Source organism: Cricetulus griseus (assembly GCF_003668045.3).
Source record: "Cricetulus griseus strain 17A/GY chromosome 1 unlocalized genomic scaffold, alternate assembly CriGri-PICRH-1.0 chr1_0, whole genome shotgun sequence".
Taxonomy (NCBI): Eukaryota; Metazoa; Chordata; class Mammalia; order Rodentia; family Cricetidae; genus Cricetulus; species Cricetulus griseus.
In genome coordinates this window covers 25,860,570-25,982,465 of record NW_023276806.1, presented here as the reverse complement: position 1 = coordinate 25,982,465, position 121,896 = coordinate 25,860,570, and the positions used below count along the sequence as shown (strand labels likewise).

Sequence of the window (121,896 nt, the reverse complement as noted above, 5' to 3'; positions counted from 1 at the left end):
TAAAATAAAGTGAAAAACCTTATTCTTAGATCAACTCTTCGGTGATGATAAACAAAACTTTATCTTTTCAAAAGATTGCTACCTTTAAATATGTAGCTGGAGCCTAGGCTTTTAACTCTGCTGTTTCTGTTGGTAATATCTCCATCAACAATTATTCTTTATGTATCAATAAAATCGCCCTATTAGGAAGCAAGGTTTTCCTTAAAACATGATCCACTGTCAGTTCATACAGTTTCTGGTTTGAAGTTTCCACATCTGTTTTATGAGGTAGTCAATAAGCAAGTTGTCAGGAAATGAATGTCATTTTTGCATATTTTCTTACGCGTATGTCATCTTCCCAAGGTAGTTAGCTGGCACATACCCCTTCTGCCCTTGTGCTTCAGCTAGCCACCACTCTTTATTCCCACTTAGATCACAGAATCTAAGTATGTGGACTCTCTGGTACTCCTGAAGGCTGAGCTCATGGTCGCTCCGTGCTTGGAAAGCATGGACTGCATAGAAAACCTAGACCAAAAGCAAAAACAACAACAAAAAAAAGACATCATTGGAACCAGAACATTAAACTAAACAAATGTTTACCCTTTTAGAAGTGAGGCTAAGGTGCTCCTAGTTTTTGGCAGTCAGACAGTCCAGCTCTTCCTGATGGATTTGGTAGGCTATGCCATATCAAATCCATGGTAGAGAAGACTGGGGATAGACACTCTTTTTCTATTGGAAGGAGTTTAGAGTTGACATGCTTGAATGGCAGTTTCTATAAAACGCTTTTTGTCATTAATTATTTGAATCAGTCTCTAAAGAATATCTTTCACAGATGGAAACTCAGACAGATTGTTTTTGTACATAGACATTTCAGTGTATAGAGTGAAAAGTGGGAGGAATGTGGAAATGTGTTGAAGAGTTAGAGAAAATAAATTATAGACCCTCGTAGTAAGTAAATTTGCAGTCATTAAAATAGCATTTTTATGAGAAATAACCATACAGAAGATATTCATACTAAATATTTTAAAATATAAAATTACAGCTGGAAGATGGCTCAGTGGTTAAGAGTACATGAGCTTTGGCAAAGGACTCAATTTAGGACTCAGCACCCACTTGTGAGTTTTACAACCAGTTCCAGGAATTCCAGTACCAAAGTATCCATTGCCCTATACTGACTTGGAGGATAACTGTACTCACACATACATATACAAACACATAGACACACATGCAAAAAAAATTAGGTGAATATGTATGCCTAGAATTACAAAATAATTTCTTTGAAAGATATTTCACAGTTATATAAGTTTGAAGACCTCAAATCAGTGTTTAATTCATCTTCCAGTAAAATCATAAGACTGCTAATAAAAATGTTTCCTTATGATAGAAAATTATGCAATTAACCAAAAACATTTGCACATTCATTTCATCAAACTTTGCAAAAAAAATTGTATCAGAAACTGTATAACTCAGCTAAGGCAATAATGAATAATGAAGACAAAACAACAAAGCCACAGAGCTACCATCGCCAACAATAGGCTACACATAAACAGTGAGGTGCATTTGGAAGGAAGTGGTCTTTCATAAGGGGCCCGTTAACAAAGGACGTTAGTGTGTCACATCCACAAAGGTGGATGCATGAAAAGCAGTCGGCAAAAAGGATTGAAAATTGAGGGCTCATACATCAAGGTTCTGTGAGAAATGAATTGAGGGCACTGAGCTGGAAAAGAGACAGGACAGAGAGGTGAGAGGGCCAAGATTAAACTGGTTCTGTAAATTTTAAACCACCACTTGCCTCAATAAAACACAGATTCCATTGACTAATACCTTAACAAAGAGCCTGAGGCATTATCCAAGGAAAGGAACTACATTGCTAGGGTCAGAAGACACCACACCTCACCTCCACTCCCTGCAATTCTATAGTAATAATGAGGTATCACTTAGGAAGAAGTTAGTAGGTCTTAAAGACAGAGAGCCTCCATGGATGGGATTGATTTTTATAAAGTCAAGGCAAGACCCTCATCTCTTCTAAGTGAAAATCTAGCTAAAAGGTGCTATCCATGAACTACAAAGCTGACTTCAGCAGACCCCACAAAATGGCGCCTTGATCTCAGACTTCCAGCCTCTACAATTAAGAGGATCTTTACTGTTGGTAAGCCATCCAGTACATGGTATTATGTGAACGACAGTTTGACTGACCCAAAGTACACCTCTCATGTAAGCCATGCTGCACAGTAGTGTTCAAATGTTTATTTAACCTAACAGGTCTGGAGAGCATAAAGAGACTGTGGTACATGCAGCAAAACAGATTATTGGAATCGGATTGCTTTGTTTGGAAGTAAAGAAGAAAACAAAATGGAGGAGCTATAAATTCTTAATCAATCTTCAGCAGTGATAAATACCTTTTACTGAGCCTGTGACAGTTTATGTTACATGGGCTGTATCCTCAACAGCCCTCCCAGTTAAGACTTAGATACATTCTTAATGACAGGGCTAATGACAGAGTGCTGCTAGAACCCATGTCTTCTAACTCCCAGCCCTGTGCTTGATCCATTGTTTTTAGGAATTTAGGATTCAAATTTTTGTTCTAAGACAGAGATACACAGTGTATTCTTGGAGAAAGGCTCTGTGGTCCCTCATCCGTCACTACTGTTCCGTAGTTTTGAAGTGACAATATTGATTAGGTCCACAAGATTAGTGTGGTTCATTTGCTTTGCAAAAGCTTCCAGGAGTGTGACGTGCTAAATTATAGTCCCAGAATAATCTATAAGAGCTGGAATCAGCAGTGTGGTCATCTTTGCAATTTGAATCAATAATAAATATTCTTGCCCAGTGCAGGCATGGATTTCTCAGAAGGATGAATTAGCTACTGTCCCATCCCTCAACACCTCTGTAGTCTTTCACCTTGGCACAAATTACCTCAAAGGGAAAATAAAATCTGATTGGATATATTTATTATTGTAATATGCATTTTGTTGCTGCTTTTTATTTTGTTTTGTTTTGAGGCAAAGTCTTACTATGCAGTCATTGGCTTGCCTGGAATTTGCCAGGCTCACCTTGACTCCATAGAGATTTGTTTGCCTCAGCCTCTAGAGTACTGGAATTAATAGTGTGTGCCATCATACCTGGGTTAAAAATATAGCTCAGACAAATATAAATTCTCATGAAATCATAAATTTAAAATTATATAACACTTTTAGAATATCATGACCCAAATTTGATTCAAGCTGGCAGTTTCTAGTTCTTATATAACATGCTAAATAAAGGCATACCTTATATATACAAAATGGAGCTATGTCTGCTTTGAAAGAGAGTGGTGTCTCTGGTCTTCTAACTCTTTTTATTTCCTTTGTTGTTAGATGAAAAATTAGAGGTTTTCAGCTTGTCACGAATTTAAAAGCTCAGTGATTTCTTATTTTCAAGTCTCAGTCTACACTTTCTAACTTTAAATGTGTGTATGTTTTTTCCAGAAACATTCATTAAAATGTTATTAATATGAATCATAATCCTATATCTTTTTTCCTTGTTATTTATTAAAATGTTTCAATGATTGCTTCTTTGCTGCATTGCTTTTTATCGATGATAGCCTGGCAATGCAGACCAGCTCTCCCCAGCATTTGATTTAGAATCAACTACATCGTGACTCTCACGCACAGTATTACCCATAAGCCTCGTCCTGTTCCCTGTGACACCACTGCTGCCTCAGCAGTCTCTTACTCTACACATTTGCACATTTAATTTTTATTTGACTTCCCTGCATTGTGCAATCTCATCTTATTGATTCCATCCCAATTCTCCAATTATAAACAATAAAATTCATATCATATTTTAATTTTCCTTTCCAAAAATAAAAAGCTTTAAAACTAGTATTTACTGTATTAGTATTTACTGTATTAGTTCCAAAGCCAAAATAATTACACTGCATGAAAAATACCATCCTTTTCTCTCACCCTCTAGAAGAACGCTTTTATTTTCTTCATTTAATGATTATACATTTTTATGAGCAAGTAAGTTTTTAATGAAGTAAGCTGTAGGTTTAATAAAAATGTTTTAATATGGATTTAAACATGAGGATTCAGGAAAGAGGGCTTCTCGGAGACTAAATCACGCCTGAGAGCCTGTGGGGGGGTGTCACTAAGATATTCTCCCTTTGTAGACGTTAGAGTCGTCATCCATAGGGCTTGGATGAGTTTGAAGCTATTGTCATAAAAGGATGGTTAAGGAACCGAACTGTGCCACAGGTGCTGTGGAGCTTCTGCCATAGTTGTAACTGAGAGGACAAAGATAGACCACGGGATTTTGGGAAGATAATCTTCAGTGTACACAAGTAGTTCTGATGGGAAAACAAATTCAAAAGTAAACAAAGAAAAAGGTCACCTAAATGCTATAAATACCTTTATTGCTTTCCCCTCTCCACCGTGTCCTCCCCTCCCTGTTTTCCTGAAATAGTAATAAAAATGGAAGACACTAAATAGCATCAGTCCTTGGGGAAATGAAAATCAAAACCATAAAGAAACAGCGGGTTATAATATAAACTAGTAGTGCCAAGGAAGACCCAACAATCTTCATCCATTCCTGGTAAAGCGTAAAATGTGAATGGGCACTCTGAAAAATGATTTGCCATTTTCTCTAAAAGTTAAACATAAATTTACTGTGCCAGGGTGCAAATCCATTCCTAATGTCTATTTAGGAGAAGGGAAATCTGCAGACTCATACATTAATGTCCAAAGCAATATTACTCACAATAGAATCAAAATAGATATTGCCAAATATACATTAACTGGCAAAAAGTTCACAAAAAGTTCATCAAAATGCCATATCTGTTAAGAATACTGTTAGGCAGTAAGATAGAATATATATATATATATATATATATATATATATATATATATATATATATGATTATAAAATGCATGATAAAGGAAAAAAAGCCGGTACAAAGCACCATATACAATTCCACCCATGTGAAATTTACAGAAAAGATGTAATACAGAGATGGAAAATAGATTAGTGAATTCCAGAAGCTGGAGATGGGAAAAAGCAAGGAGTGCAAATGAATCCAGTGGATCTTTGGGCATGAAAGAAACATTCTAGCATTGGTTTGCACAATTCTGTAACTATGAGTAAAAGTCACTGGATTTTACACTGAAATTAAGTGAATTCTATGGCATGCAGGTCAGAGCTGTTTATGAAGGGCAGTGTGTCAATCTCTGAAGATTTTCTATGTAACCTTTGACCCCTCAACATTTTTATTAATATCCCTACAAATGTATTTAGAAAAGCATGCAGAAAGAGATGAAGGATGCTCCTGGCATTATTGTTTTTACATTTTAAAAACAAAACGTCTTAAATATTTTAATTGGGTTAGTAGTTACATACATGACTTACTCTATAAAATGGTTGTGACAACATATGTTCATAATTCTACCACTCAGAGGACTGAAGTCAAAGGATAGCCTGGGACATGTCATGAGATTCTGCCTTTAAACAAAAATTTTTAAAGATATTTCAGGGAATTGTTTTAAGGCAGAGTTGTGTTTAATTGTAAAAAAAAGTAACATATAATAGTTTTATTTATGTATATATATTTGTGTATGCATAAAATATACTGAAATCACACATGGGATGATGTCTTTGAAGAGGATCACTAAGTGGGAGAGTAATAAAGACCCTACATTTAATTTATTGTTCCATTTTAATTTTCTGAAAATAAAATGTACTACCCCAAAGGAAAAGAAATTTAGGCTAATGGAAATTACTAAGTTAAAAAGGCAGAAAATTAGTTGGTTACTACTTGGAGATTAATAGTTGAATATACTGAAACTTTATGAGGTAGCAAAAATGAACCTTATGTTATAATTAGCTTACCAATTTGTGAAGGTGTTATGCCAGTAGTCTTTGCATTGGTTCAACGACAGAAAGGCAAGTTAGAAAGCTTTCATGTATAGCAGATGGCATTAATAAGAGATGAAGTGTCCAAGTCCTACTCAGCTCAATGAAGACATTGCTTCTAGAGCAGGGGTTCTCAACCTTCCTGAGTCTGTGACCCCTTAATACAGTTCCTCATGATGTGGTGACCCCCCAACCATAAAATTTTTGATACTCCTTCATAACTATAATTTTTCATACTATTATGAGTTGTTATATAAATTTCTGTGTTTTCTGATTGTCTTGGTGGCCCCTAACCCTAAAGGGGTCACGGCCAACAGATTGAGAACCACTGTTCTAGAGGCTTCAGAGACAAGTTCCTACCTGATACTGATGACCACAGCTCAGCTTCCTTTCTCCAGTGGTGGAACATTAGAAAAGACATTTCTGATGCTGTGATTTTGTTGGATCTCTATTCTGTCATGAGTTCGGCATGCATAGTGTCTCAAGTCAAAACACCAACTCTTCAGTCCAGGGTTTTTTGTTTTGTTTTGTTTGTTTGTTTGTTTGTTTGAGGAAACAGGTTTAGATAACTAAATCCTTGGCTCAACAGTCCACAGATGGTATGTGCTAGCAGACTCAGAACTTTTTGATGTCAAAGTCAGCAGTTTCCCTTTAAGCATTTCCTCTCAATGTGAGCAGTTAGACCTTCTTTCATCTGAGTGGCCAAGTATATATTTTACCTCAAGGTTTAAAGCCTTACCTGTTCATCTACCTCTTGAAAATTATCAACATCAGCACCGTTTGTCTCAAACTTCCCACCAGTGCCACTAAGAGATGAGCTGCTGTCGCTTATGCTGTCTTCAGGAGTGTCCCTGACACTGTCGCCCGCTGGCCGGCAAGACACAAAGAGGCTGAGGTTCTCAAAATCGTCATCACAGAATGTGTTCTCAGCATCCGCCGTCTGCTCCTTCGCTGGGTTGTAGGGCTTTAGGAAGGAGGAATACACGTAGCCTTTTACAACTGGTAGAAAGAAAAAGAAAGCACCAGGGTTACATGTAAGACCTTCCACAAACACGCAGGGTCTCCTGGGAAAATCTCAACCTGAAGAGCAGTAGTAGTTCTGTGAGACAAGAAACTTACATCCTGTGTCAACAAACCACCTGCTTGTACTCCCCAGGGGATCCTTCTGTTCCAGGACCGCCACCAACTCTCCTTCTAGAAGATTGATGTCGTGCTCTTGGGTGGCATTGCACTTGCGCTTAGCTCGGTAGATTTCCTCTGCTCTGTATGTGGACAGCAGTTTGGAGCGGTGATCGTCAGTTTGATGTGGCGCTTCTGGCTGGGAAAAGGAAGGAGTCACATGGTTCAGGCAGGCATACAGTGACATCCTCATTGGGTTTATAGAGATTTTCCTCTGCAAACTATTTCTCTATACAAGTTATATACCAATCTGGATATATTGCAGGCAGATGCTCGTGTCAGGCTCTAACTGTATTCAGCTAAGATTTTCAGTTAAAAGATCTCGAGTAAGCACTTGAGGGCAGTATTGTAGAAAAGAAAGAAAATTCAACCAGGGCTAAGAAGGCTCTGGAGCTGGCAAGGTGGTTCAGAGGATAAAAGCACCTGCCTCAAAGTCTGGTACCTGGGTTCAGTCACCAGAACCCACAGAGTGGAAGGAGAGAACCAGTTATCCTCTGACCTCCAAATGTGTCCCCCACCTCTCTCTCCCTCTCCCCCCCCCCCGTGTGTGTGTGCAACATACAGACAGATACACATACACACACAGGAAAAATAAATAAGGTAATTTTTTAAAAAAAAGGTTTAAAGAAGGCAGAGGTTCTAACAACTCCTGACTATTGAGTGATATTTTACTACTTTGTATTTACTTTCTTGCATAGTAAGTACTTTATAATTTTAATGCAGTGAATTGCCTGTGTGCATCTTTTTATGGGTAAACAAGGCAGGAGTTGCAAAGAGACACTTTGCAAACTGTGGGACTAAGTGACTTTAAGAAAACTACTGTATCTCTGGAGATGAAATAGGTTGAAAATGAGGAGGTGCACTGTACTCTTTATCTCTTTAAAATCCCAGCCAATATAATCTGAGTATCCACCATGATCAAGCACATGCTTTGGCATGTTAGGGAACTATCATGTATGAAACAGAAACAAACATCACACTTATGGAGGTTATAGCATAAAAGACAGAAACAGAATAAAGCTTAATAAGCAAATGGCACATTGATTGGATGATTTGATTAGTATGGGAAGAAATGTGCTACGATTTGGACAAGGCAAAGAGATGAAGTCTTCACTGTCACAGACAATGCTAAACTCACCAGAATCTGGGCGGGCTTCTTCTTCTCAAAGCTAAGTTTCCTCTCAATAAAGGTGGAGCTGTTGTCCTTTACAAAATTCAAGTTCTGAACCTCTTCCAGCACTCGATTTTGAATCTCAGAGATGCTCAAGACCAGCAGTGGAACCTGTGGGAAAAACAGTGGTGTTGTCAGACAACCAATCACACTGGGCACTGACTCTGCCAGGGTTGTGGTGATGGCAGGAAATGTAAGACAGCGCCACAAGGAAAACTCCAGACAACTGGAGAGCTTCTTTAAAGATGGGCAGTCTGATATTTCTGAAGCCACACCAAATGGTAGGGATACTTTTCTTTCTTAAGTTTCAAGACTCCATAGGAGAACAAAACACGACAGGGGCAAGGAAGACCCAGGAGTAAAATTCAGAAGTTGTAGTGTTAGCAGCGTCTCGGGTGGGATAGTAGGAGTGTGCTGGGAATGAGTTTACAGCAAGAAGCATGGTTAGGAGTGTGTGTGCGTGTTTGTCTTATATGTTTAACTTGTACGGAACCTGGAAACTAGGAAGGGGCGGTTGCTGGGGACAGGGAAATGAGCATGTGTGAAATGAACGTAGAGAGGGGGTATCTGGGGGCTGAGGCCAGAAGGGGTCAAGCAGGCCAGGAAAAGGCTTAAACATAATGAAGAAGCTATTTGGGGCCTATACTCTTGCAACCCAAGTAAAAAATATAATAGGATATAGAACATACATGATTTGGACAACAAGGGTGGGGGAGAATATTGGGAACTAAAGTTTAAGCGGGAATAGGACAGGTAAGCAGTGGTAGTGAGGGTAAGAGGTGGATTAACCATATTTCTTTCCAAATATGAAGAAACCTTATTAAACCCATTAGTGTGTAAGTTAATTGCAAATATAATTGCTTAAAAAATGAGTTTAAGCCAAAGTATCCCCCACATCAGTGAATGACCCTGCTCTCTGAAAATATGGGTCACTAAATAAAAGTCTCAGTGCCAGACATGGACTCCTCCCTTTCAGTTTTTTGGGCAGAGACACTCCAGATGCACCCAAAACAATACAGGTCATTGTCATTGCTTTGTTGCCCTCCACAGGTAAAGGCTGTATCACGCATTTGGTGGCAGGACCCAAAGAAATAAATCTTGAACTGACCAGGAAACTTTTTTTTTTTTCAAGACAGAGTTTCTCTGTGTAGCTTTGTAAACCAGGCTGGCCTAGAACTCACAGAGATCTGCCTGTCTCTACCTCTTGAGTGCTGGGATTAAAGGCATTCACTTCTGCCTCATGGCTCAGGAAACTCTTCTTGTGGTTAGCTTTTGTCTTAGTTACAGTTTCTATTGCTGTGAAAGGCGCCATGATCATGGCAACTGTTATAAAGGAAAACACTTAATTGGGTGGCTTACAGTTCAGAGATTTAGCCCATTATCATCATGGTGGGACAGCGCCGTGTGCAGGCATAGTCTTTAAAACTATATGATTCAAAATGCAGAAGGACATCCGACCACTTTATATTTAACAACACATGAGGGCCACACATGCACACTCTGAATGAGGAATTAAGTTGAGGTGGCCCAAGGGCAGCACTATGCTCACCAGCTTGACTGTGGAATAAGCCTCTAGAGCCATCAGCATCAAGTCCCGGAGGAGGGTGATGAAACTACACAGGCAGTTGAGCAGGATCTTCCTGGCGGCCTGGTTGAATGCCTGGAGCTCTTCCACAAGCTGGGCATTGAGGGCCTCATATTCCTTTTTGGCCAAGTCTGATTCATCGGCCGCTGACCGAGGCAGGGAGCTGTTATAGTCCAGTAGTTTGTCATAGCGTTTTTGGATGAGCTTCTGAGGCCCTGGGAATAAGGACAGCAAGGCTGACAGGGGGGTCAGGATGAGTCTCTGTGAGCGAGCTACCTGCAAAAGAAAAGCCCAGTCCCATTACCAAGAGAAAGATGGCTCATTCGGCAACCAGTGTTGCTCTCAGTAGGCTACCTCCTTCTCTCTTCTGAAGCTCAAAGGGCACAGGACAGCACCCAGTCATTTGAGAAGAGGATCTCACATTTAGGGGGGGCTGCCTAATCTTGTTTATTCAGGCTTAAAGCAGCGAGATTGGACCTGAAGGTGAGCGAGAAGAGAAAGCCTGCACAGCACAGCTGGACCACAACTCTTGTAGCCACAGCTGTGTGGTGCAAGTCTCCCTCAGGACCCGCCCTCTCACTCCCTGAGCTCTCACTCTGCTTCATGGAGCTGATGTCAGTGTGTGGCTACGACCTCACCACTTTCACCTCTTGCTGTCAGCAAAATGTGCACAAGCATTCTCGGAAGAGATCCTATTAAGAGATCCTAGTTTCAAATCTATTTTTTAAACTCAAGGTGTGTTTTAGGGTGGAATTGTATTCCTCACGCAAGCATTGGTTCTTTTTCTTTTGCCCCCTTTTTTTTTCTTTTTTCTTTTTTTCCTGAAAGAGGGTTTCTCTGTGTAGCCCTGGCCATCCTGGAACTAGCTGTGTAGACCAGGCTGGTTGCAAACTCACAGAGACCTGCCTGCCTCTGCCTCGGGAATGCTAGGATTAAAGGCGTGTGCCACCACTACCTGGGGAGGGTTGGTTCTTTAAATGCATATCTTGCCTGTGACAGAAATGACCAGAGATAAACATTTAAAAATACGGAAGGCTCAAGGACTGCTGACTGCTGAAATGGCTACATTCTCAGCTCTGAAACATTAAAGAGCTTTGTACTAACGCCCACCCCATGTCAGTATTCAGGAATCCTAGATTCAATTTCTTCTCTTCCTGTGCCTTTTTCCTGTGTTCTGAAATGCACTTTCATCCCGTGTCTGATGATTGCCCTGCCTTGCACCTTGTCACACGTGTTATAGGAATCAGGAAGTGGTTTCATCATTTGTAAGCTCAAAGATATTCCGGGAAATCTGAGCAACAGCCTCTATTAATTAATGTAAATGGTTCCCGCTAACTTTGTCTGAACTCATGGGAAATTTGAAAGAGGGAACCCTCATCTGTTAGTGGCACCAGCGATAGCCAACACAAATTAGATTTGTTTTCTACTTTATGAAATAATCAATAGATACCAGCCCACCACTTAATGAGCCCCGAATGCATTTACTGTATCTGGGATAAGTCACTGTGTTTATTACCTGCTCCGGAGCCACTGGTTACTAATTTGAAGATTATACTATAATTGTAATATATGGCCAGTGCCCCATAGATATCAACTTTATTTGCCAGAGGGGCAGTAGTTAGAACAGGCAAGCAGGTTGTATTTTAGAATTTTATGCTATACAATATTTGTAGAAAAGAATCATTTGTGGCTGGATAGGAATAACTTCTGTGCCTTGGGGTAAACTTTTGAGTTAATATTTCAGTTTCAAAGAGTTCAGTATGTTAGCCAATAAAATGCCACTTTTATATCATCCTTCCTGGAGATTCTTTTAACTTGGCAGATCTAATACTATTTTATCCAGGCAGGCAGGAGACTTTCTTCTTCTTTCTGTCAAACTGTGGAGCTTGCTTACTAAGGGAGATGCTACGGAGCATGTGGCCAGGTGATTTTCATAAATATTTATCAACTTAGCAAATTGAAATTGAGCAAAACCTTAATGGCTTTTCTAAAATGTCCTTCCTATAATTGAACCCTGAAAAAACCCACAAGACTTAACCATGGTTTCCTGTTAAGCCTCATGGGTCTAAAAGCTTTCCTCTATTGATCTACCCATACATCCATCTGTCCAGTCCTGAGTAACTTATATCTCTATCACTTTATTTTGGATAGTGTTATATTTAATGTTCTTAAGTTTTAATTTTTTAGTTATTTTGTCTTACTGTCAGAGGACATTCTTGCCAGGGACTAAGTGCGTTGCGGGGGGGGGGGGCTCGGAGGTCAGAAGACAACTTGTAGGATTTGGTTCTTTCTTTCCTCCATGTGGATCTCTATGATCAAACCAGGCACCAGGCTTGATAGCAAGTACCTTTATACATTGAGGCACTTCCCAGACCCTTTAAAATATTATGTTATTTTTTATGCATGGTAAATTTTGATTGTTAACTTGACAGGACTTAGAATTGACCAGGAGACAAACTTCTGGGTATGTCCGTGAGGAGTATGGCACTTGCCTGTAATCCCAGTACTTGAGCAGCCAAAGGAGGCAGTGCTCTGTTGAGTTCAAGGTCAGCCTGGTCTGCATAGCAAGTACAGATCTTATTTATCAAACACATGTAATCCCAACTTTTCATTTTATAATGTCAAAACCAGCTTATTCAGAGTAGCTTTGCAGTAGGATGTGGGCTGTGTTACTTCTTAAGGTTTGGAAATATTTGGGAGCTCATTGGTTGAAGATTATTTGAAATGGAGTTAGCCTCATGGGCCAGAATGGCTAGAATCATCTAACACAAGGGCCAGTTGGAGAAGACAATGTGGCCCTAAAACCAATTCACCCAACACAGAAATATGGCTTATTATGTTTTCTCCAAAATATATTAAATACTGCTATGAAATAATAGCATATGACACTAAACTAAAATTAGTATTACTCAGAGAAGTTTACCACCAAAACCTTTTATTAGTCCAGAATGTTTTAATGCTTCCCAACATATATTTTATAGGACTCTTAAAAAACAAATAGTCAACCAGGTGGTGGTGACATACACCTTTAAGCCCAGCACTTGAGAGGCAGAGGCAGGTGGATCTCTGTGAGTTCAGCCTAGCCTGGTCTGCAGAGTGAGTTCCAGGACAGCCAAGCCTACACAGAGAAACCCTATATTGAAAAAACAAACAAAAAGCCACATAAAAACAAATAGTCTGTGAGGGGACAGCACATTGGAAGAGTGTTTGCCAACATGCATGAGTTTTTAAGTTCAGTTCCCAGAACAAGGAAGAAAGGAAGGGAGGGAGGGAGGAAAGGAGGGAGGGAGGAAGAAAGGAAGGAAGGAAGAAAAGAAGAAAGAAAGAAAGAAAGAAAAAAAGAAAGAAAGAAAGAAAGAAAGAAAGAAAGAAAGAAAGACTATATGATGGTAGGAAGAAAATCTGGCAGCTAATGTGTCTATTCTCCATGGGAAGGCTTTGATGTCCCCTGTGAAATGTGCTAAAAAATCATAGACACAGAATCTGTTCTCTTTCAATAAGGATTTAAGGCATTTACATGAACTCCTTTAAGAAATTATTAGCTTGCTAGGCAGTGATGCTGCAGTCTTTAATCCCAGCACTCAGAAGGCAGAGGCAGGAGGATCTCTGTGAGTTCAAGGCCACAGAGTAAGTTCCAGGACAGCCAGGACTACACAGAGAAACCCTGTCTCAAAAACAAAACAAGCAAAAAACAAAGATTCACAGCTTTACAAGTTAATATATTCTTAATATCTCATGCACAGACTTAAACTGAATATTGTTTAAGTGTCTGTTTCATCAGACACTGACCACCCCAGAAACAGAGTATGAGATTGTATTAAATTTACATTATAGTACAATCTGTACTAACCCACTCTAAACATATATATATATATATATATATATATATATATATATATATATATATATATTTAAAAGCTCCTGTCTCAAAAAGCCTAATTTTGAGGTTAGTATTTGACTAAGTGCATATTTTATACCTAACTGCAAGGTGTGTGTGGGAGGGAGGAGGTGGAAGCAGATTTTAAAACCTACTCCTTAATTTGTATTTATCTGTGTATATAACTTACAAAGTCTTGACAGGGATTCGAAGCATGACTTTGGGGTTCACCAAAGTTCTTCTCTCCATCCTTGTGTGAAATCTCATGGAGTTCTGCTACACTCTGCAGAGTGAAGGGCATGACCTGCAGAAACCCAGAGTTATAAAAGGGGTAAGTTCCAAATGAAGTCAGCCCAATTAATGTCTCCCCCCTGTGAACTTCATCATCACAATACTACATTTCCTTGAGAGACAGAAAATGAACTGCAAAAATACCATGGATGCTCTACAGTCAGGCTACTTGCAGGCATCTCTTTTCTTCCTCTCCCAACATCATTTCTGACAGATTCTGGCTCTCTCTGAGTAGGAGGAGCCCATCTTAAATACCCTCAGTCATTCAATTCTTCAGACTCCTTATTTTTTTTTTTTTAAAAAAGCACTTCCCTTTGATTTAATCAGCTGCTTTTCTTGGTAAAGTTAACGGTATCTTTCAGAAAAAAAAATGCTGCTCACATTTTTGTGTGGATTCAATCAGTGAAAATACCAGTGAATGCTTCCCAGAGGCACTCACTCCTCGAGCAATACCCGAAGGACTGCCATACCCCACCACAACTGTGTTTTCTAAACTGATTGTGACACAGATTCTGGCTCACATTGTAAGGATGGATGGTGCTCATCCCTCCAGAATATGAAATCTTGTCTCCAAAGCAGTGTGCTGGTCATGTTACTGTCCTGCTGGTAGGATATTTTATCTAACTGTGCAAGCACTCAGCTCCCAAAACAGATATCCAAGAGAAAAAAACTTCTGTAGGAAGAGTGTGCTTATTAACTGATTTACTGTAACTGCTAATTTCCTATCCTTCAAGTCATAGCTGCTGTCAAGTTGTTATCAAGGACGCTGTGTCCTCTGTAGTTCCATTACAAGAAACCCTTGGCCAACCTTTCCAGTGGTGCAATTGTGCAGCATTCCACCTATGGTCTTTAAAAGCAGAGATGCTCCAGTAGGTCGGGACATCCTCCCAAGAGTCGAGAAACGTGGGATGTTTTGTGTCTAATTGCATGACTGCATTCACTTTCCATGGTCTGTGTTATTCTATAGTTCAATTTACTTTGCTTTGTGTGGGATTTTATCCTTATCTTAGGAACTACAAAGAATAATATTGGTAAAATCAGACAAAGCCAGTGTCTGCCTCACATACAATCTAGTGCTTCACAAATTCATCTTTATTATAAAGAAGACAAGATGGGGGTCCTTGTTATAGGGATCTGAGTAAAAGTCCAACAAAACAGTGATTTAGATTGGGGCAGATGAGGAAGGAAGCTGGCACAGACCAAGTCTTTACATGGCTTGCCTTATCAGAACTTTGAAGCCTCCCAAGGTTGATAGAGTTTAGTTCACCACACAATGAAGAGTCCCATTTGCTCACAACACTCTGGGGACTGGCTCACTTCTGCAGAAGCTTCTGTCTCTCACCCACCTCTATGTGCTGAAGGCAGGACGAAATGTTCTTCACACACAGCCTCAGAGTCTTCTCTAGTGATCTAAAAAGCTTTTCTTCCCTGTTAAAGGTATTGTCTTTCACCTAAAACACACAAGAAATTACTGTTTCATGACTCAAGTGCATCTACGATTTTTAAATGGTACAAAGTTAATAAAAAACTAAAGATGGTACAGACCACATCGACCCAGCACCTGACAAAAACATCCTTTGCTGTGTGAAAATACTGTGATATGCTGACTTTCATAGCAATTTTCTGGATCTACACACAGCACAAACTTATATCTAGCCAATGTTTAAAGTCATATCATGAGGTTTGATTTGTTGTTTATTTTATACCGTCTCACCCATGTCACCCATGTCACTGTAAAACTTCCCCTGCATCTTCTTCTGTGTGACTCGTGTGTGTGTGTGTGTGTGTGTGTGTGTGTGTGTGTGTGTGTGTGTGTGTGTACATGCACACATGTTAGGGGTGCGTCACCCTCTTCCTTTCTCCTTTTAGACAGAATCTCTCACTGAACTTGGAGCTGGCAGGTAGCAAGTTCCAATGGTCTTACTGTCTCCACCTCTCACAGTGCTGTGATTATAGGTGTAGGTAGCTATACATGGCTTTTTACATGGGTGCAAGGGATTCAAACTTATGACCACATGCCTGCACAACAAGCGTTCTTACCCACAGAACCATGTCCCTGGCCCCCTCTATAGATTTTTTAAAAAGATTTCTTTCTTTATTATATGCATGGGGACATATAGTGTACAGGTGCCCAGAGAGAACAGAGGTGTCAGATCCTCCTCTGAAGCTGGAGTTACAGGAGGTTGTGAGCCATCCAATGTGGGTGATGGGAACAGAATTTGGGATCCTTTCAAGAGCAAGCAGCAAGTAGTCTTAACCATGGAGCCATCTCTGTAGAATCCAAACCCCTATAGTTTTTAGTAGCATATATTGGGTTCTCAAACTACACTGTCTATTGTTTTTCTAATAGAATTCATTGTAGTTTATCTCACATGGCTGACTTTGAAAATATTCTTAGGTCTATTATTAATATCATCTCAAACATGAAATATGATATATAATCTTAGTTCTTCTGCTGCAGCACATTTGCAGAGCTAAGATGGTTGCCACATGTGTTCAGCTGTGTTTATCTTCTAACATGTAATACTTATTAGAATTATAAGAATGTTATATGAATGCATTGTGTTTTATACACTTTTAGTCATTTTTAGATATGCACACATTCCTATTGATGGTGAACTTTATTGCAACAAAAATGTCTACCAGAACCAGCGTTATGGTGGTGAAGCTGTTATGAACAGGCACATGAATGTTACATGGAATAGAGTGTGTACTGCATTTCTGGACTGGGTAATAATCACACTCTTCTTGGTTCATGTGTTTCTTAGCATCACATAGTTAACCTCAGAACTGTGTGTGTGTGTGTATTTATATACTTATATAACTATATCTATACATACACAATATCTTATTTACTTTTGAATCTCTTAATTTTTACTTGTGTGGGAAAACCTTAATTAAATAGGCAGCAGAATTTATAACCCAGCATCCTTGGTCTTATGTCTTTGCTCCAACTATATGTGTATATATATCAATATGCTTGGGCAGATTTTTGTAACTGCAGTTTTCAAAGATCTCACCCCCTAGAATTTTATTCTGTGTACCTAGGACCCAGATGATTTTTAAATAGACACTCAGGATTACACTGTGAGAAATGTTGCCCAAGACATAATCAAACTTTTCCCATGCTTTTTTGATGGAATATTCTGTTGCTCCTTTTCTGCCTTAGAATTCTGCTTATTTTTAGGAATTAGACTCAAGGGTTGCTCATTCTGTGAATCTGAGTTTCATTACTATTTTTCCATTGCAGAAAATTAATTTCTTCCTCCTATATGCTCTTATAACCTTAATTACTTAAGCGATTTTCTCCACTGATGAAGCCTAAGCATTTAAGATTAATATGTTTGTCTTAATAATAGCAATAGCTAACTTTTATTATTATATTGTATTAATTATATTCAGACACTGTGCCCAAACCTTTCATTTGCTTTATTGTTTTAATTCTTTCACAACTCTATGAGAAACAGATGCTTGGGGATGCTAATATTCCCCCGTTGTCCTTCCTATGGCAGAGCTGGCAGCACCAGATTAAGTTGGAGCCATGGCTGCCCTGCCAGGGACTCCATTTCCCAGACTCCTTTGCAGCTAGCTCTGCCCTTGTAACTGGATTTGGACAAAGAGAGCGTGAAGGAAGTGTTATGTTTCATTTCTAAGTCTTGGCCTTGTAACATTGTCTGTAGGACTTGAAGGAGACACAAGAATGACCCAGTTTCAACTAACAGCTGAAGACAATATGTTTAGGAAAAGCACTGTAGAAAATTTGGCAAGCTGGGATCCTAGAAGCTTTTATGAAGCAGATCCCATCTGCTCACATCAGGATTATTATAAGAGATGGAATATATGGTTACTTGCTGGTATCCTATGCTCTACTTGCTATGCTGTATTTTATTTCCTATGTTATGCTATGCAGTCCTGTGTTATGCTGTGCTATGCTTAAGCATCTCTTTATGACAGATACATAGTCTTTGCCCTAAAGAAGCAAGTTAGAGAAACAATGTTTATAGATGTGATTGGGATTAAAAACCAGGAAGCCTGAATTCTAGATCTATACCTGTTCATCTTTGTATTCCCAATCTCTCACACAGTGCCTAGTATACAAGAGTTCAATACACATATGATGGATTGAATAGAATCTTCCTCCTGGGTAATAGCTTTACACTCCAACTCTACCAATATTTCACCTGAGCTGCTGACAAGTACAAAATTGATTGATTTGAGATTTATCTCTTCTCCAGTCCAGCCTATGCAGCTGATTTTCTGATTAACAGTGAAATGCTTCATGGCTGACAGGACATCCTCTATGAAGATTAAGAGGAAAAATCTAATTAATATCCCTTCAGGCTACTTTAGCTACAATTCACTTCTAGTTCACAGTTAGGAAAAATAAAAAACTGATGACAAATATGTGAAAGAATATAATGGTCCCCACAGAAGTCTGCCCCAGATTAGAAATTGCCTACTCTACTCAACAGAACTATCTTGAGTAAGAAGCAAAATCACAAAGCATGGAAGGGAATTTCTGCATACATTTATAAATGCCTACAGGGGGCTACTGTCTCCTTCAGCTCATTTTCAATTTGATTTTATTACTGTTGTCTTTAGTTGAAACATCCCAATTATCCATTTTCTGATAAGTCCCCATGCACTATTAACATCCCCAACTTCCCACATTATAGCTGCATATCAAGTCTCTTTTGTGACGAACCTGGTGAATCCCTAGAAAATTATGAAGAAATAAGTGGAGTGATGGAACCGACTATGTACCCCACACGTGGTAAAGTTGTTGCAGCTTCAGGGAAAAATGAGAAGAAAAGATGACAATACAGCACCACACTCCCTAATTTTAGCGAGAAGCCTGTTGCATCACCAGGCCATGAACTTTCTTTCATTCTTAATATATGTTCTCCTGATCACCTACTTGAGGTTCATTAACCTCAAAACTCCTGTATAAATACAGGGTTCCAGGTTGTACCCTTGAGATAGGTGGAACGCTAGGGCCTGTCTTTTGAAATTATCTCATGTGATTCTCCTTAAGCAGATTAAGATATAGAAGTTTTTGGAAATCCGGTTATTTATAAGAGGTTGGGATTAAAGGGCAAGCTTTGTTAAACAGCTGAGTAGGAATCACTGAGGACCAGTCAGCCTGTAATATAATGTGCATCCGGGGAGTCTCTGGGAAGAGAAGGGGCTAAGAACACCAAAACCATCATATTGAGTTACTCATCTAAGTACTACCTGGTTTTTAGATAAAATAAAGAGAATCCCAGGGGAATAGAAAAAATTAAAGCAAAAATAAAAGTGAGATAGAGACTGTGAGCAGCTGAGTGCCAGATCTCCTGAAACTGTACCATCAACCTGGCCTGCATTCTCATCTCTCCTCTGTCTGCCTTCCCAGTGGAAGCTGAGGTAGTGTTAAAACCTCCAGAGCCCCTCCCCATTAACCCCCACTCAGGAAGAGCTTGATAAGCTACCTTGGTTCTGTGTTCTAGATATATTCACAGAGAGAGCAAAGCCAAGGCCCCCAAGAATGACGGTGTTAATGATTCCTGAGGAAATGTAGGTGGTCCAAGAAGAAAAATTACCTGTGACTCTCCTCTGGTCAGGATCTTTAGATGATTTGTGACTCTTTTGGACTTCTTGCTAATTGAATGAATATTTAGTTTAGATAGTTTGTCTTTGAGTGATTCATCCTCATCATTCTTCTTATATTTTAGAACTGAAAAGGAAGAAGGCAGTGATATATCCTTTTGTGTTCGGCCAGAGTGCAGGCTCCACTAGACTTTTCAAGGCTGATATTTATATCAAGGACAGGATTTATGGAGATTTTAACCTTCTGCAGGGGGCCATTACTCCATTACCCCATTAATTACCCCATTGCCTAGTCTGTCCAAAGTAACCCACCCACTGACCTTCAGAAACTCAGCTATTCAAGGACACGGCTACTCAAGGCTATTCAAGGTCAAGTTAATTTACTTCTCACATTAAAGAAATCCTTGGATGGGGAAGAGATTGGATTCTACCCTCAGTACCAGAGGGAAGAAAAGAAAATTCCTTGTACTAGAAAAGAAGAAAACATCCCCTCTCTGATGGTACATATTATGGGGGGGGGGTCCTCTGGAATAGGGAATCAGGTCCAAAGTAACGAAAAGACAACTGACCCCATCAGACACCAGCCTCAAATCCTAGGTTGGCTTTTCATAAAATCTGTGATTTGGGGTCAGGTGAGAATCACTCTGAGTTTTACATCTCTTTGAAATAACTGTTACCCCTCATCTAGTCCAAATGTTTGATAGATTCAGTGTTGGTAAGAGCGTAGAAAGATGTTCAGTCAGAGGCACTGTTGATGAGGGTTAAGCCAATAGTGCATGTTGAGTTAGATAAGATGTAATATTTACTGTTTCGAGATTTGTATGAATGGTACTATATCAAACATTTAAGACTCAAGACTGAGCCGAGCGTAGCGGCACACACCTGTAATCCAGGCACATGCAAAGTGGAGGCAGGAGGAGCCCTTCAAGGGCAGCCTCCGCTGTATGAGTTTCAAGCTAAGCCCTGTTTCAGAAAATAACACACCTTCCAAATAACTTTTGGGATTAAACCAGTTGATACAAGTATTTTTATGTCATTCTTTTCAATCTTCTCATCATGTCACAGTGCATAACACAGCTTATTTTCCGTCACTGCATTACTATATAAACCTTTAAAACAATTTTGACCAGTTTTCCTCCTTTGTTTAAGATCAAGTATAGTAATGTTTTGACTAGTCCTGGCTAGTGGCACACACTCTCTGGCTCAAGATATTGAGCACATTGTATCATTGAGGTTTTAATTTCCATTCCCCCAGTTACTAGCAAAGCTTCCGGTGAATTGTTCCTTTTTATTGACTTTTTATTAGAATATTCTTATTACTGAAATAATAATAACAATAATACATTCTGGGCAGTCATCCTGTGTGCGAAATCTTTTCATTTTGCTTATGGTATCTTTGACTCTACTACTTTGTTATTGTATTCTTTATGGTTTTAATTTGCTAAAACAAATATTTTGCCTTTTACTTATTCGAAAACAAAACCAATCAAAGAAAATGAAGTTGCTGCACTATTTATTTTTAAACTCCTTTCATTATTTAAGTGTTGAGTTCAGGTTTCATATTGGAAGCACAAAATTGGATGAGAGCTCTTTGTGAGCACTAATCTCATGAGAGGAGGAAGGCCTATTATCCCCGGGATACACTGGGGCCACAGAATTCGAACTCCTATATTGAAACCTGCTCTTACCATTAGGCATTAATTGTAGTATCTTAGCTTAAAGTAGATAGGAACCATTTGTTAATCGTAGAAACAAACCTACCCTCCCCACAGCAATCCCAGTCTTCATTCCTGTCTGTCAGAATCAACTGAGTCAAAAGTACCAGATAGAGCCCTTCACATAGACCTGGACCTGGTCGGTCCCATTTCTGTGCTAGGCTCCCAGCGCTGCAGATCCTGGGCTATATCCCCTCTTTCTCTACAGACATTCAGTGGCAGGAGGACTGTATGCTCACAATATACCACCAAGAACACAGCCATCAAGTGGCTTGCACAACTGCTGGATTTTTTTTTTTTTTTGTAGTTGCCGGTTTTGTATCTCTCTATGGTCTTTTTCTGAACCTAGCTATTAAGGCAAACTCACACTCTGCTCCTATCCTCTGACTCTAGATTTCCAGTCATCATGTTCACTGTGACTGCTGCGTCACCATTCAGACACCGCGATTGTCACACACAAACAGAACACTGCAGTCCTGGGGAACAGTCATCCTGCCATACTTCCACCTACCCAGGTCTTTCCTCCTCTTCAGCTCATTGATGTTAACATTAATGTCCTTCACAGCGGTGAAGGCTTCCTCCAGTGCTCTGTAGTCCGGATGGGAGGGCGGGGTGGAGTTCCGCAGTTCACACAGCAGCAGCGGGTATTTCATCACACGCTGAATAGGTTTGATCATCAAGGAGCCCATGTCCAGCAGGTTTGGTTTGCCTCTACAACAGAGATCGTTGATACCGGATTTACCTTTGTTTATCAACTTTGCTTTTCATTTGGGGATTTAAAAAAAGAATTGCACCTAAAACAGTTTTTCACCTTTGAACTATATAAAATTTCCAAATGGAAACAAGAGCTTTTTAAAAAGAAAAAAAAAAAGATAAAAAAAGAAGCAAGGTTGAAAGACCCCCACTAATGAAACAAAAACCTAAAAGAAAACAAACGAAGTATACATGCCTACCAAACATCGCCCATACACCAGGCATTGATACCAGCTTCAGAATGTGTTTTTCCATGACAACCAAGAAAAGCGAAATTTCCCCATTGTGTTTTTGTTATTGCTAGTGAGCAATATAAACTCATTGTAAAAAATTCAGATATATAACCTGAAAATATTGTCCAAACTGAACACTGTCCTCTGTTTTCTGGCAAGCAGAGGAGCTGTTCATTCACGGGTCCTACCACAGACTCCAGAAGAACTTTATACTATAGGAAATAACCCTCAAGTTATCACTGCCACACTTCCCTAACTGCCAGTCACGTGATGGCTTCCTCATCTCCTTCCCACTGTGAAACGTCACCAACAGCTGTTTACACCACTGTGCAGCAGCCAGCACCCCACGAGGCACTTCTACTAGTACTTCTGAGGCAGAGTGGGAGCCTTCCCACCGGCCTGGGTTGTTCGAGAGAAAGAAGCCCCGAGCTCCATCAAGCTACTGTCCAACCACTGCTACTGACCTTTCAGCCATCCGAGGCTTCTAAAAATCAATTTAGAGAACAGAAGATTATAGATGGACAGTAATGACACCATTTAATTCCCAACAGGTAGATTTTTTCATACTTGCACTTAAAAAAACATACTAACAGGGATAGATGATAGTCAGGTAATTTGAAAAATAAAGTGAATTTAAAATGTCTAAAACATGGTCTAAACGAATTTTACAAACTATCTAGTTCAACTCTTCATTTGACAAATGAGAAAGTGACTCTAATTGTCATGTACACACACACACACACACACACACACACACACACACACACACACATCTCTATTCCATCTCCCTATTTTGTGTCCATTGCCTTTCCTAGCACCGTCTGTAATCATTTCATTTCCCAATTTTCCAATTTATGACCAATTTCTCTGTCACCGAAGCATCTCCCACCACGATTACATTTTATCAATGCACATATTTAGACTGAGAAATCACTGGGCTTTCAGGTTTCCTGTCATTTGCTTTTATTTTCTTTTGAAAACTCCCCTCCCCCAGTATTTCAAAATGGATAAGTAAAGGACTAAGGGAGGGGTTTACTCATACCCTGAAAAGAATTCTACTCGCCTAACAGATGCAAAGGCTACAGCAAACAAAAACATTTTTAAAGGAATCCAGAACAAATAGTAAAGGTTTACTGTAAAGAAACAGGAATATAAAGACAAAGAGAGGGGTGACAGAGAGAAGGATCAAGAGACAGAAAGAGAGATCAGGGATGGGAGGAAAGAAGCATCAGTCTCCAGGAGAACTGAATGAGGTAGATGAAATACCATCAGTCATATTGAAAACCCAGGAAAAAGCATTTTGATTGATGGGGTCTCAGTAGCTAGCAGCAGTTTTTAATGTACCAAAGCAGAGATTATCCCTTAGCAATAGTTTATACTACTACGTAGATAACCCAATGGAACAAGAAAGAAGTCAGGAACGTTATCTAAGTGACTACACTTAGAATTTCTCCTAAGTTTCTTTGATTACCACCAAACATTAATCTATTTAATCATTCAAAAACTACTGAAAATACCGCCCAAAATAAGGAGCCAAGTACTTTGGAAAAAAGCCAATAGATCATTTATTTAGAGTCATCTCTTTATCTATGTATATACGTACATTTTAAAAACTAGAACAACAATAAAAACAGAAAACAAAGAGCAAAAAGCACAGACATATTAAATGGCCAAGTTGTTTCTGTGAGCTGCCCTCCTTCCCCCTCTGGCTAGATGTGCCCCACACCAGTCTGAGTCTGTAATTGAGTTCAAGTGTTATCATGACTTCTTTTCCTATCAGTCTTTAGCACCAAATTTCTACTACCTTTGTTTTATGATTTCAGTGATAATTAGAAATGATTATTGTTTTTTAAAAAAGCATCATAAATGCAAATCTGAGAAATGACTGACAAAATGGGAGATTTCCCAGGTACTTTTGTCTTCAGACATATTTTTTTCAGTTGTCCAAGTGACAATCAATAACTCTGTGGTATCTGCATCAGACAGACGACACCATGGAAGAAAAGATAGAGGATGTGTTGTGAGATAACAGCACTTCAGGCGCTTGATGTCACAAAGTTCACCGCCAAGTCTAATCCCTCCTAGTGAGATGAAGTTTTGATAACGGTGAAGGCATATGAGTCCTGGGTATGATATCCCCATGTCAGCCAATTCTCACCTGCTGCCCCATAGTAAGAAAGCAAATGTGTAACAGTGTTCCACAATATTTTGCTGAAACTGAATGCAGTCATTAACATGAAACACTGTTTCAGCTTTCTCTCATATCACAATTTCTTGGCAAGTGTTTAGTGCTAGGCACAGCTACACAAATCTCCTCACACATTATTCCTGGGACCTTACCAGGTTAAGCAGACATGGTTAGCTTTGTTTCAGCGTTATCTAGTTTTGCCTCAAGGTTTTTCCAATAAAATATAGGAAAAATAATATTTAGATAATGTAAAAACTATGGGGAAAATAGAAAAAAATATTCTATATGAAATATGCTTGTATGTGATGCGATATATTGTTTATGATCTAATAAAGTTTGTTGAGAAATCAGAATGCAAAGCTAGCCACAGCCATAGAGGCTGGGCAGTTGGTACACACCTTTAATCCCAGCAGCCAAACTAGTTAGCTATAGAGCCGGGCAGTGGTGGCACATGACTTTAATCTCAGCACTGGAGATGTATATAAGACAGGAGCAGGGGCTCAGAGCTGGCAATTAGTCTCCAGTCACATTGAGGACAGTATCACCCCAGCAGTGGTAGAGGTAAGAGCTCTCTGGTGGCTTGACTCCTTCGGTTTTCTGATCTTCAGCTTGAACCCCAGGATCTGTCTCTGAGTTTTCATTATTCTCTCTCTCTCTCTCTCTCTCTCTCTCTCTATATATATATTATATATATATATATATATATATATATATATATATTTAATTCCAGGGAGAATAGAAGGAAAAATATAACTTAATGACTGGCTATAATTTTTTGAATTTCTTGTATTTCATGACCACAAATATTGTACATTTTATATTTATTTTATAGTAACAGTAAAGAAAGCTTTTAAAAATTTAATCTCCTTATGGAACTTTTAAGTCAGTAATAAAGAAAACTGTAGCGAATAGCAGTTGCCATAAAATATGGAAGTCAAAATAAATGCAAAACTATTACGTTTTAGAATAATAGAGGGGGACAGTGAATTATAACCCATGCAGATGAGTGTAGAGAAGCAGTAACTAAGGAAAAACAATACTTAATCATTTCAGAAAATTTACCACTAACAGTTTCTTAGTATATAAGAGAGTGGGGAGCAGAGGGGCCTGGGCATTAATATGAGAAGAACCAACTGAAAACACCATGTCAGGAACTGTCTAATTTGGGGGGTGCTAAGAAAAAAAGCGAAGGGGGGGTCATCTGAGGAATTAAGAACGCTTGGAAATTAAACGAATAAAAGTAGAGATAACAACCGTGTGCACTAGGAATCTCGAAGTTAGTATCTATTGGTAGAATTCCCAGAATAAAACATCAGAACACATCAGGAGGAGAAAAACATAATGAGATTTAAGAAAAGTCAGCCACTCACAGCTCCTACTGCCCAGAACGTGAGCCTAAACAGTTTCACTTAGCCACCTACAAAACTTCAGTCCCCTGGGAACAAGGAGACTCTTAGATCCTTCAGAGAAACAAACAGGTACCACAGACACTGGAGATGGAAAATAAAGAGTGACCTCTAAATTCTGACAATGATGGCAGTGCTGGTGGTGACCGCGGCAGCCATGGTGGTGGGAATGTGTGAAGAGGTCAACATCAGCTTCCTACCCCGATCAAGTGAGCTCCAGGCAATTCCCGTCTGAATCTTCCTATCCCATGAGTACAGAAGCATCTCCAGTTTTTATGGGGGTGCTGGAAATCCAAACTCAGCTCCTCATGCTTACATGACAAACCTGTTAACTATGAGCCATCTCTTCAGTCCCCTTTCCTTCTGAAATAAAAGATAAAACGGTAGCCTATTTGCCATCTTAAAAACAATAATCATCTTCACAAGAACCAGCGATATGGCTAAGTGGGCAAGGGTACTTAGTGTCAAAACTGAGGATTCCTGGAACCCCCACAGTAGACAGAGAGAACAGACTCTCTCAAGTTGGCCTCTGACCTCAACCCTGTGTGCTTTGTACACATGGAGATCAGAAATGGGAACTATTTGCAGCAGATGGTGATTGTAATGCTCAGTTCCCCATTGCTGTGATAAAATACCATGACCAAGTGTCTTAGTCAAGGTTCTATTGCTGTGAAGAGACACTATGACCACAGCAACTCTTATAAAGGAAAACATTTAATTGGAGTTTGCTTATAGTTTCATAGATTTAGTCCATTATCATCATGGCAGGAAGCATGGTGGCTTTGCAGGCAGACATGGTGCTGGAGGATGTCAGAGTTTTAAATCTAGATCCGCAGGCAGCAGGAATAGAGAAAGATACTGAGCCTAGCTTGGGCTTTTAAAACCTTAAAGCCCATTCCCTGTAACACACTACTTTGTTCAAGTCCACACCTACTCCAACAAGGCCATGCCTCCTAATAGTGCTACTCCCTATACTCCCTGGTTACCATGTATTTAAATCTATGAGCCTATGGGGGACATTCTTATTCAAACCACTGCACCAAGGCAACTTACAGAAGGAAGATTTTATTTGGGCTTATGGCTCCAGAGGAATAAGAGTCCATCACCATCACACAGGGTGTTAGGGTCCATGATGCCTGGGAAGCATGGCAGCAAGTGGCAAGCATCCTAGCTGGAACAGCAAACTGAGAGTATTCATCTCAAATAGTCACAAGCAAGAAGCAAAAAGATGGAATTGGGAGTAGCTCCAGCCTTTTAACTCACAAAGCCTGGCCACTCAATTACATATTTCCTTTAGCAAAGCCACACCTTCTAAACCTCCCCCCAAACAGGGCCACTAACTGTGGACCAAGTGTTCAAATGCGCTAAGGGCGGGACATCTCAACCAAACTATCACAATGATAAACACAGAGACCCACAACTGGTTGAGGGGCAGAGAGTGAGACTGTGAAATGCTCAAAAAATTTTTTTGTTTGTTTGTTTGTTTGTTTTGAGACAGAGTTTCTCTGTGGCTTTGGAGGCTGTCCTGGAACTAGCTCTTGTAGACCAGGCTGGTCTCGAACTCACAGAGATCCACCTGCCTCTGCCTCCCGAATGCTGGGATGAAAGGCATGCACACCAACACCCGGCAAAATGCTCAAAATTTAATGGGACACCTATGTCACTCTCTTCTTCCCAAGACTCAAGGCTCATTGCAGAAAGGGGGGCATAAACAATGTAAGAAAAGGGATACTGGCTGCTTACTGCCGAAATGGGCAAGTTCATTAACCCAGGAAAGTGACACTGGTCTTGGATAGACACTACTCAGGAAGCAAAACTGTCATCATGAAGAATATTGATATGGCACCTCAGATAGCCATTACAGCCATGTCCTGGTAGCTGGAATTGACTTCTGTCCCTGAAAAGTGACAGCTGCCATGGGCAAGAAAAACAATTGCCAAGAGATCAAAGGTCAACCCTTTGTTAAAGTTTATAATTATAATCACCACAAGGTCTTCTATGGATAAACCCTCGGACAAAACTGTTGCCAACGAGGAACAAAGATGCTTTTAGAGATCCAGCTCTGAAACACAAGTCCAGGTGTGAAGCCAAGGTTAAGTTTGAGGGACAATACAAGACAGGGAAGAACAAATGGGTTTTTCCAGAAGCTTCCCTTTTATGTATATTTTGCTTCCATCATTAAAATCACACACATACAAAAAGAATGCAAGTGGTACAGACACAGCAGGGCAGCTGTACATACAAGCTCACCCCAACTGTGACAGCATGCACAAGCCCCGTGCAAACTCAAGCTAGACTAAATCTCAGAATGGAGATGGGCGGTAGACCAGTAGTCCCACCCCTAGCCAAGGAGATATTGGCAAGTGATAGGTATTGGAGAGGAAGAGTCAGTATTCTTTGAAAATGTTGCCTCTGTGAAGTCAACCATGTGCCAGTGGAAAGCCACATACCCAGGAGGATACAGGCAGCACAAACTTGATGGGTGGTGAAGAAGAAGACGGGAAGTTGGGCAGAAAGGAGAAGTGGAGCTGGGAGGTTCTGGAGGAGAGGGTGAATATGATCAACCCCTGTTGTATGAAATCAACAAAGAATAAATTAAACTAAAAATTAAAAATAAAAAAATCTTTAAAAAGAAGTACTTACTCTTGCATGTATATATTCCTGTAAAAGAAGGAGAGAAAGTAAATCAATAAAAATTCACACATATGCAACATTACAAATACTTTCAAATTTTACTATATCAAATGAAGTAGTGGGTGAGTTTCATGCATGCCCCATGTAATCAAGTGTCTTTAATAATAAATGCTTATGCTGAGCTGGATGAGTTAAAAATGTTCTAAGTTCTCTATACATGTGGAAGACAGTACATGTGCGTAAAGCAACTGCCTCCTCAATCCCCAGACCTGTGTGTGTAAATGGATCCCTGGACATCTTGGAATAACTGGGTTCTGCTGAGTCCAAAACCTCCAAATGGGAATCAGAGACAAAATTACACTTATAATTTTAGAAAATTATTAAATGATATTTTAAAATTCCACAGTGAAAGGAATTATCTCTCTGAGGTCCTGGAACTCGTATACATTTCCTTTATGCTGCCATTTTTCCATTCACTTATATCTTCCTCTAGTGGAAAATCTCATTTGTTCTAGGATTTCTTTTTGTAGATCATGTATTATAAAGTTAGTAAAACAAAAATAAAACCATTATTTCCCATTGAAACAAGTGTTGGGCAAATGGTAGTATGTAAATGCACTGAAATTGAAAGACACCATTTTATTTTTAAGGCCTGGAAAAGACATAGAGCTCTCTTTTTCTTTTATTTACTTCAACAAAACAACTTGAAATTATAATAATACTAGGCACATGTTTAATGTCACATACCACTCTCTACAAAGGAACCTGACATTTTTCTAATAGAGGAAGTCATACTCTGTAAGGAGGAAATGCTGCATTATGACATCACCTAGTTTTCTCATCACTGAAGAAGAAACAATCTTTTTATGATAGATTTTGAAGCTTTCCAGAAGGTGACTCTAGCTGAGGACAGTCTAGGAAGAAATTAAACAGTGTCCACTCAGCTTTTTATGAGGTAAAATAATTACTTCCTCTCCTGCTGGGCTCATTATAATTTGACTCATGAATCAAAATTTTTCTGTGGCTATTCCTTAAAGGTTGTAGTCTGTTTCCAAACAATGCCATACTGCAAGGAGCTGAAGAAATTTCCAGAGGTGGTTTTGGTTTCTATCTGGGACCCTCCATTTAGACTCAAGACACAGGTGGTGAGTAACTAAGAATGCAGCCCCTTAGACAGGGCGTGGCATGAGTTTCTTGCTGCTTCCCCAAGTGGGAAGGCCACAGGAGCAAGGTGACTAGACTACCTAGATGACTGAAAGGTAAATGGTTTTCCTCCTGAGGATGGGACCTTGGTTAGCAAAAAGATAAATACAGGTTCATTTATAGCACTAAGACATGAGGAGACTAGAAATGTGAGTCCAGTTACCAAAAAATGATTAGAAATGTCCTTTTGTCCTTATTTTATTACATAATAAACAGACAGGTTGGGGCCATGGACCTACAGCAGAGGCTTTTTAGTAATATTTCTAACTGGAGAAACTGAAAAAGGAGGCAGCAGACAGTTTTGTTCTAATTATACCTACATGTGTTGAATAGGTGTCTGATTTTCACTTCTTCACATAAATCAGAAATCATAAGTAACTCCAAAGAGCCTAAACAATGAGCTCCTCAGTAAACAAAGATGTAGTAATACAACAACATTGTAAGCAATCCTATGGGGTCACTTGTCCCACTCAGCTAAAGTCCTTGCTGAATTTTAAACAGAGCTTGAAACATCCAGTTTCTAGGCTGTAGGTGCAGGGGCATACTGCATTTCTGGAGAATTTTAATTAAAAAATATTTATTTTATCTATGAGTATTTTGTCTAGTGTATGTATGTGTACCATGTAAATATGAATGTCAGGCACCCAAAGAGGTCAGAAGAGGGTGTCTGAGTCTCCGGAAACTGGAGATACAGATAGCTGTGAGAACCATGCGGATGTTAGAAGTACAACCAGGTCCTCTGTAAGAGCAGCCAGGATTACTAATCATGGAAACATCTTTCCCACACCCTTTTAAAAGTTACTCACTGTTAATACACACTCCTGGTATATCAGGCACTGGAGAACTCACACACCAAGAAATACTGCCCTAACACTTCAAAGCTAATTTTCTGGATCCAAATATAATTTTCTCTTTTGCATGAAAATGGGCTTCAAAGAATCATGAAGGTTCCTAAGATTGAATATCATACAGAATGAGGCGGTCCCCCTGCCTTCCTGTTGGAGGTTAGTCTTGAACAAAACCTACAGAGATGCCTTCTGGTGTGTTAAATAAATGAACTTTGCATTGCTGGCAAAGTTTTCCAGACAGTTTTATCTCTGACTAGAGTTTATGTTTCTCGGAGGCAAGAGCCATGCTTATATATTAAAATAGTTTCAACATTATCTAGTGCTCTTAATAAATATTTATGAGGCCCTCAATAAACATTTTAAATTTGGTTAAAATATGACCTAAGTCACTTTAAAATCTGCTTTACCTTCTGAGGCATGAAGCCACCTCTCATGCAGAATTTTTGCTTTAAATCAACTCATTCCAGTATCCCTTGCACTGCTGAAAATGGAGGCCACAGCTAATGTTCATTAGAAATGGCAGCCGCGCCTTTATTTAGCCAGTAGGAAAAGGCAGGGTGACAGTAATAGCTTTGACTGATTACTTGGCAAGGGAAACCAATCCCTGAGGGTGTTTGGGACTCTCTTTGGCCTATAAACCTGTTTGAAAACCTGTTCCTCAGAATTTAAAGCTTGCCTCAGCTGAGGTCAGTGTTATAGTGATGTCAATAATACGGTTGCACTCAGCCTCCAGGCAGACCTACACAATCCGTCTTTAACTTTATTTTCATGGAAAGGCAACTTTGGGGAAAATATCTCCAGCTTAAACTGTTTTATTTTGATTTTTCTTTCCCCTAAGAAATAGCTCTGCCAATATTGTTTCATTTGGATTTTGTGCATTCTACACCTTAACACCTTTTGGCGGGTGAGATTATTTCTAAAAGTCAGAATGGTCCTGAATACACAGAATTGGACACATCATGGGTCAGTATATTTGAAGCTTAAAAAGGCAAAACAAGTTATTAGGTCTGAAAGTAAGTTTGGCATTCCACAATTACCTCTACCTTTAAATGCTTCTAAAGGAAATGCTGTTGAGCTGTGCTGCATAGAGAATACTATAGTGGGCTCTGTTCTCTTACAAATCAAAAGTTTATTGCACAGCACACTGTTTATTCTCACCCGAGCAGCTTAGAGAAGCAGTCAGGACTATGAACCTGAACTGATCAGCTTCCTGTCCAGGTCCCTTGGGCCCTGGGGTTCGATATGCAGGTTAACGAAGGAGCCAGTTCTTCATATGTTATGTGACACCCCCCCCCCATTATTTCTAGAACCTGAAGGAAAGTGACCCAAGATACACATGTGTTGTGAGAAGGTGTTTTGTACGAAGGATATCATTATCTGAGATGAGGATAAACAGACCTGTTCATGCAGAGGACGTGTTCTCCATATATGAACTTATTTAGGCAAATACAATTTTATACTTTAATTTTTCTTTGAGCTGATACGGTAACATTGGCATACACTGAAATAGTAAAATTTAGCCAGAGCTGCTGAGCTGTGCTTTCAATAAATGTTCACTTTTTTTCCACTCAGGGTATGGAAAAATGTTAAAATCCTGCAATTTTTGGCCAGTAGAGGGCAATAAAGTTGAAATTTAATCAACACTTTTTTTTTTTTTTTTTTTTTTTTGAAGCCATGGAAGCAAATTAAACTAATTTTCAGTTCTAATTGGAGCCTGGAAAGTCTTCCTCCACCGTGGCCTCATTTAGTCTCCCCACTGCACCCCAATGCTGCTACAAACTTCTCCAATCAAAGGAGGACTCCCCCTTTCTCTCACATACTAGGACACACAAAGGTGTGCTAGAGTTTCAGATTGGCACATCTTGCTAAACACTTGTGCTCCCTGAAGCTTGTTCACCCTGACTGGATGTGGCCCATCTGACAGCATAGAGTCCTCAAGAATGAAAGTCCTTAGGAGAACTGGACAAGATGAGGAAAAGGAGAAAGAGTTTAGCTCTAAATAGGACTCCAGCTTCATGGAAGAGGTCAGATCAAACACAGGCTCACAATCCCCGATTTACAAAGATAAAAATCAGTACTTACTAATTACTTGGAGAGCAGCAAGAGTTTAAAGACTCTCATTCAAGCTTGTGTAGCACCACTACCGCCTTCTCACATATTATGGATGAGGAAGGCAGAGGATCTAATTGTCCTGAAGCTAACTTTCGATGGGCTTTAATCATCCTCACAATCTCCCCACAGTGAATTAGGGCAGCAAGGACTATTCAGGAATTCCACTAATGGAATTAACTCACTGCCCAGTGGCCCTTGAGAATGCATGAACAGCAGCCTACCTTTCATACCTAATTTATTTTGTCATTACTGTTTGACAGTATTGCATTTCCCCTCAACTCTACAAGGCCTTGAATCTTTGTCTCACTTGCTATTTTCAGTCATCCTCTTGAAGGGAACAAAAGTCAGTCAGGGCTTGTAGCACATTGGCTTTCCACAAGGCAGCCGTCTGATCAAGCCCTGTGAAAAGCTGGCTGTGTGTGACCTTTCATCTCTGTTCACCTCAGATGGCTCCTGCTAAGCAACCAGAGTGATGGAGTCGCCATTCGAGAAGGCTTACTTTAAGGACTGGATACAGTGGCCCAGATGCTGCCTCAACTCCTCTTCCTTTTCATAGGACTCCAGTATACTGTGTGCTTCATCATGATGGTAGCAGTAGACTTTATAAATATCCTCCAGTGGTCCTTTAATCTGCAAGAATACCTCTCCTGAGCAATGCAAGACAAAGACAAAATGACCTCATCAGACCAAAGTGGTATTTCATGCACTATGACTCAGAGCTGACTGCTGTAAGAAGTTAGGTCTATCCCACCTGATCCCCAGATTGTACGGAAGGGATGCCAGAAGCTGATTGTTCCCCTTTCCTTCTCTTCCTCCCCCTTTTCTTCTCCTCCCCTACAGGCTCCCCTCCCGCTCTTTTCTTCCTTATATAAAACAAATGAAGAGCATAACGGGTTGGTGCACAGGATCACAGTTAAGAGCTGACTAAATTAGAGTGGTCTGCCCATGTTTAAAGCATAATATGCTAATGACTGGCTTTGAGACTTAAAATGATTTTAATTCTCTGACTCTGTTTCCTCATGTTTACATTACTAGCTATAAGAGATTCAGTTTCATAGAGATATCACTACAATTAAGAGAGATGGTGTGTACAAAACCCAAAGTAGAGTGTAAACATAATAAATGCTCAAAATGGAAAAAAGGTATTGTTGACTTATTAAAATTATAGGAGATAAACCAGATATGAGGTATGTGGTTTTATTGATACTTAGTCCACTAACAACATTTCCTAAGGCTCTTTAGAAGGTAAACAGTAGAATTTAGAGAAAAAAGTAAACATAGGAGAGTGGGTGGAGAAATGGTTCAACAGTCAAGAACACTTCTATTCTTCCAGAGGACCAAAATTTGGCTCCTAACACCCACATCAGGTGGCTATCAACCACCTCTAACTCCAGGTCAGGGCATCTAATGCCTTCTTCTGGCCTCTGCAGCACTTGCACACACGTGACATACCCATAAATAAATATAAATTTTAAAAAGGAATTTCAACAAATAGAACATTTCTCTCTATATACTATGATAATACTGTGAGGGAAGGTTAGGAGAGTATAGGAAACAGCTTGGACCAATTGTATTCACATATTTCATGGATCCTCTTTGTTATTGTGACAAAATTATAAATATAAATAGTGGGCCTAGTAAATGCCAGCTGATAATTTGATTTAGTCACGCACCCCAGCACTTCTAACTGAGCATAAGCCTTCCCCTTCCAACCCAGCAAGGGTTGGAAGCAAGGGCTACCATGTTGAGGGAAATGTACGGGAAATGGATGACAGGATCTAGTCTCAAAAAAGCATTGTGAAGTTGAGATTGGTGACAATTTGGAAGCTGAACTGACTGCAATGGCTGGATTTCTTGCCAGTGACATGGACATGCTATGTGTAGCAGAGGAGAAAAGTCTTGAGTACTGTGGGGGACCAAAGTATTTCCGCTATGGAATATTTTGAGATTCAGCCTTGGGTCTCACTAAACATGGAGCACTGGAAAGCTCCGGCCCACTATTGTACTGTTAATGTCAATAAGGCTACTACTGTTTACCATGACCTCAGGGTAATATGCCTATTATTTCTATCTGTGTGTGCCTAAGCATCTGAATAGACCCTCACCTGGGTGGAGGAGAGAGAGGTGTGAGTAACTTGTGAGGACAGAAGGTTAGGAGTGAAGGGGCGAGTGGCCAGAGCAGAGAGGGACAAAGAGGATGATTCCCTCATGGTATTGGCAGGATGGTTAAGAAACACCAGAAAAGATGGCTAATAAAGAAATGACTCTAGTTCCACAACATGGAACTGAGAGCTCTCTGAAGATGACAAGATGCCTGTGTTTCATCTTTATCGCTGTTGGGTTGCTGGGAGCTTCCAGGTCCACACACCCCCACTCAGATCGAACCTCATGGCTGTCGTGGGTTAAAGCTGAGACAAGCTGGGTCACAACCAAATGGCGCCGGAACGAGGGGCCTGAGAATGGGGGAAGAAGCCATGGACACCACGAAGAAACGGGCAAGGCAGAGTCTTGGACACTTTGGAGAGACAGTCGTCGAGGGCAAACCGGTTGGGGAAGAAGCACGCGCAGGAAAAAGAAGAAAGAAGTGGCCGAATGTGGTAAGTGAACAGCGTTAAGTCAGGAATAAAACTGTATATAATTGTAGAAATAGGAAACAGATATATGTAATATAAAATAGGAAGACGTCAGCCAACAGCTGACAAAAAAAGATAAATCTGGTTATTTAACCCTTAAAGCAGAAATGTGCACAAAATATATATAAGATGAAAATGTCAGCCAGCAGCTGACGAAAAAAGGTAAAGCGGGTTATTTAACCCTTAAAGTAATGGAAGATGGGCAAATGAGAGAATGTCAGCCAGCAGCTGATGAAAATAGGTGAAATGGGTTATTTAACCCTTAAAGTAAGAGAAAATGCACAGAGTAGGTGTGAGACTGAAATGTTCAGTCAGGTGATAAAGTAGTAAAATGTAATGTGTTAAACTCCGGGATGAAAAATGCAGGTAATTGTAAATATGAAACAGGAATATTATCCAGATAGTAAAGAGAAGTAAGTTAGCCTTGAAAGTAAAAATGTATATAGTTAGAGAAATCAGGCAGGTAATTGTTAGTCAGATGATTGTATATTTATTTACTTGGATATAGTTTAATAGCCAGGAGAGCTAAAACAAAGTGAAAGCAAGTACAGGAGATTTTAGAGTTTAAAAGTTTAAACTTCCCACTTGCAAAAGCCACCGCCATGATGCAGCATTTCAAGTTGCACAGGGGCTTGGGAAGACATAGGCGCGGCCTCACACACACGCAGGCCCTCGGGAGATATCTAGGAATGTAATGGAGAACAGAAACCTCTGCACCTACTTAGGGGCAGCTGGATAATAAAGAATATACAGGACCAATGATTGGGATCAGCAGGGAGTAACAGTTAATAAGTACCAAGATGGAGAGTCTTCACCTCCTTCATTTTAAGCTGGAAATACAGAAAGGCAAATACTCAACGGTAATGTTCAGCAAGAGCTAAGAGAATTGGAAATTTTAGCGAAATTACTTACAGGAGATAAGGAATTTACAGGTTTCCTTGGATCAGAGAGAGTGACTAGGGAAACATAGCAGGACGCATGTGCCATTACCATTCAAACAGCTCCAGGAACTATTAATGGCTTGTGTCCAGTATGGACCAACAGAGGCTGATAGGGAATATTGCTGTAGAAGCATCACCCCTAGGAAATTGAAAGCGGGTAGCCAAGGACTGCCGGTCAGGAGGAAGATATTTGTTATAAAGAGCAGGCAGGGACCTAGGGAGTTAGTTCAGAATTGGTTTCTAGGCCTGTGTGGACATTATACAAAAAGGTTAGGGACACAGGTGTTAGAACTTTGATTGTGAAATAGCTAGCTTATGAGAATGTTGGTAATGCATGCCAGACCACGCTAAGGCCTCACAGGAAGAGGACTGATGTGGCGAGTTCATTAAGAATTGTTCAGATATGGACCTAGCTTACACTCAGGGATTAGCGATGGTGGCTGCCTTACAGGAACTTCAGTTAAAAATAAGTTATTCCTACACAGAAAGCGAGGCATAGGGAGGAAGAAATGCACAGAGCCTTCTAGAGGTTGCTTTGGACATGTTCAGGAAGAGCTCCAGGTCAGACAGAGTCCCAACAAAAGAGAAAATAAGGGATTAGGCTTGTGCCCAAAATACAGCCTCAGATTTTTCAGCGGCCCAGAGGGCATAGTCGAGCTAAGGCCAAGGTCAACCGTGGAAGCGGCCATGGTCTGCCGGCCCTCAGCCAGCGGCTTGGTGCCACCTCGTGCAGGCGTCTACAGCAGGCTGTACAAAATGGCTGACAGGGCGGTGGACAGCCTGCCTCCTCGTGGTAACTTACAGCCTTGGGAGGTGCCGCCATGACTGATGGCTAATCAATGTATATAAATGCTATTGATACAGTCAGACAGAAACTGTTTTTGAGACTTATAGAGAAGAAAGGGCAACATATTTAAGCTTAGAATTGTTCAAATTTTGGATGCTCATATTTCAATGATTGACTATAGCTACTATGTTAGAAATTTCAATTAGGGAGTTTTCTTTTCAACAAACTGATCATAACCTAGGCAAAAGGAGAAATGTGAGAGGTATGCAAGTTATGAATGAATGGTGTGGTCACACCTGGATGCATGATATGATTGTGAATTTATGAATGTGGATGAATGGAAATGCCTAAATTGCCTCTAATATGATTAGAGATATTTACATTGCCTCGGATATTGTTTAAAAAATATCAAAATCACTTTATATGGTCAAAATGAGCACCCAGTCAGTCAGTCAATGTCCTAACAGGAAAAATTAATGATTTGAGCCCTAGGAGATAGTCAATTGAAAAGTTAGTGAAAATCTATAGCGTTAGCTTAGAGACATGAGGAATCTATGGATGATTCTGTAAAATTTGACAGATGAAAGGATACAGGTCTTACTAAATTTTTATGGTTAAAAAAGGAAATCTAGAAAATAAAAATTGATACATGATTTTAAAAAGGGTTTGTGAAAAGGCTTAGGAGAGAGCCAACCTGTTAGGTTCACAGCTTGATTGTTGTCTTTGCAGATGCAGATTAAGTCAGGTCAGCTAAGATACAAATGAGGTCTTATCAGCTTGTCAGCTTCGAAGGTTAGATTAGAAAAGGCTACTCAGAAACTTTAAATAAATCTGAAAAATTGTTAAAAACATATGTTGTATTCTAAAGAAATTAAGGCTTAATAGATAGCAATTGGAAAAGATAGTTTAAAATCTTTAAATGAGTTTTTTAGAAATTGTTATAAAATATTCATTGGCTAAGTACCTTTTTTGGAACATCTAATGATGATTTAAATTCTTTAAGTAAGATTCTATAAGGAGATAATGATTCAGATGTACCCAGACAGCTAACTAGGAAAGTAGACAAGTTCTATAATTAGAGGAGGCGATTCAGCATCATCAGATATATTGACTATGCAAAACCATGGGAAGCTTATGTACTCCCCACAAAGCATAGTCCGACTTCTGTTTTATGGCCATTACTATTACTATGGTTGTGCCTATCATCTCACCAGCCTAAATATATTAAACCCTTATTTTAAAGCATTAACCTACATGATACAGAAATGCTATATAGATTCTAGGAAGTATTTTAGGAGAAAACCAAGTATGATACATGTCTCCTACTCTAAGCAACAGTTTAATTGGTTGTTTCAGAACAATGAGTCATGGGCGATTGCCTTTGCTCAGTTTTCAGGAAGAATTGATAATCAGTTTCTAGCTCATGGACTGTTACAATTTGCACTAATACATCCTTTTGTATTTCCAAAATTGTAAAAAGCAGTTCTGTAAAAATATACTATGTTAGTTTTTACCAACGGTTCTATTGGGAGAGTCACTTACATAGGTTATTAATAGAAAGGAATAGAGAGAGCAGACTGCTCTGGCTTCAGCTCAAATAATTAAACTACAAGCTGTTGCAATGGTCTTTTAAATCCTGGTAAATAATTCATTTAATTTGTATACTGACAGTCACTATGTCTTTAAGGCTCTTGAGGTAATAGAGACAATTCCATACATAGGATCCAATATTAGATTGAAATATTATTTGAGCAAATTCAAAATGTTATTCACCTAAGAGAATTACCATGTTTATGGGTCACACTGGGAACCTATTAAATAGGCCTTTCCCTGATTACTAGCCAAAGGGAATGAATTAACTGATTAACAAAATTGGTTGGTTTGCCTCAAATAGAAAAAGCTCGACAGGCTTGTAACTTAATTCATCATAATAGCAAAAGTCTAAGTAAGAAATTTGGCTTAACCAGAGAGACTGCTGGTCAAATCATCAAACAATGTGGTGGAAATATGTCCACAATATGACTATGGCTAATTTAAGGGTGAGTTCCTAAGGCCTGCTCCCCAATTATTTGTGGCAAATGGATGTGACTCACATTACAGAGCTTGGCAAGTTAAAAATGTGCCACTCCACAAACAGGAGAAGCCACCAGGCATGTTATAAGTCACTGTTTAAGATGTTTTGCTTGCATGGGAGTGCCAAAAGTTATAAAAATAAATAATGGGTCTGGATATACTAACAAAGCTTTCCAGCTTATTTTGTGCTTAATGGAAAATTGATCAAAAAACATGTATTCCTTATATATGCCCAAGAACAAGGAATAAGAGAGCAGGCCCATAGTGCCCTAAAAACACAGCTTCTAAGATAAAAAGAGGGGAGCTGTGCCCCCAGTCCCCACATGGTGCATTAAAGAATGCACTGTTTATCTTAAACTTTTTAAATATGGATGCCAGTGAGCAATCTGATGCAGACAGATTCTGGCATGAAGGAACTCGAGCAAATTTTGCTCAGGTCAAATGGAGAGATGAATAGAGGGGGCCAGACCCCATAATTATTTGGGGGTCGAGGGCATGTCTGTGTTTTCTTGCAGGAGGAGAACGAGGCACACTGGCTACCGGAAAGATTGATGAGAAGCATGGAACCGAGAAAAACGGGACCTGGGCCCACAGGAGACCATCTGAAACAGCTGGAGTGAAACACTGGACCTATATTTCCTGAACCTTGAGGACATCTGACCTACAGTCAGAGGAAGAAGGGAGACACACCCAGTTCCAGTTTCGAGATGCATCCCAGAGTTCCAGCTTCCATACAGACGGACTACATTCGCCTCTCTGAATCCGTGAATGCTCATCCAGGAGCAGACTAAGAACTTGATAAAAACAGCTTGCTTTCTTGCCACAAACAGACACACAAAACTGTTTTGCCAGTTTTTCCCATTGGGAAAAAGGACCCATTTAGGACGGTCGGATACTGGCATAACCCAAAGCAGCAGAAACTCCTTCACAATGCTTAAACAAGACATGGACAAAAGACTTTTTAGTTAACTTTCAAAGACTGATATTACAAACCTGATGTTAGAACTTCGGACTTTGAGCAAAAAATAGATAAGTTTCAAGGGGCATTGAGTCCCAGGTAGGGAATAAAGAAAAGAGGATTTACAGTTGTGAAATTGTTCACACCCCACAGATTGTGAGACTATCTTATTGTCTTTTGATTGCTTTGTAACTCACCCTAATGTATGTTCATGATTGAATTGTTAATGTCTGTGATGTTGCTATATGTGTTATGCAAATGTTATTAGAAACTAGAAGTCAGAGTTCATTCTTACAGGAATGTAACTTGCAGTTTACAAGCCTTAGGATAGAAGTATGTTTTAGGGAGCAAACTTTAATAAGGTCTGTATCAGAGGCACTAGAGGCATTGCCACAGAGATTTTTAAAAGGCCATTTTAACTTTTACATGTCTTCATCCACAGGAGAAGGTTTGCAGCCATGAGAAGCTGAGATGCTATTCTCCTGGAGGTTTCTTGCTGATTCAGAATGCGTGGAGCAGGACTATGGCCCATCCCCCACTAACCTTATTTGTTTTACAGAGACTGGTTCCAGTCAAAGACGGTACGGTTTTCCTTGCCTTCAGGGACTCCTAAGACAGAACACATATGATGGAATGCATGATTCCATGACGGGCACCCCTTGTGGGTTGAAGGGAGCCTCCTAAAACAGGCACAGTCATCTGTCCTGATGCCGAAGCACAGGTTTCTTTTTATTAATTTAAGAGAGAGGAATTGTGGGGGACCAAAGTATTTCCGCTATGGAATATTTTGAGATTCAGCCTTGGATCTCACTAAACATGGAGCACAGGAAAGCTCCAACCCACTAATGTATTGTTAATGTCAATAAGGCTACTACTGTTTACCATGACCTCAGGGTAATATGCCTATTATTTCTATCTGTGTGTGCCTAAGCATCTGAATAGGCCCTCACCTGGGTGGAGGAGAGAGAGGTGTGAGTAACTTGTGAGGACAGAAGGTTAGGAGTGAAGGGGCGAGTGGCCAGAGCAGAGAGGGACAAAGAGGATGATTCCCTCATGGCATTGGCAGGATGGTTAAGAAACACCAGAAAAGATGGCTAATAAAGAAATGACTCTAGTTCTACAACATGGAACTGAGAGCTCTCTGAAGATGACAAGATGCCTGTGTTTGATCTTTATCGCTGTTGGGTTGCAGGGAGCTTCCAGGTCCACACATCCCCACTCAGGTCAAACCTCATGGCTGTCGTGGGTTAAAGCTGAGACAAGCTGGGTCACGACAGAGTACATTAAATGTGCTTTTCTGTAACTGTTCCAAACATGTTATATAAGTGCTTCTTTCTCTACATGCACCAAGAGGTAAGAGCTTATTTATCTATTATGAGTTAGGAATGAATAAGTCTGAACTGGAAGCAGATAAGTGATTTACTTAAGTCCTGCTGGGAGGTGGCAAAGCCAAGCTTACAGGCCAGACCGTGTTCTTGAGTTTCAATCCTCACACTCCGGAGCCCTGCTGGACATAGGCTGCAGTGGGAATTATGGTGATTTGGGGATAGATTTTGTTGTTCTAAATTTTGTAGCTATGTTCCCTTATTATTATTTGTGATACCTCTAAAGTGCTCCATTCATCCAAAGCTTAATCAGCCAATAAAAGACTTTTGTTTCCTCTTCATTATATGGAATTTCTTTGTGCTTATAGCTGGGTTCTGAAGTAACATAAGTGTGTGTGTGTGTGTGTGTGTGTGTGTGTGTGTGTGTGTGTATGCTTGTGTGAGTGTGTATGTGTGTGTGTGTGTGTGTGTGTATGTGTGTGTGTGTGTATGTGTGTGTGTGTTGTGTGTGTGTGTGTGTGTGTGTGTGTGAGAGAGAGAGAGAGAGAGAGAGAGAGAGGGAGAGAGAGAGAGAGAGAGAGAGCCTCAGGAAGGGTTGAGGGGTTCTTGCTGTTTCTGGTATTTAACTGGGTTAGCCTTTCTCCCAGTGTAAATCTTGAAGATCTGCCCTTTTAAGACAATAGCACACAGAGAATGAAACTTTTAGCAACCGAAAATAAGACAGGAAAGCAAGTGAATTTATGGTTGGTTATAAAGTGAAGAGAGACTCCAAGTAGTACAACCAGGTACCAAATGGGAAGTTTGGGACAGACCTAAGCCTTAGAAGTAGGATGAGTGGCAGACGTGGAGAGAAGTTCCCTGGCATCTTCATATGAGATGAAATTAAGTATGTTCAGTGCATACATACATTACAGATATGTATATTCACTACAAATGAGGTAATAATAGAGATGTAAGAAAAAGAGGAAAGAACAAGGGACAGCCTGACAAATACACATGATCTAATCAGAAAGTTAAAAATCAAAGGCAGTACTTGATTTATATGCAAGCAAACCATCACTTGCAAATTCCCTCATATGTTTTTAACAGCAGTGTCCCAGAATTTCTAGGTGTCCCCTTGACAGAGAGCAAAAGCTTCTTCTTTTTTAATTCCCCGAGTAAAATTCTATTGGGGTTCTAATAGTAATTATTGAAGTTAAAAGATATTTAAGTCCTCTAATTGAAAGTCGTTTATTCACCCAGAGGCCAGCAATAACACTGGTGGGCAGAATATTTGATTGCCCTCCCAGCCCATTCTGCTTCATAATAGTGCTGATGAAGCGAGGCATCTCCCTGCCGAAAGTGATTCTGTTTCCACGGTAACGTAAGTCTTGGCTGCATGTCTTCAGTGGTGAAGGACAACTGCTCAATCTAACGTATGTGCGCTGGAAGGATGATTAGCAGTGGAGAAAGGAGTGAACCTAAGACCAGGGAAGGTAATTTCACTCTGGCTGCCTGACACAAAAGTGCCAGAATCCTAGAAAACAAAACTACCATCTTCTTCTTTTTAAAAATTATACAACTAAATAGGGAAAAAAATGCTTTTTACGGTGACATTCCCCCAAAGCAACTATCTTGCAAAGGAGAAAATAAAAGCAAAAACAAAACAAACAAACAAACAAAAACCAGCTCTGTTTTAAATTTTAGTCATCACCTTAGCGATTTCCCATAGTCTCTGTCCTGGGAAAAATGTTCAGATGGGTCAGGCAGTTGCCTGTCATTGACGCCAACATATTCAGGTTCTTCTATGTTTGAGTTCTTGTTGATTCACCTCTTCTTGTCTTTTAGCACCCCATGCTCCAGGGTGTGGAATCTGTATCATTCTGAAGTTCCCCTGTCGATATGCAAACTTGGGTGAAGCCATGATATTCAGGGAAGCTTATCCTAGGCTTCGCATAAGAAAATGGCTCAAATGGGAATGAATGTCGTTATTCTTTTTAGTTCATCTTTGCTTAACAAAGGTTTAGTGGATGACTGTTTTGCACTGAGCACTATAGTTTGTATGTCAGACACAGAGATCCCACAGCTCATTCAAATAACATACATAAGCCAGCAAGGGCAATAGAGCAGAGTTAGGCTCCATTCACTGTGCCATATGAAAGTGCAATACTAGAGCTGGGCAGCACAGGGGGAACTCATTGAGTCTCTCAGGAACTAACTATAAGCGAGTATGAAAGCAAGGAGATAGTGGGAGGGGAAATGCACACAGAGTCTCTGAATGGCCTTGGATGGAAGGTCAGAGAGTCTAAGATAGTGGGGAAACTCCTGAAGCTGTGAAGGTAGTCAGGTCCCTCAGCAGAGTGTGTACCACTGAAGAGCAGAGCCTGAAGGAGACGGAAAAGCACATTGAGATTTTAGGCAGTGGATTGACAAGACTAGACAATGGTTTGGAAGATTATCCTGATGCTGAGTCTTATGATAGGTGGAACTGAAGAAATGAGCTGAGACAGGAGAAGAGAAACCAATTATAACAGAAAGAAAAGTAAGGGTAAGAACAGAGGCGGGGGTACAACAGTTAAGAGTATTCTGTGGATCTGGGATGTGGCTCAGTGATAGAGCCCATGCTTATCCTGTGTGAGGGCCTGGATTCAATGCGCAGAATCCCAAGGACAAAAATGTGCTGGAGCACCAACTGCCTGTGTTCAAATCCAGGTTTTACTATTTTTGAAATGTCTGCATTTGGGGAAGCTATCTGCCCTCCCAGTTCTGTAATTTCCTCATTTGTGAAATGAAGAGTAAAGTAATTGCAAGATAACTGATAACTAATGGGGTTAACTATGTAATGATTTTTAAATCGGTAGCTGGTACATGCAAATACTCAAAGGGGGGTTGGCATAACAAGGAAAACCAAAGCAGGGAGGAGAGAGAAGAGAGGGGGAATGGGGCAGCGAGAGTACATGAACAGCAAAGCATTTTTCCAGGATTCCATGCGACCGAACAAAGATCATGTGTGGACTGGGTTTAAGGTGCGAAGACAATGAATTTACGTGTAGATGTACTGATTCAGAATTGCTTGTTATGTGGGAATGTCAAGTGGGAATGTCCTGTGAAGACTTGGATATGTGAATACGGGGTCAGGGAAGTAATGGATACACATTTGAGAGAGATGTAAGGTTGCGAATTGTGGGGAGTAGAAGTCATAGATTGAATGTGGCTGTCTCAAAGAAGTCCAGAGAGAGAAAAGGAAGAGGGTGTGAAGATCCAAGGTTTGTGAGCTCTTACATTGAGAGGAGACAAGCAGATGAGGCCTCGGAGAAGCAAGAGAAGGCACGGTCACAGAGAATAAGTGGAAACTAGGAAAATCAGCAAAGCCAAGATGAGTCTTGTGTGTTATAATGACATTGAAGTCAATGGCGGATTGTGCATAGGTACATGATTCCAAGAAAGTTTCCCCTAGTCTGTATTGTATATGCTGACTAATTTGTATTGTTATGAAAATATATGGCAGCCTTCTTGGCTTTCATAATTTCAATCTATAATGTTTGCATATGACAAAAGTAGCTAGTGGTGTCTCTCTCAGTATGTGTCCCATTCTAAGGAACACTTGGCTATACAACACAGTGAGAAATGTAGCCGAGATTGAAATTTGGGATTTGCAGAGTGTGTTGTCATCACCTCCCATCACCTAGTCACATTGTATTTTTTCCCTAAAGCAATAGACAGTTTGCTTGCTCCAAATAGTTTTGGTGTAAGAAGGCATGTGCTTATTTCTCTGTGATGCAAAAACCCGAGGACAATGCAAAGCTGCCACTAGCTTGAGAACACAAGTCCCCGGGCATTACAAGTTGTGAATCTGTTCTTCTGAGCTCCTCTCCCAACTTCACAGAATTTGGTTTGACCACACACCTAGTTGAAATACAGATTTTATATTTTTGGTTGTGAGCCTCGACTTTAACGGCTGAGCTATCCTTCCAGCCCATCTAGTGAGAGCACAGGGACCCCAGTCATAAAGCTGGGGAACCACCATTGGATGGAACCAAGCCCTCTGAATGTGGGTGCCAGCTAGGAAGACTTATGGGACCTCTAACAGTAGAGCCAGTGTTTATCCATAGTGCATAAATGGACTTTGGGAGCCCCTTCCCTATTTATTGCAGCCCAGATACACAGAAGAGGGCATAGGCCCTCCCCAAAATGATGTGACAGACTTTGATGATTCCCCTATAGAAGGACTCACTATCCTTGGGGAGTGGGTGGGGGGCATGGGAGGATGGGAGGGCGAAGGAATGGGGAGATTGATATGTAATATAAGATTGTTTCTAAAAACCAAAAAAATTTTAGAGATTAGAGGTTCAACTCACTAACATAACAACAAATGAAAAGAGAAAAAAAAATATAGGTCTTGTTATTTCTCAAATTTCTGGTAGCTAGGAGTGGCAAAGTACACCTTCATAAGCATGTTTGTATCTGTGTTATGAAATAAAACCAAGTGTAAAATACTCCCCACAAAGTGAAAAGCACTTCACAAGGAAGAAGTTTTTCTACTTCTTACAGGAAGTGGTATCTGAAATTGGAACAGCTATCACGTCCTCAGCTATCATGGGGTCACAATTCCAAAGCGACAAGCTGAGGAGTTTGCAAGAGAAAGCTATGAAGAGCTGCACAGATCCTGGATTACAGCAATGGAGAGCTCTTGCTATGGACAAAAAATTAGTCCATTTTAGTTCAGTCTGTTGTTTAGTTTTCTACCCGGAGCAGGCAAATGCAATCATCATCAATCCCAATGGTCTTTCCACAGCTTGAGCTGTAGTGATACAACCACAGTTAACTGCCGAGTCTGTCTCCTCCAAAGCCTGTGCTATTTCCTGACCTTTGGGTACCGTCAGGATTTGCCCCTGACATGCTCATCAACTTTTAGTTTCCTGGAGGATGGACATCCTCAGGAATGGGCAAATGCTGATGCTGCTGGGACTAAGGATGGTGCTGTGAAATAGTCTTTTAGCACATGGTGAACATGTGTTGCTCTCATTGCATTAATAAAGAGCTAAATGGCCAGAAAGAGGTTAGGTGGGACTTGCAAACTGGGAGAGACCTCTAGGATCAAGAAGGGTGGAGTTACCAGGAGACTCAAGGAGAATCAAGATGAGCATGCCGTACTGAGGCAAGGTGCCAAGCCATGTGGTAAAACTTAGATAAGAAATGTGGGTTAATTTAAGTCATAAGAGCTGGTTTGCAAGAAGCCTAAGCTGCCAGCCAAGCATTTATAATTAATAATAAGGTTCTGTGTGGTTATTTGGGAGCTGGATGGAAGACAGAAAATTCTGCCTACAGAATGGTGTTTCTATGTGTATCCCTGCAGCGTCCAATTTTTCACGCATTTGTTTAAATGTACCTTCAACCCCCCAGTGCTCCTATCACAGCTCAGCTATTATTTCTATTAGCCACCAGCACAACATCCTAGAACTCACTCTTCTCGGAGAATAGAACTCTCAGACTTTATTATCATTGCAAGAAATAAATCCAAGCATCCCCCAACCTTGACCTCACTTAGGAGACTGGAGGCCTAAGCCCAACACTGCAGCCTAGAAACCTCTCCCTCACAGCCTTTCTTCTTTGTGTGGACTTTGAATCCTTGACCATGAAAATTCCATATTTTCATTGTCTTCTTTGGAACTGACAGCTTTCCTGTCACTGTTTATATGTTACAGGTGCCTAGAAACAACTTGATCAAGCTTATCTGTGTCATGATTCCCTCTCTCTCTCTCTCTCTCTCTCTCCTCTCCTCTCCTCTCCTTTCTTCTCTCCTTTGCCCCTCCCCTCTTTCCCTATTCCCCTCCCTGATGATTATTGCGTGCCTCGTGCGCTCAAAGGTGATATGTAGTCCATAAGGCTAAGATTTCTTTATTCAAATAAACACCAGCCCAAACGCAAGCCAGAGCGTGCCAGGGGTAGCAAGGCAGCCAGGCCAGAGAGAGGGGCCAGAAAGAAGGGGCTATTCACGTGTGCACGGTCCCTTAAGAATTGTTCCCAAGTCACCTTAGACCTCCCCTGACCACGCCCTCACGGGTGTGTCCCAGGACACCAGTGGGGGGGGTTACTAGGAGGCGGGGCTACAGTGTCTCCCTGCACCTCCCCCTCTCCCTCTTGGAATACTCATTCTGTTGAGCCACATTGAAGCATATCCTAGAGGGTATAATGGCATGAATTCTCAAATAACTAATACTTCTTCTCACAAAGAATCTGCCTACATACACACACACACACAATATATATATATATATATAATATATATATATATATATATATATATATATAACATTTAGGCTGAAGCCACCCCCCTCATTAAAAGAGACAAAACTTTAAAAGAGTACACAGAACTGCTATCCAACAACAGTAGTTAACCTATTGAACCTCAGATATGGAAAACTCCAAATTATCTTCATCTGAGTCTAAACTCACCCTCAAGAAAAAGCTTATAGGAAATCACAGCTCCCTCTCCACAAGCTTCTTCTAGTCCTGTTCTGTCTACACTATGTATGAGGTGAGTGTGTAAATAGACTGCAGCATATTCTTGAAGTCGTCTTTAAAATACTTTGAAACATCACAATTGTGCAAACATATCTAACACAACACAATTATTAGGTGGGCTCTCTAATGCCATGTAACAAACCATTGTTCCAAAGGATATTGGATTAAAACAATCATTTTGATTTTCTGTTGCTGTTTTATGTGCTCACTGGGCTCAGCTGAGTGACTTGTTGACTTTACTTCATGTTCTCTGGGGATGTATGGGAAGTATATCACTGGACAGTCATTCACAAGCCTGGTCCCTTGACAGGCAATTGGATATGTGGCTTTCCTGAGATACTGGGATGGCTGAACCGATTTCTCTACCTGTCTCCATGTTGTTTTGCCACATCATCTTTCCAACAAGATAGAAAGACTTATTTGGCCGTGTTACACGAGCAGACTTTGTTCTACTTTCTTGGAGCTTAGCCCAGTTACTGTCACAGTTCATTTTTACTGCATTGTATGAGTCAGAGTCAATGAGAATCTGGGCTACTTGAAAGCCATCATATCATCTTTTATTTTATTTGTCCTTGCTTGCTATTTTCATTAACTGCTGTAGAATATGCTTGATTTCAATAAAAACAAGAACCAAAGCTCATCTCTAGAGATTTTAAAACAACTTTCCTATCTAGATTCAGTCTGGATTTTAAAATCCACTTTCTATTTTGGCATTGGAATCTGGACAGTTTCCTCATCCCTCTCAGACCTGCAAGCATTTGTATCTATTTATAAACTTGAACCTCACCCAAACACCAAGGTGTGTTGAGTAAATTTCTCCTCCTCATTTATTGAGGTATCTAGTGGATCTGGCACTACAGCTGTGAGTCACAAACTCTTATTCCTGCTGTCTTAATACACAGAGTTGGAACACCTGTGCTTTACGTTTTGTGGTAACATGATTTTGGAAACATCTCACCCAATCAGTTTATGTTATGAAATCTAAGTGATAAAAGGAACTTCCATTGAACTCTGCACTGATGTGTGTGTCTTAATGAAGGATCGTGGAAGCCTCTTGCACGGTGTCTAAGGCACACTGGAATGCGAATGAACTTACAAGACCTTCCCATACTCTCCTGACACGGGCCCTTTACTCTGTTCCCATCAAGACTGCCTTTTGCTTGTAATTGCTACCCTTCTGAGTTAGTCAAGTCCAAGTTCAAATGCCCCTTTCCAAACCAAGTCTGCCTCAGCACTTGAATTGTTTTTACTCTGGGATTCCATAGGAATCAACTACTGTCATGTAAAAACACCATCCCTAAACCTAAAAGATGAAAAACAGCTGTTTGCTCAGGATCCTTGTGTTGAGTTGGGCAGTTTCACTAGGATGGCTCATCTCTCTGTGGTGCTGACAGACTTATGTGTTTACAGTCAGCTGATCAGCAGTGGTAACATGATTTACCACCATGATTTACCAGCAAGCAGTGTCTGGTCAGGAGGCTGAGGAGGACTGCATTCACCTGTCTAAGGCCGTGTCTGTGTTTTTTGGAATGGCTTGGGAGTTTGGGCTTCTCTCTTTATGATCATAGAGTAGAGTTTATCATGCAGTTATAAAACATCATTTTGCCTCCTTTTATTAGAATCACAAGGCCAGCTCAGAAGCCAGCTCAGAAGCTCTAACTAGCAAAGCTCCAACTGACATTTTTAAAATTACAGCCTTTATTGTTTTAATATTCTGAAATATTTCTGTAATTTTTCTAGTTGTGACTAGCAAATTCAGAAATATAAGCAACTTTAATTGAGTATTCTCCATAAACAGTGCTTTTTTATTTTAAAGCTTGAACTGATTTCATAATAATAAAATACAGAGTCAATATAGCTTCCCGACACTCTGCATACAGCTTTCCTGTGTTAATATACCAAATAATCACAATATAACTGTCACTTAGAGGAACTGGCTTGTTTCTATAATTGTGTCCCTTACTTTTTTTTTTTTTTTTGATATGTTGAATGCTTTCTTCTGATTGGATGTGTCTGTAAACTCTGGAGGCATAGACCACAGGTATGATGCTATGTCAATCACAATGCAAAAGGTTTTCTATGAGAGGCTGATATTTCCCACTGTTTTTGATCTTGATCAATTGATTAAAGTTTGTTTCTTACCATAGGATTACCATGCTTCCTTCTGATGCCAGAAATTACTGGTAGAGATAACTTGAGGCTTTGAAATCTGTGTTGTCTAACTTTCACCGAGGATATATCACATTTATTAGTGGATTTTTATATAAAACAGTTACAATGATGATGGCTGTCTACTAGTGGATTTGTCTATTTTTCCTTTACTTCTGTCTTTATACAATGAAATCTACTGAAGAGCAGGTTTTCATTCCCATTTATTTATATCCATGTTTGTCGATATCCATTTTGTTATATTGGTTGTAATTTAATACTGGCTTTATGTTTGTATGCATTTATTAGTTTATTTATTTTGGGGTGTGGGTGGGTGTGTGGGGTGTGGGGTTCATGCGCATTTGCAAGTGTGCATGTAGATACATGAGCCTGTCCATATGTATGATGAGGACACCGGGTGTCTTTTCTTGCTCTCTTCCTTATTCCTTTGCAATAGGGTCATTCGCTGAACCTGATACTGCCCATTTTCCAGCTAGACTAGCAGCAAGCAGGCCCCAGCAGCCCACCCGGCTCTCCTGTTCACCACACTGCACCAGGGTGCACTGCCATGCCTGGCTTTTCCCACAGGGTGTTGGAGATTCCCAACTCTGCTCCTCGTTCTTGAGCATATGCACCAAGTGCTTTCATCCACGGAGCCTCCTCAGACCAAAGTTGCCAAACGTACTTTAAATTGGAAAATAACTTGTAAATATGGAAGCATCCAATAAGTTCAGAATATTCTGATAACTGGAAGATATTAAAATTCTAATTATGCATATTCATATTTAAGGGTGTATTTATTTGAGCTGAAATACATTCGAAATTCCCATCTTTTGCCTTTGTTTGGATTCTTTTCTTTCTTTTTACAAGTGAAAAAACTTACCAAATTATTTCTATTTATGATTTTTCAAAATGTAATATTGTATAATCTAGTACAAAATATAATTTTATCATGTAAAAGAAGAGCATCAAGCCAAGCTTGGTGGCTCATGGCTGTGATCCTAGCACTTAAGAGATGAGTCAAGGGATCATAAGGATTTCCAGGCCAGCCTGGTCTATGGAGTGAGACACAATCTCAAAAAAATGAAATGAAATGAAATAAATTAGAAGTGCTCCATCAAAAGCTTCTTTCCATAAGCCAAGTGTATGAAAGTTCAGTTACAGAATTTCAAAAATATTTTATACAACATGAGCTCTTATTGTTTAATTTTCAAGCTCATTCTTTGTTTTGGTAAGGATAAATTCCAATGTCTTTTTGTCTATAATGTATTTTCTATCATTGTAACCAATTTTTCTGTTTGCTTAGTAGCTTAATTAAAAGCATATCCTGCTTCTGAATACACTGCAATCAATTCCATAGGCCTCTTCAGAAACCAGCCCAAAGCCACTATAGGGAAACTTTGCATTCTAAATTGAAGGGTGTGTGTATCAGGATCCCAATGGGGACCTGATGAAAGCTTGTGGGAGTTCACAGACTCTGGACAGACAGCTAGGGAACTGACATGGGACCATTCTAGGCCCTTTTCAGCTGGGTGACAGTTTGTGTAGCTTGGTCTGTTTGTGAGCAGTGGGACCAGGATCTATCTGCCTCTGATGCATGAGCTGGCTCTTTGGAACCCATTCCCTATGGTGAGATGCCTTGTTCAGCCTTGAGGAAGTGGGGAGGACCTTGTTCCTGCCTCAGTTTGATACAGCATGCTTTGTTGATTCCCATGGCAGGCCTTACCCCCTCTGAATGGAGACGGATGAGGAGTGAACGGGGGGCGGGAGGGAGAGGAAGTGTAGAAGAGAGATGGGGGAGGGAACATGAAGAGAGGAGGGCAGGGAAACTGTGGTTGGAATGTGAAATACATTTTACAATGATGAGTAAAGAAAGAGAACAAAGAAACAAAGAAGGTCTCGACTGTCACGCATAAGGAAATTTGATAGTTTAACAGCAAATTCATCTTCAGATATTGCCTGTCACATGCATTCTGGTTTTATGTGCAGAAAAGGATGCATACATTTTGACCAGTTTTTTTTTTATGGGAATAAAATAGCAGCTTTATAATCAGCATCACACAGTTTCTTTACTACAGATTTTATTTTAGTAAAAACATTGTTTTTCTGTGATCCTTTGCTTTACCTGTGTGTACTCATATTGTCACTTGCAGTCACAATATCATTGTTTTGAAGATCTGTTATATTTTTAATTGTGTGTGTGAGCACAGTGTGTGTGTGTGTGTGTGTGTGTGTGTGTGTGTGTGTGTGTGTGTTGTGTGAACACTCTAGGTGCACACAGAAGCCAGAAGAGTGTGTTGAGATCCCTGAATTTGGAGTTATCAGTGGCTGTGAACCACTGAACTTGAGTGAAATGTAATTCATCTGCAAAGACACTATGTGCTCTTAACTTCTAACCCATCCTTCAATCCCTGCAACATTGCATTTTAAGTTGGTTACAGTAACACTTACAAATTTGTTTCTGTTTCTGCAATTTTGATTTAAAAATTTATTATTAGGATGGACTGGCATTCTATGTTTGCTCTATCTATTGACAGTCACAGCGATCATTTAACTGCAAAACCTTTATTGATGGTGTCACCTCATTAGTAGCCATTGCTTTTATATGTTTTATATGTTCAAGCAACCTTGGAAGTAAGGTTGAGTGAAATTAATGGAGGGCGACTGTTATCTGTTGTCCATGAACAATCTTGCTGTTTGGAGTGGTTCATAAACACGCTTTAAGCAGCTATGTGTGTCCAATCACCTGCCTTGAGCAATCTTTTTAAAACAATGACTAATGTTTTCTGATGTGAAGGTTGCTGCTTCTTCAGCAGATTTCTGTCTCCTGGTTGGTTTGTGGTCAGTGACAACAATGTTAAGGTCCCTATGGCATATGGGCTAAGTATTCTGATTTTCATATGTTCATCATCAACTTTCCTGAGAAGCAGAAAAATCAATACTTACATTATGTGAAAACATTCAGCCTTCATGTCTGAAGGGTTTATTGCAAAAATAGACCAAGCATAACCAAGTAAAATAACAAGAGTGGCGGATATATAGCATAGTATATAAGCAATAACAAGTAGCCTTACTGCTGCTGCAGAAACAGGCAGAAGCTCCCGAGCAAAGCTGCCAGCCTCTAGAGCCCACATACATTTCGTTCACATGTAATCTGTAAATCCTTATATGTCCCACCAACTCCACTGATTGACACCCTGGTGGCCTTGCTTCTCATGGGTCATACTGTATGCCACTCAGCATAGGCCACGGTGCAACTAGCCTACGATGGAAGGGTCTACAGCATCACCTACACCTCCAAGGGCCACCAGAACAATGAGGGGCCATTTATATCTACTGAGGCCCATGTTTCCTCACTGTACCTGCCAGTGACCTGCATGTGGCTCTCCACAGCGCCATGAAAGGAAACAGGCTGCATTTCAGATTACTGTGCTGCACTGATTAACCCAGTCAAGGCCATGAAAGAGATGGCACTAGAGGTTGAACTCCTGAATTTCAAAATTGTTTTCAGTATCATCTGAATCTCCAGAGATCTTCCCTACTCCTCCTCTATATGATCCTTCATACCAGCTTAATCACTTACCATTTTCTAAATGTGTTTACCATTTTCTTCTAATGCTAAGTGAAAAGAAAATTCTAAAGAACATCTTTGCTCAACCTGGACCATACTTGTCAAAAAACCATGAGTGACATAAATGTACACAGTATATTGTAGTTCTTCCTCGATCCCTATCTGAAATGTTCTCATTAAGGGTTTGTGGTGGCATGGAAGCACTCTGATGGCGATCAGACACACACCTTCACTTCAAGGAGAAATTTTACTGTGAGCTTGGGAAGGTCAGAGATGATCGTGTCCACATCACTCTGCCCAACAGTGCCACACAGCATCTTCCTCTGTAATCATGCTGCTGCTCATACCTATTCTTAGGACAAAATGATAAACACCTGGTGATCCCTGCTAAAGTGAAAACATGTACAGTCTTCTGGAGAAAGAAGACATTATCACAGTGTGTTGGGGATGTTGAACCACAAGGAAAGATAGAATTTAAACCCAACCAAATCCTTTCATTCACGTTTTCATAAGATCAGCTTGCTGCCTAAATTTGGGACCCCCATGCATACTAAATAAGAACTATCTTGTCCCTTTCTGTAACTCTAACCTCCACTAGAAACGAGGATTCAATAAATATAGAAAGTGTGTGTGCATGGCCCATGTGAGTGTGCCTCAACAAAAACCATATTAACAGCAATGGTCACCTGCAAGAGAGACAGTGGGTTTGGAGGAGTGTATAAACAACCCTCATGCTTACCCTGTAGATCCTCAACTGTTCTAATACTTTTATAACTTATTACATATAATATATGTTAAATTACAAAATGGACTTTTAAGAAAAAGAATTCTTAAGCTACATAGCACTATGCATTGATACATAAACCTCCTTCAAGGAGTTATTTGCAATACTCAAGACATGAAGGGAATAGAATTTAGGCCAAATATTTTTCATATGATATTCTCTGTAGTCATTCAAAAACCTTGCCAGTGTAATATATATATATATATATATATATATATATATATAATATATATGTGTGTGTGTGTGTGTGTGTGTGTGTGTGTGTGTGTGTGTGTGTGTGTGTGTGTGTGTACACACAAATATGAATACATATACACACATGGAGTATGTGAAGTGACCGGACCTGCAGATCCAAAGCTCCAGGATCTCCATGACACAAAGTAATGATAGGAGAGCTAAGAGGAGCCCCTGTGAGGGCCCAGTATTGATACTATAGCAGAAGCCAGAGGCCTTAAACCAGACCAATGACTCTTTGCAAAGATGTACAGACTAAACGGTACACTGTGACTCACTTGGCCACACTACAGCTACCATGCCAAAATTTTTTGTTTTTGTTTTGCTTTTGGGGGGAGGGTACATTTAAATTTTGTTTTGGGGGGAGTTTCAAGGGCAGAGGGAGGAAGCAAGAAGACAGAAGATGAGTGGGATCAGGATGCATGATATAAAATCCACAGGAATCAATAAAAAGTTGATAAAATAAAAGAGAAAAAATTTTAAAAAGGAGTAAAGTGAAAACCTTGAAAGTATAAATGTTGTCTAAGTTCTTTGGAGATCATATACTTCTCATGTAAAATATTTATAATTTTAAAATCAGTAAATTTATAGATTTATGATGAAAAATCCATTATCACTGAAATCAGGATAGCTATTAAAATATTTAATTCTTTAAGGATCAAGGAAGTACCGGTCATAAAGCAAAATGAGAGACCACATGAAAAGCAGAGAGACTGAAAGGTGGAAAATTTAAAAAAAAAAAAGTCTGTGCTCAGTGCTACTGAGGGACCTTATCAAACAGCTATAAACCCATTTGGAGATACATGTAGAGTCTGCATAATTACAATGAACCCAAAGGCGGATTCAGCGTTTATATATCTCCTGGGAAGCACTGTGAGTCAGAAACATAAAACCAAAGTACTAGGGGGCTTTTACAATACCAGTTCCTGCTGTATTGTAGAACTGAAGGAGAGAACAAACACACCTATTACTTGCATGGCCGGTTCCACGTCTGTTGTGGCCTCTTCCAACAAGGACAGTAGCTTGGCTGATATCTGGTGCACGGATTCCATGTTGCTGAACAAACTGTCCACATCCAGCCTGTCAACCTGAAGAAGAAAAGCACTGAGCATCAGCCAATGGGAAGAGAACTCCTGTGTGCACCACACTGCCTCCTGCTAAACAGCAAGGATTGTTTTACCTGCCAGACCATGCTGCTCCCCTAACCCTGCTCTGTGAACATGCTCATTTAGGACTTTAAAATGTAAATGTAAATAGATTTCATCAAGGACATCATAATGATTTATTATACCTCTGTCTTAAACACCACCAGCAAAATCATTTGACTTGAGTGTACAGCAGTGTTTCTCAATGTAAACCAGACTGGGGATATTTAGACCTAATGCTGATTTTATTAACTGCCCTCTATGAAGGTATGAACCACTGAATTTAGAATATTCTACTGTCGGGCTAAAGAGATAGCTCAGTGGTTAAGAGCACTTGTTGCTCTTCTGGAAGACTGGAGTTCAAATGCAAGCACCCACACCAGACTGCCCGTGACTTCCTGTAACTCCAGCTCCAGGGGCTCTGACACCTTCTTCTGGCCTCTGTGGGTACCTGAATACATGTGTTATAGCACACACAAACACACAGGAAAGTTTAAAATAGAATATTTTATTGCTTTCACAGCAGAAATCAGGCCACATCTTTTTCAAGTAACTATTTTCAAAGCTGTTTAAACCACTGATGTTCCAGAAGTGATGGCAGATAAATGTGCTGGCATACTTTGTGCACTTTGCTTTTGAAATAAGTACACGAATTATGGATTTGTCATATGCTATATTTTCAGGCATATTCCCAAAAATTAGTGTGATCATACTTATACCCTATATATGCTTGTGATAGAATTTAATTTATTCAGCTTTCATTAGATATTTCCTAGGTGCCCTCTATGTCCTAGGAAATGCAACAGAAGAGAGATCCTATTCAAGGAAGTGACTATTAGAGAGAAGGATATCCAACTGTATCCAATAATCTGAGTGTGGTAAGAAATGCACCTCTTGGTCTTAATTTTAAAAAGTATTTCTTCTTTCATAACTAAATTATGTTTACTTTAGGACACACCCACACTGGTATAGGACCAGCTGAGGTTAGCACACAACAAAGAACAGGGATTAGTGCCATTTGTCTCTGATTTATTGTGCTTGAGGTCATGGACAGGTTGCCAGGTGTAGGAAGTTCTGTTTTCTATAATATGAAGCATATTTGATATTATACAAAATGAGTAGAAGCACCTAACAGCTACTGGCTCACGTTAGTTAACATGTATGAAATTATTATTTAATAATTTATTATCAACTGGTCAAAACCATACAGACCTATTACAGTACTTGAAGATTTGCCTACTATGATAGGTAGCAATAAGATGTGACTTATTTTAAATGTACTAGTTGTTATTTCTTTGAAATACACCCTGTGAGGTGTGACGGCTTAATTTTCTCATTACCTGCTTTATAAGATACTGATTAGACGTAATTTATACAGTATGCCCAGGCTATTTTATAGTGCCATGCAATCTTTTTATCTATCAGTGTGAAGACCTTTATTTTTTTTTCTTTCATATACCTCTCCATCTTCTCTGGGAAGTATAAACCGTCTTGAAGAGATGCAGAGTAAAGCAAGGTGCCATGTGTGAAGCTATACAGGGAGACTAAGTCAGATCCAGCACTGGGACCTTGCGGTCTGCAGCATCACGAAGGTCAACAAATGCCACTCACAAGTTAGTCTCTGAACTTCTTCAGTTTCTGCTGACTTTTCAGCAAGTTGTCACTTCTACCCTTTATTCACCAAGGTCACTATCCTGTATATCTAATTTAGATTATAAATCCATTTAGCAAGAATCTAATGCTACATCCTATCTATAATCTTAGCTCAGTGCAACAAATTCCGAACAACAGAAACTTAGTTTTTAATTCCATTTCTTCCTGAAGGACAGAAAGGATTAAAACATCAATTGGCCTGGTTTCAATCCTATCACCATGGGCCCCTAGGGATTCTGTGAATCATAAAATGAATTCAGATCCAGGCACGGCTGTGCCAAGGAACAAACAAACATCTGGTCCAAATCGGCTTTTAAAAGTGATAGATGGTTTTACGATTACTGTTATAAATTCATGGAAACATCCACTTATATTTATTAATCATTTGCTCAAAACAGTCGATGTTCTAAGAGCTTAAAAATCAGATTCTACTGTAAGTGATTTAAAACTTACTTTTGGGAAAAGTTTAAGAAATCACTATTCTAAGGCAAATCAATAACGTTATTCAGATTTATGAAACATAGAAATTAAAACTCACAGTTTATTATGACAATTTAGTGTTATTTTGCAGAAGTCTTCATTATGGGATATAACCCATGGTATTTATAGTTTCATAAAAATTTTAGCCTTGCTTTTTCTTTCTCTGAGAAAATATCTTTGGAGTTTTGATAAATACTGCTTTGTGTTGTATGGATAGTATTTTTCTGTCCAGAAATACTTGCTGTCATTCCATTTATCTCTGTCATCCTCAAATTCTTACCAATATTTTAGAGTTTTCAGTGATTTTTAAATATGCCATTAACATTTTAGTAAACAAACCAGTATAGTGCCAACACTAGCATAGGTGTGGAATTTGGGAGCCCAATCCACATAGAGGAATACTCCCTGAGCCAAGACACACAGGGGTGGGCCTAGGCCCTATCCCAAAGGATACGATAGACTCTGATGACCCCCTATGGAAGGCCTCACCCTCCCTGGGGAGCAGAAAGGATGTGTGATAGGTGGGTTATTAGTTGGGGGAGTGGTAGGGGAGGAGGAGAGGGAGTGGGAACTGGGATTGACATGTAAAAGAATCTTGTTTCTAATTCAAATAAAAAAAATAAAGAAAAAAATGTACTAAGAACACTGACCACTCACTTTGCAAAAATCAACTCAGTGTAGATTAAGGGCTCAAAGGTAAAACCACCATAGTTAAAATGGACAAAAGACTAGACACTTCTCCAGAGAAAGCACTGATATCCAGAAAGTATTTATCAAAATGCTCAACATAACAGATCATTTTAAAAAATGCAGAATAAAATCCCATGACTTACCAGTTCACATCTATTAGGATAGTTATTATTGAAAAGACCCACAGACCCACAGCTGCAGGATTTCCACAACACAGGGCAAAAACACGATATTCAAGAAGAGTCCTATAGCCTTCATCCAGCAGCTGGTAGAAGTAGAAGCAGACACCCACAACTAAGCACTGAACTGAACTGGAATCCAATTGCAGAGAAGGACGAGTGATGAGCAAAGAGCTCCAGACCAGGCTGGTGAAACCCACAGAAACAGCTGACCTGAACAACGGGGAGCTCTTGGTCCCCAGACTGATAGCTAGGAAACCAGCATGGGACTGATCCAGACCCCAGGAACGTGGGTTTCAGTGAGGAGAACTTGGAAATCTACGGGACCTCCTGTAGTAGATCAGTACTTATCCCTAGCACAGGTGTGGACTTTGGGAGCCCATTTCACATAGAGGGATACTCCATGAGCCAAGACACGAAGGGGTGGACCTAGGCCCTATCCCAAAGAATACGATAGACTCTGATGACCCCCTATGGAAGGCCTCACCCTCCCTGGGGAGCAGAAAGGTTATGTGATAGTGGGGGGGGGGGGGCGTAGGTGAGGAGGGGAGGAAGAGGGAACTGGGATTGACATGTAAAACAATCTTGTTTCTAATTCAAATAAAAAACATCTGCAAAAAATAATAATCATGAAAAAGGAAGAGTCCTAGTGAGCGTCCAGCATAGATAGTGTAGTAGAAACCACAGGCCTGGAACCAGACCAATGACTCTGCAATGAACACTTGCAAGTAAAGATATATGAATGAAGGGGTCTACTGTATGATTCACTGGGTCACACTGAAGCCTCCATGATGAGATTTTTAATTTTTTTCCTCTTGGGGTAGAGGGTGGGTGCAAAGGGGTGGGGAAATGAATGGGATCAAGACACATGATGTAAAAGACACACAGAATGAATAAAAAGAAAAAATAATGAATCCTGTCATTTGTGACAATGCAGAAGAACTTGGGTATTATAGTAACTAAATAAATTAGTAACAGCACAAATGCCTCCTGGTTTACTTAGAAAGTATAACAATGTCAAACTTACAGGATAGAGAGTAAAATTATCCCAGAGGCTGGGGTTGGTTGGCCCTTTGGGAGTTCCTTGTCAAAGTCATAAAATTTTACTTTGAAGGAACAAGTTCAAGAGCTCCATTGTTTATCATATGAATTTATGACATATACCTGAAAATTGTTGAGAGACTATATTTTAAAATACTGAATTTATACCTATATGTGTATGATTTACATGGATATATGTCCAGGTATAAAATTCTCAGTAAAGGAAAAGAAATTTATGAAATTACATTTATTCAAAGGTTATAATAACTGATATAGAATTACCTTGTATCCCACAGGAACCTAACCATTCATTTTTTGATTTTCCCACTTTTACATCATGGTCCAAGCTCTTCCATTTACTCAAAAACACTTTGTCCTCACACAACATGCTATCCAGTTAGAGCAAATCTGGTAAGAATTACATTTGTCTATGTGTTTTACCCATCTCGCTGCACTTTCTTTTGCAATTGAGGGGACTGGCAAGAAGCACAGACCTTAGCACTACCTGATTCTTCTGGAATTCTCTGATCACTACCCTCTTTTTCTGTGAGAGGCTTGCTTCCTAGCCAACAAGTCAATCAGGGTATTGCTAGGTGTATGTACTACAGTCTGAACGTTTATAGTTTCTCCCCTTCTCAATTCATGTGTTCAAATCTTACATTCTAAATAATTGGATTAGGAATGATACCTGTGATGGTTTGAACCAAATGTCCCCCATAGGCTCAGGTATTTGAACACTTGGTCCCCAGGTGCTGCTGCTGCTGGAGGAGGAGGCTATGGGACTCTTAGGAGGCAGAGCTTTGTTGGTAAGGACATCACTAGGGGCAGCAGGCTTGAAGTGCCTATAGCCTCACCTCATTTCCAGCTCTTTCTCTGCTTTCTTTGGGTATTGAAGATGCAGTATCTTATCTTCCTACTCTGGTATGTCTTCCTTGCCATGATGGACTCATCTTTTGAAACCATAAGGCAAAATAAGTCACTTTTCTTCATAAGTCACTTTTGGTCATGGTGTTTCATTGTGTGCTTTTGTTTTGAAATTTCAACATGATAGACTATGCATAATTGCATTTTTTCTTTTTATGTTTATTTAAAGAATTTCATACGATATATTCTTTCCTCTCCCCTAACTCCTCCTAGAGCCTCCCCCACACCTCCATACTCACCCAACCATGGTCATGGTGTTTTATTACAGCAATAAAAAGGAAATGGTACAAGGCCTTTGTGAAATTTTTCATTCATGGGGTAATCCCCCCATGAATGATACTAGTAACTTTATAAAAGAACTGGGAGAAGCCCCTTGTATTTTGTTGTTGTTGTTATTGTCATGTAGAGTTATAATTATAAGACAACTGTCTAGGAAGGGCTCTATCACTATACATGGAATCTACTGGTACCTTAATTATGAACTTATAAATTTGTGGACTGTGAGAAACAATCTTCTCTTATTTAAGCCACTGTTTATGGCATTTTGCTACCATAACTGGATAAAATGTAGCTGCCTGCTTTTTTTTTTTTGCATTTATCTTTGTGTAGAACACTGATGTAGTAAAGCCTATGTAGAGAGGAAGGCTACATCCAACAACAACATGTTACCTCCTGGGTCCATCCTTGCCAAAGCAAGAAGTCCTTCCCATGTAAACTCACTGCTGTGTTTATTTATTCTGGTTTTGATTTTATTTTTATCACAGAGCCAAATGAGTCTAATATAACTTTAATTCTCAGCCGAGACTTACGTCCTCCAAGGAAGATTTCACGCTTATTTGTTACAGTCTCTTTTTTATGGTCTTTCAAAATTATTTTAATTGTATAACTTTATAGAAGAATGAAATAATTTAATACATACATACAATGTACATAGGTCAAATTGGGCTAGTTAACACTTCCATGCCCTTAAAACTTAAACCAATCCTGATTAACAGGTAATGATTATACTTCCCTACACTTTGGGGTATGGAATGACACTGAAATATGTGTGTAGAGTATGTATGAGCAAATTGAGCATAGCATGCCATCTCTTTAATACTTTGTGTTTGGAGACTTCAGGCTACTGTCTTCTTGTTACTCACAAAATAGATAATACATTACTATGAACTCAGTTCCCTCCCCTCTGCTGTTCCTGTGAAGCCAGAATTTACTAGTTGTAATTGCTTATGGGTTCCCTCTATCTATTCTCCTATGAACCTTGCTCACAACCTTCCATCTTCTAGTAAGCATTGTTCTACACATGTCCATGTATGAAAGGAAACACAGACATCCATATATGAGAGGGAACATGCAGAACTGACCTTTCTGTATCTGAATTGTTTCTCTCAACATTATGCCCCCAACACTTTCTTGCAAGTAAGAGAATGACATTATTTTTCAATGGCTGAATAAAGCCACTGGGTATGTATAAACCACTTTTTCTTGATCTATTTGCTGTGGTTTAAATGTGAGTATCCCTCATAGGCCCATATACTTGCATACTTGCCACACACACCCCCTATCGCCACAGCTGTTGGTACAGTTTAACAGATGGAGTCTTGCTGGAGGAAGGAGATCACTGTGGGGTGGGATGTGAGGTTTTATATCATGGAACCCCTTCCTGAACACATTCTGCTTCACTAGTGCAGATTCACACCCCAGCCACCATGCCTTCCCAGACACAATGGCCATTCCTTCTTAAACTATAAGCCAGAATATGCCACCTTAAGGAGCTTTTTGTCAAATATTTGACTGCAGCAATGAGAAAAGTTAGGATATATTCTATTACTTCATTTATGGGCATCAGGGTTGATTATAAATATTAGCCATTATACAAAATGCAGCAACAAAAGTAGCATGCAAGTTACTGATACACTTTTCTTTTAGTATATGCCCAGAAGAGAAATTTTGGATCATAAGATAGATCTGGTTTAGTTTCTGGAGGAACCTCATTGCCATGCTTATGATGCTGCCCTAACTCACACTGCCACCAACAGTGTGTGAGACGCCCCCTTTTGCCCACTTGACATTTATTTTCTTTTTGATAATAGCCTTCTAACTGTCAATTGTATTTTTTTATTTACATTTCTGTCCTCATTAATGAAATTGAGCATTTCTTCCTAAGTTTCTTGACTAACCGAATTTCTTCTTTGAGAAATAGTTATCCATTCTTTGCCCAATTTGAATTGAATTATATTTTTAAAGTTCCTTACATATTCTACATCTCACTGTTTTGTCTGATTGATAAGATACAGTGATTTTTCCTTATCTTATAGGTTGGTCTTAACTCCCTTGATTATTTCCTTTGCTTGTCCACGAGTCTTGCATGTATTGCTTTCTGTTTGTATTGAGGCCCATGCATATACACATATATTTACATAAAATGCATATACATATGATATTTATATTGAAGCTCATTATATATATTATAAATGTTAGAGGGTATAATTATTGGTTTTCTGTCTTTCTGAGTTTCTCAATATATTTGCCTTCCTCAGTTATTCAATGTCCTAGTATGTCTAATATAGTGCTGTGTGTGCCCATAATTAGTCAATAAAAATTTGACCATCTAAATTGAGTTTCTACAAATAAAAGCTACTTTTATGGAAGCCTGTAAATATTCTTTTTTTAAAAAAATTTTATTTTATTTTATTAATTCAAATTAGGAACAATCTTGCTTCAGATGTCAATCCCTTCTCCCTCTCCCTCCCCTCCCCCCCAACATCCCACCTGCCCCTAGCCATCCCCCTTCCACTCCCCAGGCAGAGTAAGGCCCTCAAAAGGGGCTCCCCAAAGTCTACTATATCATCCTGGGCCAGGCCTAGGCCCTTTATAAACATTATTTTTATCATTCCACTTGACTCTGAGTAACAAAATAGGCAAATATCAAAAGGAGCTCAAGAAACAAGTGAAAATCTAATTTGATTCTTCAAAAGTATCATATTAAGTGAATATTTTATAGTATCCTACTTAGACCTAGCCACAAAGGCAAACTGTGGTGCTTAGTTTGGCTGTTTGTATTTGGGAAATTTACTGGCAGAACCAAAACTCCTCCTTAGTTTGCACTTGGCAAGTGTCTATTTATTCTTTTCTGTTTAATAACAAACACTTGAAATGGGTGACTCAGCTTAAATCAAACAAGTCATAAGGAAGAGCAGCTAAGCCTTTACAAATTCCAACCAAAGACTGGAAAATGGTCTAGAAGCAGACCCTTGAAACACGTGCTATTTACATAGAAGTTGTTCATATGCCTTGCAGAAAATTAAGGATATGTAGACAACAGAAGCAAATACAGTCTCTCATGATTCACCATACAGTAACCACTGATATTTTGGGGTACATTCTTCAGAACTCTGTGTAGGGCAGGCTGGGGGTAGGGTGGCTGCAGGTGAATGTCTGTTCAAAGCAAGTACACAGTTCAATTAGTTTTTAAAATCTTTGAACTTCACATAAACATTGTGTCCTGCCATCAATTCTCTCTTTACACTGCTGAATGGGAAGATTATGTTGGAAACACTGTGGTCTTCTGTTGAGGAATATTTAACTATGCAAGGTTTGTTGCATTTGTTTAACTATGTAAATATGTGCTGTGTTTGTTTAATTATGTAAATATCTGTTGCTGTTTTACCTTGCCTGCCTAAGGCACCTGATGGGTCCAATAGAAAGTTAAACAGCCAATAGCATGATAGGAGATATAGGTGGAAGTTCCAGGCAGGGAGAATAAGTAGGAGGGGGAATTAATCCTGGAGGAGAAAGAAAAAGAGATGACAGGGAGACTCCAGGGGCCAGCCAAACATGGAGGGAGCAGGAAAGTAGGACATACAGAATGAAAGAAAGGCAAAAGGTCCTGAGGCAAAATGTAGATGAATAGAAAGAGGTTAAATTAAATTAAAAGTACTAGTGGGACAAGCCTAAGCTAAGGCCAAGCATTCGTAATTAATAATGAGTTTCTGTGTCTTTATTTGAAAGCTGGTTGGCAGCCCAAAGAAAATTCCAACTACAGTCTTCTTTGTCAAGTTGCCATTTTTACTACTGCAAGCAGATCTCCTTGCTCAGTCCTTGTTCAGTCCTGTGATTATTTCCTCTGATACAGTTAATACTACAATGATTGAGTTTAGGTTATTAATATTTGCAGGGATTCTAATGAGTTCTGGGGGGATGGGTGGAGAGAGGACTCAGCAGTATTTGTTGTACAGTCATGAGAACGAGAGTTCAGTTCCCAGCACACACAGTATAATCTGAGTGTCCCACCAAGGCTTGTAACTCCAGCTCCAATGAGGCAGAGACAGGATGATCATTTGGCCTTGCTAGCTTCCAGTGTAGGTTCAGGGAAAGACCCTGACTCAAAGGAACAGGCAGAAAGTGATAGAGATAATACTAAACACCCTTGTGGACTCTGCATGTGGCTATGGGTGCACATACCACACACATACACATACACTTCCACACACAGACCCAAATTGATTAATTAATTAATTAATCTTAAAAAAACAGTTTTAACAAGTCATCAATATTTCTTAATGCTCAGTTATTACAGCCCTGATCTCAGTTTTTGCTTTAGTCTTCTAATTTTATTCAGATTACCAGATACACATACGGTGTATACATAATGCCTCTAGAACATAAAAAAAGGAAAGAACATTCTAGAAAAGTTTTAATGCTTCTATTTGGAGCAATTCAGCAATCAATGCAGAGTCAAGTAGAGTCCAATTTGGATTTTTTCCCTAGCCATTGCTATTATTTTCAAAAGAGGTGTCATTTGACTTGGTCTATCAGTTCTTTGGTCCCATGCCCTTCCCTAAAGAAGATCCAGATACTGACTTATAGTGAAGCCTGGATGCATGCACACATTAGCACATTCCAATATTAACTCAGAAACTCTTAAAGTCCCATGAGGTTTCAACAGAATTAAGTATATTGGGAGAGGAACAGAGCAGGAGATACACGATATACAGACTTGAGAAGCAGAGCTCCAGGGTGACATTCTGAGCAGAAAGAACTAGCTCTTAGTTAGGAGGAAGAAACAGAGGAGGGGGATGCTTACAGAACTTAGGTCACAGTGAGTGGGAAAGACGATGCTGGCATGAAGCCCTGGCAAGTACTGTGCTTGGATGATTCTCTAATTACTGTAGAATTTACTTAGACAGTTGGCTTCTAGATTACAAAGCCTTTCAGAGTAAACTAGCCATTATTTCATCAGGTTTCTCAAAACTGCTGATTTGTATGTGTGAAATTTCTTGCAGAGAAACTAGATTCTAAGTGGCTAATTAAGCCATCCTGTGAGCTGATTCAATATCACAGCTAGATAGCAAGCTTTTAAACCAGTCTTATAGCGAAGCAGCCAACTTACCCAACAACCAGCAGAAGCACTCTGGACAGTTCAGAATTGGACAGACCGTCATAGAACAGGAAAGAGGAAGCTCTGGGGGAAATCTCAGTGAAGAGGAGGATGGAACCAGGGAAGTGACAAAAGAACCAATCAGGGACCAGTCAGACTTGAGGAGTCCCGAAAGAAGCCCACCCCAATTCTTTTACTAATAATGGAAAATCAAAGTGCTTGCAGTGATATTCTTGGGGTGGGCATGGAGTTGCCTGAACAATTGGAAGAATGGAGCTGCCAGTGTGTACTGCTATAAGTGAATAGTGGAAACTGGGCGATTTATAAAGAACAGAGATATGCCAGGTATTACAGTTTTAGAGTGTGGGGAATCCATGATCAAGAGGCTTGAAGCCGGTGATGATATCAGTCTTCCGTCATCCTGTGCAGAAAAGCAGAATAGAAGAAGAAAGTGCATAGAGAGAGGTTTAAACTATTTTGTAAGTAACCTCCCTTCTGTAACAGCATTAATCTCTCCGGGAGAGCAGAGGCCCTGGTAATGAATTACCTGTCCCAGCACTGTTACATTGAGAGTTAAGTGCCCAACCCATGAACTTCAGGTGATGTAACTGGAGAAGGTTGCCATGTTCAAGGGAACCAGGAAATTAATTCTGAGCACATTGAGTTTGAGATGCCTTGCAGTCAGCAAGTAGTGATTTGAGCAAGAGGTCAGATAAACAGGACAGGGCTTCAGGCCTGTCAACATCAGGGCTGAGGGTTGCCAACCATCAGAACACTGCTGGGAATTATGGCCCTGGGGCCAGATCACATGCCCCATGGACAGCTGTAGACTAACCAGTCTGGGCCCTGAACTACTCCAGTATTCAGAGATGAGGTCAAGCCACTGAGGTGGGGGCAGCAGCAGTCTGTGGTTTCTGCTGAATGCAGCAAATAGGTCAGGGAAGCAAGCACATCCTCTGAGAATGTCTAAAGCAATCCTTTGCTGCATAATTAATTAGCATAACTAATCATGAACTGCCCTCGGCCGTGACCATTTAATGGCATCTTGAAAGATGTTGATAATTGCTCTTTGTGCATCTATGTGCTTAGGAGGCATTTTCTTGACCTCTTCTACACTCTTGTAGGGCGGGATCATGGCACACATTCACGTGGTCTCCATACAGAGCGCAGTAGCAGGCATGAGGTGCACTAGGGTCTTGGCAGACAGACATTAACCATCTAGTTCGTAGCTATCACATTCCCCATGAAATAGTGCCCAGTCAATCTGTCTGGAAAGGATGTGTCCCTTCTCTCAACTCCAACTGCACCTATCAACCACTGTCTTGCTTCACAACTTCTCATAACTGTAAGGAAACCTATCACCTCTAATGATTGGTTCTAAGGGAATGTTTTTATAATAGGAACTGAATTTCATATGACTGTATACTTCCATGACCTAATATTAATTAATTCATTGATTTGTGAAGTCAGCAACCCTCTCTGTCCCTAAAGTGCTAACTGAAAGTGTTTACTCACAGAAACTTATTTTTCCAGTATGTTTTTCCTTCCTGACCCCTGCTATTTTGTTTGTTTGCTTTTTTTTTGTACTTGAAAATGAATGGGATACTCCTGGATTTTAAAGGAGATCTGTATATCACACCTCTTATATTCAGTTCTGAGCATCCTAATATCTACATGGAACTGGGAAATTTGTTTTGCTATCTTTTCATTGGCCTAGCAGGTTCTGACTGAACTATAGATTAGAAAAGTTAGAGAAAACTACAGTCACTCTCAACAGAGCTTGGAGGAATCGTATAAAAGTAACAGTAACAGAATGGTCTCTGTCAAAACCCAGAAATGTTGGGAGATATATATATAGATATAGATATAGATATATAGATATATAGATATATAGATATATAGATATAGATATAGATATAGATATAGATATAGATATAGATATAGATATAGATATATAGATATCCTTTCATTTCTGAGAGAAGAGTTCCTGAACAAGCAAAGATAAGGAGTTCCCTCCACAAAAAGAGGTTTCATCATGAGGACATGGCATATCACTTTCATCCTCAATTAATTTTGAATCCGATATGACAGCAAGCCTTGTGTCTTCCAGGAGGGCAAGACTGCAATGCCCCTCCAGGGGAGACAGACGGGAAAAGAAGGGAAACCTGTGGCTAAGTGTCAACACTTGAGAGAGGCAGGGTGGAGATGAGCACTAACGGGCTCACTTTCTGTAGATTTAAATTTAGTATCTTACAACTGTGACTTTCTTTAAAAACTCTTTTCCATTTGTATTTATTTTAACTCTCTTCTCTCTCTCTCTCTCTCTCTCTCTCTCTCTCTCTCTCTCTCTCTCTCTCTCTCTCTCTCTCTCTCTCTCTCTCTCTCTCTGTGTGTGTGTGTGTGTGCAGGCACAGGCTTGTGTGGCAGTCAGAGGACAACTTCAGGTGTTCATCCTCATCTTCCACCAGGTCTTGAGTTACATGCATCATGATACCTGTCCCTTGAGCTTCCAGGGAGTCATCTGTCTCTACTTCTTGTTCCCTTTAGGGGCACTGGGATTTCAGATGTGTTCTACCGTGCACAGCTTTATGTGGTTCTGTGAGTCCAAACATAGGTCCTCACTTGCATGACGAGTGATATTTTTTTGACAACTAAGTTATCGTTCCAGTCCATAACTAGTCTCCAACAAACCTAGAAACTCTTCTTATTAATAAGGTTTTAGGAATGGAAAGATGGCTCAGCAGTTAAGAGCATTGGCTACTCTTTCAGATGGCTCAGGTTTGATTCCCAGCATCCATGTTATTGCTCACAGTTATCTGTAACTCTAGTCCCTGGGGTCTGCTGCCTTCTAGCCTCCAAGGACACCAGGCATGTACATACATACATACATATAGGTAAAATACTCATGCACATAAATAAATAATAATACAATTGTAAAAATAGAATAAAGCTTTAGAAAAGGAGGACTCCACTGAGCCCATGAAGTCTTCCTTTCTCTGTGTCTCTGTCTCAGTGTCTGTCTGTCTGTCTGTCTGTCTGTCTGTCTGTCTGTCTGTCTGTCTCTCTGACAAGGTCTCCAGAATTCCAGGCTGACTTTGAACTGTCTGCTGATGCAGCAGACCTTAAACTTCATATCCACTGGTCTCTATATTTTGAGTGCTAAAGTAAACAGGTGTGTGCTACCACACCCAGTTTTCCACTGGTGTTTTTGTTTTCTCCTTGTTTGGATTTCACAATGGGACTTCAAGAATCTGGCATTATCCTGGGGGGTTATGGCCTAGATTGTGTGACAAATATTGGACTTCACACAGAAGCGATAGTTAAATCTTGGCTTTAAAAAGCAAAGAAACAAACAAAAACGAAGCTCTAACATGGCCACATAAATCACAGGATTCATCTTTGTGATATCAGAAATCTAGCCATGAAAATCAGTATTTCTATTATTCCTGATCTCTCCAAGACCTTTATCATGAAGGGATGTTAGATTTTGTCAAAGGCTTTTTCAGCATTTAGTGAGATGATCATGTGATTTTTCTTTCTCAGTTTGTTTATATGGTGGATTACATTGATGGGTTTTCGTATGTTGAACCATCCCTGAATCCCTGGGATGAATCCTACTTGATCATGGCGGATGATTTTTCTGATGTGTTCTTGGATTCAATTTGCCAATATTTTATTGAGTATTTTTGCATCAATATTCAGGAGGGATATTGGTCTGTAGCTCTCTTTCTTAGTTGTGTCTTCATGTAGCTTGGGTACCAAGGTTATTGAAGCCTCATAAAAGGAGTTTGGCAATGACCCTTCTGCTTCTATTGTATGAAACACTTTGAGGAGAATTAGTATTAGCTATTAACTATTCTTTAAATTTCTGGTAGAATTCTGCACTGAAGTCATCTGGCCCTGGGCTTTTTTTGGTTGGAAGACTTTTGATGACTGCTTCTATTTCATTAGGGGTTATAGGTCTAAAAATTTTTAAAAATATATGTATCAATATTTAAAGGAAATTTTCAGCAAGAATGTGAAATGTAAAGTCAGCACAGTAGCTCAAAAAGATCTAGTATAAAGCAGAATCAGAAATTCAAGTGTATTTCTTTTGAACCATTGCTCCACTAACTTAGGTACAAATGATGGACATTATTTTTTATTTTTCTCTGATATCTATTTGATGTAATACCTCAGATTCATATCTTTTCTGCTCTCCTGCTTCCTGGGCATACTTTGTTTCTGTGTCACCATCCTGCCTTTGATCTCTGTGTTCACTAAAGTCTATGAGGTCTTGTGACGAGGTGTTTGGCCTCAGGAATGACTGAACTTTAAAAGAAAGAAGATTGAATAGAAGGTGAAAGTAATAGGAGGGAGTGAGTTGACCTTTTCATAAAGCTGAAGGGTTTCTGGGATTCTGCTCATGTCTCCAGAGATATGAGCAGATACGTTAGGGGAGACACAATGAAAGACTATTATACGCTATGCTGTTTCTTCTACATAATCTAATGTGTATCTGTATGCCTAAAAGCTCATTTCAACCTCACTAAAAATCACAATAAAATAATCAGAAAACTTGAAATAATGAACAAAGTAAAAGATAGAAATTATCCTTTCATGTAAAATTATACACACATTTAAAAGGATGACAGGATGAATGAAAGGGAGACAGTGAAAATAAGAGTATTGGATTGTAATTAAGCTTTTCCTTTAGAAATGATTATAGATTTACATGTAATTGTAAAAAGTAATACAGCAGGATCTCATATGCCTTTTCTTGGTTTTCCATAATGGCAATGGTTAGCAAAACTATAGTTCTAGAGTATTGGATTTTCATGAGATGGGGTAGGATAAGTTTTGAGTGAAATGTAATGGTTAAACAATTAAGACATGTCTAAAATACTCAACTAAACCATTCCACTGAGCTCAGAGTGGTGTGGTGGAAGAAATGGGACTTTAGAAGGAAACTCACTTTAAGATTAAAGTTGTAGACTAGTCATAAAACTGGGTAACCAGCATTGGAGTGAACCAAGCCTTCTGAATGTGGGTGTCAGTTAGTCTATGGGACCTCTGACATTAGAACTAGTATTTATCCCTAGTTCACAAATGGATTTTGGGAGCCCATGACCCATGGAGGACTACTCTCTCAGCCTAGATATGCAGGGAAGGGCCTAGGACCTTCTCCAAATGATGTGACAGACATTGATGATCCCCCATGAAAGGCCTCAATGTCCCTGGGGATGGGATGGGGAGGTCGGTGGGAGGCTTGGGAGGGTGGGAGGGAGAGAGAACTGGGACTGGGATTGATGTGTAAAATAAGATTGTTTCTAAAGTAAATCAAACAAAAGAAGAAAGAAAAATTAAAAATAAATAAAAAGAATTAAAAAAACACAAAATGAAACAATAATAAAAAATCAAAGCTATCAAAGGTAGAGCCAACTTTAGTGCATAATGCGTGCATATTTGTAAAAAACAACTAGAGAAGACAATTTGGGCAGAAGTTTTTTCTGTGTAATTATAATTCACAACCGAACATTTACTCACACACAGTCCCTCTATTGATTTTATATAGACTAAATTTAGCAAACAGATTTGTGAAGCCTAATTATCTGTCTGCCTTCTCTGTGTCACCCAACTAAATGGGAAAGCTGAATATGTTTTCATTATTACTAGATTAAAATATTTCCACTTGTTCTTTAACCCTATCTTTCAGGGAGCTATCATAATAGTAATTTTGTCTTTTGTTCTACAACAGCAGCCAGATTGTGTTATGTTTCAGACTCTGAATTCCTGTTATGACTAGTGTGCTGGGCAGCTGGACTAGGGAGAGAGGTGAGGAGGGGACCAGACAGAACTATGGGTTATTTCAGGAATGCATCCAAGCAGGCACTCTGAAACCACACACCAAGCTAGCTCTGCTGTGTGGCCACAGGGAATTGTAGTGCTTCAGTCATTCATGTAGAAAGACAGCCAGTACTGAAATACACAGTCACAACCTAGCACTGAGAGTTATGACAGGCCACAGAGATGCTCAGGCCAGTGGAGAGGCTTGGAGGAGGCAGCAGGAAGTAGAATGCTTGGAGATTTCCAGAACATGTGTTGAAGCTCTTAGTATCCTTCATATGGGACACAGTTTACTGTGGAGGAGGAAGCCATTAAAAACCACAACCATCTCAAATGGGATATAAAAGCCCTTCGCTGAACTAAAACTTAAATATAGACTAGAATTCATAGGAAACCAACTGGACCATGTCCATCTTTTTTATATACAAACTCCCATTGTCCTGTATTTAAATGTTTCCATTACTGCAGAGCATGTGTATTTCCCTCCTGTTCTGCTTTCAGAGATAATTTGATAATCTACATCATTCTTTCAGAGTTGATGGGCTCTTCTCACATGTGACCATCCCTGTCAGAAATAACAGCTTCACCTGGCAGAGGCAGGAGGATGGGTTTTCTGGATCCTGTAGGCACTACCCTCCATTGCCCTTAGCAACAGGACCTAGTAGAGCTGCCCATAGTCATAGGGCACTATCATTCAGTTTGGACCTTGAGGGACATGCATGGTAGGACATTAATGCAGTTTGTTCCATGTCACACAGAACACCTACTAGACCTGGTTTTTGCCATTGGGACCTAAAATAACAGACTACCAACCTAGGTGTTTTGACATCATAAGAAACTGGGATCTGAGTTTAGAGAACATGAACATGATTTTTTTTAAAATTACAATCCTTTACTAAATTACAGAGAACCATTTTCCCACTCAGTATGTGTTGTTTAAGATAGGAACTAATATGAATATATTCTTTACAAGGAAAAAGATTCCAACTGGTATCTGCACTACAAATTCAAATTTCAGAAAATGTTTGTAGATGTTTGTACTAAGTCAAAACATTTACCATGCTTATTCTGGGCAGCAGAACTATAGATGACTTATTGTAAACTAATTTTCTTTTCTTTTTGGCTGTGTGTGTGTGTGTGTGTGTGTGTGTGTGTGTGTGTGTGTGTGTACATGCACATGTATGTGTTTATGTGGGCACATGCATGCATGTGTGCACATGTAGTCACCTGCGTGAGCAGGTGTGGAAGCCAGAGGTTGATGCTGGGCATCTTCCTCTATTGGTTGCCACACGATCTTTGAAACAGGTTTTGTCACTGACTCTGGAACTCACAGATTGGCTAGGCACTTACCTCTCTATCTTCCTTGCCACTTCCACTGCAGCTGGGGTCGTAGATGAAGTCAGTTTTAATGTGGGTACTAGAGTCCTCAGGCTTGCATGGCAAGTGCTTTTCCAAGTGAGTCATCTCCCAGCTCCCTCTCCTAATATTTTTCTAATAAATTCTATTTACAAAGCTGTTGCCACATAGTATATGCAAAATTGAACAGAAGACTCCAATGAGCTCCGGCCAACATGAAATTAGAGATTATTTTTCTTGCCACATTCAGGAAACATACTATTTCAAGCATAAGACACATGGTTCAGATACCTGTAAGCAAAGGCAAGGGAAATACACATACCCTTGGAAGGGTGGAAAAAAACGGTACCTGAGTTTCTTTTAGGGCAGTGGTTCTCAACCTTCCTAATGGTGCAACCCATTAATACAGTTCTTCATGTCATGGGGACCCCTGACCATAAAGTTATTTTCATTGCCACTTCATAAATGTAATTTTGATAGTTATAAATAGTAAACATCTGTGTTTTTGGATGGTCTTAAGCAACCCCTGTGAATGGGTCATTCGACCCCAATGAGGTTGTGACCCACAGTTTGAGAACTGATGCTCTATGAAAGGGCATTGAAGAGCTGAAGGCTAACATTAGACCCCTTAAAGTCTATGGTACTTTTGCAATATGTGAGTATAAGAAATTGAAAAATAAATATAAACAAAAACTGAATATGTGCACTCAAATTCCTCTATTATTTTCAGCCATCTTTTGTCCTTTCCTTAAACAAAGGCTAAAAGTCCATTGTTAGCTTGGATTACTCTGGTTTGATCTAGTTTGACTTACTGCCAAAACCCATACAGACTCTCCTCTTGTTGAGATAATAACTAGACCTTTTTCCATTAAATATTTCAACTTTGAATGTTGTAGGTACGTTCCCCTACTTGACAACCTATGACAATGTTGCTTAGGGAAGTGTGGCCTGCTTTCAGGTCAGTGAAGACCTGTGACAGAAATTAAGGCTAAGGCTAAAATTTGGCATCATGACTGTCTTAAGAAGCTAAATCTATTCACACTTTTGTACGCCATTCACTGAGCTAAACTAGGTAATGCTGGAGCTTCCCTGGGTTTTCCCATCTTTGTCTTTCAATCTTCACCTACATAGAATGCTTTCTTTGTCTGTCAGTGGTCTGAGTTTACACTGAGAAACGATGATGGATTAGGTGACTTTTTAATATCACCCCAAGCTTAATACACACACACACACACACACACACACACACACACACACACACACAGAGAGAGAGAGAGAGAGAGAGAGAGAGAGAGAGAGAGAGAGAGAAAGAGAAAGAAAGAGAGAGAGAGTTGTTATGTCAGGTTAAACAAAACATGGTTTGCCTCAGACTGAACTACAATGTTCTCATGATGACCTGAAAGTAATGTGTTCATTTACATACATTGGCAGTAATGACAGCAGGTGGGTAGTGAGCACAGTCCAGCAGTTAAGATGTCAAGGAGTTAATGAAATTGAAAAGTTGATCAGTTAATTAACTGACAGCTTCCTTCAGCTACTTCTCCACTCATGTACATGTTTGTAAGAGTTATATACTTTCTGTAGGACTTATTACTCAATCAAAAATTAAAACTTCAGGAGATGGAGGACAGGCAAAAAGAATTTCAACTGCAATATAGTCAGAGATAACATTTAGAAAAATAGTACAAAACTGAACTTCACAGTGAAGAGGGTGAATAATCTTGTCATACTTAAGCAAAGAAAACGGTATTAAAAAAAAAAAAAAACTTCAAGCTCTGTGTTGATAGCTTGCATGTACAAATAAAGCTAGTGGCAAGCTCCAATCTCTGTCCTTCAGACAGGCTTTATTTGTACAAGCAAGATATTACCAGAAAGTTCCAATCAGCTTCATTAGAATAACGCAGCAAATGGGAGTAGAACTGAGACATGATTTGAAATGTCGTGAGTTGAAGCTGAACACACATAATGAGGGGCCATAAATGCTTTGTCTTAGTCACCTGCCCTGAGACTTTCTCTAAAGAGTACACAGTGAAGTGAACAGTTCTGTCAACTGCACACAATCACCTGGGAAGGGACTCTCAGTGAGGAGTTGTCTGCATCAGGTTAGCCAGTGGGCATGCCTGGGAGGGACTGTTTTCATTATATTAATTGAAATGCCCACTGTGGGCAACACCATTCCCTGGGCTTGGATCCTGGATTGTTTGTAGCTACAGGGAGGTGGCTGAGCACAAATAAGGAGGCATGCCTTTTCTCCTTTGTATGTGACGTGACCAGCTGCTTCAAGCCCTTGCCTGTATGCTTTCCCCACAATGACCTGGGACCCTCTCTCCTGTAAGTCACTTCTTGCCAGGCTATTTTACTGTAGCAACAGAAATGAAAGTAGAAAATAAGAACGACACGAAACAAACAAAACTCAGAGACCATGCACAAGAACTCAGCCCAACCATGACATCTAGTGAGCAGCATCAGCTCAACCCACCAGTATAGCAGGTGATTTCAAACTGCCAACATCGTCATGTGAGCTTCTTATTCCATTGGATGCAAACAAGGACTTGGAATTCCGGGAGATGCATCGTCTTATATTTTGTATTTTTTATACTAATCATCAACTTATCACACAGACAGATATTTAGCAAATTAGACTGACTTTGAAGATTATTTCATCATATGAGTAAAAGTATGAAGTACACAGAAAGTTGAACTTTACCAGGGCAGGATTTTGTTTTCCAGGGAAGGAAGTGGAAAGTAAAAGGAAATGGTGGCCACATGCCAGGAGTGATTGCCATAAAAGGCTCAAAAAACTGAGGCAGGTGTAGACCTAAAGGACAGGGAGAGATGACAAGGGCATTGGCTTGGAGATACCAGTGAGAATTGGAAGAAAGGGACAAGACAAGGCCAGTGACACAGTAAGCTGGAAGATGTCTTGGGTGGTTACAGGTTCTGGGAAGACCCTGGAGCAAATGGTTAAGGTGGGGTTGAAGAGAGATCGCTGGGCATGAACAAGGAAGGTACTAGAAACTCTGCTTCTGCAGGCTACATATACTGGGGGAGGTGGGAATCCAATGATTATTGTTAGTACAACTGAGTAGTAACAGTTTTATAACTGTGGGTCCATACTAAGAACTAAATCCTGAACCAAATGCATGGACCTGATGAAAAAACAAAAAACAAAAAACAAAAAACAAAAAACAAAACAAAAGAAAAACCCTAACTCTTACCCAAAGTTAGAAGGCAAAAGACAAACTAAGAAACTTATTCACAACATGTAGGAAGGACGAAGAATATTCGAAAAAGTGTTATAAAACAATGAGCAAATATATAAACAATAATTTTTTAAAAGCTAAGAATGTGAAAGGGAACTAAATTATAAAGACTAAGAAATATATAAGAAGATTTTTTTTCAGGAGGAATGATACAGAGAAAAGACCTCCCAACTGCTAGGGATGAAAATCAAGACTATTGAATTTTGGTTGGCAGCTGGCATTAAAAACAAAATAAAACAAACAGCAGCATCAAAAAACAAAAACAAAAAAACAAAAAACCCCAACCCTAACTAAATTGTTTTTTGAGACAGAGTCTTTCTACGGCCAGAAACTTATGAAGAAAGGCTGATCACAAATCCTCTGCCTCCTGAATGCTGGGATTAAAGGCAAGTGCCACCATGTTCGGTCCTAATACGCTTTCTAAAAATTCCATTTCTGAGATTCTATTCTAAGGATGTAAGCAAACAGATAAACAAAAACCAATATTTATCTAGGGATCAGTAATAGCAGAAATACATTTACAAGTATTAGAAGTCATGAAAAGACTTGCAATTGGTTGTTGAATGAAAATATACTTATAAAACTGATATACTTATAAAACTGTATACCTTTCTATGAAAACGTGTGTGTGCGCGCGTGTGTGTGTGTGTGTGTGTGTGTGTGTGTGTGTGTGTGTGTGTGTCTTTCTGTCTGTCTGTCTGTCTGTCTGTCTGTCTGTCTGTCTGTCTGTGTCTGTGTGAATAAGTTCCCAAATGCTGAAAGTCCCCAACCATGTCAGTGCTGATATGTATTTATACAGTTATTTTCTCCTTATTGTTGAACAGTTTGGATTGTATAAAAGGACTTACAAGTGTGCTGAGATCTTTGTTCCTGTCTCTGTCCTGCCTTGAGCTGCTCTTCCTTCCTTCCATTCTCTGCTCTGATGCACACACTAGAAAGGTCTTTTTAAAATCACTTTACTTGCAACGGGAGCACCACCACTCTCTTTCCATACCTCAACCCCTTTCTCTGCACTAGTTGGTGTGCTTAATACCATCTAACATGTTTTCATTTTGCTTATTTATTTACACATTGTATGACTTCCTCACCTGGACTAAGGAGCAAGCCTCACAAGATCTCTGTGCTGAGAACAGCACCAATGACCATGCATTTATTAAATAAGTGATGAAAATTAGTAAATGAAATAGCTTCTGTTCTAAGCTGAACACCCTACAAAATAATTCCTAGAAAATTCCTTTAAGGGGGAAGAATTATTCATTTATAAACAGTTGGAGTTTTGTTTAGGTCAACCTCTACCAAAGAGAAAAAACTTACATTCTGGTTAATTTTTTTGTGTTGAATTTTACTTAGCCCCGTAGTTATAAGTTCAATTGAGCTCTGGAGGGGTGGGGGCGGGGCTTACATCATTTTCTCTTTTGAATCCATGATCATCACTGAATTAAATAACTTGTACCCAAGACTGTCTCCCAAATTTGTTACCTGTTTCAGAGAAATCTCAAAGAAGAACACAGAAATTTCATGCTGGGAAAAAAAAAATCTACAAATTACCTTCTCATCGAGTTTGTGAATATTGTTTCCTCTAGTAAATAGGGAGACAGACAGCACTTCCCCTCCTCAATTCCAGAATTAAGGACCTCGTGACCTCTCTGAATTTCGGACTAGAATCCTGAGAAAGATACAGCCGCCACCCCACTGATGCTGGGTGTGTGGACTTCAGAGTGCTGCTATATCTGTTTAGAACATGGGAGAAAATACTAAGAAGAGAACAGCAAACTCAAACTTGCATTCACCTGTTTGTTTCTCAGAGGCTGGACCACTTCTCTGACGCACAGCTCCAGATCTGTGACGTAATCCCTCTCTGTCTGTATCAGCTCCCTGATGATTTTTGCCCGCTTTGCCATCATCCTTCCCATCTGTTGCTCTTCCTCAGGTGTTGGGGTCACAGCTGAGGAGCGCTCAGTCTGTGGAGTCATCTTTTCTGTTAAACAAAAACATGTTTAGGTGAGATGTTCAGCGTGGTTTCCTTCCCCCATCACCGAAACATAGAACGGGAGGTTGTTAGCCAGTCGAAAGGCTTAGGGATCTTGGCAGTGGGTGCTGGGAAGTCCTAAGTTAGTTCCCCACTAGATAAGAATCCTAAAAACAGGATGAAGCAGAGAGAAAACTGCTTCCAAGATGTTATGAAACGATATTCAAATGTCATGGCTTCTAGACATATCCTGTTGCTAGAATCTCAGACTACAAAGTTAACTTTAGACATATAAAAACTCAGTTCAGAACTTCCGAACATGTCTGCCTTTGAAAACAAGGGACATTTTATTTAGGAAACGAAATGCCTCCCAATTATTTTTGTCCCCATTACTAAAAACAATTATGCACAGTGGAATGAAAATCAACCGAATGAGATTGGTTTTTTTTTTCCTTTTCATTCATAATCAGAACCCATAAACAGTGAGACAGAGGGGGACTTAAAAAAAAAACTACAATTTCTCATGGATTACCTTTGATATTGTGTAAATCTTGATATTTCTTAATTATTGAACCAACCTGACTATTTTTTGTTTATTCATTCATTCATTTGTTTTGTTTTTAAGTCACAGTATTGAGACATTAAATAAATGGTATGTCTCACATGCAGCCAAATTCCTATAGGAAATTAAGGTTAAAAAGTTAAAATCATCAAGGAAAAATTTCTCACAGCAATGTAAAACTCTGGAAGCTACAAACCCACTGTCTGCAGTAAGTCCAGACCAGGACCTGAAATTGGAGCATCAGGGTGCTCTCTCTCTCTCTCTCTCTCTCTCTCTCTGTCTCTCTCTCTCTCTCTCTCTCTCTGTGTGTGTGTGTGTGTGTGTGTGTGTAAATGTGTGTATCTGGTTCAAGATTGAAGTTTAACTTTCTTGTTAGTCCTAGCAGTTGAAGACATAATTTTATTCATTTAAGGATAATACTCTTCTTGTAACTGATATGTCAATAAAACAACCTTTACAAAAGGGTCTTGAAAACTCTGGACAGAAAATTAAAAAGGTACAAATCACAAGGTATATAACTGGAAGTAAAGAGAGCTCTCCACCTTGCTGGCCCTGAAGTGAAACAATGGTCTGTCACAAAGAGGCTTGCCCAAGAAGGTGAGTAGACACTTTAGAAAGCAAAGAGCCTTCTCTTTCTGCCCTACTAACTCCAGCAATTTAGAAAAGTGCATAACCAAACAGCTGTGGCGAATGTTGTAAAGGAAACTCCAACATCTAGATGGTACTAGAGCTGGTATCAATCCTCCTGTCATTAGGGAAGACCATGCCTTTGACAAAGGACGTAAAAAGGTGATCTTTACAAGTTTATGCCATTCCATGTTAAAGAAATAACCTCCAGGGGCTGTATCATAAAATAGAATCTACAGAAGAATGAAAGTTGGCGTGTGAGTGTTCTGCAGCCTTCCTATGTCTGTCTGTTATGGGAATTTGGTGTGTGCTTGTTAATCAGCAGAGTTCTTAATAGACAGTTGCATAATCCTGTATTCCAGAGCCAGCAGATCAAAAGCACACATTGTATCCATTGTTGTTACCATTAGTTCTATGGGCTATGAAAAGAGGAAGGTCCCTTTGTGAGGGGAGACACAGCAGTGAGCAGCCATGACCAGAGCTGTTGAGGACCCGTAAGGGTTTTTATTATAGAGGTTTTGTTTTGAGGTTAGGTTGACCTTGAATTATCTAAGCAGCTGAGGATGACCTGAAACTTTTGGTCCTCCTACCTTTGCCTTCTATGTGCTGGGATTACCAGTATATGCCACCATGCCCAACTTTCAGATTTATGCAGTACTAGGAATCAAACCCAGGGGTTGTACATACCAAACAAGCATTCTAATGGCAGCAGTAGTAGCAGAAACAACAAAGATAGGGAAGTAAATTTTAAAGTTTTATTAAATATTGTGTATATTTAAAGGTATAGAACATGATTTAAATCTAGATTCCTTCCAGTTCTAAATTCCAGTCCTCAATTCCATGCCGACTTCTTCTCCATGGGTTCCAGTTGCTGCATATTAAAACATACTACAATAGATTTTTTTAAAAATTAAAAATGACAAAGTTTTTTTTTTCTAGTGCTACTTAGCAACTTGGTCACAACTGTGAACCCTGGGAGCCTTTTGTTGATAGAAAATGTTGGTCAAGATACTCAATTTCAAAGGTTTTTTTCAAGAGCAAAAACCTTCTCATAGAATTCAGAGTTGAGCAACCTCCTAGATATCTTTGTTTGTTCTTCTGACTCAAGTTTACTACAGGAACAAAGGCTCAACTTGCATCATTTTATGGTCAGATCTCCAAACATTTTGATGTTTGCTTGTGTTCTTAAACTAACAACCTCTCCACAATGCATTGTGGACACTGAGTTTTGTTTTAACAAGCTCCTTCTCGCCTTTTTAAAACTTCTTGTGTATTTGATTTACACCAAGTTTTACAAAACATATTTGTAGCACAGCACAGCCAGCAGCTACCATCACAGTCAGCAGGCAGCTGTAAAACCAACATGCAGCTGAGGCTAAAAGAACATTTAAATTCTTATAACCAGAAATATATCCCCGAGCGCTAAAGGCATAATGTGTGGTGTTTCTCTGCCATTCTCCACTTCTGTCACCTGCAAGCATCCTTCTTGGGGCTCTGGTGATGAATTGGAACTATTTTTTTTATCAAATTTAATGTTACATTTGTGAGCATTCACAGTCAAGGATGAAGGACAGCTGCCAGAGTGCTGTAGAGATGACAGCTTCTGTGGAAGCTCTGTGGGATCCTTAAAACAACACACATGTTAAGCTTCCCCAGAGGCAGGGCAGACACTGAGATCTGAGATCGTCAAAGGAATACCAATGACGAGCATCCCCTAGGCAGGGAAGCCATGAGATTCTTTATTCTGTAGTGTTCATATTGGTTCTCTTTTCAATCACTGTTGTTAGCAACACGGGAAAGCACAAACACGCTCTGCTCTGTCTTTCACTTCCTGTGCAGGGCTCAGCACATGGCATGTGATAGCCACACTTTAGTGTACAGGGCACTTTCTGTTAAGTTTTTTTTTCCCCCCAAATACAAGATAACATAAGAGTTCGGGGTGCCTGTAAAATAGCCCAAGTTAAGCTGCAATGTTCTTCATGTTATTTGAATTCTCCTTTTATGAATCTTCAATTTGTGATAGGTTCTATTGGTACATAATCCATCCTATATCCAGACATATGTGGTTGGTTCAGCTTTTCGATACCGAAAAAGAGCAAATAGTTATTTTACTGTTTTATGACTATCAACTAGTCAAGAGAAATGGTTGTTCCTAACATGGGCAAATCAGATGGAAGAGAAGGAGGAAAATAAATATAGACGTCTGTGTGAGGACTGGTGTGGCCTTTAGAATCCTGAGAACTTCCTCATGCATGCATGAGGAAGAGCCTGGTGCATGTATGAGGAAGACCCTGGTACTTTATGGATACAAAGGATAGGAAAAGATGTCCAGTGGTGAGGTTGTGGGATGGGGAACGGAAGGGTTCCTTTGCTAGTAGCCAGGTTCTACATAGAATTAGTGATGTGCTTGTTGATTCTAATATTACTACTGCTACTGCTATTTGGAGTTGAGCTTAAGAAATAATTTTTCAAACTGTAAAGTAATATATATTTGCAGTAACTACTATCAAAGGTAAGTACATAGACTTCAAAGCCAAGGAATATGGGTTCAAACTTTGCCTCTACCATTTATTGGAGCTGTCAAAATCAGCAAAATCTAGCACTTTATATGTAAAATTACTCATCTATAAATTAGGATAATGGTAGCAGACATTAGAAAGCAGTTTTGAGAATGAAAATGAATTGATGTTTATTAAACATTTGAAAAGTATAATATATTTACAGAACATGACAGGTAAATGGTTATTATGATTAGCTGTGTTCTCTTTTGTAGTTGTGATATGGTTTTCACCGTATTGATAGCTCCTTTATAGTTTAGTGTATAACCTCACAAAATATTTTCATGAGTGGACAGAATACAATTATAATAAATATATTTATTTTATTTTCAACACTAGTAGGCTTACATGCATCTTCCCTAACCACCTTTTACACTTTTAAAGTGAACTTAATTTTAAAACAATTTTCTTTAAAAAATAGTCTTAACGTATTTGTTAGCATTATTTTGTGGGGGCGAGGGAGGGGGTATGCACTTACAGAGAAGACAACTTTGTGGAATTGGTTCCCTCCTTTACATGAGTTCCAGGGATAAATCTCAGGTCCTCACACTTTTGTGGCAAGTCCTTTCCCTGATGAGTCATCTTGTGGGCCCTTTCTGTACCTTATACAGTATGTGGTGGGAACCTCTTTTGAAGTATGTGCACACTGTTTCAACAGTGGGATAAGATAGTGGTGTCACCACATTTGTTGCCCGTTCTATCTAATCTTTATTTATTTATTTATTTATTGTGTGTGTGTGTGTGTGTGTGTGTGTGTGTGTGTGTGTGTGTGTGTGTGTACTAAAGTCTAACAAGATTAAAATAGGTGCATCTAGGACACATTTTAAATTAAGCCCAGCAAGAGGGAATACACTCAGGAGGAAGAATAGAAATAAAACCATTGAAAATGCTTCAAAATAAGCACATTAATATCATGTCCTTCCCCCAGCCTTTGCTCTGGATGAGGAAAGAGAAAAAGTTTCCTCTGACTGGCTCTTCTGTGAGCTTTAGATCTGAGCTTATTGAATGTTTAACAATTAATTATTAAGCCCTAAAACTGTCCTGGGAACTGGGACACAGCTATTCTAAAACATCAAGTAACGAGTCTCATTTCTCATGCCACTTAATTTCTCGTGGGGAGGAACACGCCGAGTTGCGATGTTATTTAAGATCTTCAAAGGTGATAAGTGATATGGGGAAATGAAGCGAGGAGGACTGCTAGTAAGAGCTCAAATGGCGTAATGATTTTAAATAAGAGACCAAGAAGGGTTTAATATTGAGCAAGAATTTGAGGGACTGGAAACACAGGTAAGTGGTTTTTAGTGGAGAAACCGGTTAGGGGAAAGCTTCATTTAGGATAAGGTCAGTCAGTGGCCAGGAAAGGAGATAAGAGAATTGTAGGAAAGGATAGCAAGGCAGAGACTGTGGTGGCTTGAAAGGGTTTTAAGTATGACACACCTTCATAGTATAGTAGAAGACAAAGGCATCAGTACATTTTAAATGTTTTGAAGTTAAGCATATAGATTAAAATACTGAGGCCAATCACTCAAATATGTGACATTTCAAAGCCTGTGGAGACAAAATGGAATGGGAGGGGAAATGAGCAACCCAAAGGAAGAAAAGAAGCAGACAAACAGGAACAAGATAGACAGTCACTCCAATCATGAGAAGTCAATAGCCAGCAACCAACTGAGTGTTTAAAACCCATATGCTGTCCACAAGAGAACCAAGCACATGAGAAAAGTAAGAGTGGACTTATTTTGTAGATGCTGCCCAAATAGTGGTTGGAAGAAAGACAATGTGGCTATTTCTGTACCAGACTAATGGGGTAAAATGAGAATGGGCACTTCGTAACATTAAGGTGTTCTGTTCATCAGCCAGACAGGGAACTCCAGACTCCATGTGAATATCAAAACATGCATGACCATGAATCAAAACACTCGAAAACTGTGTGCAGAATTAGACAAACCACCCCAGTCATGATCCGTAGCACTGAAAACACAGTGTGGTACCCAATAGGCCTGCCGGGAAGGAAAACACTTCCAACAGGCACTCAGAGACACAGGTTCTTTTAAAGGCCTCAAATAACCTTTCTGAAAATGTGCCATACTCTAAGTCATAAGGTTTCAAAGGATTGGTAAATAGGAATCATGACTTCAATGAAATTAAGGTAGAAATTAACAAAACTTAATGGCTAGTATGCTTTGGAATTAATATTAAAGCTACCAATTTACTAATTGTGATAGGAAAAAATTAAAACATGGGCCAGAGGATGGCTCAGGGGGTAAAAAAAAAATCTCTTCTTACAAGTTTAATGACCTGAATGTCATTCTCAGAAACTATGTAGAAGTGGAAAGAATGAACCTACTCGACAGAGCTGTTCTCTGCCCTCCACATACACACTCCTTGATGCACATACCTGCACATACATCATACAACACACACACACACACACACACACACACACACACACACACACACACACACACACAGTAAATGTAATTTACCATGGGCAAGAAATCATCCTCTAAACAGGTAAATATATGTTACATCTAAAGATGAGGAAAATCCTTACATACTAAAACATGTAGAATGTACTGAAAGTGTTACATACTGAAAATGCTTACATTCATGTATGAGAAAAGAAGGGGGCCTCCCCTTCACCATGCAGTTAGAGTAGTGTGTCTCTCAACTGTCACCAGAAAGGATCTTTTGCAATAAACAGGGACTTACTCAGTGGCACACACTGGTCAATATACAGTGCTCAGCAGTAAACTGGACATCTATATCATATTGCTTGTCCCCAAGGCTCCGGGATCATCACAGAAGAGGGGACATATCAGACCCAGAGGGAGTGGACCTCTGGAGTGACACACTGCTTGCAAGACATGACAGTGCCATTACATACACGAACTTACAGTGGCTATGACTGTGTGCACAAGACATGCTCAAGATAAAGCCAGACAGAAGTCCACATATGGATGGGAAGGAACTCATGAAGTTCCAACCTGGCCTGAGTAGTTTCTAGCAACTGATGGGCAGTAAGGGAAGAAATTTTAGCTTTCCCAAAAGACACTATTTCTCAGAGCTAGCTATTATAAACAAGATCAATGCACCATATTTAGAAAGAAAACTTTGAGCTTCAATAGAATAAAAATAATCTTAGAAGCACTGAAGAAGAAAAGACCTGCAAAGAAATAACGACGAGGAAAATGCCTTCAGAGGGTCAAGAGAAAAGAAGTAGTGCCCTAGAAGTGTGCCTAGCAGGATTCTCTCAAGGATGTAAAGCCAACAAACATTCATTTTGTCGACAAGTACCACCATAAAAGGAAATTTGAGAGAATTTTTCCCTCACAGAGCAAATGCTCTCATAGGGCATCTTGAAATGGAAAGGAATCTGAGGAAGATGGAACATGAAAGGAGGCTCTTGGTCAGGGTTGCTATTGCTGTGATGAAACACCAGGACAAAGGCAGCCTGTGGAGGAGAAGGTTTATTTGTCTTATGCTTCTGCATCACAGTTCATCACTGAAGGAAGTCAGGACAGGAACTCAAGCAGGGCAGGAACCTGAAGGCAGGAGCTGACACAGAGGCCATGGAGGGGTGCTGCTTATGGGCTTGCTCCCCATAGCTTGCCCAGCCTGTTTTCTTCTAGGACCCAGGACCACCAGACCAAGGATGGAACCACCCACAGTGGGCTTGCTTCACCACATGAATCACTAAGACAATGCTCTACAGATTTGCCCACAGCCTCTCATGGATGCGTTTTCTCAGTTGAGGCTCTAGCTTGTGTTAAGTTGACATAAAACTAGCCAGCACAGAGGCTACGGGCCAAGTGTGATGGTGCACAAGTCCTGACACTCGGAGGCAGAGGCAGGCACATTTCTGTAAATTCAAGGCTACCCTGGTTTACACAGTGAGTTCTCAAAATCAGGAAACAGCTAGAGAAATAAAAATAAGTTTTCTTTTTAGGTATTTTAGGAAAATACTTATTTTACCCATAGAGCAATACCGTGCAAGAATGTAACATACTGAAACATGTTATAGAGAAATTGCCAAAACTCTAAGGAAAAAGAGGTGCTCTTAGGAGCATCTTAAATAGATAATTCTGAGGGGGAAAAGAACTTGATCTTGGCCCCTTGAAGTTTATATTTTAGAGTACAAGATCACCTGTTTCCAAATATAAGAGAATTTGGATAGTGGCTACCATTGTAATCTCTCTGAAAATATTCCAATAATAAGAATTTCACTTAAGTGAAAATTAGCCCCCAAATGAAAGCATTGTAGAAAGCTATAAACACTTAGAGAAATGTATTTGAAAGTATAATCCAGGGGCTGGAGTCCAGGATTGCTCTTGGACTTGGGTTTGGTTCCCAGCACCCATGTAGAGGCTCACAACCATCTGTAACTCGAGTACCAAGAGATCTATTGCCGTCTAGTTTCCCATTGGCACCGGGAATTCGTGTGGTATACATACATACATATGAATGCATGCATGATTAAAATAAATAAGTCAGATTTAAAAAATAAGGTGGAGAACTGGGTTTGATGGTACATACCTTTAATCCCAGCCCTCTGAAGGCAGAGGCAATTGGATCTCAGTGTTTAAAGCCAGTCTTGAAAAATAAAAAAATGCAGGGGAACTTCCTAACAGCCTGTAGCCTTGACATGAACATCACAGGTAGGCACACACACACACACACACACACACACACACACACACACACACACACACACACTACACACACAAACACATATACATATTAATCTAAACTGTAACACTATCACTTTGCTCTGGTGGTGTGCATAGCACCTTCCAGTACTATAAAATCTAGCCATTAGGGATGTTCTCCATGTTTTTCCATGTTTTATGGCTCAAATATGTGCTGTCTTCAGTAATATGGTCTTATCAAGTTTCAAAGGGATACCAAGAACAATGGTGGTAGCCTGTGACTTTTGAGCATCAGTGGGACCCCAATGGATAACATCTCCAAAAGAAGCAACCCACTCTTAGCACTGGGCTTTATTTGCTAGCCGGTGAGGTTTAGTAGGAGCACCATGGCTCCATGATAAGGTAATTCATTTAAAGGCTGATAAATGCTAATTATACACTCAAAGGGTCTTTAGTCTTAGCTACTGCTCCATCTTTCCTGATAGTCTCTCTTCTATTTTGACCTCAAACCCCATTTAACCCATCCTCTTCCATTATTCTCCCTTTGCCCTTTCTGTCATTGCATTCTGTCTTCTCTTGAAAGACATCTCCATGGTTCCTTACTAATTTTCTTATCTCTATGGCTAATTGTCTTAGTTAGGGTTTCTATTGCCGTGACAAAATACCATGATCAAAAACCAAGTTGGGTAGAAAGGAATTTATTTGGCTTGCATTTCCAGATCATAGCCCTTCACTGGAAGAAGTCAAGCCAGGAACTCAAGTAGGGCTGGAACATGGAGACATGAGCTGATACAGAGGACAGGGAGGGGTGCTGATTACTGGCCTCCTCAGACTGCTTTCTTCTAGAACCCAGAACCACAAGCCTAGAGACAGTACTGCCCACCATAGGCTGGGCCCTCCTGCACTGATCACTAATTGAGAAAATGCCTTACATCTGGATCTTATGGAAGAATTTCCTCAATTGAGGTTCCTTCCTCTCTGATGACTCCAGTTTGTGTCAAGTTGACACACAAAACCAGCCAGTACAGTAATCATCAATCTTACCCATCTATGTGAACCATGGGAGCTGCTACAATAATGACTAGTCTGTCAAGACATGTGCACTGGTACAATAATAGTGTGAATGCCATGGGAGTAACCTACCAGTTTCTGGTTGTATTTAAGGGCAGGTCCACAAGATGAAAGCCATAAACTGACACTGTTATCATGGCCTAGAACCCGTGGCTAGACAATATACGCTCTATGAGAGCACCTATTAATATTATTCTGCTAAATGGACATAGGATTAAACTTACTCTTCAAGATCATCAAAATCATCATCATCATCATCATGATTATTATTATTTTGTTGGTTTTTTTTGTCAAAACAGGGTCTTTCTATAAAACTCTGGCTGTTCTGGAACTCACTATGAAGATCCAGCTGTCCTGGAACTCATGGAGACTTGCCTGCCTCTGCCTCCCAAGTGGCTGGGATTAAAGACATGTGCCACTATGCCTGGCTGTAATGACAGGGTTATACACATAGATTAGTGCATTTGCAGTAAATGGAGATTGACACAGAGATACACAACTGGTCAAAGGTCAACAGCTGTGGAGTGCTTAGCCCTAACTGGGACATCTCTATCACACCCTTTTTCCCCAAAGTTGGGGGATCATTATGAAAGAGGGGGAGGAAAGAGTGTAAGAGTCAAAGGTCATTTTCTGTCTTTCTAACCTATTTTACTATCTGTATGTCTGATTTCTGGCATTTCAATTAGTTTTGAAGTGTGAGAACTCAGATTTATTCTGATTTTTCATGACTGACTATCTCCACCCCTTTCAGTGGCTCAGATAACAAAATTTTATCTTCATACATTGAGTGCCCTCAATCAATAATTCCTCAAAATTAACTGATTTCAATTTATGCAGAAAATAAAATGTGAAAGTATAAGTCAAAGTTACAATATAAAAGAGAACAATAGTTTCCAGCATTAGTGAAGAGTTCTCTTTGCACTTTTTAACAATATTTGGCCAGGCGGTGGTGGCACGTGCCAGCACTCGGGAGGCAGAGGTAGGCCAATCTCTGTGAGTTCCAGGCCAGCCTGCTCTACAAAGTTAGTTCCAGGACAGCTAGAGCTGTTACACGAAGAAACCCTGTCTCAAAAAAGCAAAATAAATATTTGTTTTTATTTTTTGTATATGTGTTTGTCAGTGAGTTTGCAGGTGCCTGTAGAGGACAGAAGAGGACATTGGGTCCCCTGGAGCTCTACATATAATTCGGTGCTTCTGTCTATGAGCACTGGAAACTGAAGTCAGGTCCTCTGGAGGAGCAGCAAGTACTTTTAACCTCTGAGACATCTTGTCACCCTGCCGCACAAAGAGAGTTACATTTTCACAAGGTGAAAATGGTTTTGGATGTGGGTGGTGGTGATATTATACATATTATGGATATATTCAACATCATTGAATGATACATTTAAATAGCTGTGATGTTAACTTTTAGAGACATTGCCAGGATTCTTTTTAATCGAGGGAAATGCCACATAATGAGGTCATGAAATAGAAAGAGAGCAGAGGCATCCAAGGCTTTCAGGATATATTAAAATTTCCCCACAATGTAACATTTATTATAGCAATTGAAAAGGAAGAGGTTTCAATGTCAGAAGCTGTGTTTCAGAATTCAACATGAATCTGAGTTAAGTTTGGAGTACAGCAATTTAAACACAATAGACTGTATCTTTAAAAAAACAACATTGTATAGGATTTCTAAACACCACGCGGAGAGGGAGGCTTATAAAAATGGAGATGGGAAGTATAAATAGAGTAAGCCATATAACGGAATACACCTTTGTTCCAGATATCCTCCTGGTGAAGAACGACCTTCCTAGTTAATTGCGTTCTTTCGTCTCAGCTGTTCCACTGTACCTCATGTGAGGCACACTTGACTGACAGCCCTGAGCTTGGCTTCCTTCTATCGTACACTGTGTGTGTGTGCTGCATCAAATTTCCTGGCAAAAATGTTATTTCAAGGTAATGTGTATAATAAAAACATTCTCTTGGTGTCCCGACAGCATTACTTGTGATAGCACTGTCAGAATGATAGCCACATTGATTAATAGTCACCTGCCAACTCAGAGACGTGCATCCTGGGTAAGAGGAGTCATGCACACTATCTTACCCTTACAAAATGTAAAGATGAGAATGACTTCCTGGTGAAATTCAACACAAAACGTCAACAAATTGCTAATGGAGGATAAGTTGGACCTGAGAGTGATAGATGGTAATTTTAAGACTTCCTCCAGTTTCTCCCCCCACCCCCCCCCGTAGGTTACATTTCTTTCCTCCAGCTTTTTTCATTGCAGCAAAATAGGGATAACATGAAAGTCACTGTGTTGACTGTTTTGAAGTGTGCAGGTTGGCAGCATCAAATGCCTTCCGCTATTCTGCAATCTGTATGTGTCCAGAACATGCCCACATTCCCAAGGTGAAACTCAATCCCTAATTCTCTCCTCTCCTCTCCTCCACCATGCTGCTTTTTGTCTCACAGGCTGAGGGATCAACTATGCCATAATGTGTATCAAGAGCCTTAGTTTTTAAAATTTAGTAATATTCCATTGCATGCACACACCATATTTTATTTATGAAAACAAGCTAAAATTATTTTTATTATATTAAATTATTATACGTTGGTATTCCAATTATAATTTTCATAATATACTGTGCAAGCCTGTAAAGCACACACCAATTTTCAAGTATTTGTTAAGGACCAACTTTGTAAATATTCATTATCTATAATCTTCCTTACAACCTAAAAATGGAATATTATGCTAATTTTAGTGATGAAGAAACCGCATATAAATGTAAGAATTTCTCCAATGATTTGCAGATTACACTGAAGAACTAGGGTTCTAACCAGATGTGCTGGGCTGTGCAGCTGGAGCTCTCTTGCTCTAACCCCTGACTGGCAATGCTGCTATCATGGCACACTGTGCATATACAATAGAATTTTGCTGGACCGAGATATATCTACAGGTCAGTGCTGGCAGTGCCACTCACTGGCATGTGACACCAAGCAAGCCATGTGGTGTCACTAAATTGTTTCAGCTCTAGAAGAGAACTAAGTAAAGCTGGCAATGGCAATAGCAACCAGGTACCATTTTTAATTAGTGGCTCTGCATCACCGGACAGACATGATTACTCCTTACCGTTTAACAGAAAGGAGTGGAAACACAGAGGTTAAGTGATTTGTCCAAAGTCTCACTGTTTTAACTGATGGAGTCAGGTTTTGAACCTGAGCCTTTTCATCTGGCTTCAAACCCTTCGTTTTAGCCACTACTCACTGCCTGAGACTTGTGGGAGGTGAGACAAAGCATGGGAACAACATTAACCATGTCTGACACATAGATAGCCCTCCAAAAAGAGCCACTTGTTCTTCGTATTACCAAGAATTACTTGCCATGGGTTTTGAATGGCCTAGATGGCCCTTCCCCCTTCCTCCCTGGGAAAGGTCCCGGGAACAGAAGGAGCTGATTGTACATCTATCAGGACATTTCCCTGTCACCGGGAAAAGCAGAACTATGAAGGGCTATGACAAAGCCAGTTCAACAGCAGGCCTAATGTGTACATCAACACTCAGACAAATTCAAATGAGATGGGAATCTGCCTTGACTTGTCATTTGCTATAGCGTAATAATGACCGACTTCGAAAACCCCAATTATCTCCCATTTATCTCAAGGCCCAGTGACAGTGCTAAGAAGTTTCTGAGAATTCACTGAGAATGCCCTGCTTCTCAAGGTAGTTCCACAGCAAGATGAAGAAGAAGGCTGCCCCTGCTGGGGTACCATTTACTATTATATTACTCTTATGCTTCTAGGTGGTTATTGATTTAGATTAAGGTCTCTTGCTGGTGTTAACTATTAATGATTGTTAATAAATAATCATGGACTTTTGTGTTCATAATTGTCCCTTAGTGAAGAAGAGTTGTAAGTTGTAACTTTACATTCTGACCTTAAGGTTTTGTTCAATGCCTTATGTAATAACAGCTGCTGCTAGCATCATCTCTGGTCCTCTGATACAAGAGACAGCAGGTACACGTATACCTCTCAACAGTTATTATTCAGACAACTTATACAGTCACTTGATTGGAGAACAGAAACTTAATATACCAAAAGTACCTAACCAAAAAACTAATTTATTATTTTATCATAACTCTAAATGTATTCAGAACTAAATAAAATCAGTAAGCATCAGAATTTGAAGCTAATAATTTTATAAATTTCCTAGTTTGGAGAGCTAAAGACATTTTGTATCTCATTCAATATCAATTTAAAATTATCTATTGGATTTGAGTAGGTTCTGTTATAAATGCAGTAATGAGTAATAAGGCATCAGCCCTTACTGTCAGGAAACTGGGCAATCTAGAGGTAATAATGGGTTATTAAAATCACTGGGCAAGTCAGCATTTTCCCTTTGCTCCTTAAAACATACAGGGATGTCTGTACGCTTCCCTTAATAATCAATTTTTACCTTTTCCACAAATTAGTTGCGGGCAGCAGCAATCCTGACTGCATAGCTGCATTTATTACTGTAATTAGATTAACTTAACTAAACACACATAAATTGGCAAAATATGAGGGAGATCGAGCATGTGTGTTTCTATAAAACCTGATTTAATGCTTTGAAACAATTTTATAAAGTTGCCAAGCTGTTAGAATTTGGATGAGACAAATGAAAACGATTAAGAAGAAAATGATTCTAGCATGAACCTGAAAATCAATCACTTTGCAATTTAAAAACATCAGTGTACAGATTATAATTACCATACACTGTGACCTGGGCTAAAAAGCCTAGTGCAACCTAGAAGTCAGGCTCGTTAAAATAGCTAGGAGAGAAGAGACATGCCATTAGCTAAAGGAGTAGCATCTGTAGAGCTTGACTGACAATATCAAGATGGGAAAACACCTTCCTGCAAAGGAAGTATAAATATTAGTGGGCATGAGAAGATACTGTTTACAGAGACTGTCATGGGATATATACTAAAGGTACCCTTAAAACATCTCAGACTTTTAAGAACAGCAAGTGCTAGCTAGTAAATTTGTGTTTCTGTGACAAAATACAAGGAAAACAACTTGAAGAGGAAATATTTCTTATGGCTATTGGTCTATCTGAGTTCATAATTAGATGACTCCATTGTTTCTGGGCCTGTAGGCTGAGCATAATGGCAGAAGAGCATAGTAGGGTAGGGATGCTCGCCTCAGGGCAGCCAGGAAGCAGAGAGAGGAACTAGAAAAAGCCAAGGACAAGATACCCTGTGGCCCACCTACCAGCAATCAGGCTCACCTCATCTCCTATTAACAATGGCATCAGATTATGAATCAATCAATGAATTAATTCCTCAGTGAAGTCAGTGAAGTCAGAGCCTCCAGGATCCATTAACTTCTTAGTAACTGGTTCTAGTAGCTGGGGACCAAGTCTTCAACACTGTACCTTTTTGATAAGAATTTTATATTCAACCATAACTATGATAAGAACCGTACAAATCAAGAGGAACTTAGAAAGTAATTAGCATGGGCTATCAATCCATGCAGGCTACATATATGCAAACACTCACATATAAATGTTCTGATATTTTGTTTATGATCTAATAAAGCTTGCCTGAAGATTAGAGTACAAAGCTAACCTCATTAGTTAGCCATGGAGACCAGGCAATGGTGGTACACACCTTTAATCCCAGCACTGGGGAGACAGAGGCAGATGGATCTGTTAGTTCAAGGCCACGCTGGGATACAAGAGATTGAATCTGTCTAGAAGAGAAACAGCTCACACAAAGGCGATCCCAACATTTGGAATCACACACTTTTAATCTCAGAACTACAGAGGTGGATGCAGGAGTGATATGGCTGGGTGGAGAGAGGAATATAAAGTGGGAAGAGACAAGAAAGAGATGCAGTCTCAGTGAGTCTGAGGTTTGGCAGTCAGCAGTCTAGCCTGGAGATGCAATCTGAGCACAGGATCACCCCTGCAGTCTGAGCATTGGTAAAGGTATTCCAGGAAATAATCAAACTGAGGGCTGAAATCAATAAAGTAGAAACTAGGAAAACACTACAAAGACTCAAAGAAACAAAGAGTTGGTTCTTCGAGAAAGTCAATAAGATAGACAAACCTTTATCCAAACTAGCCAAAAGGCAGAGAGAGAGAGCATGCTAATTAAGAAAATCAGAAATGAAAAGGGGGACATAACAATGGACACTGAGGAAATGCAGAGAATCATTAGGTTATTCTCCAAAAAAATTGAAAATCTAAAGGAAATGGACAATTTTCTGGATATCACTTGCCAAAATTAAATCAAGAACAGATAATCAATTTAAACAGACCTATAACCCTTATTAGAATAGAAGCAGTCATCAAAAATCTACCAACCAAAAAAAGCCCAGGACCAGAGAGTTTCATGCAGAATTCTACCAGAAATTCAAAGAAGATCTAATACCAGTACTCCTCAAATTGTTCCACACAATAGCAGCAGAAGGAACATTGCCAAGCTCCTTCTATGAGGCTACAATTACCGAGGTACCCAAATCACACAAAGACACAACAAAAAAAGAGAATTACAGACCAATCCCTCATGAACATCGACACAAAACTATTCAACAAAATACTGGCAAATCGACTCCAAAAACACATCAGAAAAATCATCCACCATGATCAAGTTGGCTTTATCTCAGGAATGCAGGGATGCTCAACTTATGAAAATCCATCAATGTAATCCACCATATAAACAAACTGAAAAAGAAAAACCACATGATCATCTCACTAGACACTGAAAAAGCCTTTGACAAAATCCAACATCCCTTCATGATAAAGGTCTTGGAGAGATCAGGAATAACAGGAACATACATAAACATGATAAAAACAATATACAGCAAACCAACAGCCAACATCAAACTAAATGGAGAGAAACTCAAGGCTATTCCTCTAAAATCAGGAACAAGACAAGGCTGTCCACTCTCTCCTAGCTAGAGCAATAAGACAACAAAAGGAGATCAAGGGAATATGAATTGGAAATGAAGAAGTCAAACTTTCACTATTTGCAGATGATATGATAGTCTACATAAGTGACCCAAAAAACTCTACCAGGGAACTCCTACAGCTGATAAACACCGTCAGCAAAGTGGCATGATACAAGATTAACTCAAAAAAATTAGTAGCCTTACTATATACAGAAGATAAATGTGCTGAGAAAGAAGTCATAGAAACATCACCCTTTACAATAACAACTAACAACATAAAAAATCTTGGGGTAACACTAACTGAAAACAAGAAAGACCTGTATAGTAAGAACTTTGAGTCTTTAAAGAAAGAAATTAAAGAAGACACCAGAAAATGGAAGGATCTCCTATGTTCTTGGTTAGGTAGAATCAACATAGTAAAAATGGCAATCCTGCCAAAAGCAATCTACAGATTCAATACAATTTCCATCAAAATCCCAACACAATTCTTCATAGACCTTGAAAGAATAATACTCAACTTCATATGGAAAACCCAGGATAGCCAAAACAACCCTGTACAATAAAGGAACTTCTAGAGGCATCACCATCCCTGACTTCAAGCTCTATTATAGAGTCATAGTCCTGAAAACAGCTTGGTATTGGCACAAAAATAGACAGGTTGACCAATGGAATGGAATTGGAAACCCTGATATTAACCCACACACCTATGAACACCTGATTTTTTTTTTTTTTTTTGGTTTTTGGAGACAGGGTTTCTCTGTGTAGCTTTGGAGCCTATCCTGGCACTCACTATGGAGACCAGGCTGGCCTCGAACTCACAGAGATCTGCCTGCCTCTGCCTCCCCAGGGCTGGGATTAAAGGCATGTGCCACCAATGCCCGGCCAAACACCTGATTTTTAACAAAGAAGCTAAAGTTATAAAATGGAAGGAAGAAAGCATCTTCAACAAATGGTGTTGGCATAACTGGATTCAGGCATGTAGAAAATTGCAGTTAGATTCATATCTATTGCCATGCACAAAACTTGAATCTGAATGGATTAAAGACTTCAACATAAATTCAGCCACACTGAACCTCCTAGAAGAGAAGGTAGGTGGTACCCTGGAACAAATTGGTACAGGAGACTGTTTTCTGAACATAACACCAGTAGCACAAACATTGAGTTCAACAATTAATAAATGGGACCTCCTGAAACTGAGAAGCTTCTGTAAAGCAAAGACAAAACGCCAGCCCATAGAATGGGAAAAGATATTCACCAACCCCACATCTGACAGAAGGCTGATCACCAAAATATACAATGAACTCAAGAAGCTAGCCACCAAAACAACAAACAATGCAATTAAAAAGTGGAGAACAGAACTAAATAGAGAATTCTCAACAGAGGAATACAAAATGGCTGAAAGACACTTGAGAAAGTGCTCAACATCCTTAGCCATCAGGGAAATGCAGCTCAAAACCACTCTGAAATACCATCTTACTCCTGTGAGAATGGCTAAAATCAATAACACCAATGACAATCTATGCTGGAGGGGATGTGGAGAAAGAGGAACTCTCCTCCATTGCTGGCTGGAGTGCAAACTTGTACAACCACTTTGGAAATCAGTATGGTGGTTTGTCAGGAAAATGGGAATCAGTCTACCTCAAGATCCAGCAATTCCTCTCTTGGGCATACCAAGTATACCCAAAGTATGCACACTCATACAATAAGGAAATATGTTCCACTATGTTCATAGCAGCATTATTTGTAATAGCTAGAACCTGGAAGCAACCTAGGTGTCCCTCAACTGAAGAATGGATAGAGAAAATGTGGTACATTTACACAATGGAGTACTATTCAGTGGAAAAAACCAATGGAATCTTGAAATTCGCAGGCAAATGGATGGAACTAGAAGAAACCATGCTGAGTGAGGAAACCCAATCACAAAAGATAAACATGGTATGTACTCACTTATTTTTGATTTTTAGACATAGAGCAAAGGATCACTCGTCTACAATCCACACTACCAGAGGAGTCAGGAAACAAGGAGGACCCCAAGAGAAGTTTGCATAGTCCCTCAATGAAGGGGATGGGGACAAGAACCCCTGACCAAAGTGGGAGCCTGGGGGCAAGGAGAGGAAGAAGAGCCTTCATACTGTTGCTGTTTGAAGCAGAAACAGACACCAACGGCTAAGCACTGAACCACACTACTGGAATTCAGTTGTGGAGAGGGAGGAGGGTTGAGCAAAGGAGCTAAGATGGGGATGGAGAGACCTGCAGAAACAGCAGACCTGACCTACTGATAGCACAGAGACTGTTGTCATAAAGCTGGGGAAACAGCATTGGACCAAACCAAGCCCTCTGAATGTGGGTACCAGCTAGTAGGCCATAACAGTCTATGGGACCTTTAACGGTGGAGCCAGTCTTTAACTCTAGAGCACAATGGACTTTGGGAGCCCATTCCCTATGGAGGGATACTATTGCAGCCCAGATACAGCAAGGAGGGCCTAGGCCTTCCCCCAAACAATTTGAGAGACTTTGAAGGTCCCTGGTGGGAGGCCTCACTATCCCTTGGGAGGAGACGGGGGGGGGGGTTTGGTGGGAACATGGGAGGGTGGGAGGGTGAGGGAATGGGGGATGAATATGTAAATATGAGTAGTAATTAAAGAATAAAAAATATTTTAAAAAAGAATTCTCAAGTGGCTGACTGCTTTGCTTCTCTGATCTTCAGCTTTAACCTCAATATCTGCCTCTGAGTTTTTATTATTAAGAACAATTAGAATTCATGCTACATGTACACATAAAACAAAATAAATACATTTTTTAGAAAGAAAAAGAGTAAGCCATGTAAGCAAGAGAGGCAGAAACTGAGGTCAGACCATCATCTTCTCCATCAGCATCAGCAGCATCAGTAACATTATCAGTCTAATTTTCTTTAACCCAGGTCTTATTTCACACCTTGTCCCATGCTTGCCAAACCATCAAAAAACAAAACAAAACAAAACAAAACAAACAAACAACAAAAACCACTTGACTTAAGATTGTATTGAACCACATGGACATAATTTTCACACGGGGAAAAATCTTTTATCAGCTAATGGAAATCTGACCCACAGAAGATGAATGGAGCGAGCCTTCCATGAAATAGGTTGAAAATAATTGTGTGTCAGGCAGGTTTTGGAGGGAAGCCAGGGAGGTATTCAGAGAAAATATGGAGGAGCTGAACCTCCACTGCTGGAAATTCGAAAGCTCAACTATTGGGGCAGGAAAATACTTTATCCTCACTCACAAGGCTTCTGATTTATTTCCTCTGCCTGCTAATTGCTGCAGAAGATAGCAATGTAGTTTTCTAAAAGGAATTCAGCAACACTTACAGACTAGGAAAATAACGAAGTAATACTGGTTTGAATTTAGAGGCTTTAACAGTGATCAGCACAGCACAGCCAGGATAGTTAGGAGCTAAATGTGCAGACACTTTCTGGAAATGTCTTTATTTAAAGTCCTTAATGGGGAAAGATGGATGATAAAGGAGACTCTAAGTTCTGAATAGAATGAACTCAGGTGGGTAAATCTTGCCTGTATTCATTTTTCCCATTGTGTGCATCTTATTGTTGGGCATAGAGAGTTTTGACTGGATGGGACACTGATTTTTATTCACATATTCCTTTATTTGACAAATATTTATTGAGCACCCATTGTGCCTGTGAGTGGCTCTTAATTTTTCATGATCTCTTAGGAAATATGTAGGAGCATTGAGTGTCCGGTTTTGGTTGTCATAACAGAGAGGTGTGAAGAAGAGCTTCTAGCTAGCCATAGTACATAGAGTTTGAGGATAGTGTTAATGTCCCACAGTGCATGGGGCATCACCTTGCACCTGAGGATAATCTATCCCCAAATGTTAGCTGTGGCACTGCTGAGAGCTTGCTTCTGATTGTAGCAGTATAGCAGGGAAACACAAAGGAAGGGCAGACTTTGGTATCAGTTGGACTGATACCAAATATTCTTTTTTTTTCTTTTTTGCTTTCTTTTCCTTTTCTTTCTCCTTCTTTTCCTGCTTCTCTCCTTCCTCCCATTTTGCTTATAATGCCTGAATTCACTGTAAAAAATTATTTGCATAAATTGTGAGAAAATCATCTGAGGATTATTGCTTATTCCCCCTTTTCCAAGGTTATAATTTTGTTAAATTTGTTTTTGACCATTTGATGTATGTGTACAACACATTCAGTTCTTCTCACCCCCTTCCTCTCCTGTCTCCTTCCCACCTCTGTTTATTCTCAATTCCACACAAGTCCTATTTTTGCATTCACATCCTTTTGTTTCATTTTGTGAACCACTGAGTTTAACCAGGACCATCTGTCTTACAGTGGGTTTGGAACTGCCCATTGGAGCCTGGTGGGCTCAACTGAGGTAAAGACAATGACTGCCCCTCCCCAAGATTTCTTTGATAGCTAAAAGTTCAGCTCAGAGAAGCCAGGCTGTGGGATTCTCTCCCCTGCCCATGTTTGACTGGTGACAAGTTCTTCCTTGTACAGGCCCAGTGCAGGCAATACAGCTGGTGTGTTTTCATGATTGCAATGAGTGTACCATGCCAAAGAGCCAGCATTTTACAGCCCTGCTCTTTCTTTTTTTCCTTGTCAAGCATTAGACTTAGAAGTCAGTCATTTTCCTCTCTCTCTGTTCTCTTTCTCCCCATCCTTCTCTCTTCTCCCATCTCTTTGTGTTGTCCTGGGCCTTGAACTCAGGGCCACACATGCATTAGACAAACATTTTTATCACTGAGCTATTCTCAAGCCTTTTATTATCATTCAATTATCATTTTAATATATTTTCTTATCCATTGAGTTATCATTTTAGATAAATAAAAAGCAGAATTTCTTTGCCTTTCAACTAACTGAAATTGATTTTCTTAAGTTCTATTTAATCACTTATTGTAGGCTGTGAACACCACACACACACACACACACACACACACACACACCACACACCACACACACACACACTCACATGCACACACACACTCACATACACACACACCACACCACACACATAACACACACACACCACACACACACACACTCACATGCACACACACTCCACACACACTCACATGCATACACACACTTACATACACACACATATACACACATACACACACATGCACATACACACACGCACACACACCACACACACACATGCACACACACACACCACACACACACCACACACACATGCACACACACACACACACACACACACACACACACACACACAGGTGACTTGCTGTATGGATTATTCGAGCTGAAGATACTTGTGAAGGGCTCTGTCTCTCCCTTCTTTACTCTAAAAGTAAAGCATCAATTCCCATGAGCAGAGCACCTGGCTGGATCAGGAAGAGTAGAGCTCCTCATCACTGGAGATGGACAGCTGAGATCCAGATGAATCTTCACAACAGCCTTTCTTGAAAAACCGACAGCCTCCCTTAGTTTCCTACTTAATTCCTCAATTTCTTGCCGATGGCCCAGCACCCAGTCCTGCTTTTCTATAGTACAGAACTCCAGGTCCATCTATTTCTTTGGGGTCTATAATGTACTTTGTGTCACATAAAACAAATAGATTTCAAATAAAATCTGTAGCTTTTCTCCCAGTTAGTCTGCCTTTTGTCAATTCATTTCACAATTCCCATACACAGACTCTCAGAGAGTAGAAGAAAAGTACTTTCTTTCTATGCCACTGGGAAGAACAGAGAAGGGTAGAGAGACCTAAGAGAATCCAGACCTCCAGGAACCCTACAAAAGAAACTTTCAGCTTGAGCAAAGGCCTAATTTCCAGCCAGGAAGCAGGTGTATATTTAACTCTAAATGTCTGATTGCCGAGCACAGTAAATTGCTTGCACTTGTGTGCCAGGAGACACGTTCTAGTGCTTCAAGGGACTGACTGTTTTTCCCTGAGTAAAATCAGGCCAGCACTGAGAGGTACACAATGTCTTCCATCAGCCATTTCCCAACCAACACAGAAGCAGAAGCAGAAATCTGTGACAGCTCTTTTTTTTTTTTGTAATGACACAAAAGACCTAACATCAAGAAGCATTCAGTGAAAAACAATTTCTTACTCAGACACCTAGACCAGCAGTGAAATGGTGTGACCTTTCAGCTTCCTCAAGTCACAGGGGAGCCCAGACAGTCCCAGGCATTCTTTGCCATGGCCTCAGTACAGGTATCCCAAAATTGCCTTCTCTCACTAATCAAGAGAGAAATTGCTATAGATAGCCTTGGACAAAGCCCTTTAATCCCAGCATTCTATTTTCCTGCTGCATTCATGTTTACAGCTCAGGATTCAGGCTTACTTTGTAGAATTCTATGACAGTATCACCCACCTATACACAGAACTGCTAATTTCTGAAATACAGCACCATAGTTTTGTTTCTTTTCTTGCTTTATTTTGCTTGGTTTTATGAAACACGATCTCTCTATGTAGCCCTGGATGTCCTAGAACAGCAATATAGGCCAACCTGGCATTGAACTCATAGAGATTTTCCTGACTCTGCCTCCCGAGGGCTGGGATTAAAGGTGTGCAACCATGTCCAGCTAACTGCATACTCTCATTTGTAGCTGTATTGTCTTCACGCTACAGAGTAGGCCTATAGTATGATGCATTTAATGGAGAGGAAAATAACTGTTAACAGGCCTAAAAAGTAAAGAGGAGCCTTAAGGTGCTCAATGAAGCAGAAAATAGAGTCCATTAAGCTCCTGTTGTTATAGGGAAGACTTCCTTAGCCTAACTTTGCAATTTTAGTCCTTGAAAAACAACAACAATAAAAATTATTTTTAGCTGGGTGTTGGTGGTGCACGCCTTTAATCCCAGCACTCAGGAGGCAGAGGCAGGCGGATCTCTGTGAGTTCGAGGCCAGCCTGTCTACAAAGCGAGTTCCAGGACAGGCTCCAAAGCTACACAGAGAAACCCTGTCTCGAAAAAAAAAAATTAAAAAACATCAACACTGGCTAGGACATGTGAAAGAGAATGTGTGTTTCCACATGAAAGATAGAATGTGTGTTTTGATGCAAAACTGGCCATTCAAGCAGTGTCACAGTAACAGAAGATTTTATCACATTATGAAATGCATGCAGTAAGCACCAAATTGCTTTAACTTGGTTTGGGTAAAATAGTTGGCAAGATGCTTAACTGGATGTATTCTGTTTTACGATATTGAAGCACCCAAGTTTTACCACCTACATCTTTCCACTACAAAGCCAGAACTTCAATGATTTGGGATTTTGTGGTGGTGGGTGGAAGTCCCCTGCTGGCATCACCCTGGTCAGTAATGGCTCTCACTGTGTCTCCATTCCCTCCATTTCACTTCCCTCTTACTTTGCAGGATCCTGAATAGAAGGAAGATCACCTCTAGAAGGTAGATCACAGCTCCAAATTCATGCCTGCCCTTCTCCAGCTACCTGGTGCAAGCATACAAATGTTTCTGGCATGCCCTGCTGCTTCTGCAATGCCATGCCTACATATCTGAAAGTTATAAACAGAGCTGGTCAACTGTCACAAGAAAACTGATGTATCTTTTGTTATTGTTGACAAAGCTATTTTCACAGCTATCTGAAAGCCAAGTTCAAGCTTAGATTTCTCAGATCTGTAAGAGTATCACACCAAAATGTGTTTCACTGCCGGGGCACACTCACCCCTACCTATCCTTAAGGCTTGTCAACTTAACCTTTTCCTGCTAGGCCACCCATCTATGGTACAAAGACTCCAGTTTGATCAGTTCAAGAAATTCCCCATAATCAGTTACCTCTTAGGCCTAGGCATTCATGCAGCCAAAGTCCACCCACAGAAAAATGGGAAAGGAACAGGCTAAAGCAAGCCTACAACCAATTTTGAAGCCTGTGCAACCCAAAATTCCAAAGTTCCAAATACAGTCTACATGAGAGAATAAGGTGGCCCAACAGGTGGTGACCTTGATTCCAAAGACTCTCCACCTACTTGGTCAGGAGAGGGGGGCAGGGACACTCCACGGTTCACCTGACACCATACAAGTTCAGCGTTGTTATTATGATAGTCCCACTGCACCCAGGAAACCAACGCCCACAAAAGTACTGATGTTAATATGATGGTGCCAGCTTGGAAACATAATTCTATAAACAGACTTATTTTGCTTGTTTTAATCTTCTATATTAGCAGAGGTGAGGATTGTTGCAGAATATTTGTTTACACTGTGAAGATGTGTCTTTGCCAAGGCACCTTCTGATTGTCTTAATAAAGAGCTAAGTGGCCAATAGCTAGGCAGAAAGAGAATAGGTGGGACTTCCAGGCAGAGAGAGAGGAAGTCAAAAAGATGAATCTAGGCACATGGGACACAACAATGTGATGCAGAATAAGTCAGACATGCAGGACAGAGGAAAGGTAACTGAGCCATGTGACAGAACATAGATTAATAGAAATAGAATAGACTATTTAAGTTATAAGAACTGGTTAGTAAAAAGCCTAAGCTTTAATAATTAATATGTCTCATTGTCATTGCTTGTGGGCTGCCAGTCCCAACGAGAAAGAACTATTACAAAAGATGAACATGAATATAGTGTATTTCTCTCACTGGTCTTTTCCCCAGCTCTCTTACAATTTTAAGATACATTTACTTTCATGCCTGGCAAGCTCCTCACCCCCACAAACTCTCCTTCCTTCCTTTCATTCAGCTTCACCACTTGATTCCACATTTTACACACTGGTAAAATTCTGATTTTTATGGATAAGAAAAACCACGCAACTAGAAATGATACCTTCCATCTTTAGGGGAGTTACACAAAAAGCCGCCCCTGCTCAACACAATAGTTTTGCCCCCCTTGATGTAGATGTGTAGGAATTCCGGATTTCTGTGGCTCATGATTTGAAACAAATTTTCTAAAAACTGCAAGACAACTTGACTGCTGAAAAGGGGGTGGGGCCGTAAATGCTTCGAGTTGGCTTTTATGCATGAATGAGACAGAAACTACTGAAAGCAGCTAGACTTTCTTTTAAATGTTTGCCCTTCAAACAATTACACACCTATTTTGAAGGTGTCAGGTTCCTAGTTCTCTTTAGTAAATGGTGTTTGGAGGCAGGAGAAGGATCAGACAGGAACAGGAAGGGCTCCATGATAGAACACATAGGAAGGTTCACCTTTCCTTTTATGGCTCCTTCATTAGGCCTGGAGCAAACCAATCACAAGTCTTTCAGTGTGAACAGCCCCCACACACTTAGGGATCATTCTTCACAAACTCGATGCATTAAATAGGTTCATGATTTGGCCAAGTCCAACTTTTCAGTTGAGTCATGTGTCCTCGTATTTTACAATCTGTATGAAGTATGTGCCTTAGGAAGTTTGTCTGTTAACACCAGAGTACCAAAACCTTAGGATTTCCTCAAAAAACCTACCAGTTCTTTCTCAATGGTAAGGAAACTCTTTTCTGAAGAAGGAAGGAAATGTAATAAAAGAAGGAAGGGAGTGAGATGCAGTTTTGACACCTATTAGCAAGGATAATGGCATGTTATCTATTTACTCCCAAAGGGTAATGGCATCTTATCTATTTGCCATTCTCAGAAAGTGCTTCATTAACAAAAATATTTAGCAACCAGAAAACTAACCAGAGGGTGAAAACAAACTGACCCACTATTGATCAGTTCTAGATTCTCTAAGAATGTATTATGGACTGTGCAGCGTAAGTGACAAGCTTTTCTTTCTCACCCTTCTACTGCCTATGACATCCAAAGTCAAATTCCCAGCAGACCCAATTTCTGATGGGGCCTGCTTCCTGGTTTACAGGTGTCTCTACTAATGGCTGCAGAGAGAGAAGCAAGTTCTTGAAGAACCCATTTACTAGGGTTTTGTCCAAGATCTAATTACTTCCCAAAGACCTCATTTTCAAATATCACCATTTTTAGTATTAGTGTATATATGTAGATTCATGTGTATAAACGTGTGGTCTGAGAAGCGAAAATTGTATCAGTAATATCATTCATTATGGTTTGAGATAGGACTGCTGAATCTGTCACTAACATTTTCATGAAAAGCTTAAGCAGTGAAGAAATATCTTGAGGACACGCATATGTCTATGTGTTCTATACTTAGATAGCTACCTATGCAGACATATATGACCAAGTCATGCATAATTCAAAAATAGGGTTATACAGGTAATCATATATGAAATCCTAAATTTTTACACCTCAGTCCTTAAGCTTCCCATTTGTTTCGTCTCTAAGGCCCTCAGTAGAATGGGAATAAGGAACTGGGCTAACTCCAAAGGTGGTGTGATGTATGGTTATAATGAATGGGAGAAGAGTGAACTAAGGCATGGGTCCCTCTGCTCTACAGGGCAGAATGAGAAATGAGACAGGCCTCCGATAAAATGTAGTCTTTATGTGTGTATGCAATTCTGGACATCTGCGTGTTTTGTTTTAATCAACAATCCTATTTATTGCTGGAGGTATGTTTCCTCCCGTATGAAGGCACACACCCATACCTAAGCTTTATTCAGGGTTTGGTGTCTGCTCACTTCCTTTCTCTGCATGAACCAGATCATTCAAATCATTTGTTCTGTTGAATAGTTACTGAATAGTTTGATAATATTGAAGAATAATTTGTGCTGGGCCTGGCTCTATTTGCAGAAATGGAACAATTAACAAAGCAAGTCTCTGTCATGGAGTATGGGTAGTGGAGAAATTGGAGGGGAATGAGAGTCAGTGTAAGCAATAAGGAAGGATTATATATTTCAGATGAAGTATAGGGAAGAAGTTAAGATACCCATTTCCTATCTGTACTTTCTCCCTATCTCCAGCTTATCGAGTCCTAGAGGCCATAAAGCTTCCTCCACCCAGTGACTGTTCTGAACCCTTGATCCAGCCCCTACTTCCATCCAGCCACTCTTTTGCATCTGTTTGTTTACCTTTCTTATCTTTCCCAAGCAGGCTTCAAGGCTTTGAGGAGTGAAATGTGTGGGGTTTTTTGTTTGTTGTTGTTTTTGTTATGTTATCCTTGTGATTTGGCTCAACATTAACTAAGACAAGACATGACAAATAATGTATACGACCAATACTGAGTCACTCAATAATCAGCTGCAGAAGTAAAGAAAGCCAGCACTGGGTCAGCATTCAGCTATCTGCACAACGGAAATCGTATCAGGAGTAACGGCTGGGAAGACGACCTCTGCACAGTCATTAGAATACCATCTTTAGGGGTGTTTTCTGCTGCACCCCTAAAGCTGGGGTGCAACTTAGGCATCTGGAAGCTCTTAGGCAAAGCATCATTTTCCAAAAATTATGATGGCAACTTAAAATTCAATTTGCTAAAATGTTATTAAAAATTCAAAAAATAAAAACAACAGGTAGACTCTCTAGTGTGGATTACAGGGCAAACTCAGACACTGAAGAGAGGTCTACTTTTTCAGAACCAACGAGCTGGCTTCCACAGAGAACTAGAACAGTGAATTGCTCAAATAACAACACAGCACTAAAAACAACAGACTGGATGAATTGAGAACGGTAGAAGTACTGGAAATTCCAGTCTTCGAAAGCATTCTGACCTCACAATGTCTTTGGACCATCTTTCCAAGGCTCTATCCAGTTCAGGTCATCTTTTTTAATGCCTCGTGGGGGCTACTGGTTCCAACAAAGATAGGAACAAAACCTTTGCCATTTCAACAAGGAAGAGATTTAGGAAACATCTGACCACAGTTCACGTGGGCATTGAAGAAACCAGACCGAAAACCCAAGCTGTCTGCCTTGAGCATAGTGGAGGAAATGACTCCCATTGCCACTGAGGCTTCTGTTGTAAATGAATCATGAAAGTCCCCTTAGGCTTTAGAATTTAGGTTTTACTGGTTACAGCTAAACATGTTTCTTCTCAGGAGTCCAGCAAAGTTATAGTTCTGATGGGATCTTCTACACTCTCTGGTGACTTTTTTTTTCCCAAGTATTTCTAGGAACCTGGGTGAATTCTGAATTTTTCCACTTTCATAGACAAAAATCCAACAGAACAGAGAAAACGCACAAACCAAACGAAGTGTGCAATCGGTCTGAGGACTTCTACAAAGCTAACAAACGCCCACTGTGTTTCGTGGCCACCTGCCTATTTTTCTGGATACAGTTAGGAAGAGAAGAGTAAAACCTAATAAATTCCAAAGTTATTTCTAATTTATTTTGCTGGTGGAAAGTCTGAAGCAGAAGGATGCTGACTTAGTGAAAGTGACGGGAGAAACATCGTTGGAAATAATGTGGTGAACTTCTGAATTCATGTATGCTCTATCTTTATCAAGGAACAAAAAGTTGAAAAACAAAAGATATGTAAGTTTGGATGAATATTCAGCTTGACCTCTTAGTATGGTACTCATTCTTAAAATTGAAAATAACTGCTATCATTATTTATAGAGCATATAGTATCTGTCAGCCAAGGTACTAGAGATTTGTGTCAATGTCTAATTCAATCTTCAACACTATGTGGTAGATATCATTAATCTCACATTCAAAAATAAGAAAGTTGGAGCGCAGAAATTTTAAGACATTTTCTTCAAACTCTTGTATGTTGTCAGTTGAAGTCATAATTGGAAACCAAGTATGCATGACTAAAATTGGCATTCTTTCCAACATTGCCTCGAAGGATCAAATACTATTCCTCCCTCATCAAAAATAACTTCTTTAAGGATAAAGACTGACACTGCAATTTAGTGTTGAACCATACAGAATTTTAAAAAAGTTTTACACCCTAGTTAGAGCTTTTAAACGTTTAATTTAAATGCATTTGGGGTGATTAATTTGCATAATCAAGTCTAAGCTTGTTTCTGAGGAGAGCATTCTGCTAACAAGTGTGTCCCATTGGTCTTTTAATGCTGTTGCAGTTTTAACATCTAAAATGGCAAGTCACAGTGGGAAGAGGGGAGTTCATGCCTGCACTGTGCACGAAACAGGAGAGACGGGATCTGGAGGCTCACATGACAGGTGCAGCTGTGGAGACAAAACTCTGCATGCTGTCACACCACATGAAGTCTTAGGGGAGCAAATGTCCTTTAGGAGGAAGGGTAGTCGGAAGGAGCTAGGAATCCAGGGCCAGAGACAGAAGATGTGTTATAATAACTGTTCCAAATTATCTTACCACCATCACAAAATAAAGTGGTTGTTTCCTCAGTAGTCACTCAGTGTAAGTGTGCGGGAACAGCTCTGCCCTGTTTGGATGCTATTCAGTCAACTCCAATGGCATGCTCCTTGAAGTGATTTTTCCGGCGTTCTTTCAGAGCATCCCACTGACTATAACATTACTCATTTTTTTCACAGACATGATTATAGTTTCACGTCCCTGTTTAAGGTACGTTTCAATCATGGTTTAGCACAGTTTTCTAACTAGCGCTCATGGTGTGACATCTCACAGCCACCTACCAGGATAAACTGCTTTTTGTAGATTTTAAATCACATGTGCAGCAATCCTTCCCCCTTTCTAAGTGGAGAGGGGGAAAAGAGGAGGAACAAGGAAGGCAGAGGAAAAAAATATTACTCTCACCAGAGAAAATTGAATGGTATTAAGAAAATTTCAGAGAAGGCTCTTTAGCCATTGATCCACACCATAAAATCTTTCTATCTATCTCACGGGTCCCTCGCAATTTCATTTTCTTGTTTTGTAAGAAGGGAACGTTGCCATTTGATTTTCTCCTCCGCCTCAAGTGTCTCTGCAAATGGGAACCAGTTGAAACAGACCTGGCAGGGAGCCACCTGCGGCAGCTGCTTTTTCTTTGGTTACCTTGTAGTTTCTGGTTGTATTCGGTCCTGTCAGACTGGCTCCTCCTCAAGGTGCCAGAGTGGTCCCCAGAGACACTGCCGTCCACCACAGTGTCCGTCTTCCTCCTCTCCAGCATATACAGCCTGGGTCTCAAGAAGGTCAGGTTCTTTCTCTTGCTTCCCATGTTTTCCTTCCCAGGGGCTTCTCTGGGCTCCATCTGAGGCAGTGAGACCAAGTTGTGAGGTTCACAGGCCACGGCTGGTTGCTCAAGTGCCTCAGGTGAGCCTTGGCATTTAACTGCCCCCTTCTAACTACACAGCCTCACAGCAAGGTTACCTGTCTGTGACTGCTACCTGGAGTCCCCAGCTCCACCCCTATGAGGTCATCCTTTTTTATACCTACCATCCAACAGGGGAAGTTGCCACCTGTTACCCGAGAGACTGCAGCCCCGAGTTAGGCAAAGCAGGGACTCTACTGTCACATGCTGCTGAAGCAAACAAAAATCTCATTGTGTGGGCCAAGGGCTGGGGGTGGGGAAAGGGAAAGTGAGCAAGGTGAGGCTGGGAGGAGGGGAGGGAAGGACACATTAGCAGAACCCACAGCCTGCGGGTTGAATGTGTGCCCATGGGTGTGTGCAGGTGCTCTCTGAAGACGGTGCTGTGACCGGCCGCTGGGAGCTCTGTGCGGCTCTCCTCCCGCCTTCCACCTGTGGCTCCGAAGCCAGTGTGCAGCTATGACAATTTACATTTGCACAACAAAGGAGACTGGGCTATTTTCATTTGGAGTATGTGCCCTCGAGTGCTGGCATCCAGAGGTTGTCTGTTACAATCAGCCTGGCTAAACCCTGATCAGATCTCCTAAGACATAAAGATTGACATTTGCGAGTGATTCAGCCCAGCAGAGTCAAGAGCAGGAGGATGAATTTCCCTGAGCGAGAAACTTCTCTGTTGCTCATTCTCTACTTGCTGCCTTTGCGCAGGAGCCATCTTTTCCCGGGTCCAGCCTTGTCCTCCTGTGTCTCGGTCCTTGGGAAAATAATAGATGATCCAAGGTTAATTTTTGTAGGATGTTTCTTGTGTAGCTTCACCAGTACAGCTCGAGGAAAGGAGTTTGCTATGGGCACGCGAAAGGAGGACGCAGGTTTGAAAATGAGGAAGCATGAAGAAGAAACAGCAAAACGGGATGGGCCTTCCATTGTTTGAAGCTGTTTTTCCGTATTTGTTGAGATCTCCCGAGGGGAGACAGAGCAGAAGCTCTGGGAATGAGCTGAGTGTTTTGTGCACAGCCTTGTTAAGGAAAAGAGACCCTAAGGAGGAAACTAGATTCTCTTCTGCAAAAGGACCACCAGGGTCCACCTGCCCATCCTGAATCTTGCTCAGCTCAATCTAGATGAAATTATAAATGAGGAAAAAGACAAAAACCATCTTCCCAACTCAGGGTATGTAGGCTGAATGCAATTTGCGTAATTACCTTAAGAGATAAATGATAAATCCTCACTATAGAGACATCTATATATAGATTGGCATACTGATGGCTTTTATTTGAGAAAACTGAGTTTTTTTTTTAACCAAGCTCTCCCAAGCATATTGAATAAATACCTTCAAAGTGACTTTTAAAGCTGTAAAATGAGGTTTATTATTTATTAAAATATCCCACATGTTCACCTAGTGACTATCAGAGCTATACTGCCATTAAAACTGTAAGAATTATGGAAATAGGAGGTTTAGAGACTGTCAGTGGCCCATAACAAAACAGAAATCCTGTCAGTGGCCCATAACTAATTAATAAAAAACATTAATAAAAACAGAAAATTAATAAAAACAGATAAAACATTTTATTTGCGTACTTTATTGTTTTAACTGTGTGTGTGTTTGTGAGATGTACATAGGTGTGTGCATGCATGTTTGCATTTGTGAGTGTGTGTGTGTGTGTGTGTGTGTGTGTGTGTGTGTGTGTACTTGTGTACGCACGAATGTGGGGAACAAAGTTGCTTGTTGTTGGAAATCACTCTGAATCATTCCACACCGTTCCCTGAGGCAAGCCTATTAGTCAAACCCAGAGCAGGCCTGTGTGGCTAGTTTTGCTAGCCAGCCATGCCTTGCTGGCATTTGCATGAGTCCTGGGGATCAGAGCTCTGCTCCTTTGGCTCCGGCAGCAAGTTCTTTACCCACTGAGCCACTTTCTGATCCTATATTACTTTGAGGTTTGTTTGCTTGCCTGCTTGTTTGTTTAGATAGTCTCACCATGCAGCCTTGCCAGGCCTGGCACTCACTATGTAGAGGACACTGGCATTGAGCTCACAGAGATCTGCCTGCCTCTCCCTCTTGAATGCTGGGATTAAAAGCATGTGCTGTCTTTGCTTTGGCTTCTGTTATAAGGTCTTTGCTTTTTTTTTTTTTTATATATATATAGGCTGACCTGGAACTCACTCTGTAGTCTGAACTAGCATTGCATTTGTTCTCTTCCTGACTCGTCTTCTTCATCTTCCTGAAACCCGGGATTCAGGGTGGGCCACTGTGCCATCCAATTTAAAAGTCTAAGCAATTTGTGATTGCTGCAGTAAATGTGGGCCTTTATCTTGGAAACATTCTGGCCTTTGTCTGTGGCTGTGCACTGTAGTATATGAATTTGAAAATGGCAGAAGCATTTGAAATCACAAAGAAATAGAACACTAGATGATAGAGAGAGGTAGCTCATAACACAGTCAGGGGATGAGGTTACTGGTAATGTTCAAAGAATATACAGCTGACTTTTGTGTTTTCCTAAGTCATCATTTTGTCTAGATATGATCCTTTTTTTGCATTAACCTAAATATTTAGAGTGAGCACATCCACACACTGGAGCAAATGTGAAATCATGCTATATTCAAACAGTTCCTTAACCTGTTGTTCTTTCTGAAACAAATTTCTATTTCTAAAACAAGCATATTATTAGCATTGATATCCTGGTATATTTACTGTTTTTACTTTTAATGATGGATACACACACATATAGCATAACTACTATAGAGTCTGTGGCAAACGTGTATTTCATTTATTCATGATGTTTTATTTTAAATTTAAAAATTACATTTCATTAAGTGTGTGTGTGTGTGTGTGTGTGTGTGTGTGTGTGTGTGTGTGTGTTGGCTCACAAATGGAGGTCAGAAGACAAATTGCAGGACTCAGTTTTCTCCTTCCTCTATATGGGACCAGGGGAAGAAGTCAGACCACAGGGCTTGGTGGCAGGCACCTGTACCCACTGAGCCATCTCACCGGCCCTTAAATACTTTTTATGCAAACTTAGAAATAGTCAAAACTACGGCTGTGGTTTAAAAATGAGATGGTCTCCAGACCACATATTGGGTTTGGCTGGATGTTGCTACCAAATGATGGAATTTGGGAAGTGATTGGATCCTGAGGTTTCTGACCTAACCTCTGGGTTGACCCCTTAATAGACAGATACATAGTACATGGCACTATGAGAGGGTAGTGGGGAGTAGGAACGGGGGCCTGGTGGAGGGAGCAGCCACCGAGGCATGCTCTGATAGGATCGTCATTTCTCCCTGACTCTTCTCTTTCTCTCTGATTGCTGACTTCCTCTCCATCACCTCCCTTTCCCAAGATTCTCCGCCTTGCACAAGTGCAGAAGTATTGTGGGCAGCCAGCATGGACTGAAACCTCTGTGAGGCAAGACAAAATAAATACTCCCTCTGGTAAGTCACCTTTTCTTAGGACTGTGTCACAGTGGCAAAAACTGACTAACCACAGTTTATTCCATCAATGACTGGGGCAGACACTGCTGGGGGTTTGCTGTTTTTATTTTTATACCCACTCCCAGTTGTCACTCATAGAAGGACCAGACCCATCATTTAATTCAAGGCAGCACCAGACTCAACCAGTCAAGGATAATTTTTTTCCCCCAAAAGTGGCCATGCTTCTCTGGCCTCAGAGCCTGGCACCTCAGAGTCAATCCAGAATAAATGGCAAGTATTGATTCTGAAGAAGCTTTCCCTTTGCCTAACTCTAACCTTCTTCCTCCAGACTCAATGGAATATGTGGAGCAGTCACAGCCACCCTGTATCTGAGAGCCAAAGACGGATGAATTCTTACACTATCCAACCAGCACTACCAGCCATTCAACTTAGACTATCGATATTCCGGTAAAATAGAGGCTTACTTTCTCCAAGCCATTGTTGGGATGTTTGTGAGCATATTTGAAGTGTGTTTTGTAGATATATACAAGCAAATTACATTCTCTTGCTTATTTCCTGGACATTTACAAAGCTGCTGTAGTTAAAATCTCCAGCCTAAAACATGCTTTAGTTTTTTCCAGAAATGAAAATGGCCAGGTCAGAGAAACATTCAGTGGGCAGAGAAACATTCAGTGGGCTTTTTAATGTTGGATCATCAAGCAGATGAGAGAACAAAGGAAGTCTGGTGGCATTCCAAGAGTTCTGCTTAAAGCAGTCACAAGCTAGACTGCACGAAGAAGAGACGGCTGTGACAGACAAACTGTGGATTTACAAGTCTGGGGTCAATGTTTAGATTTTAAAATTTGGGAGCCAATATAAGGTACATATTATTTAAAGGCATGGAATGAGACGATCAGTTAGGAAGAAAATCTATCCAGAAGAGGAAGATCAAAATCAAATTCTTAGTATCTCTACATCTAGAGGTAGGTTTAAAAGAAAACCCAATGGAAGACAAACCATTTAAAGTCAGAGAAAAGCAATAAAATATTTACTTTGAAACAGCACACAAGCAAATTTATGTTTACTTTGAAACAGCACACAAGCAAATTTTCTCCAAACTGGAGAGTACTTTGTCCTCCGATGACAAAATGAAATGGAAAGCACCCAATTCCTTTAATTTTGCATCATTTCAAGCATCTGTAAGATTTCCAGATGGAACTGAGTCAAGTGGCATATGTGGGGGTCAGAAACAGATCCCATTTAAAACGGTAAGAGTAGAGCTGGGGAGATAGCTCAGCCGCTAAAAGCTGGGCTCACAACCCAACGTGTAAGCGTGCTAAAGCTGGGGTGACAGCTCAGACCTATAACCCCAGAACTTAGGAGGTGGAGCCAGAAGAATTAGGAATTCACTGTCACCCCTGGCTACACAGCAAGCTTGAAGCTAGCCAGGGCTCCAAGATATTATCTCAAAAAAATAAAAAGAAAAAATGAAAAGAAAGGAAGTAAGAAGGGAAGGAAGGAAGGAAGGAAGGAAGGAAGGAAGGAAGGAAGGAAGGAAGGAAACAAGCTGTGACAATGACAGTTTTGAAAAAAATAAGCTCATATTCTCAAGTCAAAGGTTTAAGGGGATGGGCTGAAAAGAGTGCTCAATAATTTCCTGTTATTAACATATATATTTTATATAAGGATAATGACAAAATAAAAGAGTGAGGAAACCAAAACAATAGCTGTTCTTCTCTTTTAGCTTTCTAATTACAGTCTCTTCTTCTACTGGGAGGGCTCTAGGATCACACTCAGGTTGACGGACTTGGCTGCGGGACTGACAGCCCAAATGTTCATGTTTTTCAAGACATGGGGACAAATTTAGAAAGCCTGAAAAAATTATCACACTATTAATAAATAATGGAGTTAGAGACTCAAACTCATTCCCATCCTGTAGGGATGGCTGTGGCCCTTGACATTCAACCACACATTAAGTGCCCAGCAAACCGCTGGCAGATTTAATATTCCAGAGTTTTCCTTCCCGTTCTCTATGCCAGGCATCCAGGAACAGTTTTTTACTGTAATCTAGGAACGATCTGGTTTAGTTACGAGTCTAATTATTGACTGCTGAGTAACAGACCTCTCCCTAAGCCTTAGCTGCTTGCCATAGTGATTATCAGTGTATTAGGGGGTCATAGCTTGGGGGCTCAGAAACTTGGGGAAGGCTCACTCACCTAAGCAGGTCTAGCTCACACTTGCCCTGTGGTTGTCAGCAGAGCAGCCTTGGCTTGATCAGAGCTTCCTTTTCTTGTTGGGTTGAGGCCTCTTCTTTTGACCTTGTGGTGGAACCTCATTTGGAGTTCTTTCTTGTGCCCAAGTTTGAGGGACATGCCCCAGGGATCCAGTTCACTTTGGGGACTGATTTTGTTCAAGCCATTTCTTTAGGCGTGGAATCACCTTTCCCATTCTGATGCAGTCTTACCCATCCTTCAAAACCCAGCTTCAAGGTGCCTTGCTCTGTCATGGTTCCCCTCCTGTCCTCTGAAAATATCAGTTCCTCCCTCCTCTGAACTCACTCTTCAGCAGCTTCCTTCACAGTGGATACAGCTCTTTATAGCCTGCAACTCCAGTTGGGGGTCGAGCTTTCAAAGTGATTCGCCTTTGCTCCCCTCCCGCCTAACAACCCGAGGTCAATAAACATTGTTGGAGATCAGGTCTTGTAGCTTAAGATCGTGCATGGCCTACCAACAGATGGACAGAGGCTTCGCTGCATCATTCCATTCTTTTGGTCCCAGAAAGGGAAGGTAGCAGATTCGAAACAAGAGCAGAAATTGGAGAATATTATATCTTCAAAGATGAGGTCATGAATGCATCTGTGGGGTAGTCATAAAGCCAGCTCCGAGAGCTCCCTTTTCAACGCTCAACTATTATTCACAGTGGCTCTACAATCCTGTAGCTGTGTTTTTATACCCTCCAGTATGCTTCCTGAAAGCAACCACTTCTGTTAATACACTGACCAAGCAGCAGCAGCAGCAGCGTGATAACCCTGTCAGCAACAATGGATGGAACTGTGGGTAGGAGGGAGGGAAACCTTCTAATGTTTTCATCCTCTTGACTGAAGTCATTTCAGCAATGACATATGAGCGGAACTGGGCCTTTGTCTCCACTGTAATGAATCATCCATTCCCAGATTTTCAAGGTTGTGTTGAGGGGACATGGGGGAGATTTATCTTGGATGGGGAAACATCTTTGCAAGTTCAGGAATGGCCTTTGAGCCAGACCAGTCACATCAGCAAGAAAACATGCCGCTGGAATCTTTGAAAACTAGGTAGTAATTGCCGGGGTCTCAGACAGATCATTGGATTCAATTTCCTGTTGTAGATGGTCTTCCAGATTCCATTCATTAATAAAAGCTGCTCAGCAGAACAGTGACTTGGGCAAAAGCAAATGGAACAGGAGATGAGCTCGTCTCATTTCCAGGGAGCATTTAAGGGATTGTTGTTGTTGTTTCCCTGGCTCCAATTTCTCCAGTCTTCATCCCCTAAATTCTGCAAGCAGTTGTCAGTATCTGACTTCCAGGTACGAGATAGAAACACAGGTACTTTTGTTCTGGCTGTAAATAGCTAACTTCTTTTATTGCAAGTATGAGTAATTCATAAATACTTATTGTAGAAGAAAATCTTAATATTACAATTGAATGTTAACTGTGCAAATCACAGCACCGCCATTATATACAAGATGAGATGCTGCAGACCCATAAAATATGGTCATGAAATGACCTAAGGACTCAAGAGGAAACAAGTGATCATTCTTCTACTTTGCAGGCGTTTCCTTTTTCACCTTTCTTTGGTGCAGAAAACTGCTCGTCATGGGAACTCAATAGAGTGACTCCGGGTAGATGCATGAGTATCTTGAGCTGGGAGGTGAAATGCCATAGTCAGGGATAACAGGGAGAAAGGTGTTTCTAATCAGTGCAGCAAGGAGCCATGTAAGTCACTTACACTAAGAAGCTTGTTTCTTTGTTTGGTTTGTTTTTTTTTTCAGGTTGAGTGACTTTGAAAAGCACATAGACCTAGACTTCATTGCTTCTGAGAGTTCCCTAGGACTCTCCAGCATCCCTGTTGGTATAGGATGAAAACACAAACCCCTCTGACTCAGTTTCTTCACCCTTCAAAGCTGAGCTTCAGACTGATCTCTGTTTTGTGCAGCTGTATCGCTACTCCTTTAGAGAATACTATTAAATTCAAAATTACCGTCTCCATGGCGACCATAACTAGGTCAGTTTGCACTCCGAGGAACAACACTGAAGATTCTGTATCTTTTTTTTTTTTCAACCATCCTCTGTGCCTGCAAACCTTGTTATGCTGCTGAAAGTGGCTTTACAAGAAAGGGGCCCAGCAGCGTCCAGAGGACTTATATTCTTATTCATTTGTGAGCCACACACTTATAAACCTTCATGCAAATTAGATATGCATATGTGATTTTACTTCCAACTGTGAATTTGAATAGCAGCTTTTAATAGTGAAGGTGCAGTTATTTCTTTTAAAATATTATGATTAGTACTCAATAAAATTAAAGCCCAAGGAGTTCTATGAAAAAAAAATTGTGTTTTTAAGACATCCTTCCCCTTTGGTGGCAGTCACTTTTTCCCCTAGCAGAGATTATTGTCTTGTTAAACCAAACACTATTTATTGTGCTTTTCTATTGAATATCTTTATGACCTGTTTTTAAATCAATGTAAATTCAATTATATTTATGTACACATAACTTTACATGCATAGGTTATCGTATACTGTTATAGATTAGTGGGTGTAACTGTGTATGCCTTTAATTCAAACACTCAGGAGGCAGAGGCAGGCAGGTCTCTATGAATTCAAGACCAGTCTAGCCTGGTCTACAAAGCCAGTTCCAGCTAAGACTATTTAGTGAGACCTATCTCGGGCCCTGTTCCTGCAAATACCAAACTATCATAGAGCAAATATGAAGAGTGGAACTACAGAAAAGATATGGGAAATGTGTTCTTTAAATCCCAACATTTCTATATTTGCTATTTTTAAACAATTAGCAGTTACTAGGTTCTTTTATGTGTATATGTGCTGGTGAATGAATGTGTGTGTTGTATAATATGGTATACATGGCTCTCTCTCTCTCTCTCTCTCTCTCTCTCTCTCTCCTCTCTCTCTGTATGTGTGTGTGTGTGTGTGTGTGTGTGTGTGTGTGTGTGTTATTTGTAGGAGGCACAGCTTACAGAAAGCATTGGAAGAACCAGGCTTGTTAAATATTAGGACTGGAGTAGGCGTTGTTTTAACAACCTGATGGCCTTTTTGCTATTCTATGGAGCTAGCCTTCCAGGATCCTCCAATATCCTGAGTGCTATTTAGGCCCCAATCCTGAGCTTAGTTCATAGAACCCATCCTTATGAAAGAGATGCCGTGTACTTTGCATCCTCCATCAGTAGAATCTGTCCTTATGATTATCACAGACCCCTCTCCCTTAGGCCCCAGCCCTGAGCTCTGTTTGTCAGTCAATAGTACTGATTCTTATTGCAAAGGGGACAGGTGCTTTGCTACTTTGCTGGGGAGTTTCTGGGTAGCTGTGCCTAAAGCTTTGTTGCGATAATTGTCACGTGAAAACCTTTTCCCAGAGTTTTACTGTGTTTAAATGCATGAGAAAAATAAGCCCCCAAGACAGACTCTGCAAGTTTTGACCCAGTGCCTGCTGAAGTGGTGCTGACCTGGGTTTCATTCTTCACCTCTTGTGGACCGTTTTCCTACCAGCCATGAGGCTGGAGGGGTCCCCAACATGTGCGAACGGGTATTATGTATGGAGGTCACAGGAGGGATATCAGGGCTTCTTGTTCCATCACTCACCACCTAATTCCCTTGAAACAGGATCTTTCACTCACACTCTGAATTAGTGGCCCTCAGCCCCAGGAATCTTCCACTCTCTCAGCACTGGGGTGTAGGTGTGCCTGTGGCCATGCCCAGATTTTTTTTTTTTTTTTTTTTTTGTGTAGATGCTTAGGATCTGAACTCAGGCTCTCCTGCTTGTGTAGCAACTATTTTATCTACTAAGTTATCTCCCCAGACGCTCGGAGTTCTTCATAACACTAAACACAATGCTACTATCACTTTAGGTCAACAGGTCAAACAACAGTATTAAGCATTAAGACTGACCCTGATCTATTGAGCGTTTGAAGGAGTGCTATGACATGTATATGTTTACATATTGTTTTATTGCTTTGAAGTTTTTGAGTTTGTTTGCTTGTTTGTTTTTGTGGGTTTTTTGTTTGTTTGCTTGTTTGGTTTCTTTGCTTTTGAGACAGAGCTCACCCTGTAACCCAGAGTAGCCTTGAACTTGCAGAAATCCTGCCTTGGCCTTCCTGAGTGCTGGGAGTCACCAAATCACTCTGACACTATGTGACATAGTATGAAGATTGTATAAGCAGCCCCCAAAGGCAAATATTTCTTCTTCTTTTACAGATGCAGAACTGAGGTTCACTGTATGTCATCTGATAGCAGAGTGGTGGCCTCCAAGCCCAGAGAAGCTGGGCTTTAAAAGCAGTGCCCTTTCTACAAAAGTGCATTTACTTTATGAAGGCTAATCTGCATCACGCCTTTCTGTAACATCTTAACGGGTGATTCCACAGGAAAATAATGTGTGATGTCAGCAAACAACTGGTGGACTGGATTTTCAGCTTTAACCTTCAGAATTTTAGGAACTGAGATTTAAGAAGCATAAGTGACTGAGGATCATCCAGGGGTTAGCTGCAAACCAAGGATGGGGACTACATCCCTTGATACCTAAATTCTTCTCTTCTCCTTGTCACAATACGTTGTGGATCCAGAGAACAGCTTCTCATTTAACTAGTGGCTGCTAGTTGTGGCGTCATTTGTTCAAATTCTTCAACTAGTTCCCTGTGGAGGTATTCTTTGTGCAGCCGTGTTCTTTCTCCTTTCCTCGTGGCAATATGAATATGGATTAAGATTTACTCAGAGCAACCAGAGATAGATGCTAAACTTTAAATGTGCTAAATTTCATCCGGGTACTACTTGGTTAAAATAATGCATGAATAAAATATGCACAGCAGTTTGGACTAGGTTTGTAGGACTTTGCCAATCCAGAATTTTAAAGAAACAAAAATTTGGTTGTTTGCATGATTTTAAAATAAGAAGAGAGAAAACACAATGAGATTTGGGAGCAGGGACTAATAAGAGTGGCTAGGTGAGTCTATAAAAAGCAACAGAGGAGAAACAGCTTAGATCCCTTGAACTGAGGCTATGTCCAGCCTCAAGAGGAGTTTATACAGTCACGTGCCCTGACCGACCTAATCAGAAAAGCCTTGAGTAGATGTCAGGGTAGTAGCTTGAGGCGGTTACCAAGGGAAGAAGATGGATCCCAATGAGATCATTTACATTTACAGTAACAATTCCTCAGAGACAAAATGAGGGAAACATTGGTTATGTAAATATCGGGAGATCCATGGCTGTGGGTGAAGATGGGAAGAGAGACGAAGGATGGGGCTGATCCAGGGTAGAGAGAAGTGCGAACGGGTATCATTGAAAGAAGTTGACTGTGGGAGAAACTGAGGCCGGCCTACCAAGCCGCAATTGCCCTGCCCCCCTCAAACGTTCCCAGGCCAGCCCACATGCAGAAAGTACAGCAGCCACTTCCTCCCTGAGCCAAGATGCCAAGCCTGACTCAATGCCCCGAGAGACACCTGATCCAGAGACACCAATGAGGAAATGACAATGAAGCAGAGTCAGCCGCCTGAGCCAATAGGACCTTGGGAGTGGGTATAAATGCAGGTCTAACTTCCTTAATAAACGAGTATGCAGTACATTCTGCTACTCACTGACTCCCGGCGCCTGAGTCGGTGCTTCGTCTTCTCCCCCTCCCCCCCAAAGGGTGTCTGAGTAGAGTAACCCGCAACAGCTGAAACCTAGTGATTAAAACTTCAGTGATGGCGGAGTCAGAGCCTTATCACATCCCTTGCCCACCTCTGTGTCGGACCTAACGTCCTAACAACAGATAAAACCCTTTTGCAATGTATTAACAGAAATCTATTCTCTACCAATCAAAGGGCCGAGAGCGCTATCAGACAGAATTTGAGGCCTATAGTCGACACCCCCGCACCGTCCCACTTTGCTATAACCACCTACTTATTGTTTCTAGCAGTGTATGTAAAAAATACCACGACTTACAACTCTCTCTGTTCTGTTACTATGAAATTACTTCCATATAGGAAAACACAGAGTGGAGGTAACAAATCTATGTATTCCTGGGCCTCAGTCATGCATAGATGTTCTGACTCCAGCATGGACGCTTTCCTAGTCCACTTGAGCTTGAGAACCCTGTTTTTACGTTGACAAAGTCTTGCCCCAAGAAGCTTAATGGGATGCAACTTTTGGCAAGGCGAATTAAACAACCTTTGTCTACAAACTTGAACTACCACTTACCCTGAGAGTCCTTTGGACCTGGGCCTTAAGGCAGTGGTGGTGCATGGCTATAAACCCAGTTCTCAGGCAGAGACAGTTGGATCTCTGACCTTGAAAAGCCAAAGTGTGTGTGTGTGTGTGTGTGTGTGTGTGTGTGTGTGTGTGTGTGTGTGTGTGTGTGTGTTGAGGGAGAGGTTATATCACTTAAATAATTCATTCAGAAGGTATACCAAGGTGACAAGAGCTGGCACCAGTCAGTTAAAGTATTCATCCACTGTCTGATGGGTTCTATGGACAGTTGCCCTCTTGCCCAGGAACGGAATAAACAATCACTTCTCAGAACTCTGATCTCATAGGGAGCTGGCAGGATGACTTCAGCAGATGACATGACAGAATAATCTGAATTTATGCTGACCTTGGTGACATGTGGTAAGTGTTGTGACCTTACTGGCATTGCTCACATTGTTTTTCAAGGAAGAATGTATAATCTGTCAAAAGAAAATTGGATACAGACCATAACAAGTCTTGGCTTTTCATCATTTTCCATAAATTAAGCCCTATATGAGGGTCCCAGCATCATTCCCGAACAGTGTGCATTGAAAATATGCAATTTACTCTCTCATCTCTTTCTGTCCTTCATGCCTCAGGGGGCAGACAAGCAAGAGCCCTCCTGCAAGGGGAGGGGGTGATTCCCCCATGGACACGCATTAATTCCCATGAAAATTTAGCAGAGCTGATGAAGGGAGGTGATCACTTTCACATGGTTATTTCAAGTGCCCCAGACTTGTTCAGGAATAGTCCAAGGTGATTCAGTGTCCCCACCCTAAATCTCATTCTGGATCCCTCTAGCGTACTTCCACAAACATTTGAAGGCTTTCTAAAAATGCTACTTGCAGGTGAGATTTTCTGTAAATGACTTTAATAGTATTATCGTACATGTGCCTACTATTTTATGCAACGGCTTATAATCTGATAAAAATTTTTAGTGTTTCTTAATAGCAACCAACCCATTTATTGAATGTTAATGAAAACTTTCAGATGCATTTCATATTCATTTCTCACATTTGTTTTAGACGATGCAGTAGGCATCTTTATATTGTGGTGACAGAATGCCTGAGATAATTATTCATAAAGAAAAAGTTTCTTTTCAATTCATATCTCCCAGATTTGTGGTAATAATGTACCAAAAGGTGA

The 121,896-nt window shown here is 40.2% G+C and overlaps 1 protein-coding gene across 2 annotated transcripts; it reads right to left on the bottom strand.

Annotated features, from left to right (window-relative positions):
* Positions 1-318: 318 nt before the first annotated feature.
* LOC100755633 (rho guanine nucleotide exchange factor 38) lies at positions 319-108,826 on the bottom strand. 2 transcript variants are annotated; one of them, XM_035451851.1, is made up of 15 exons: positions 108,631-108,826; positions 78,335-78,522; positions 55,575-55,698; positions 33,152-33,299; positions 28,499-28,516; positions 21,787-21,986; positions 19,554-19,687; positions 15,318-15,422; positions 14,853-14,855; positions 13,871-13,984; positions 9,768-10,079; positions 8,186-8,329; positions 6,988-7,186; positions 6,608-6,867; positions 319-504 (listed from the first exon to the last, which is right to left on the bottom strand). In XM_035451851.1, exons 1-15 carry the CDS (start codon positions 108,824-108,826, stop codon positions 319-321), a joined length of 2,331 nt encoding a protein of 776 aa, XP_035307742.1. The 2 variants fall into 2 exon arrangements, with proteins under 2 accessions (XP_035307742.1, XP_027251543.1); XM_027395742.2 differs by lacking the exon at positions 14,853-14,855.
* Positions 108,827-121,896: the final 13,070 nt, after the last annotated feature.

Excerpts from the sequence above, each read along its gene's own strand:
- LOC100755633 (XM_035451851.1), bottom strand. The coding sequence starts at position 108,826 with ATGGAGCCCAGAGAAGCCCCTGGGAAGGAAAACATGGGAAGCAAGAGA. Across the intron at positions 15,423-19,553 it reads TGACCAGAGGAGAGTCACAG|GTGAAAGACAATACCTTTAA; the intron begins GTAATTTTTCTT and ends TGTGTGTTTTAG. Across the intron at positions 6,868-6,987 it reads GTGGTTTGTTGACACAGGAT|TTGTAAAAGGCTACGTGTAT; the intron begins GTAAGTTTCTTG and ends TCTTTCTACCAG.